Source organism: Hoplias malabaricus, chromosome 3 (assembly GCF_029633855.1).
Source record: "Hoplias malabaricus isolate fHopMal1 chromosome 3, fHopMal1.hap1, whole genome shotgun sequence".
In the NCBI taxonomy this organism is placed as follows: Eukaryota; Metazoa; Chordata; class Actinopteri; order Characiformes; family Erythrinidae; genus Hoplias; species Hoplias malabaricus.
The window spans coordinates 9,333,945-9,478,123 of NC_089802.1; the positions used below are offsets into that span (position 1 = coordinate 9,333,945).

The following is a 144,179-nucleotide window of genomic DNA, read 5'->3' on the forward strand; positions in this document are numbered from 1 at the left end:
ATGTAGTCTTCCTAATATAAAGCTATAATATTAGAAAGGCATGTCATAAAATAGCCATTTCAAGTATTCACATTTGTTCAAATGCCAAATAATAACCGATAATTTAGATGGGTGGGCAGCACGGTGGTGCAGCAGGTAGTCTCGCAGTCACACAGCTCCAGGGACCTAGAGGTTGTGGGTTTGAGTCCCGCTCGGGTGACTGTCTGTGAGGAGTTGGTGTGTTCTCCCCGTGTCCGTGTGGGTTTCCTCCCACCGTCCAAAAAAAACACATATTGGTAGGTGAATTGGTTACTCAGAAGTGTCCATAGGTGTGAATATGTGTGTGTTGCCCTGTGAAGGACTGGGTGTGTTCCTGCCTTGCGCCCAATGATTCCAGGTAGGCTCTGGACCCACCACAACCCTGAACTGGATAAGCAGTTACAGATAATGAATGAATGAATGAATTTAGATGGGTTTAAGACTGGTCAAAATCATTGATATTTCTAAAATAGGCCTAAAAGTGTAATAAATTACAAGCCGTATTCTTACATTTAAAGAGCAATTTAATGTCGCTTACAGCAGTGTGAATACATTGTATCCCAGTGTCCAGCAACTGCCTTACGAGGACTCGCCACATTGAGGTATTATCAGCAAACCTGTAGTATTCATGAGTGCAACTGAAATAATATCAAGACAGAACCCTTAGCATGTTACCAAGGGCAATGAAAACAAGAAAACATACTGAGATTGTCTATTTGGATGAAATTTGTGAGTATGCCAAAGACAGCGGAATGCAAAATGTTCTCAGTGACAGGTACGGGCACTTGCTAAGATGGTGTTCCTTGATTTGACACTGGTTAGAACAACACATGTGGTTCTAAGCATCAAAATCACACACAGAGATGATTCACCCTCTGCCTGCTGATCTGACTCTCAAATACAATCAAAGACTAGCATTTATGATCAAAATCCTGTCTTTTACAATCCATGAATTTATATGTTTGGAACAACAAAAAGCAGTTGAAAAAATGGTGGTTCTTTGGGTCTGCAACGGTTTCATTTAGAATTATGTGTTGAAACATTTACATATTAAAATGACTTAAAATAATTGTATTTAGCTTCTTATATTGTTAAAATATACAGCTTGTTTTAACAGAAGGACCATTTTCAATAAAGTTTTATTGAGATCCATAGACCACACACTCCTTCTGTTTGAAGAATTATTTCATCATGTAAGTGGTTCTTTATAAATATAGTGGCATTATTACCTCTAAAATATAATAATAACATGCCTAGGATTTAAGGGTTATTTAAGGTGGAAATATTTAATGTGGTTCTATTAACAGAGTAAAAAATAATCTCTGGAGGAAAAAGCATTCACATTCAAACCTTGCACTGGAGGTGCAGGACTGAGGATGGCCCTATATAACATGTCAAATGTTGGCATCTCAGTAATGTAGGAGCCAGTGGGTCATAAGGGAGCTCTGCTAGAGAGAGCAGAGTGTGAACACAGAGAAGTGTGGTCAAGCACTGACCTCCGTTTACCACAGGTTCTCAGCACCTTGTTCAGTCACTAGGGCTGAGAATATTGGTCTTATATACATACCATTTTACTCCTTACCAGCCCTGAACTGAAAGATACATGTATTGATTAAACACCTCAGTACATTACCAATAATGTCTGTAATAGCAACTAAACCTGGGGTACTGGGTTTCTCCTCATTTCTCAGGCAGCGCAGGGCATGGCTAGAGACTACAGTCTGTGCCCCAATGACCTATTGACCCTATAATCAGAAATAGTCCAATGTCGGCAGCATGTGGGGAGGGGGGTTGGGGCGGTAGCGTAATTTATACTCTACATACATCTTCACCCCACAAAGACAGCACTATAGAATGGAATCATACATGATACAGTATTCAATGTGAAACTGAACTGTAGTGCTTTTTAACCATTGTCCTTGTTTAACAATAGTCCTGTTTGGTCACTCAGCACATGACCTATAGGCCTACTAATAGACCACAATGGAATATTTTTTGAAAGCTGATTTTTATTCACGTCTCATCCATCTACTCATCCTCAGTCCAAAGCAATTTCACTGCCCCAAGTGTCTTCTAGATAAATCCTACACTTCAATTCACTTCCAGTGAATTCTTCTCAGGTTTAGTCCACAGTCAGCAACAACTTCCATTCATTTATTTACCATTTGCTCATCATTTCCAGCTTTTGTTTAAGCCCCCCCTCTGTTCTAAGACAACATTCCTATTGAGCTCGTGCACAAAAATCCAACAGCTACAAGCTCGTTCAGAGATCTGTAAGCATTGTTTATGAGGCCTTTGGAGAGATGTGTATGTGATTACAAATTCTAGCATATTAGAAACACAACAGAGAATGTATTTCCCTGGGAGGATTTACAGAGCATTTGTTTTTTTTACAAACATTGGCCCCATGGTGAAGACTGCCTTCCTTTGTGCCACATCCTGCCAACACATCTCCCTCCAAATCTCTCTTCTTATGTAGATAAACCCGACTGAGTTATAGATACACAGTCTTAAAAACCAACAAAGAAATCTGGTGACAAGAGTACAGCTGCCTCCTCACCAGATATGTACAAACCCATAAGGAAGAAAAGATATATATATATATATATATATATATACATATTTTTCCTCATATCTATGATATGTGCAATATCTGTCAGCAATATGTTTGGACATATTAAACATATCCCCAGAACTCCCCAGAAAGTAAATGTTTTTCCTTATTTTTCGAAATATATGAACAATATGTAACTAATCCTTTCACAAAAATGTCAAATACCTCATATGGACGAAAAATACGTTCCTATGTTTTTTCAGTGCTACATGGGTTTTTTTTAAGCATATGTCAGCTTTTTTGTTAAAGGTCTCATGAGAAAAAAAAGTTAATTCATTAATTTCAAGTGTCTGTAACCACTTATCCAATTCAGGGTCACGGTGGATCCAGAGCCTACCTGGAATCATTGGGCGCAAGGCAGGAATACACCCTGGAGGGGGCACCAGTCTTTCACAGGGCAACACACACACACTCACACCTACGGTCAATTTTTTGTGAGTTTGGTAAATCAACCTACCAACATGTGTTTTTGGCCTGTGGGAGGAAATCAGTTTGAGGAGATTAAAAACTAGTTAGATCTTGTACACAGGACAATACTCTGACCAGTCCCACGATGGACCAGCAGTGGCCTACAGTCAGCCGGGGACGGACCTGTTTTAAACCAGTGAACTGATATATGCTTACTGTCTGGGTCACTTTGTCAGCCTGCAGCCTACCACAGTGAGTCTGTGTGTTTTTGGTTTGTCAGGTTGGTGCTGCACAAGAACCAGCCTAAAGTCATAATGTCATTGAAGGCATACAGAAAATGATTTTACTAGCATAGTTAGCTAATGTGATTACTGGTGATGTTCTGTGGATTTGTGCTAGTCTTTATCATATTTGCACCTATAAGCGCCATAACACATCTGTAGAGAGGATATTTAGAAAGGAGTATGTTAGTAATAGCAGTTTTTTTTATTTACTATGTTAAGAAAAGCAGATTAGTAGAATCTTTATTACTTTTTAAATAACTTAAATGATCAAGAAATCCCACCATAAATAATACTATACATTGTATAAATGTATAGACAATTAACACATGATCAGAACAGAATAAACAGTTTTTACATTAGTGTTATGGTTTAAAAAGAACAAACTTAAAGCCTTAAAACAGTTGTTTATTAAAAAATGATCTTTTTCAGCATTAGTTTGTTACATAGCACCCTGAATACACCCCATAGCTACCTAATACATGTTAAAATAGATGAGTAAATCTAATGAGAGCTGTATACAACCCCCACCTCCCCAACTCCAGCCATGTATACGCATTCTAGACGGACATGTGTATGTATCTATTGCTCCATTCTTGCACTGTCTAGTGTGTAGGCTCCCTAATATACCTACAGCTGTGATGTAGTCCTAAAATGAAGTGGAGTCGAGTTGATTCCATTGATTCCAGCAGCAAGTCCAGCAAAGCCTGAATAATGGGTCACTAAAGGAAAGTCACTGAACATAGTAACATCACACAATATTATGTTGAAAACGCATGAAATACAACAGGTTTATGGCATTTAAAATATTATTAGTTCTTCCAAGTTCAAGAGAGAATGCTAACACTCAGCTGAACGTAGAAATCACTCAGTGTTTGATGCCATTTTGTGAACGACATGATGCTTTTAATATCTGACATGAAAAGGAGAAAAAAAAGGTCTCAAATATCACCCATGGGCTCATTATAATTAAATGTTCACATAATGTAAAGAGCACAGTAAATACATAGTATTAATAATAATGAAGGTTTTTATACTGAAAATATGAGAAAAAACTGTGATCCTAACATTCAAAATCTACAGAGCACTGTTCCTTTGGAGAAAAACAATGCTGCATGCTTATATCAAGAATTTCCCCCCACATCTCCTCTCTTAGCAAGAAGTTATGGATTATGTAAGTATGCTGTACACAGCTCTTGCCAGGGCTACATAGTTAGCCATATCTCTGGGTGAGTCACATATCCTCAGTGTGATATGAGCTTATTCATATTGCACACACTCCCCCAATCGCACATTCTGTCACTCCTATTTATACTCCATCCTCATCCCAGACTGTCCAGCTCTCACAGCTTTACCCCATTAATCAGATCTTAAGCAGATCTTCTGTTACCAGTGGCATGAACAGAGCCGGCGTGTGCTATTCTGCAGTGCTCTGATGGAATACTGATGAGGACTTTGTTGATGTATTTGTGCTCATTAGAGCTGCATGTGGAAATCTTGCTTGTTTTTGCTCGGTTGAATCTCTCTGTAGTCCTGTGAGCATCCTACACTCTGTTAACACCCACCTACAGGACAAGGCAAGATCACCATGACAGTCTTGTCCAGTCATGTGGAAGTAGGCACTCACACACATCTGATGTAGCATGGATTTTATTTGAAGTGTAACACCAGAACTGGGCATGCAAGTATTTGATACAAGAGAGGATGTGTTTAGAAAACTCGTGTGCAAAATCACTACTCAAAATAGTTCTGAAGGCAATGCCGCCTTCACGGGAGAACGAAGGTAATTGATTTCCAGCCAAAAGGCAGGGATGTAGGTGATTGGTTAGCATACACAGGGGGAGAGTTTCAAATACCATGCCATAAACTGTTAAAGCTCTGCCTAGCCCACTGTGTTTGCCTGCTCTGACTATCAGAAATGTCTTTTGTAGAAATGGGTGTGCAGTATAATTTTCTTGTCTTTTACTGTAGACTTAGTTCTGTTTCATAATTTGTTGGAAGTGCTGCTGCAATGATTTTGTTTTGCTTGAATGGAGGACTAAGTAACTCTAAGGGAGCTGCAGAATTTAATAATGCTCTGCTGCTTCTGAGGCTAGTTTTGGAAAGTACATTCTCATTTGAGTTATGATTGCTGCCTCTGATGAAGCAGAGCTTTAAATCATAAATCAAGCATGCAAAATGTACTTCTGTAAAATCTGTCTAAACACCCCTGTCCAGAATGACTGGTTTCAGTGTCTGTTCCTTTAAATTAGAATTAGCCACGCAACTCATGAAGAACTCACAGGGCGCCAAGAAACTGTGGCAATGAGGCACACATAAACTTGCTTTAAATTTTTCTCCATTTAATTTTAGACGATTTTGCTTCTTTTCCCCTTTCTCCACTTTGTGGTTCTATTTTCATTTGTCTCAGCTCTGGTATTCTGTTCTGTTTTACACAGTTTAACAGTACCTTTGCTTTGCTCATGGGTCCGGTGCTGTATTTGATGCTCAGGGGGGGAGGTGGTCATTCTAATGTGTCTGAACTGTACATAAAGATATACTTGCTATTAATTACACTTTCCCATACACGTCATGGCTGCCTCGCATATGCTGTGTATGTTTGGTGTGTCAGTTGTGCACAAGGTTACATTTAGGGGAAGTGCAGAGAAGGCTGTGTCAGACACAGGTCTGCAATTACCCGCATCTTTCTCTGGTCCCTCTAGTGGAAGCATCCAGTTACACGTGCAATGCATAAACAAGTACGTTCACAATGCAGACGGTTGTTTATGCGGACACAGAGCCAAACAACAAGTATATCACTAGCCTTAGGCAGCCCAAAAATCTGACTGGGTTATCTTGTTTCACTGTGTATGTGTTGGTAGATGCTCCAGATCCCCAAATGAATCTGCATATGCACCGATATGATTATCTTAACATGGTGTGTTAGTTTGAAATTAAACAGCATCAATATCTGTATATAAACTGTTTTTAACGGTCCATGCCACGCAGCACGATTCATTACATCTGTTAATTTTCCCCTGGATTTCATATAAATCCAAAAAAAACAAAAAAAAAAACAAGCACATCTCCATAGACACATACATGTTTGTTCTAATTTTTCAAATATTATGTTCTTGACCCAATTATAGACTCTTCCTTTTCTCTAAACCAATCAGACCCAACCATGTGGTAGGAAGCCCCGTCACCTTGGCAACTGTGAGGTCACACTCTCCTCCAGTATCTACAGAGTCAGTTTGAAATTGTCTTTGATTTGGACAAGGCTTTGGTTGAAGTGAAATATATTATCTCTCCCTTGATGAAACAGCTGCTATGTATGTGTGTGTGTATGCGAGTGTGTGTGTGTGTGTGTGTGTGTGCCTGCGTGTGGGTGTGTCTGAATCATTCACACATGCATAAATGCATAGAAACTCCAGTGCATCCTGAGCTCATTTTGCTGTAGTTGCGTCACCTTTAAAAGGGGTATCCCCCCTGTACTGTGCTCTACACATCTCAGTGCATGCTGCTGTGTTTGCAGGCATGCGCTGAATAATGCACTGAATCTCATTTCACACTCATTTTCCAGTCAGCTTCCTGCTACATGAAACTAAAGCTGTTGCACCCAACCAGAAGCTACAGCACAACAGCTGTTAGAAACCTACATCTGTTCCTGACTCTTGCTGATAAGATCAGAAATGCTTGTTTTTAAACCAATCGCAGTTCCAGTGTTAGTCTGTTTCTATTGATCTAAGTAAGAAAGACAAAGATGTTTTATTATCCACAATGGGGAGACGAAATGCAGTTTTATCAGGTCCTCCATTAGCTATTATTATTCTCCATGTGGTTCCATTCTTCATCCATGTTTAACGTAACATCGCTTTCACACAAAAGAAAGCACTCACTCTTGATAAAATGTTAATGATGCCACCAATAAATGAATTGAAAATGAAAATGGCCCTTACATCTTTTATGAGAACTGTTGGCTGACGGTAGCACACAGAGGCCAGGAGATCTGTGAGCACCACAGCAGTCAGGGGGATGAGGTCTGAACTGAAGAGGAGGATGAAGGAAAGTGGGGGAAGAAAGAGAGAGAAATGGGGAGAAACAACAGTGATGGCAAGAAGGGGAAATAGTCTTAAAAGCAGAAGCAAAGGAAGGCAAGCTGTCATTTCATCTCATGCTTCTCCACTCCCCTCTTGCCCCCTCCTGTATCGCTTGGTGAAATGTTAATATGACAGGGAGCACAAGACAGAATTAAAGATCAAAAATAGGTCAGAAGGAAGAATGAAAAGAAAAGAGTGAGGGAGGAACAGCTTCCTCCAAGATATAACATCAGAGAGAGAGAGAGAGAGAGAGAGATTGGAGGCTGGAGGCTGAACATAGACCAATTACAGCATAATAAATATAAACAATTATGGAGTGTGTTCTTGCTCCAATGTGTTTAAATCTCTGAATTCTTTGCTGTAATACATCAGTCCTGGTGTGTGCTCATCCAGTATAGGTCCACTGCATACCTCAGTACAGTTCAGACTGCTAAAAGGAACAGTCTTCCTCCCTGCCTGTGTACAGTATATTCTCCCCTCTCGCATTCCCTTCCTTCCTCTCTCTCTCTCTCTCTCTCTCTCTCTCTCTCTCTCTCTCTCTCTCTCTCTCACACACACACTCTCTCTCTCTCTCTCTCACACACACACACACACACACTCTCTCTCTCTCTCTCTCTCTCTCTTTGGATGATGCTGAAGCTCATATGGGAATTAGAGGGGGAAGGGATGCAAAGCAGGGGCAACAGCATCTAAGGGACTTTCTTGTACAGAGAGAGAAAGATGTGAGTGAGAGCAATAAAAGATTGAGAGCATAGAGAAAGAGTGAACAGAACAGACACTGAGAGAAGATAAAAAGAGCAAGAGAGCAAAAAAGAACATGACATTAAAAAAAGGCAGTGGGAGGGGAAAAAGAGCAAGAAAGAGAAAAGGAGTGAGAATGCAAAACAGAGGAAAAAGAGAAGAGGAAGCAGGAGGCATGAGAGAGAGGGAGCAAAAATAGCTAAATAGAAAGGAGAGATACCTAGTAAGAAAGCAACAGAAAGGCGAAGCAAGGGAAAAAAGAAAAGAGACAGAAGGATAGAGGTTAATGCAGGGCCAAAATACATTTTCTAATAGAAGATCCTGTGTATAAACACACACACACACACACACACACACACACACACACACACACAAACACGTAGCATCCTTTGAGATTGCTGGTTCTCCTTTTGTTCAGCAGGGACCCCTACTGTCTATAATTTATATCCAGCACGTGCTTTGCAAACACTACTATCAAAAATGTACAAATGTGATGAATTTTTATTATAGCTGGTGCAGGAGCAGCGTCATTGTGTTAAACTGCAGCATTGCGTGAAGCCCCAGTGGAGGATTTTAAATTCCACTGAGCACAGGCCACTGGCAGATAAAGCTACATCAGACGCGAGTGAGATCCTGCTTTGGGGGATAGTGAAAAAACTGCATCTACAATTACAGCAAGCAACTGAAGGATATGTGCGTGAGGGCTGAGGGAAAAATTCATAGTGCAGATATCTGATGAGCATGTTATCAAAGGCTCTTAGCTGGCCCCTGAACTTAAAGGATATCTATATTTTCTGTGATCAGAATATGATCTATGATCTGTATTATAGTAACTCACTAAGTTACTCACAAATCCATGCCCGGCCCACAGATATATCCTTTTACATGAAGGGACACATCCCATTGAGTCGCTGCATAGTGCTGAGATTCTAGATTAAAATGCCAAAGCTTCACTGTGTTGTAGTTAATCAACCATAGACTGTTATTGCCAATGGTGAGATTCCAGCTAATCTAATGATAGCATGATTACACAACAGAGATATGCATCTGATATGCATTCAGGATCATTTGAAATTAAGAAAACACTCCAAATACAGCTTTATTAACGGACAGTTTAGTTTTGTGAATTAATTCATTCATTATCTGTAACCCTTATCCAGTTCAGGGCAACACACACACACACACACACTTTTGAGTCACCAATCCACCTACCAACGTGTGTTTTTGGACTGTGGGAGGAAACCGGAGCACCCGGAGGAAACCCACGCAGACACAGGGAGAACACACCACACTCCTCACAGACAGTCACCCGGAGTGGGAATTGAACCCTCAATCTCCAGGTCCCTGGAGCTGGAGCTGTGTGACTGTGACACTACCTGCTGTGCCACCGTGCCGCCCCAACGGACATTTTAGTTTGGTGAATTGCTCATTGATTTAAACGATTGCCAGTTTTTAAAGCATGGCCACCATTAACTACAATTGGAAAATAACCCAATATGTCCTATGAATAGGTCAATTACACAAGGCCTTGTGTTATCATATACATAATACATTATATTGCCAAACATCCTCATCTGCCTTCGCACACATATGAACTTGAAATTCCATTGTTAATCCACAGGGTTTAATACGATATCTGCCTACCCTTTGCAGCTATAACAGCTTTAACTGGGATGGCTTTCCATAAGGTTTAGGAGTGGGTTTATGGGAATTCTTGGCCATTCTACCAGAAGCGCATTAGTAAGGTCAGACACTGATGTTGGATGAGGCCTGGCTCACAGTCACTGCCCTAATTCATCCCAAAGGTGCTCTATCGGTTTGAGGTCAGGACTCTGTGCAGGACAGTCAAGTTCTTCCACACCAAACTTGTTGGGTGCAACAGGACTTTATGCACTGGTCATGTTCGACAGGAAGGGGCCATCCCAACTGTTCTCACAAAGCTGGGTTTATGAAATTGTCCAAAATCTCTTGGTATGCTGAAGCATTAAGTGTTCCTTTCACAGCTCCACACAATAGTTCCCCCTCCACCAAATTTACACTCTGCACAGTTCAGTCAAACTAGTGCCATTCTCCTAGCAACTGCTAACCCCAGACTCATCCATTGAACTGCCAGGCAGAGAAGCATGATTTGTCACTCCAGAGAACACATCTCCACTACGCTAGAGTCCAGTGGCGGCGTGTTTTACACCACTGCACCCAATAATTTGCATTGCACTTGGTGATGTCAGGCTTTGATAGAGCTGCTCTGCTATGGAAACCCATTTCATGAAGCTCTCTATGAACTAAATTGAAGGCCACATGAAGTTTAGCAATTGACTCTGCAGATTGTTGGTGACCTCTACACCTCAGCGTCCGCTGAAACCACTTTGTGATTTTAGGTGGCCTACCACTTTGTTGCTGGGTTTCTGTCATTCTCAACTGCTTCCACTTTATTAAATACCACTGAGAGTTGAGTGTGGAAAATTTAGTCGCAAGGTAACACTTTCAAGACTGGACTTGTTGCACAGGTAGCATTCTATTACAGTACCACTCTGGAATTCAGTGAGCTCCTGAGAATGACGCACTCTTTTACAATTGTTTGTAGAAACAGTCTGAATGCCTAGGTGCTTGGTTTTATACACCTCTGGGGAACACCTTAATTCAGTGATTTGGATGGGTTAGTGAATACTTTTGGCAATATAGCGCATTATATTTACTTGAAATAGTGCAAGGATAATATCTCAAATGTTGAAACTGATGTTTTATATTAATTTAAATATATTTGTCCATTTTAATAATAAGGAACTTGGAGATTTTTTTCAATGATGCATAGTATCATTAAAAAACTCTGAGAAAATCCTATGTGCAAAGGACCAGGCCTAAAACTATCATTGACTGTCTGTACTCTTCAGAATATAAGTAGCCACTGAATTGAAAACAGACATGATTCTGAATTGGAAATCAGTGCATGGGCTCAAAAACATTTCCCAAACCCATTCCCTGTGATCAGAATGTCACTGCATCCACAAATGCAATTTACAACTCACAAATGCAAAGAAGAGACCATGTTTAAACAGTATCCAGATTCGGCACTGCCTTTTCTGGGCTCAAGCTCATTAAACATGCAGTGAGGCAAACTGGGAAGTGCCCTGTGGTCTGACAAATCCAGCATATGGCAATGGTGACATGCAAATCGGTGAAGGCACAGTTAATGCTGAATGATATCTAAATGATTTGGAGTAACAAGCTGCCATCTATACATAGTCTTTTTCTGAGCAGGCCTCATTCCATATTCTGCATGCATTACAAGAATGTGGTTCTAAACTAGTCCAGACCTGTCATACATTGAAAAACAACTAGTGTATTATGAAAGGAAAAGCATTCTAATGCTGTATACTATTGAGCAACTTAAATCCTATGACAAGAATGGGGAAACATTTCACTTTCAAAGCTACAGATATTGGTCTCCTCAGTTCCCAAATATTTATGGAGTGGTTTTTTTTCTTTAAAAAAAAGAGGTGATGCAACACTGTTAAACATTTCACCATCCCAACTTTCTTAAATTAGTTTTTGACATGAAATTCCAAATGTGCAAAACAAAAACAAATCAAAACAATACAAAACAATACATTTAAAATGTTATTTTGTACTATATTTTTATATTTAAATTTTATCTCAATTTCTGATTTTAAGAATCGATTTAAGGAGATTGGTATTGATTCTTGCACCTGTCTTAACACTAATATGAAGGGTTTTTTCATCATTTTATATTGTCTATATGTATGTATGTATGTGTATGTATGTGTATGTATGTATATGTATATATACACATGTATGTATTCAAGTAGGTCCTACTGCTTGCTAGGCTGCCACTGTAAATAAGACCTTGTTCTCAATGACTTGCCTGGTTAAATTAAAGGTTAAATAAAAATATATAATAAATTATAACATTTTGGCAATGGGGTGTGGAGGTTAAGGGCATAGTACTGATGACTCTTTGATCTCAAGCACACTTCCTTTTGGCTGATGCATCCCCCATACGCCAATGTGATGTCAGTCCAATGACATTATCTGTATTTTATGGTGGTGTGATGTCACATGCATTACATTAACCCCCAAGAAGCCCCCTGATATCCTCCTGCCTTATACCATACACAAAACAAACCTTCACGAGGAAAGGCACTGTGCCAAAATGTACACTTTCCCCCGACCCCATAATCATGGCCCCTTTATTATATGAAAGCAATTTGCACTTCATGCAATTTTCATTTGGTTCCTGTATGTTCAGGATGGCCCTTGCCTGTAATACTGCATTAATGGATTATGCTTTCATCCAGTTTGCTTCTCTGCAGCCCTTGACCCTCATTACCACACCCAGGACTGGAAGATGAGATGTTGTGCTCTCCAAGGAGGTCAGTCCACTCCTCTTCCTCTCATCTCTAAGCTGCTTGTTCATCCAGTGGAGCTTTACCTGCATCCCTTTTTCTTTCTCACTTTCTTTTATTCTTTGTCATTTAGCCATGTGCATGCACACACACACACACACACACACACACACACACACTAATCTGGTTTTAATGTTCCCAATCACTCCATTGGTAGGGTCGGGCCAGTCCAGAGAGATGGAAGAAGTTGGATATGTAGAATGTACAGTACGTATGAGGTAACTGTCATGCTACTGCATAGCACAGTACGTAAGCTGTTAACATTCAGTCTCCCCCATTCAACACTCAAAGGCAAAATGCATCCAAGGCCATTCTCTCTCTCTCTCTCTCTCTCTCTCTCTCTCTCTCTCTCACACACACACACACACACACACACACACACACATTCTATCTCACTTTAGCTCTAATTATACTGAGAACTAGGCTGCTGTTCTAGTTCAGTGTACCCAAGTGGGTGGCCTGATTCGCCATCAATGGAAGGACAGAGGCAGGACATACCTATATTTATGTGTAAATGCAAAAATATGTATGCAGATATGTTGAGAAGTATAGAAGACAAAACTTCACAATAAGGGCTACTACTCTGGAACATTTGCTTTGTTCAAACTTCAAAGAAATCATGGAAAAACTGATAATATACAGTGCATTGTCCTGTGTGGTTACTGTTATTGAGTGCCTTGCTTTTTGTGTATTACTGTCAGGCATATGAGCAAATAACATACAAGCTTTATCCTGTGTAAATCCACAAGAGAAATCTATTAAAATGACATCACTGGCTTGAATATTGCTTTAGATGTAAACAGGACTGGTTATGAGTTTCTGTATTAGTTGCAGTAGTTTTTTGCCTGATTTGGTCGATTGTTTGCTCTCTCTCTCACTCACACACTCACACACAGACACACATTTACTAGGTTGTTTTCAAAGCCACAAAACTAATTCAGTCTTGAGTGGTTGCTCAGCAACACAATCATGAGGGCTCAGTTTTCCAAAAGATCATCATATCGGTCTTAACTGATACATCCATCCATCCATTATCTGTAACCGCTTATCCAATTAAGGGTCGCGGGGGGTCCAGAGCCTACCTGGAATCATCGGGCGCAAGGCGGGAATACACCCTGGAGGGGACGCCAGTCCTTCACAGGGCAACACAGACACACACACATTCACTCACACACACGGACACTTTCGAATCACCAATCCACCTGCAACGTGTGTTTTTGGACTGTGGGAGGAAACCGGAGCACCCGGAGGAAACCCACGCGGACACGGGGAGAACACACCAACTCCTCACAGACAGTCACCCGGAGTGGGAATCGAACCCACAACCTCCAGGCCCCTGGAGCTGTGTGACTGCGACACTACCTGCTGCGCCACCGTGCCGCCCTCTTAACTGATACAGAAAGCTTCCAAAGCCATACTCTTAATATCATCTTCCATCTCAGTAATACAACACTACAGAGAATCCTGGCCTTGTTCAGAGAGGTGTCAGTGAACTCATACTGTATTAACACACTCATTACAGCCTTTTCAAACTCTCTTCATATTTAATGACAGCATATAAAAATGTAAAATGTAGTAGGTATTGAGTAAAAATGTATTAAAGAGGAATTAAATGAGGAATGGAGAGAAAGAGAGAGGGAGACAGACAGACAGACCTTTGCAAACATGTTGACTTGCATAACTATGAGCAGCTTTCAGTGAAGCTGAGGCTGAGGTTGCTAAGCAACCGCATCCATACAGCAGCTGCATTGCGACATAGTGTTGGGAATACTCCGTTGACCGATTCCCCCACCCCTCCTGACATTTAATTAGAAAGGTGCACCTCTGTGCTGGACAAAGCTGAACTGATTTGGGGGTCACCTTTAAAATAGTTTGTATGCTTTAAGATTCTGCAAAGTTTTGAAGGAAGGTAAACCCTTTGCATAAACAAACACATGCACACATAGACATATGCAAATACGTGCAGGGTCTACAGCTGATGTGCCAGGCTGTCTGGATTGTGATGTGCTGACTCACTCCTTGTTTGGAAAAGTCACGTGGGTGGAGAAGTGCAGAAGATGAGAGGATCTTTTAGGGGCTGCATAAAATCTGCACACTGCGGGCCAGGCATTTCTCCGGTTATGGCACAGTTACAAAAAGCAAAAGAATGATTGTAATGCGTAAACACAACTTGGCAAAATTGTACGTACTGTACTCTTGGCATCAAATCAATGACTGCAGTTCCCATCACCAAAGGTATCCAACACTATCTGCAGTCACACTATTCTGCACTGAATTTGTCTACATCTTTCTTATGAGGCTGCACTGGCACCTGCTGGGCGTAAAGAGAAATCTCAGTCCTGTGCACAGGGGCAAGTATATCTAAATGATACATACACAGCACATATTGAAAGGACCAGGTTTTGTCAACAGTTAGTAAATTTACTGCAAGCATTATATATTTTAATTAAGCATGTATCCACAATAGTATTTTGATTATTAATAAATTAATTTAAAAATGTAGTGTCGCATTCACACAGCTCCAGGGACCTGGAGGTTGTGGGTTCGATTCCTGCTCTGGGTGACTGTCTGTGAGGAGTTGGTGTGTTCTCCCCGTGTCCGTGTGGGTTTCCTCCAGGTGCTCCAGTTTCCTCCCACAGTCCAAAAACACACGTTGGTAGGTGAATTGGAGACTCAAAAGTGTCCATAGGTGTGAGTGTGTGAGTGAATGTGTGTGTTACCCTGTGAAGGACTGGCGCCCCCTCCAGGGTGTATTCCTGTCTTGCACCCAAAGATTCCAGGAAGGCTCTGGGCCCACCGCGACCCTGAACTGGATAAGCGCTTACAGATAATGAATGAATGAATAAATTAATTAATAAAGTGTATAATAATAATGTGAGGCCAGATATGGATTGGTGAAACCCTAGTACCTGATGCAGTCCTCAGGTGGACTGTCGTTCCTGGTCAAAAGTACGCTGTGTGCGTTCGGCTGCTGGTTCTCACCAATGTGTGTGTGGATTGAGTGTTGATTGTAAAGAGTCCTTGGGTTTCTAGAAAAGCGCTATATAAGTAACGTTAAATAAACAAATGGGTATGCAGTTAAGTTGTGTGAAGTGACTGTTTGTCAGTACCCTCCACTTAAACTACACGTTTAAGATCTAAGGAGTATATCACTAATGTCGTTTACACCCAACTGTTTGTTGCAATCATTTCGGTTGTTATTCATATGCCATGCCAGTTATGTACTTTTGGTGGTTTCTGGTAGGAGTTTATAAGTAATATATGTGCACTTCATGTTTATTTTCAAGCAGCTTTTATAATTAAAAAAAGAATACATATATATTTTATTAATTCATTTGTAAGGGGTAACTTGACTCTTGAAAGAGTTGCAGCTTATATCCCCTTCTGTTACCATTATTTTGAATATAAATGTTGTCATTTCTCACTATTGAATGGCAATGTATTTCATATAGTTTTTAGTTTAACTGTTTATGGATCTATGTCATTTATAGTTATATTGATACTGTTCTAACACAGTGTAAATAAGTAAATAAAAATATCAATCCCTGTCATGGGCACAAATTAATTGTGGTTAATGATGTGTCTGTATCTTCTGTAAATTAACACACGTGCATTTACTGTTTATTTTTCTTCAAACACACGTTGTGACTGGCTGTGGAGCTGGAAGGGGAAAGTTAGTTGGAAGGTCACCGCCCCTGTGGGACAGAAAACTAGTTCACTTAAAAATACCTGGAGCTTAGAGGCAGACAGAAAGCTGACCTCACCTCTCTAACATGACTTCAGTTAGTGGCTCGCTGCTTTTTTTAATCTCATTTGTTGGATTGTCATATGCCTGTAAGTAGCCTGATCAGATTATTTACATAATCTTTAATACAATGTGCATATATTTAAAGCTGATTAGATCCTGTATTACTGATAAATGTCAGTGACATTGTAAACAGCAGAGGAACAGCATCTTGGTATTTCTCCGTTTTCGTATTCAAGACCCATTGGTTAAATGCTGTAAGATAATGTAGAATGTAATGATTTTGTCAATAAAAAAACTTGTTCAAGGCTCTATTTTGTGATTCTGCTTGTTAAACTCGAGGTACCTGTGGTTCTCTGAGCTGGGCGACCTGTGATGAATCTTGCAAATGTTATGCCAGTGATGGTGAAGGACAAAGACTAGTTTTGAACTGCACTAAAGGTAAGTTTATATCTTAAATCTTTTATCTCATTTGTCAGTGATCCAATACTTTCTGAAGAAGTCCTGTGCAACTTCTGAGGTTTCAAATATTGATGAACATTCAGAACAGTTTTAAAATGATTGAGCTGGGATAAATTAGACTGAGTTACAATTACGTTTAGAATTCAAAGTGAAGATCAGTTTTTAAGGCATTAAAACAGAACGCTGTACACCATACTTCTGAGTTCATCTGAACCCTGGTTGACCTTTTAATGCTCTCTTTCTCCTCTGTGTCAGTGGTTCCAAAATGCTTTGTGAAGAAGGCAGAGATGCAGCAATTTCAGCATCCTTCATCCTCTCACCCTGAGCCCACAGAAACAGTGCTGACTGATAGGGGTGAGCTTCATGTTCCGGAGTGTGAGTCCAGTGGGCTTATGAATATCACACGGTGTAATAACACAGATGTGTGCTGGTGCGTGGACAGTGCAGGAGTGCGCAGCTCTGACTACAGTGACAGGAACTTTAAGTGTGAGGACCTGGTTAACAAAAAGTATGTTTAATTATATTTATAATAATAGCATTAAAAAAACAATGACCTTTTTTTAGCAAATATTTGAATGTCTGTTGTTCCGCAGCTTGGTACTTGTCCAGTTGAAGCAAACTGAGAACAGCCAGCCCTCAGGGTCTTTTCAGTTGCAAAGGTGATGTTGTAGGTTTCATATGACTGTGTAATAATTTGAAAGTTTTGTGGATTTTCCTCTTGTACCGTTAATAATGAACAAGTACCAATGAGTTCTAGTAATTGGAATATGGTTATTCATTTACAGTGTTCTTGCAACTGCCATTCACGAACAGCACAGAATGGACCAGCAGCTGGTCAGTAAAACTAAGGTCAAGGTAAGAGCTGATTGAAAAATCATAATAAAAATCCATAGTTGGTGTTCATAGCACAATGGATAAATATATCAAGGGTGGCACTGTCGCGCAACAGGTGGCGTCCTGGGTTTGTGGGTTCGAGTCCCGCTCGAGGTGACTGTCTGTGAGGGGTTTGGTGAGTTCTCCCAGTGTTTGTGTGGGTTTCATCTGGGTGTTCAAGCTTCCTCCAACAGTCCAAAAACACACATTAGTAGGTGGATAGGCTACTCAAGGGACTGGCGCCCCGCCAGTGTTTGCTCCCTCCCTGATTCCGGGTAGGCTCCAGACCCACCATGACCCTGAACTGGTTAAGCAGACGTGATTATTAAATTAAAGTAATATGGAAGTCCACAGATGGCCATCTGTAAAGTATAGTTCTTTAGATTGATGAATGAACCATATAAGATTTTAAAATAAGTGACAAATACTGTGTTGCATCCTAAATAATAACTAGAATTCATCACGTTCACGTTTCAGAAGTCAAGTACATTTAACTTCCAAATAATTCTTGAAAAATTGAATAGTAAATTGAAAAATATTTTTGATGGAAAAAGTGCAGTTTAGTTACTCTACGATGACAATGAAACTGAAACACCTGTCATTGTAGTGTGGGAGGTTTCATGGCTAAACTGGAGCAGCCTGGTGGCCAATCTTCATTAATTGCACATTGCACCAGTAAGACCATGTGCATCCAATGGTTCAAACATTGTGTCCTGAAGGCGGTGCCGTGTATCAGGACGACAATGCGCCAATACACACAGCAAGACTGGTGAAAGACTGGTTTGATGAACATGAAAGTGAAGTTGAACATCTCCCATGGCCTGCACAGTCACCAGATCTAAATATTATTGAGCCACTTTGGGGTGTTTTGGAGGAGCGAGTCAGGAAACGTTTTCCTCCACCAGCATCACGTAGAGACCTGGCCACTATCCTGCAAGAAGAATGGCTTAAAATCCCTCTGACCACTGTGCAGGACGTGTATATGTCATTCCCAAGACGAATTGACGCTGTATTGGCCGCAAAAGGAGGCCCTACACCATACTAATAAATTACTGTGGTCCAACGCCTGTATAAGGTATTATTGTATACATATTTATGAAAATAATTTTAAAAAAATTCCTTGTAATTTCAAATATCTAGAAGTGTCCAGAAAGTAAAAATCCTTCCAAGTATTTTGTTCTTTCTCCTGAGATGAGTAGAGAAGCTGGTGTTTGGATTAAAGAACTGGAAAGTTTGCTTTTACTTTTTAGTCTTATTTGAAGATTAAACAGATAAAAAGAAGAAATAAATAAAACAGTCTTTAGCCTTTCCCTTTTTAACTCTTTACATTATAACACCTATATGCCCCATTGTTTTCTTCAGTTTAGAATTGATGCCCTCCTCATCACTCTGGACATCATAAATGATGAGGGTGATCTGTCCGGACTGGCCTACTACATGGAGAAATACGTGAGTGTGTTAAGATATTAAGTGTGACATGTGGTGTATGTATAGGAGTGAAAATTCATATATATTCATACTCCAGTAAAGGTGCCATTACTGCAAATACTTAAAATAATGACTTGGGTAAAAGTGCCATTTCCATTAAACAATTCATGTAGAATACAAAAGCACTGAATCTTATGTACAGTTCATTTTAGAACAACTATGGAAATTCTTACAACATCCAACCTGTCAGTAAAAGAAATTATGTTTGTTGCCTTATGTTCTTCTTATTTTTAATTATTTAATTCTGAATGAATAAGGGGCAGCATGGTGGCGCAGCAGGTAGTGTCACAGTCACACAGCTCCTGGAGGTTGTGGGTTCGAGTCCTGCTCTGGGTGACTGTCTGTGAGGAGTTGGTGTGTTCTCCCCGTGTCCACATGGGTTTCCTCTGGGTGCTCCGGTTTTCTCCCACAGTCCAAAAACACAAGTTGCAGGTGGATTGGCGACTCAAAAGTGTCCATAGGTGTGAGTGGATGTGTGTGTGTGTTTGTGTTGCCCTGTGAAGGACTGGCGCCCCCTCCAGGGTGTATTCCTGCCTTGCGCCCAATGATTCCAGGTAGGCTCTGGACCCACCGCAACCCTGAACTGGATAAGCCGTTACAGATAATGAATGAATGAATAAGCTTAATATAAAAAGAGAGTTGTAAATAATTACAATGTTGTTAATGGAACATATGGAATTTAAACCCATAAAGGAATTAGGAGCTCTAAGAAGAGTAGAGGCTGCTCCTGCAGCAAAGAAGGACAAACTCCATATTATTTTAATGTCAGACGTTATCTTACATGACTATGTCGCTACAAACATTTCACCGATATGTGTGGTCATTTGTGGTTTGTTGTTATTAAGTAACTGAATATTCATTATTCTCTTGTAAGGTTCAGCCGTTGCTTGATGACCAGAAATTTGGGCCAACTGTCGAAGGCCAGCAGCTGGAGCTGGAGAGTGTCCTGGAGCTTTATGAGGAGGAGAAGACCCCCATTGAAGGCAAAAAAAGACACATTGTTGCCATCCTGGTAGTTACTTCTATGGTCATCCTGGCAGCTCTTGCTGTATTTTTTATTACGGTCAGTCAATATTTGTGATTGTTTTCTATTGAAATATGTCTTTATCTTCTGTGTATTACTATTGTCAAATGTAAACAAACTGAAAAATATATATTTCTGTACCTTACATCAGTTGTTGATGTAAACTATTTCCTCATGGAGCTGATAATTATTTAGTTACAGGGATGTACAGAGTGTATAGACGCTGACTTTTTTTCTCTTCCTTTAGTTTTTGATTAGAACACAGAAGCGAGGCAAATATGAAAAGGCTCAGGTGAGTAGTTCATTACAATATGAGACCTGAATAAGATCTGTGCTAAATATTATTTAAAATATTTAAAAGTGTTCATAGTGTGGAATAAAACTGTGTTTATGGAGATGAAACGGACTCAGGTTGATGCTTTTTTTTATCCCCAGACAAGTGAAACTGAAGACATTTAAACTCAAAACCTCTGCTTCATGAAATATAAGAAAAGAACAGAAGACTCTATTTGGAAAATGTCTTAAAACTGTTCATGTGTTAAGCTGAGTACTGTTGGTTAATCTGTAGCTCTGTAATAAGGTCGTTATCTTAAAAATCAGCAGCCTGCAACATTAAACTTAACAACACTTTTACATTAAACATTATCCTGCTTCCAAAACTGTGTCTAAATTTCCTTATCCTGAAACACGTCATTTCATTCATATTCTGTAACTCATTGTCTGGTTCAGAGACACAGGGCCGTCTAGAGCCTACCCAGAATCACTGGACACAAGGTAGGAACACACCCTGGACAGGGAGCCAGTCCATCACAGGGCATAGTGATACACTATGAATTATCTTTTTTGTTTGTTTTTTTTTTTTCTTTCAGCTGAAAGTCTTCGGTATAAATTCAGATTACACTAATCCATTTTATATACACACATTTTTGGACATGGTACAGCTTTTGCTTAGCAAAGTGTCTGCAAAGCAAAGACGCTAGTGAAGCATAATATATGTGAACATTGTTAGAGTTTCAGAATACACTGCCTAGGGTGACCAGATGTCCTCTTTTACCCGGACATGTCCTCTTTTATAGGCTAAAAACATGGCGGAATTTCACAAACGTCCGGGATTTTGTTTTTCTAGAGCTTACATAGAATTTCGAGAAGTTTCGTTCACAAACTAGTCCCGCCCTCCCCTACTCCGATTGGTTCGCTTGAGTGAGAAGGGGGCGTGAAGAAGTTCCCTAAAATTTTCTGATTGGACGGTCTGACTGTTGAGCTACCGTTATTGGTCGATAACCTTCTCTGTAAACATTTAATTGGTCAGTCTGCACGTCAGTAGTCGTCCAACACCCCCCCCCCCCCCCCCCCTCTATGGAAAATAATATCTAATAACAGCTCTACTAACAGTTGTTTAGCCTCGCACATTCACAAGCAAGTTATTTCCTTTGGAATGAGGCACAACACAACGGTGTTTATCAGAGCAGAAGTCGTATGCACACATAAAGGGCAACAACAAAAAATGAAGTAAGGTTTTCTAAAATGAGTTATGGCTGTTATAGATGAACAAAACACAAGACAAGAGCAAGAAGAAACATGTAGTTATGGCCCCTTTAAGCTCGTATACGGCTGCTGTGCTGCAGGGGGCGTAGTTCGGTTCACCGAGGCGCTCTGAAAGCAGAGAGGAGAGGAGAAGAGAAGCAGAGTGAAGCCCCGCCTCTCTCTATCCGCTGTTGGCGGGAGTTTGCAGCATGGCGGTGCAGCCGAAGCAGAATCTGTCCATGGACAGTGCTTCAGAGAGCGGCTTTATCAACTTCTTCTTTTCTATGCCCGAGAAGCCGGACACTACAGTGAGAGTGTTTGACCGCAATGACTACTACACCGTGCACGGAAAAGATGCTCTTTTTGCTGCGAAGGAGGTCTTCAAAACCAGCGGGGTCGTCAAGAACCTCGGCTCAGGTAAAGTGTGGCTTAAAGAACGAGGCTGAACTTGGCAGGGTTTGGTGCGGTTACCGGGAGTGGATTTGTTCAAGCTGTCAACGTTATTAGACACTGGACTCAGAGAAATTGTCAGAGGTTGTAGCCAAATCAAAACTTGGTTCTCTACGCACGTGACCACATCGTTGTAAATGTGCACTTATGTATTATAATATGAAAAGCTTGTCATACAACGCATTACCGTGAATGTACATTTTATCAGCTCAAAGCACTCTTTCTACAAAAACACAATACAGGAGGTCCTCGGGTTACGTCAGTCCTGAGTTACGATGTTTCGTGGTTACGACACATCTCCCATTTACTGTATAAAGACTTGTTTCGACGTAAGTGGTTTTGCGTCGTAAACGTCGTAACGCGAACTTCGTGTTTAGTGTGTGCAGCGCGGCGGAAGAATACACGGTTACGCGGCTCGGGACCGAGGAGGATAGGTGTTAGGATACGATAAGTGCTTACAGTATGTTATTTACGTACAGTATGTACGTATGTTCCGAATTACAACGAAAATCGGTTTACGACGCGAGGTAGGAACGGATCAACGTCGTAACTCGAGGACCCCCTGTATACTCAACCTCCTTTTTTTAACTCTCCATGTCCAAATGAATTTTGAAAAGGTAGCATTATCACGCCAGTCCAGTAGAGGGCCGTGTAGTAAAGAGAGACTTCAAAACACAGGTTTAATCCCAAATCACTCCAGACTCCCTATGAAGAGCTCTACGCAAGTCATGAAATTACTGACTCTACATCTAGAATAGTGCATTTTAAATACATCTAATACAACACCCTTTATATTTATTCATATGTGGGAATATGAAATGTTGTGCTATCTGAATGGATATGTTGCAGTTTAATGACTTCTGTAATTCACCATATAGGGAGTGAGGAGCTATTTTAATTTCAATCAGAGACAGACATTCTGTGTGATGTCAGCTTTTCCAAAAGTTGCCTTTTCGCTGTCCTCATGAGACCACAACAACATTTACAAAATCTCCATCTTGGAGAGTGTTTTCAAAAATCTCCAATAGGGCCAACAGGGTCCTGTGATCACTGATGAAGGACTAGAGGATGACTAACCCAAACTGTGCAGCCTCAGATGGGCTGTTGCCTCTGTCTATAAGGTGGACCAACAAGGCACGTGTGTTTAATAGAGTGGACAGTGAGTGCACACAGTGTTTAAAAACTGCAGCACTGAGATTGATCTACCACCCAAATTACTCCTGTTTTGTGGTCCTGACTTTTGAATAACAGGGAGAAATGTGGACTACTGTCTGTAACAGTTGTGCTATGGAATGCACATATGTGGTGAATGAAGCTTATAAAATGGATAATGAGTGTAAATACAAAAAGATAATTTTAGTGTTAAGACGGTTCAACATGTAGATTTATTTGCATAAAGATTTCAGAGAATAAATTTAATTAAATTAAAATGATAAGCATTTAAATGTTATATACCGTATAGATACATACAAGTGATATCTGAAAAAATATATATATATATATTAGTGCGGCACAGTGGTGCAGCAGGTAGTGTCACACAGCTCCAGGGACCTGGAGGTTGTGGGTTCGATTCCCGCTCCGGGTGACTGTCTGTGAGTAGTTGGTGTGTTCTCCCTGTGTCCGCGCGGGTTTCTCTGGTTTCCTCCCACAGTCCAAAAACACACGTTGGTAGGTGGATTGGCGACCGTAGGTATGTGTGTGTGTCTGTGTTGCTCTGTGAAGGACTGGCGCCCCCTCCAGGGTGTATTCCCGCCTTGCGCCCAATGATTCCAGGTAGGCTCTGGACCCACCGCGATAAGGGTTACAGATAATGAATATATCTATATATACAAGAAATATTCTGCCCAGACAGCATGCTCAAACGTGTATTGCAGAAATGATATGCATATTCTTAAATGAAAACAATAATGGCCTTACTGAAACCTGTGGTGAAAATTACATTTATTATAATGCACTAAAGCACAATATGTTATGCTGAAAGCATAAATTTATCACTCTACAACACTTTAATGTGGCTTTTACCATGCTGGCGAGCAGACAGATATTATGTTATTATATGAAGCCCTCAGTTGTTTTTGTTTTTTCTTATAATTTTTTTTTAGCACATGAAGTGTTAAAGTGCAGTAATAATGTGTTTCTTTGGTTTTCCTGTAATGCAGGGAACAAGAGGCTGGAGAGTGTGGTCCTCAGTAAAATGAACTTTGAGTCATTTGTGAGGGACCTGCTGCTGATCAGACAGTACCGTGTGGAAGTGTACAAGAATAAGGCAGGCGGCAAGAGCAGCAAGGATCATGACTGGCAAATAGCCTACAAGGTGCTAAATACAAATAACACTCATGTAACCTACATTTTAGTTTGCCTGTTGTCATTTTTTGTAATAAATAAATAAATTCCTTTTTAACATTTAAAATTTTTTTTTGCCTCAAATATTGTTTTCTGTTTCTCTTTATACACCTTGTTTTAGGCTTCACCGGGGAACTTGACCCAGTTTGAGGAGATCCTGTTTGGTGGAGGAGGGATGGGGGAAGGTGCTGCCGGAGTGGTGGGAATACGTCTGGGCACGGGAAGCGATGGACAGCGTGTTGTTGGGGTTGGATATGTTGACAGTACACTAAGGAAAATGGGGGTCTGTGAGTTTCCAGATAATGACCAGTTCTCCAATCTAGAAGCTCTCCTGGTGCAGATTGGCCCTAAAGAGTGTGTGCTTCCTGGGGGTGATGTGGCTGGAGACATTGGTAAACTTAGACAGGTAACTACTGACATTACTACTCCATGTGGAGAGGGAATGTGCTATAAGAAAATCTCATGGTTTTTCTTGACAGTGTAATGACGATTTAATCCTTATTTTTTATGGTTTGTTGTTCATGCTTTAGGTGATACAGAGAGGGGGCATTCTCCTTTCAGACCGGAAGAAGGCAGAGTTTACAACCAAAGATATAGTTCAGGATCTGAATCACTTGCTGAAGGCTCGCAAGGGAGAGACTGTTTCAAGTGCTGCACTTCCAGAGATGGAGAAACAGGTTAGTGTGTCCCAGATGGGTGTTAAGATGAACAAACCCACCATTTAATAGGTAATATTTTTTCATCTAAAGACACTTTTATGGTGTGGCACAGCCCAGTGTGGCTTTAAACCTGTGATCACACATTTTGTCATCACTTCTAAATGAACTGTATCATACCCAAGTGACCAGGCTAAATTTTGTTACTCTGTTTTTATGGGTACAGAGAATGTGGAGCAAGAAATGATTCAGACAGTATATTAGTCTAAATGTTTTTGAATGTATTGCATGCATGAAAACAGGTACATGAACAGTTTATGGAATAATACCATATTGTACTCATTGTCCAGTGGATAAAAGCGAGACTTCTGAGACTGCATACAATAAACTATGATTATGATTGACTGTAGCAACTTCAAGAGTTGAAAGAAGAAAGGTAACCACTTTTTTTCCCCCCAGATTGCTATGTCCTGTTTGGCTGCTGTCATCACATTTCTAGAGCTTCTCTCTGATGAAGCCAATTTTGGGTCCTTCAAATTTACCACATTTGACCTCAACCAATACATGCGTTTGGACAATGCTGCTGTGCAGGCTCTTAACCTTTTTAAGGTTAGTTATCATGACATTCGTTAATGTGTGATTAATCATTGTTTAAATTATTATTTATTGTTATTACATTTTAGAAGTTGTTGTTGTTGGTTGATACTTTCATTCCTCCCCTCCAGGGCTCCTCTGATGATCCTACAGGTACTCATTCTCTGGCAGGTCTTTTGAACAAGTGTCGAACTCCTCAGGGTCAGCGACTGGTCAGTCAGTGGTTAAAACAGCCTCTGATGGACAAAAACAAGATAGAGGAAAGGTGAGGGCATCAAAAAAAAAAAAAAAAACAGCAATCACCACTTGAACCAGTGAATTGCTGCTGTGTGACTCATTACATTAGTTTTGCATCTCACAGTTTGTTTGAAATGCACATATGGTATGTTGGATATCTAACAAGGTGAACTTTGTGTTTTCTTTAAACAGAATTTTTCATATTCCTGGATTAGTTATTAAATCATTGTGTTGTCTTCCCCAGCAAGAATATACTTTATATGCTATTATATCATGTCCATACCATGTCCACCTTGCAAAGGAGAACAGCATAAAACATAATAGATCAGCAAAATATGCACGTTGCGCAGAGTTACAAATTGTATTTGTTTATGATGATTTTTTGGCTGTGTAAAATAATTTATTAATAGAGAATTAGTTAAGCCATGAATTCAACAGATCTTAAACCATAACTGATATGATCATATGGTCTAAAATGTGTAGCAGGGGGGAAAATGTTTCCAATTAAGAGAAAAATCTTATCTAGATTAAAAAATTAAAAATCACAATATTTAAAATGTATTCCTGCATATTCCATCAGAATCTGCTTATTATAACTATTATTAACCGGTTGTGTGTTTCAGGCTAGATCTTGTTGAGTGTTTTGTAGCGGATTCCGAACTGAGGCAGAGTTGTCAGGAAGACCTGCTACGGCGCTTCCCTGACCTCAACCGTCTGGCTAAGAAGCTCCAGCGGCAGAATGCCAATCTGCAGGACTGTTACCGGGTTTTCCAGGCTGTGGGCCAGCTGCCCGGTCTTGTATTGGCCCTGGAGAGACACACTGGTCAGATAACACATCTATCATGCGTATTTCAGAATGTTTGGTGCCCTTCATTTTCCTGATATTCTTTCCTCTTTATTTACATTCGAGTTTCTCCTTAGACTAGGATTTTTATGTATTGCTTTGGAAGGTTGATTAACATATAAATAAATTATAACATAATATTCATGCAATGTAGTAATTCAATGCAATCCTTTATTTAGCAATATTACAACTGGGTAATAAGCCTCTATTTAACATAACGTATTGTCAGAGGAAAATATTTGCACATTATTAATCTACAGTAGTTAGGATGGTTTCAGAATGCCAGTGTGCACACATTTGGAGACATTTCTGCATTTGATTGTGTTGGGTTTAAAGTCAGCATTCTGCACCACTCCTTTGAGATGATAGAAAAATATAAGGGCTGTTTAGTTGACAAACTGTATAAAACTTGAATTAAGTAATTTAGACTATGTGTAATTTATATTAATGCATTTGGGTGTTATTTAAACTTACCAACTTTCTGCCTTCAACAGGAAATCATCAGGTGCTACTGAACGCAATGTTCGTTTCCCCCTTTAATGACCTCATCTCTGATTTCTCCAAGTTTCAGGAGATGATTGAAACTACACTAGACATGAACCAGGTAAGCTAATAGAGAGGTTTGCATCCTTAGTGTCCTTTACATTGCGTTCACGTCAAGGTTATTCTGTGAATGATTGATTGTGGGTTTCCCTCTGCAGATTGAGCACCATGAATTCCTGGTGAAACCTTCTTTTGACCCCACACTGAGTGAACTGAGAGAGAACATGGACCAGCTGGAGAAAAGCATGCAGTCTGCTCTTAACAGTGCAGCTCGTGAACTAGGTGAGAATGACCCCCAGATATATTTACACTTATTTTTTGATAGACTTTACATACAGCTAGATTATTTACTTGCATGATGGACATTTATGCTTCATGTCTTTTTGTTGACTGTACTCCAGGTCTGGATGCAGGCAAGACAGTGAAACTGGAATCCAATGCACAGATGGGTTACTTCTTTCGTGTCACCTGCAAAGAGGAGAAGAACTTGCGCAACAATAAAAAGTTCACAACTCTGGATGTTCAGAAGAATGGGGTGCGCTTCACCAACAGGTCAGAATTTAGTCTTTATGAACTAACACAGGTTGTGGATAGAGCATGAAATGGTTATGATAATGGTCAGTTCGTTGTTTGCATGTGTATTGTCATGTCCAGAATGATGACATGCTAGCACACAGTAGATATTCCATGTCTATTATTGGTATTTACTCACTTTTTTAAACATTATCCAGGTTTATGTTACAGGGCCAGGTCTAAATTGTTTTCTTTTCCTTGCAGTAAACTGAGCTCTTTGAATGAGGAGTACATCAAAAGCAGAGAGGAATATGAAGAGGCCCAGAATGCTATCGTTAAAGAAATAATCAGCATTGCCGCTGGTGCGGAGCATGTTTACCTGTACTTCATACCATGCCACTGTCCTTTCATTATACTTTCATTGGGTGAATTAGGTTCTATAAAGTTTGTCATGTATTGTTTTTTGCTTGACTGTTAAGGCTATGTGGAACCACTGCAGACACTTAATGAGGTGATAGCCCAGCTGGATGCAGTGGTCAGCTTTGCGGTCGTGTCCCATGCAGCCCCTGTGCCCTATGTGAGACCTAAGATCCTGGAGAAAGGCAGTGGCAGATTGTTCCTGAAGGGAGCGCGTCATCCTTGTGTAGAAGCACAGGCTGATGTGGCCTTCATCCCCAATGATGTAACCTTCAATAAAGGAGAGCAGATGTTCCACATTATTACAGGTTCACCATTACTTAAAAATTCAATTTCATGGTTCATTGAGGCTGATCAAGGACATGCTTTAGGATGCATGTCTTTAAATACAGTGGTCAACATATATAAATATCTTTTGATGGGTTTGGATGACTTGCTTTGTACTATACACTGGTGATTTATTTATTTATTATAATTTTTTTTTTTTTCCCTAGGTCCAAACATGGGTGGGAAATCCACATACATCCGTCAAGTGGGTGTGATTGTGCTTATGGCACAAATTGGCTGCTTTGTGCCATGTGATGAGGCAGAGCTGAGTGTAGTGGACTCTGTGCTGGCCCGTGTGGGTGCAGGGGACAGCCAAATCAAGGGAGTGTCTACTTTTATGGCAGAGATGCTAGAAACGGCTGCAATTTTACGGTTAGTACTAAATAGAATTTTTGTGTATTATTAAAAGATAATATATATATATATATATATATATGTGTGTGTGTGTTGCACAGATACTGGCACTGAAACACAGTACCAGAGGTGTGTATGAAATGACCCACTATTACCTACATGTAGTACACAGGACACTTTTTGGGACGCACCAAGCAGATACTGATGCACATGCATGCCAATAGATGCAGCTCGAATCTAAGTCAGAGCTGATTGTAAACAGGGTATTTCACAAAACACGACTGTTTTTGTCGATTTTAAAACATTACACGATCCTAAACTCCCCAACCAAACACACAACTCGCGCTTCCTAGGCGACACATAAATACGGATGTACAACTCGCTGCAGTTAGTGTTTGCCCTGCTGTTTGTATAGATTCACAAAGAAAAATACATGTAAAAATGGGTCATGGATTTGAAAACTCAGTCAGCGCGGTCTCTACACTCTGTAGCGGCAGCTGGAAATTAGGAGAATATCACATAGTTGCAGCTAGGTTCCACCATATATGGTTCAGAAACCAGTGTTGCGTCATTTAAGGAGGAATGGAAAATTAGAATACTGTTGGAATAAAGGCTGTAACAGCGTGTTTTGTGGCTCACTATATTCTCTTACAGGTAATACTCGCTATTGTAATATAGTTTTACCGTTTAATCTGTCCTCCACTGTACAGCTTCACTGCACGTGACTGTTTTTGCTTTCTGTGCGCTGTTCTCATTGGTGGAGAGTTTAAACTACGTGGATACGTCCAGAGTTGGGTCAAAGAAATCAAACATTTCATATGCTGCGACTTGTCTGAAATGCGATTTCGAGGCAAAAACAGTTTGAATCGGGCTACAAATCATGTAGTGTAACCCCAGCTTAAGGCATGCTAAAGAACACTGACTTCATTCAAGCAATCACAAAGAACTACGCTAACACAGGTCAGCAGCAGTCCTTAAAGGGCATTTCACATTCATGACAAATATCCTCATCATAGTGTAAAAAGGTGTTCAGTCAGGCTACACTATGTCTTCCTATTTGTTCTTGTTACTGCATTGTGGAAATAAAATTTTTTCATGGGCCTGAACTTTTAATGTGCAGTTAATAAAAAGTAAATGTTGTTCATTCAATCGTATTATATCTTATTAGTGATACAGAACACTGCTTTAACAAAATAAAATCTGTAAATGTAGCAATATAAATATCTGGATTTATATGTACTTATCTAGTAGTGAAGGTAGAGTTGGTATCAGTAAGGTAAAGGCAAAAAGTGTTGGTGCATCCCTATATAATATTTTCATTGGGAACAAAACTGACTGTCCATTTTATGCAATACTTTTTTTCCCCTCTTCCTCTAAGGTTATCTTTTTGGAGATAATACATTGAATTTATATTAATGCAAAAATTCTTAAAATTAATTATAATCATACACAAGATAAGATGTAAAATATCCTATGCCAATCCATTAGAGCTTCACATAGGGCCCACCACACTCTCTTCTTACCTGCAGCCACCAAAATTCCTGTTGAATCCTGCAGATTTCTGTGGCCATTTATGATCTGATCAGCAACCAGCTATCCTTTACAGTCCTACTTTACCCTTTACCATCAACAACCATAAATCCACACTGGCCTTTCTGGTGACTAAGGCTGTACCCAGCCCCACTGGCACCATTAATACATGCTCAGGGCCACCAGTTCCATGTGAACTTTACATGCTATATCACCAACAATCCCAATAGCACCTCTACAGTGCATTCCCACAAGTAATCTCTGCTCTCCTTATCCCCAACCACTGACTAGAACTTTCAGCTGTTTCTGATAATTCCTTCACAACTGCCCTTAGTTTCCATCCCCTGATGCTATTTGGCTATAAATCCTCTAACACCTATCTCCACTGGTCTTATATGCCTGCCACCCGCGTTCCCTCACCATAGCTGGAAAGTCTGCATACTTCAGCATCTTCCTTTCGAATGCTTCATCTACTGCATCCTCAAATGAAACCGTTAACTCTATGAATTAAACTGTTTTCTTTCAGAGTGGAGTACCATGTCTTGCCTTAGTGTAGTTAACACAACACACTCTGGGATCTGCAGCTTTTTTCCTACGTCCACCAGCAATTTCCAATCTTGTGCTTCACCCCATCTATAAATTTTTGTATCTGCGCACTCAGACATTCCCCCCTCATGCACAAAGCTAACTATATTATTGCTACAGCTAGTCGTCAATGCATTAACCTCTAGCCATTTGCTGTCCAACAAACATGCTAAAACCTTTAACAACTGATTGTCTCCATGTATACCAAAACTGTGACAAACTAACTTTACAAGCTGATAAAATATGCTTCAGCATGCCAACCCTGTACATAATCCACAGCTAGGGTATTCACCTACCCACTGCCCAAGATTTTGCGGTGTTGGAAGGACGTCATAAGTTGCTCCCAGCAAAAACTTAATACGACTTGCCTCCATCGCCCACGACTCTTGCCAAGAAATCTTCCATTTCTCTAGATTCTCCCATCGAAGCCACTGGCCTTGTTTTGCCTGTGACACTGCTGTTGCACACCATAAACCATTGAAACATCATAAACTATCAATGGCCACCTAATAATACGAGGCAGTAAGCCAAACTGAAGACACCCCAGTTTCAACTTCCCTGGCAAACACAATCTATCAATGCTATTAACAACCTTCACCCGTTCAGCTTTTCAACTTGTTCTGTATCGTGTAGCGCTGCACTATACCATCTACCTAAACTCTTCACTGGTCTCTCCAGTATTGTAGGGACATCAAAAATGTCTTGCACACGTTTTTCTATGACAATCGACAAACTTCTAGACTTGCTTGGTTTAATTTTCAGCCTAGCCAACCTTAGATTATCATTTAACTTCTCCAGCAATTGCTGTATGCAAGACAGAGTAGTCTTTAGGGTCATCATGTCATCCATGTAAGCCCTGACTGGGGGGAGCCAAGTACTGTCATACAGCCTTTCCCTGCCTACAACCCACTTACAGACCCTAATTACTACCTCCATTGCTATTGTAAATGTTAATGGTGAAATCGTATATCTAGCCATTATATCCAAGTCTAATTGCTGCCATGATGTAACAAATTCCCCTGTACTAAAGCAATACTTCCCACAAGAGCAAAATTTCTCACATAAGTTTATATGGCACTGAGCCAAATGCATTAGCTAAATCTAGGAAAACAACATGTAAATCCCTACCCTTTCTTGGCTGTCTGAATCTGATGCCAGATCATGCTGCTATGTTCCAAACATCCAGCAAAACCAGAAATCTCTGTCTTTTCTACTGATGTATGATTTTCTATGATACATTTTGTTTTTTATTCCTGTGCATACATATTGGTAATTGTCTGGTCCTAATTTTTAAACTCCCCACATGTCTTTTTGATTGTCAGTTCTGCTACCGAGGACTCTCTGATCATAATTGATGAGTTGGGCCGTGGCACCTCCACATATGATGGCTTTGGTTTGGCCTGGGCAATCTCAGAATACATTGCCACACGTCTCAAATCCTTCTGCCTTTTCGCCACACACTTCCATGAGCTGACTGCTCTGGCACAGAAAGTACCTACGGTGTGCAACCTTCATGTTACTGCACTGACTACTGACAACACCCTCACAATGCTCTACAGGGTGAAAAAAGGTGAGTTAAAATCACTTCACGTTTTTTGAAACAGAAGTGATTTCCTGAAACAATGTATACAAGGTGTAGGCTGTATCTGCATAATATGACGGCAACCAATCAATGTCATTATGTTCACCACACATCAGCTATTTGGTAGAGAGGCAACAGGAAACATAACTGGAAGCACACCCTGTATAAGACACTATTCCATAGCAGGGCATCTTGCACATGTAAAACCCATGTCTATCTGCTTTTAAATCCCAATCTCCAGACTGCTTTCCTCACAGAGCACTGCCGCTCATAGCGTGGCTTTGCTCGCTTGCCCCTCTTAATGACACAGTTTATGCATGCACCAGTTCAGACAAAGCAAGAATTCCACTCGCACATCAACAGTTTTTATCTTATAATTCCAAATGATTTTGGAATGCTCCTTTAAGCAAATACCACTTTATGACGTGTCTCTGTTTGTTTTGTGATTTTGATTCATTTGACAGGTGTGTGTGACCAGAGCTTTGGGATACATGTGGCTGAGCTTGCTAACTTCCCCAAACATGTAATTGCTAATGCACGGGATAAGGCTCTGGAACTTGAGGAGTTCCAAAATATCTCCAAAGTTAATGAAGAGGGGGTCGATGCTGGGCCAGAGGCCAAGAGACGATGTATGGAAAAACAGGTGGGTCATTTAGTGGTGTTTTTTAATATTTTGAAATTAAGTGCCTTGCAATCTTTTGCTCTGCAAGGACTGAAAAAATGTATTTCTTTTGTTAATTTACTTGCAGGAAGGGGAGAAGATCATTCAGTCTTTCCTGGCTAAGGTGAAGTCTCTGCAAGTTGAAGGCATGACTGATGATGCTATTAAAGCAGAGTTGTGTAAATTGAAGGCTGAAGTGGTGGCTCAGAACAACAGCTTTGTAAATGAAATTGTTTCCCGAGCTTCAAATGTGAAAAACATTTCAGTGTAAGAGGAGCAAGAAAATGTTTCTTTCTACATTTAAAAAAAAAAAAAAAAAAAAAAAGCTATGGCATTAGATTATATTTTAGAGTTTTGTCTTTTTCTGACTGTTTATGTAAATAACCAATTGTCTTTTTTCTCCTTGTTTTTCATATTAAACATGTTCTTTATACATATATTTGTTTGGTTTGCTTCCAACAGCCTTTGATTCAGTTGATTCACTGAATTGCAACAAACATTATTTTTGCAATTTATTGGATGAACCCTCTTTGACTGAGAGCTGAAAGTACCTTTTTGAGTTGAGTAGTAGATCATTCTCAGCACCCATGACACTGAACTGGAGGAACGTTGTTTCATCTCACTGTGTAATCTGTATCAAGTCGAAATGAAAATAAAGCCTCTTGAATCTTGAAATAGAGGTGGAGTGTTAAAGGAACACTGCATACAATTTTTTTACCTAAAAATTACAACTTCAACATCAGGGTGATCCTTCACTGACTCGTAATTGGGAGAATATGTTCTGTTTTCACAACTGTGGGCTTAGCACTGCAGAAACTGCTATGCAATTTGTGGAGGAGGGTAGGAAACCACCCCCCTTTCCAGTGATTTCAGTACAGTGCTGTAAATAGGAATTACACTAGGGGGAGACCAAGGAGGAAAAACAACAAAAATGACTTAGTGTTCCTTTAACGTGTGTTGTGCAAGTATGAGAAGATCACACAGTTCTGCTGGAGCTTTAAACACTCCACGTTCACTGGCCAATATGTTGTACACACAAAACATGCCACAACTGTTTCACTGCTGAGAATGATCCAGCACAACAATACCTATCGTGCTATTGTGTTAATGTTAAAGGGGACAGGCAACGTATGCAGAGCAACAAGTGGACTAGAATTTGTACTTGTTGAACTACAAAGTCCAACTACATGGAAAATGGTTGGTGTGGTGCAATGAATAACACCACTACCTGCCACTGAGCTACTACATTATGTGGGAGGCGTGTGTGATTCCTGGGCTGGATGACTAGGCTCAGTGATGCTGCACTACACCAATGAGAGGCTTCTGGCAATTCACTTATAATACATTGTCCAGATAAAGGCCATAAATGAAAATGAATATAGAACTAATGGACAAGGAGGTTAGGAACAAGGTGATGATTTTAATGTTACAGCTGGTCATTTTGCTGGAACTAATCAATTCTGTAATAAAACACATGCTCTTCTAGTTTGTAATCATTCAAAAATGTATGCATATGTATATTACTCAGATATATTCAAAGGCATTTTTGCCAAAACCGATCAAAGCCTGGTTGACTGTTAAAAAATAAATAAATAATTACTTTGCCAAATAATGTATCAGAACTAAACGTTAAAAGCAGCCCGTTCTTAATGAAACACATAAAACAAGTACATGCAATAAATAAACCATTCAATCTAACGCAGTTTATCCACATTCCTACGTTCACGCGGAAGTATAAGGACCAATACGAACAGTCTTTTTATATATTACAGTCTAATAATGGCTGCTTTTAATACACAAACTTGCACGACCCGGAGGTTGGAGAAATAAAAATATAGGCTGTATGTCTTTAATCTGGTTAATTGTTTTATTACATTATGACGCTTTAAGAGTGTTAAGTAGCGAGTGATGAGGGATGTTAAAAAAAGGGCCTGCTTTCTGTGCCATTGGTGAACAGTGGGATCCCTTGTGCCCCCCTCACACACACACACCTTCCCCTCCTCCTCCTCCTCCTCCTCCTCCTCCTCTCTCCTTTTCCTCTCCTTCGTGCCCCGTGTGTGTTAATGGCTCCTCCTGCAACAGAGAGTCGGAGCTTACACTGAGGAGCACAGGGGGGAGCTGTCGGCGAAAATATTAGCCCAAAAAAGACCCAGCTCACGGCGAGTTGGTGTTATTTTAAAGCTATTTAAGTGTTTACGGCAGGCGAGAAGGTTTACTAGAACACCAGAGACCCTATGTTAGCGCACGAAAGGTTAGCGTTGTAGAAATTTGGAGGAAAAACAACAGAGAAACCCATCTCTGCTCGCCAAATGAACTCCGTCAGAGCGAGCAGCAGAAGACCGAGGAGAGTGAGGCCGCGCCCGGTCCAACCCGAGAGAAATAACGGCGAGAGAGGAGGTGAATAAAATATACCGACACAGTGTCTGTATTCCGTCTGTTCGGCTGGTGTGGTTTGAAGGCTAGTTTGCCCCAGAACCGCGAGGACGGAACGGCTCCAGCAGGAAACGCCGAGGCTTGGAAACTAGAGTCCAGGCCGCGCTTTGTTTGGCTTCATTGGCCACAATATACGGAGGCGCCAGTGTCACAGAGACCGCTGTGTTTGTCACACAGTCTGGTAAACAAAACGACCCGGCTCGGCTTTTTTAAAGGGCTGCTTTATCACCGATAAATAATACGAATATAACCGAGTACACTGACGCTGTACATGCGTTGCGCAGCTGGTTAAGTTAGCCAGTGGGCTGCCATTTTGGGAGCTGCCTCCTTATTCCCCAGCTTCTTACTAAGAGTTCTCCGTTCCACCTTAAATGGAGCAGTCGTTACATTCACTTCATTTCGAATGAAGAAAGTAAAGAATGACGGCGCCGACTCCAGCTTCGTCGTGACGTCAGTGTAAACATATATTTTTGATTCATAACATTCTTTGGTTAAACGGGTTTAAACGCTACTGCACCATTTTAAGGTGGAACGGAAAACCACGAAGAAGAAGCTAACGTTAACGTAACCGTCGTCGAAATTGGAGTGTGTTTTCCAACAACACGCAAAGGTTACAACATAGTCTTATCTTATCCGTACGTTCGCGTTACATTTACTAGAGTTAAAACGTGTCCGTAGCTTTAGTTCACTCTTCATTTATCTATAAACAGTTTGTGTTTACACAGGATCTGGATTTGTTAGCACATGCTAACCTTAGCCGAGACACCAGCTAGCTACGCAGTGGAGAAAACATTCATGTTTTGGTTGGAATTTGAGTTATGTTTGGGTAAATGTCGAGTCTTTTTAATGTATTGGAAGTGTGTGTTTGTCAGCTTAAAGCTTCAGGTAACGTTAAATGATCTGAATGCCTTCATAGACTTCAGACAGGCCTTCATTCCCTGCAGACAGAGACCAAGGCTACATAATATTTCTGTAATAAATTATCTTTACAAACCATTCTTTTCAAGTCAGCACAATCTCAATTAATGCATGTCATTCTCTTGCGTCTTTAAGCATTTGTTTACATTTGAATCTTATGTTTGTGCATTTTTGGTTAGGTCTTTGTGCTCTTGAAATCAGACATTTTGGTCTTTTATTGTGTAAAAATGATTTGACTAAATGAACTGTAAATGTGTTCGTCTGTCCTGGTAGTAACGAGCAGCTGTAAAACAGTCTTTGATGGGGTTGTGTGATCTAGTGACTACGAGACCATGATTTTTTTATAGGTATTAATTAAATACAACAAAATATGACACAGGCATAATGCATCTGTTGTGCCACACAACCAAAATCAGAGTGTATTGATTTTATTAATTGTTTTGCACAACATGTCACGCTAAATTAAGTTAAACCAGATTAATGTTTTTTTATTTTATTATTGTTATTATTATTTTAATGAAGCACATGGTTTGTCAGTGTTCAAATACAGAAGATATCCACAATATACACTGAAACGCTTGAAAATATAGCCAGTCTGTTGTTTTTCTGTGTGATTCCAGAAATGTCATACCTTAGTCTCGCCGTGTGGATAAAATGTAACCTGCATTTTAACTTTTGATGGTGTTGAAATATGCCTTTAATCTAATTGTATCATGTATTAAGAAGTACATGGGTATGTTACTGCAGCAGTGTATTTTAGTTTTTGTCGATATGAGAGTGAATCCTTATCATTAGAACTATTTTTTGTCACACTGTTAAAGTGCAGCTTACATTAACTGGGTCTATGAGTAGTTTTGAAAGCTTTGAAAATTCGGATTTATTAAGCATATGTTTGTAAACTGTTTGTCGTATAGTGAAATAAAGCTTGGTTTTAGCTGTTTAGTCTGATATCATAAACATAGTTAAGAAACTGATTTATTCCACTGCTGTCTGCCAACAGATTGCTCGCCCAAGTCCACTTTGTTGAAATTAGATTTAGTAAAATTTGCAGACTAGAGCAAAGTCAACAAGACATTCTCCGGGGGAGGTCAAGCTCTACACTTTTTATGTTTTTTCTTTAGTCTTTATGCAGTCAGTTTGGAACTTCCTTACTTAATGTGTTGAAACAGATGTACAAGATGAGTGAAAACACCCAACTTTGTGGATTTGGGATTTGTGGGGTTGAGAATACTGATTGGAATTTAGTGATTGTGTCTGCTGTCAGTGTTTTCAGCACTGAAGTATCAGTTTCAGTTCACGTGTTCTTTATCCTTTAAGAAAAATATAACCTTATTTTTTATATAGGGCCTGGTTTTGTTAGTAGCAGCTGGCCTTGATTCCAGTCGGCTACGAATTGTAGAAACTAGTTTACATGAGTCATTTCCAGAGGCAGCATGCTGACTAGCTTCAGTTGATGCTGAGCCATTGATAAATATTCATATGTTTATTTTATTTATTTTTTACTTTTGGATGTTGTCTCTAGGTACCAGTTTTGCTGTAGGGAAGACAGACTGTAGGCCACTCGGGTATTGACAGGTAGGTAGGGCATGGGCATCTGGAGGTGTTAACAAGTAGGGCTTCTGCTATTGGAGTGCAAGTATAGTTTTTACACAAATGCAGCTTGCTAGGGTCAGGAGTTCCAGGCAGAAAAACATGGGCAATGCTGTCTCTAAAAGATTACATGATCCATCTTGAAATGTTATTACAGTGCTTTCTGCAGTTTGAATCTCTGATTTTAAACATGTAGTGCTATATGACCCCTAGAATCATGGATGAAATTGTTTTCATTTCTTCATTGCATTTGACAAGGCCACTGGTTTTCATTTTAGGCCTTGGATGGTTTTCCTATGAGTGTGTAGCTATTTTTACATGCCTGTCCTTCTCTGTTACCACTAATCCAGTTGCGACTTTTTGCTCTTTTTTAGAAGGTAGGCTGCATCATTTTCACAGGAGAACAGAATTATAAAAGAGATTCTAATTTCAGTAAGCTCTCCCCTCCTTGTGGCACACTGTCTCTTTTCCACCTCTTCTTCTCTCCCTCTTCCACTTCATCTGGTTTTCTAGAATATGCTTGGAAATTGGGATTATACCAGGAACATACAGCAAAGTTGTAGATATTGAAGTTAATGTCATAAATATTACCCTGATTGACTGATATTTCTTCCCCCCCACACCTTACAGATGAGGACGTCCCTGCAGATATGGTTGCAGAAGAATCTGGTCCAGGAGCTCAAAACAGTCCGTACCAACTCCGTAGAAAGTCTTTGTTGCCTAAGAGAACTGCGTGTCCTACAAAAAGCAGTATGGAGGTAAAAGAATAAATAAATTACCAATAAGATGTTTTTGTAAATAAATTTCGACATCGTTTACAAAGTGTTTCTCCATGTTGAATATGATGTTTAGGGAGCCTCCACATCAGCTACTGAAAATTTTGGCCACAGAGCAAAACGTGCTAGAGTATCCGGAAAGTCCCAAGACCTTCCAGGTGAGTGTGTAATCAGACACATATTGGTACTGCAGAGAATTGATAAACAAATGACTAGGTGTGTTTGTTGGTTACAGGAATCTTTGCCAGTTCCTTTACATATACTTATTGATTCAATTAATAAAATAAAACCTCTGTAATGGTAACAGTTCTAAATGTGTGGCTTAGCAAAAATTCTGTACAAAAATGGCAGTGTCTTCAGCTCCTTGCTCTAACTTTTGTCCATTCATCTCCCAGCTGCCCCTGCAGAACAGTATCTCCAAGAGAAGCTTCCAGATGAAGTGGTCTTGAAAATTTTCTCCTACCTGCTGGAACAGGACCTCTGCCAGGCTGCATGCGTATGCAAGCGATTCAGTGAGCTAGCTAACGACCCCATACTCTGGTGAGTAATACACCTTACACACTTTAGTTAATTTCCAAAGTTCAGTTTTGTTGATCTTAAGATATTTCATTTTGTTTTTAAATTAGGAAATAGTAGTAAGATCACTTATATTCATCTGATATTTTGTGATGTCTCTAAAGGGCCTTAATGCAGTTTTTGGGATGAGTGTCTATTGTTGCTTCCTAATTTAGTAAACTGTTTTCTAGTTCTGTTGGTTTGTCATTTTGAAGTCAGTGTTTTGCAGTTATGTTTATTTGATTGCTATTATTTTTTTTGTGTTCTGTAGGAAGAGATTATACATGGAGGTGTTTGAGTACACACGGCCTATGATGCACCCAGAGCCAGGAAAATTTTACCAAATAAACCCAGAAGACTATGAACAGCCCAACCCATGGAAGGAAAGCTTTCAGCAACTGGTATGAGAATCTCAGTGAGGGATCAGCGGGCCCTCAAAATCGTAGTTTCATTCTTTTATGGTGATAGCACTAGTTCATGTGTTTGTAATTTGTTTGAAGGGGTGGGTGGGGGGGGGGGGGGGGGGGCGCAGTGTTCATACTATCCGCACTTTGAAGAGTCATGAATAAACTGGGGACATGTTGCTTTCATTCTTTTTGAGCCCATGTAGTTGGATTATAACTAAACCCTTTGGCTTTTTGCAGTATAAAGGAGCACATGTAAAGCCTGGTTTTGCAGAACATTTCTACAGTAATCCAGCAAGATATAAAGGCAGAGAGAATATGCTGGTATGATATTTTTGCCTTTTGTCTGTTATTTATTTAAAGAATAATTTTGTAGTTTTAATAAGTGATTTTTTTTCTGGTTTACAGTACTATGACACAATTGAGGATGCTCTGGGAGGTGTTCAAGAGGCCCATTTTGATGGGCTGATATTTGTTCATTCTGGCATCTACACAGATGAGTGGATCTACATTGAATCTCCCATCACAATGATTGGTGCAGGTAAATCTTGTTGACCTGTTTTAAATGGAGAAAATAATTCTCGTAAGTGTTCTAAGTAGCTAATTTTTTGTATATTACTTTTACAGCCCCAGGAAAAGTAGCTGATAAAGTTGTTATTGAGAACACTAGAGATTCAACGTTTGTGTTTATGGAGGGTTCAGAAGACGCTTATGTGGGTTATATGACCATTCGGGTAAGTCCTAAAATAATAATTTAGGCTGAAATCCTCAGACTCTTACTGCTACTTCATTTGTTTTATCGAGTTATTAAGACTATCACCACGGTACCTACAATTATCTTTTTTTTTTTTTCAGTTCAATCCTGATGATAAATCAGCTCAGCATCACAATGCACACCACTGCTTGGAAATCACAGTGAACTGCAGCCCAAACATTGACCACTGCATTATTCGTAGCACATGCACAGGTAATTGTTTTTTGTTTGAAATGTGTCTGTCCCATGTATTTATTTTTTACTTTTTACCCCACAGTTACGTTATGTGCAAAGATTTTCACCAGTGTAATTAAATTCATTCTGATAAGCCTCTGCTGTTTACGTGCACAATCTACTGAACACAATCCCAAGCAGGAGCTCCTGGTTAAGGACAAGGAAAATTAAAAATGTCGTTAGAATAGTTCAGCAGCCAATGAGCTTTAACCCCCTGCAGATAAACTACACAGACTGAACATAGAACCTACTCTGTATTTGTTGTTATTTACAGTGAAGCTTTTAGATAATTTTTTCATTTGCTATATACACTCATTTTTCTGCTCTTTGGGTATGGTAGATTTATGTGCTACATTTTATTTTTATTTTTTTAAATGCAAAGTCTAAATCTTAAGTTACTTCTGTTTACAAAATAAGCGTTTGTTTGTTTTTTTTAACCTGTTCAGAATGTTTGAAAATTACATTTGTTGTGAAATAAAACTATTAAATAAGTAAAACAATTTAATATTATTAAATATTGAATGTAGTGAAAAATAGCATTGTTGCAATAGTGTGTTTTTGAAATGAATCGTATTTTTCAGTGTTTTGTCATATCACCAAGGATATCGTTATCGCCAGAATACCCTGGAATATTGTGATATTATTTTAGGGCCATATCCATCACCCATATTGCCCACCTGATTCATTTGGATCAAACTTGTAATCAGAGTGGCCTCACCTGGAGAATTTTATTTTCCCTCTCTTCTGATTTTTAATTTCTGGCATTTTCCTACAGTGGGCTCAGCAGTGTGTGTAAGTGGCCAAGGTGCATGTCCTACCATCAAGCACTGCAACATTAGTGACTGTGAAAATGTTGGGCTCTACATTACAGATCATGCGCAGGTAAGAAGCAAAATATCATAGATTCTATCATTTTTTCATTATTATCTGTCCTGCTACAAATGGTCCATTTCACAATGCTGAATTTTAGGATCCCTCTGAGATTTGGCCTCCATAAATGGTTGTTTTTAGCTCTTCCTTTCTAGCTGAATATTTTGTGTTAAAGAATGAAATGGGCCTACTCAGAACACCAAGAGTGTATGATATTGCTTATTATTTTATGGTATTGAAAATGAACACTGGGGAATAAATGCTTTGCTCTATTGCATTTGTCTGCACAGATGGTTGCAAACGGATAGAAAATCTGCATAGCAGTGTGGGCTATGGGTTTATTATACATTTTCTACAAATAAATTACACACCACTTAAGCCACATGAAGAGATTAGTCTCAAACTACTTTACAAATGCGTAAATGTTAATCCACAAACTAAACCCAAGTCACAAATGTGTTGCTATTCACAAATGAATACATCCCATTCTGTCTCACGGTCTGCGGTTTGTACAAATACATTTAAATTCATATGTTTTTGGTTTTTATAGATAAATCATACTTTTATGCAAAAGTAAATGTTTAAGTTTACATTGCATATATTTGTAAAGTTGAAGTCTCGAATTTAAAATTTATTTGTAAATTGTAGAATCTGCATTTGTGGATCAAGTCACTCACATGTTTTCTGTGACATGCATTTGTTCATTTCCTTTCGTGGGTTTTTGGATTTTGAGGCTTTTCTTTCACATTTCACCTGATCCAAATACAAATGCTGCCTGATCTACAACTATGGTCAGTACGTGGACAAGCCACCGCTAGGTGAAAATCCCGTTTCTTATTTTTACCCCTACATCTTGTTATCATCTTGATTGTCTTGTTGCCTGTTGGAACATAGCTACAAGATATAGTAGTTCAAAAAAATCTTGTCCTAAAAAACTTCACAACCATTCAAGAGCCTTATACATCATCGGAACACAGAAAAATAGAACAGTTCTTCATTATCACGCTTCTAGTGTGGCTCTGTAGGCAGCTCTGCCTGCCCACAGTGATATCAGTGGAGCACTGTTGGACTTTAGGGCATCTTAAGCCTTCAGAAGTGTTCTGCAATCATATTTTTGCCAATTGTAATTATTCTGTGTAGAGCTGGATGGTATGGCCAAAACTTCTTATATCACAATATATTAACTTTGGTCAATACAATTATTATTCAGATATTGATATGAACAATTAAAAAAAAAACAATGCCACAGAAAAACTGCCAGTAACAGAAAGCAACATGATATAACCATCAAACAAAAATTTTTTTTTTTTTAGCTTTGTCAATATGAATATTTTGGGCGGCACGGTGGCGCAGTAGGTAGTGTCGCAGTCACACAGCTCCAGGGGCCTGGAGGTTGTGGGTTCGATTCCCGCTTCGGGTGACTGTCTGTGAAGAATGTGGTGTGTTCTCCCCGTGTCCGCGTGGGTTTCCTCCGGGTGCTCCGGTTTCCTCCCACAGTCCAAAAACACACGTTGGTAGGTGGATTGGCGACTCAAGTGTCCGTAGGTGTGAGTGAATGTGTGTGTTGCCCTGTGAAGGACTGGCGCCCTCTCCAGGGTGTATTCCCACCTTTCGCCCAATGATTCCAGGTAGGCTCTGGACCCACCGCGACCCTGAACTGGATAAGGGTTACAGATAATGAATGAATGAATGAATATTTTTAAACTAACTTTAAAATTGAGTGCATCACATGCTGTAAATAATATATATTGTTAATGTGTATAAATATTATATAAATATATATAAAACTGTTATTGAAATGTTTTATATTGTGATTATATATATTATCTATATATTATAAAGATTATATATATTAGGGGTGCAAGATATGGACAAGATATGCGATAATGTTCTTGGATATTCTGATATCGATGTGGACCTCGATAAATTAAGATTAAAATAAAAAAAATGTCTCTGAACAGCAGTACGTTGATAACCCGAAAAATCTAAAATTTTGTAATGAAATCAAAATAATGACATTTATTTTACAGGTTTCTTCAATGAAATCTCCTTAAATTAGATAAACTAGTAAATAAATTGTAATAATGCATGCAGTTTGTACAATGCAAGGCTGTATTCCCTGAACAACTACGAATAAAAATACAAATAAACAAATACGTAAGTGAATAATAGATATAGAATTATCTAAATAAAAATATTACATTATTTTATTAATACATAATTACTATAGCTGGAGTTCAACATCACAAAACTAACATAACCAGCTTATAAACAACAAAACATCTAGTGTAATGTTAGGTCTACACTGTGAAACAGTTTACTATACAACTTTAAAAAATTACTTCGTGTGACAACAATGAACGGGGTTTATTCAGCTCAAATACTTAGAACGAACCATTATTTGATCTAATGAATTTGGAGTTGAATAAACCCTTTACCACATGAAATAACTTTTTTTTTTTATTATTTTATTTTATTTTTTTTGAATGGACAACAGTTTTTAGTGTAGAACTCCACAGTTCATTTTTTAAATCCTCCTAATCATGTAAGCACCTCCAAATAAGCAGAGCTTTTTAAGTTAGTTCTTTTGATTTCTATCTAATTTTTCATGTGTAGTTAGTGACAAACTATTATTGAACTTAATGCTTAAAATCATATATTTTTGGTGAAGAAAACCAGCATATTTTCTTTGTTTTGAGCAATTGAGATTTGTTTTACATGTGGAGTTGCATCGTGATGAGAGGTAGATTTAACAGGGCTTTTAGATTTTGCAAAACACTTCCCATACCTTTTGTTTGTGGTTGAACTTTAAGTCGGCAGTTCCCAAACTTTCGCGCACAATGCAGATTACAAAAAAGTGATCTGCACAAAAAAAGAGATGTTGTGTAACGTGTGCTTCGTGCTGTCGAGAATTTGCCCAGAACAGCCACGAAGCAGTCTGCATGCATGAACTCGCACGCGGGGATTTCGCTATGACTGACCGGCCTCATCGCCTTGCTGCCCCCAAAAACTTTGGGAACAACAGCCTTAAAAGATGGTAAAGTTTGTTGTGTTCCCTGTGACGGTAATTACAAGGAACACAGTGGGCATGTTTGCAGAAAACTTTGGACTAAGCATGGCCATCTCCTTTAAAACCAAAGTATTCCCAGACCCTGTGTCTCCCTTTTTGGTACAAAATTTTCCTCACTTGTGTCCTTGCTCTTCAAAAGGTTTTTCAGCACTTGGCCCAGCTGCACTCATCTTCAGAGCTTGCCCCCCCCCCCAAAAAATTTGCCTACATTACGTCAAGTGAGAATGGTGTGCACCCTCTGCTACTGCAAGAGGGTAATGCACACTGGTAATACAGTTTGAGTCGACTGTTATACAAGGCGTTATCATGGCATAGTTGGATGTGTTTATCACAAAAACTCATCGTGATTTATAGCACCGATATTGATATGGAATTATTGTCCAGCCCTATTTCTGTGATATGAAGCTAAATAAAGCTTGTTATTTGGCAGCTTTTTTTGCTTAACCTTCCAGTTCTAAATTAACTAGATAACTACATGCACATCAATATATTCTACTAGCTATGTTCATTCATTCATTGTCTGTAACAGCTTATCCAGTTCAGGGTTGCCATGGGTCCGGAGCCTATATGGAATCACTGGACACAAGGTGGGAACACACCCTGGAGGGGGCGCCAGGAGACACATTCACTCACACAGTCACACCTATGGACACTCTTCAGTCACCAATCCACCTACCAACATGTTTTTTGACCATGGGAGGAAACCTGAGCATCCAGAGAAAACCCCCATGAACACAGGGAGAACACACTTGACTCCTCACAGACAGCCATCTGGATGAAGGACTCGAACTCACATCCCCAGGACCCTGACGCTGTGTGACAGAGACACTGCCTGCTGCGTCACCGTGCCACCCTACTAGCAATGTTAAAACTCTTATTTAGTAAAGGGTCATAAAACATTAAAATTATATCAAACTAAGATAATACAATGATTGATAGTTTTTTGAGGAGTTATGCACTCATTCACCAACAAATGCAAGGATAATATTTTTGACAAACTGCCATCTAGGCCATTCTTACCAAGCTGTTAAGATGTTTTGGGAACGGTACCCCACAACATTTGTTAACATGTATGGATGCCTCTTGGTGAGAGCTTCAGTCTTGCCTTTGCTGTGACGTGACACACTCCCCCAACTGCTGTTGTGATGATCTGGTTAGCCATCACATATGACAGTCGATCACTCCCTAGTAGTCATACGTGTGACTCTAATATCTCAGCGATATGTCTGCGGGATGTCTTGCATATAGCCTAGGTGTTGCCTCTCATGGCCAGGCTCCCGACAGTCACTTTTCTGCAGGATAATGCTCGCCCAAACACAGCAAGAGTTTTGCAGTCTCCACCAGATCACAACATTTCCTTGTCTTTCTGGTCACCAGAGTTATCACCAGTTGAGCTTGATTAGCACTAGCTGGGATGCTTCAGCAACCTATGAGTGTGCATTTTCTACAAGCCCAGCTACAACACCTAGGGACAGATTTTAATTTTGGTGCAGCCATGTTTGGCAAGACATTAATAGCACTGTTTTGATTGTATGCCTCTGAAAAATCGGTTTCAAGGGCCATAAAGCCCACATCGTACTTCTCCATCCCATCAAGTGTTTACGCACCCTACCCCTATGCAAATTGATGGGTAGGGGCATTTTCTTCCGGTTGCAATAATACCTTGTACCTAATTCTCATTTTGTCATATCAGACAAGCCTTGACTTTTGACCCAAGTTGTCTGATTTACTGAAGAATCTTACTTTGTGAAATGTCCCTCTATTCAATGGAGGAAAACATGTAATCAATCTGAAAAGAAAAGCTGAGATTGAAGTGATTCAAGCTGAAACTGAAAGGTCCTTTCGTTTTGGCAGTCATATGAGATAAATAACTAACAACTGTTTGAATCTGAAATTTGTTTATTTTCCAGACAGCCAGGGGGCCCCCCCTCAAGTTATTTGAGAGCTGTTTTAAGACTGTCAGCAATGGAGAAAAGTAAATGTACTTTAACTAACTTGAAGAAATGTGTGTGTTTTACAGGGCATTTATGAGGATAATGAAATCTCAAACAATGCACTAGCAGGGATCTGGGTGAAAAACCATGGAAATCCTATCATCAGGAGGAACCATATTCATCACGGTAGAGATGTGGGTGTGTTTACATTTGACCATGGCATGGTAAGAATACTACAAGTTTCAGCCCTTTTGCTTTTCAGTTGGAGTGATTGGGAATTTACTCATGGTTGTTGTCTCCCCCTACAGGGCTATTTTGAGAGCTGCAACATCCACAGAAATCGAATTGCCGGTTTTGAAGTGAAGGCATATGCTAACCCCACAGTGGTACGCTGTGAAATTCATCACGGCCAAACAGGAGGCATCTATGTTCATGAGAAGGGCCGGGGGCAGTTCATAGAGAATAAAATCTATGCCAATAACTTTGCTGGAGTGTGGATTACCTCCAATAGTGACCCCACGATAAGGTCAGTGAACATTGCTGTTTGGTTGCTTTAATGGATGTTTGAAACTTGGGTGGAATGGGAATTCTGGATACCTTCACAAAATATGGTGATCATTTTGCGGCTCTTTGTTTTAAATTGGTTATGAATCTAGCTTACCTGTTCTCCAGTACTTTTTTTTTTTTTTCCTCCCATTCTTTAAACTAATAAATATATGTGCGTGTGTATATATGTGTGTGTGTGTGTATATAAACTTATTCATTCATATTTCATTTATATTTCTGTCAATAGGGGAAATGCCATCTTCAATGGAAACCAAGGAGGTGTTTACATATTTGGTGATGGCAGAGGTCTCATAGAGGGAAATGATATTTATGGAAATGCCCTGGCCGGCATTCAGATCAGAACTAACAGCTGTCCTATAGTCAGACACAACAAGATCCATGATGGACAGCATGGAGGCATCTATGTGGTGAGTACATATTAGCATTAATGATGGATTAATTAGGAAACCATTAAATGTGTACATTTAGCAGTGATTAAATTGGTATAACAAGTGTGTAGAAATTCCAACAACCCTCGCTGAATGGTTGACTGTTTTTGTAGCATGAGAAGGGCCAAGGTGTTATTGAGGAGAATGAAGTATATAGCAACACTCTGGCTGGTGTATGGGTGACCACGGGGAGCACACCTGTGCTCAGAAGGAACAGGATACACAGTGGCAAACAGGTACCAATTCACGTCTTTGTTTCTGGGTTGTTTTGTACTGATATGATGCTCTTCCACAAGTAATCTATGTTTGTGATTTTCTTAATAGGTTGGAGTATACTTCTATGATAATGGGCATGGAGTTTTGGAAGATAATGACATATACAACCACATGTATTCTGGGGTCCAGATTAGGTAGGGCTTTCAATAAAAGAGTGAAAAGTTTAACACATTGTCTCTGTCCAAATACATGTATCTTCAAAAAATGTACTTTTATAGGGTAAGAAAAAAAACCTTTAGCCAGTAAGTGTAAGTCAGTGTATAAATGTTTTATTCTAAGTATATCTGGAGCATATCTAATGGTCCGTTTTAAATGATGTAGAAATCTAAAAATCAACAAAATTAGAGATGCATGCTTTTCTTTGGACAGTGACTATATCTATCTATATATTTTATAATATGAGACCATATATAATTTGTGCAGGTGAGTTGTATAACCCCGTGTTTTTATTTACAGAACTGGGAGTAATCCTAAAATTAGGCGAAACAAAATATGGGGAGGGCAAAATGGTGGTATTCTTGTTTACAACTCGGGTGAGTGGGTATCACTTTCTTCCTTTATGATACTTTTAATTTTATTCTAAATTGTTCCTGTATATAAAGGTTTTATGCCTGACATTTGCATTGTGGTATTCTGTCCTCAGGGCTGGGCTTCATTGAAGACAATGAGATCTTTGACAATGCAATGGCAGGGGTATGGATTAAGACAGACAGCAACCCTACACTGCGCAGGAATAAAATCCACGATGGCCGTGATGGTGGTATCTGCATATTCAACGGCGGGAGGGGTAAGGAGAATTGGCCTGTTTTATGACTACAAATTTACGGTAATGGGCTGAATGATATTCATTTAAATGTTTGTGATGCAGGTCTCTTGGAGGAAAATGACATCTTCAGAAATGCCCAAGCTGGTGTTCTCATAAGTACAAACAGTCACCCGGTATTGCGGAAGAACCGAATATTTGATGGCTTTGCCGCAGGTCAGTTGGATGGCTGCACGTCATGTCGGTGCTTTTCAGAATGTTGCTGAACTGTACTTGGAATTTTTCTGGTTGTAATAAATGTAACTTTTGTATGCAGTTCTTGCAGTTTTACAATGTTTTTCCCATGTTGTTTTAGGCATTGAGATCACAAATCATGCCACTGCGACTTTAGAAGGCAATCAAATATTTAACAACAGATTCGGGGGGCTGTTCCTAGCTTCTGGTGTCAATGTCACAATGAAAGGTAAGTATTATTACTTTTCAAAATTAATTGCCTCTTGTTCAAAAGAATCCACTGAAAGAAATGTCTCTCTTCAATCCTTCAGATAATAAAATCTTGAACAATCAGGATGCCATAGAGAAAGCTGTGAGTAGAGGTCAGTGCCTGTACAAGATTTCCAGTTACACCAGCTATCCCATGCACGATTTTTACAGGTACAGTAACTAGTCATTGCCTTAAAGCTGGTGAAGTCTGAAATTTTTATTTGCCGTTATTAACGTAATTTTCCCCTTGCACTCTTTCTCTTGATTCAGGTGCCACACCTGTAATACAACAGACAGAAATGCAATCTGTGTGAATTGTATCAAGAAGTGCCACCAAGGGCATGATGTTGAGTTTATACGGCATGATAGGTCAGTGTGTGTTACGTTTTAATTTGTCATTTTTCCTTTTTTCCAGTTTTATATGAATGACAGAGTTGCTTGTATTGTTAGGTTTAGTAATGGATACATTCACTAATTCCATCTGTATTACGCTTCCTCTAGGTTTTTCTGTGACTGTGGTGCAGGTACATTGTCAAACCCTTGCACGTTAGCCGGAGAGCCAACACATGACACAGACACTCTGTATGACTCTGCGCCTCCTATAGAGTCGAACACTTTACAACACAACTGAGGCTCTAACTGCCCTCCATCTCAGCACCCTGGTCTTTAATTTAACCTGCCTACAAAACAAGAGCTTCTGCCATTTTTGGCCTGGAAAGACTCTGTCAAGTGACAGGACAAGAGAATCATACACTTCTATCGTTAAATGGGAAAGAAAACCATTTGAGAAGTGGAACTTCTATGGAAAGCTGCCTCTTTTCTGGAGATGTGTGTGATGCTAAATGAGAAGTGTTCTGATGCAAATGGACACTAGATTCCCTGTATTTCAGTTGTGCACAATGGCTCTTGACCTGCAAAGAGTTAATGGTTGTGGAAAAAAAAAAACATTGGAAGAGTTGAGAGTTGCACAGAGAAGCAATATGTTGACTCAGGATTCTGAAGATTAAAAGATGAGACTACAGTGGCGTCATGTTTTGGAAGCGGAACGATGGAAACTTCCTTGGTCTTTCCAATCCAATAACCCTGTGCAGTCTGATGTGTGCAGGTTCAAATTGAGATGATCTACTGCAGTTTTGTACAGACCTGACAGTGGCCAGAAACACTTTGAGCCATCGTCCCTCCCCCAGAAAGGCTTTTTGGATAGGAGGGACAGCCATGATGACATGGCTTCCTTGGCAACTGTTTCTAGGTAACAGATGTGCTGATATATATATATATATATATATATATATATATATATATATATATATATATATATATATATATATAAAATAAAATAAAAAAAATGTGGTTAGCACTTGCTTTTTTTAATATGTTAATGTTATTCTGATCAACAAATATGATTTTAATGCTTTCTCATGTAGTTTTGTATTTTCAAGCAAAAAATCTTACTGTATTTGAATGTCTTTTATTTTATTATATATTATAATTATTAATATTTTTGTTAGCGCACGTTAGGCTTGTATTCATACTGTGTCTCAGCAAATAAATTCTTTCTGTGAAAGAGGATTAACAAAGAAAAAGATTTGGAAAACAACACTAAAATGTCCTCCAGCTATGGTTTTCGATATGCTACGTGTGAAGCAGTTGTTAATGCATGTGTTAATGTGTTTTTTTTTTTTTTTCATTTTTTTTTTTTTTTTAATATAAAAGTCATTCTCTGACTGTGATTTAGTCCCACAGCTCACAGTGTTGTTTGCTTCACCTTTCACTGCCAATTATAATAATTTTTTTCTTCCAAGTAATTGCCTGTTTAATGTTTGAACAACTGAATTTCTAAACAGAATTAAAAGTTCCAAAGGCAAAGGATTTGTTTGTGAGAAGTGGAATATTATCAGTTTAAAGTCTTCACTGATTTTGGTCATGATTTATCAACATGACATTTGACAATGTCCAAGTCTTCAACTAAGATTTTGGTTTTTTTGGGGTCTGTACGCCCATCATGTGCCTGTTTTTGAGTGTTACATTGAATTGAAAAGCATTGCTGGAGTTTGTTACGTTAAAGGCCCTTGCCTCTTAGCTGAGACACATATCTCTACAGCCTCGTCTTTTTTGCCCCTCAACATCATCCCCATCTATGTGTAATGTGGTGACAGTGGCTTCTCATGCCGCCTGAATTGTATGCATGTACCATAACATCTAGACTTAATATATTGTGAAGTATTCAATAACCATTATGTAGATGCTAGTATGAATTTAAAAAGGGTTTAATTTCCTAGGAAAAAAGAAAAAGGAACTGGTCATTTTTAAGAAAATAAACTTTATTAGATCAAGGGTGGCTGTGCTTTTATTTTTGTGGGACATTTCATTGTAATAATTTTACTTGATTAGTTTGTGTCCCATATCACTGCCTCTTAGGGCCTGTTGTCTGAAATGGTCTCAACTTGTAACACTTTTTGATACTTTATAGTTTTCATGATGTGACTGTTTTCACAGCAGTAAATTAAAATCCAGCTGTTGACTTCTACAGCACATATGAATTTATCCCTGCCTCGTGTGGACTGTTGGGAAGGTGGCTGAAGCTATTGCTTGTTGCTAAGTTTATAAACCTTTTAATATTCCAATACATCTTTATAAAATGCTTTTCTAGTGGCCGTCTTTCAAGGGTTGTCAAACATGGCTTGATTATAGACCCTACACAATACAGCACCATCGTGTTTGCAGGTGTAACCTTCCTGGAATAAGCCAGTACTCCTGAGCCGTCTGTGTATACTGAGTAAATATTGTGAGAGCAAAGTCCTTAAATCATCAGTGGTTTGCACTATTGGAGAATTTTACTGCTGCTTGTCTCAGCCAGTTATCCTGGAACTGATAAGACTTCTCCGTCGTTATTGACTCAATTCATAAAGCCTCCACTTGTCACAATACCCGGGTAAATATAGGTGTTCTCCAAGTAAACAAGCAAAATAAGTGCTCTTCAAATACTCCAGCAGGGCCTGTGCTGTATGACTGAAACCAGGTTAATGGTAATGTCATTAAACTTCTGTAGCACATCTGATGCCAATGTGATGCGTCATTTAAGTTTATTTATATTTATAATGTAGTTGATGTTGCAGTGCTGACCTTGTTTTTTACGGAAACACTGGTTATAGCGAACATTTTGCCTAGCCTGGTTTATACACTTTTGTGTAGTTTTAGCTTTATTTCAAAGTAACTACTGAAATCGGGTCTATGTTTCTCAATCCAATTTTAACAAGGCTTTTAGAAAACACATGAATCAAGGCTAATTTTTCATCACAAAGAACCAGTGTTTGGGACAAAATAAATTCTACTTTATTTAACAAAGGAGTTTTGATGATGCCACAAAAATACAACACATTAACGTTTATGTGCTCATTCAGCCTACAACAGTTTATCTCTCCTCATTCACACTGGCAAGGAGTGTTGACTTAACGCCTGTGGAATAAGTTATAAAGGGGGGGTGGGTGTATTATAAGGGATAAAGAAAGGTTGGAGATAGTCATGTAAAATTAATTGTGACGGTTGGGTTGCACAAGCCCACAAAGATCACTAGTAACTGTTAAGATAAAATACTACAATATGGGCCCTTTAACAACATGCATATTCATTGACAGTTGCTATTGTATGTGGTATTCAATTAGACAAAGGAGCATTACTGGTAGCCCAGACTCATGTGCTTCACTGAATGGAAACATGAATTGTTTACACATGCTCTTGGCCTTGAGCTGCTGATCTGTGTGGACATGAGCTGTACTGGCACAGAGATCTGGGTATTTATCATCTAGTTTGAAGTCAAATAAATAAATAAACATATTTTATTGGGAACAATGAGTATATAGACTTATAAAATCCTGGAAGCTCGAATTTAACCGAAAAACTGCCTTTTTCGATCTTAAATTTTTTCCGGTGACATTGAAATATTACTTTTAGCAGGTTTTGAATTTCCCACATCAGTCCTCCAGTGAATACATATCCTGTGAATATTTTATGTGCATTTTACGTTCTTAGTCAAACCGTCTGACTTAAGTCAGCTCCCATCTGTCCTCTCTGTCCTCTACAGAAGCAGACAAACATCTGCTTACACACCCCCTCCTATAGCCCCCCTATACACCATTCCCCTCACCACAGATCAATCATTTCACCGAGGGAGGCAACATGTATAGAACATAACAACACTGACTAACAGTGCTACTGTCTGCAGACACTGTGTATGAGGCCAGTGTTGCTTGTAATGTTAACACCTCCAGAATCTCCTTCCACCCCTTCCTTTCCTCAGTGTTACTATCTTAACTGATGTCTTAATGGGGAGGTCGTATCTGGTGATGAATTAATAAACAGATCCACAGTCCTTATATCTAATTCCACTCCTGCCTACGTCATCATAAACCTTACTTATGTAAATGTGGCGGCTAAAAGGAAGAACAATGATTACGTCACAAAATGAAATTCCATTGCTGGATCTGCGTTCAGCCCACCCCATCATACCCCGAATGACGTCACGAGACAGCCGACCTTGTTTAAAGCTAAACACTCCCTCAGCAACAGCAAGTATGATAAGTCAATTTTGGTTGGACAATACATTATCTGTGTATTTTGTGACAAGCCAAGCCAAGCCAAAAAAAAAAAAAAGTAATGACACATATAGAACACCTGACGCCACACGACTGGGTTGGCTTGTATGTCCTGTGTGCTAATATGCTCAGGACATATATATATTAAAGATATTAAACTGATAAAACATCCTAAACCGTGGGGTGAAGGGCAGCAAACGCGTGGCGCCAACATGCCTTGGATGGCGAGCACTATGGCTGCGATTCGATCACAAAAGGAATCGGTTCTCCGATTCCTTACAGATAGGAATCAATATTCGACTCCAAAGCTTTGGATTCGATTTCATTCAAAGATTTTCAGTTCTGTCAGTACTTGCGTCATAAATGGCATATTTATATACTAAAGTCTGTATTACATTAATTAATGTCACTCTGAATGAGAACAAGAAATATGTTCAAGTGAACAGTGTGTCAACATCTGCAGCAGATCTTGCTCAAACTGAAAATGTGGTGGACAACACAACATGACAGTACTATTTCAAAACCACACAATATTCATTTAGATTTTGGTTGCAAGCTTCTGCATGTATTACGCATGACAGCTCATGCACCTACTGACGAACAACAAAAAAGGCAACACATCAATGTGCACCAAACTTTTTTTCCGTTTATAGAGTTCAGTGTACACACTGCACTATGCAGACAATTAAAGAAAGGTACTGACACCATCGACGTCATTTGTAACTAGAAACCCTCCTTGCTGGACATAGTGCCATATTTTTATGTCCTTTACTTATATATTGCACTATAAAGGCAGTGCGGAGCCGTCTGAGATTGACCATTGGCTTCTGGAATGGAGTTTATTGTATGGAGTCGACTCTTGTCTCTGAAGAATTTGATTCGGAGTCGACTCCTGAATGTCTGGACTCGAACAGCCCTAGTGCTGAGGTTCGCTAAAAAAATGGAAAAGGGGGAAAGAATAAAAAAAGTGCTACTGCGCTGCGGCAGTTGTCAGGGGAGATCGGAGAGCCGCGCTGTGATTGGCTGAGGTGACCCTGTTGCCTTGGCTACGGCGGGGGGGGTCTGGTAGCGTTGCTGTGCAGCGTGATCTCTGCGCTGCGCTGCGTGTATGGAGGAAGCAGCTGCTGATCTTTTGACACACACACACACACACACACAGAGGCGCACACACAGAGCACAACACGAGAGGAAAATAAAAGAGTGAAAAGGCGACTGACTGTATGAGCGCAACGAGGCTTCGGCGGCGGACGCGACCTTAGAATGCACGAATGTAAGTGAACGTCTGTTTATTATTGCTCCAGGTCTGTTCACATATAAACCGAATATACACCAGCGTGTTTGTTCAGACAGTAACACGCTCACACAAACACGCTCACACAACGCTGATAGAAACCCGACACAGCTCACTAAGGCCTCGGCTCGATATTTATTCCCTCTCAAGCCTGTGTAACATTGCTGAGGTATTTATGACTGAAAATGAAAAAGGAAAAATTCGGACCATGTGATCCACTTATCAACTAAGTTGATATAGAGGAATGCGCACGTTTTTTGTCTTTAAACTCAATCACCTGCAGTCAGCCCGTCCTATCCAGTTTTAAGTATATTTAATGTATTTATAACAGCACAAACAAGGAATGTTTTTTTTTACTGAAGGCTATTTCTACGCGAATCCAACTACGAGGCTGAAGTTGTCTTCGATTTTTTTCTATTCCACCTTAAATGATGGGCGCCAGGCTGTATCTGCAACGCCATTTAAGGTGGAAAGGAAAATTCGAATAAGAAGAAGTGAACTTCAGACTCGCTGAACAAACTGCGCTACCTCGTTTCTCAGAAGACACGCATTAGCTGTTTGGCTACGGGCGTTAGCCGAGCTGGACCCGCTCTCCGCGGGTTTAGACTGTTGTCAATTGTCGGTTGTGTTTGTTTGGTTTATTAATATCTCCGTCCATTTTATAAGTTACACGTTTAGATTATTGACGACTTAATGGTGGCTCCGTGTATCATACGTCAGTCTGGTGTTGGATATATACAGGTTTAGGTGCTTTATTTGGTGGACTCGTGTGTTCAAAGCCAACAGACTACGCTGAATAACACGTTCGTCGAGCAAAGGCGAGAATCTCGCTCAGGGTTTGTTTTGAAAGGTTATTAGTGAAGGTTACAGTGCTGCTGAGAATCTAGGGCAACTATGTAAGAGAGAGAGAGAGAGAGTGGAGGGTGGGGGCTGCTATTGTTACTTTTTGTTTCCTTTTTGGTGTGTTTGTCTAATATCCGTGGCCATTCATTTCCAGCACGGCGTTTCAAAGTGAAGGTGAAACCAAGCCCGTGATAAGTAAATGTATAGGCGGTGTATCCGGCGGACGAGTCCGATTATAAACGAGTGAGTGACACTGACACGTGGTCAGAAGCAGCTCAGAGCTGGGCAGGACGAGCAGGCAACTCCTGTCACATGATCACAGCGCTGAGTTCTGCTTTTCGTGGCCGCACACTATCCACTTAAACAGCCTCTAGCTGTAAACACACACAGACACTCACACACATCTAAATGACTGGTATTCACAAGGCAAGATGTCTGTGTTGGCTAGATAACTTGAGCCAAGAGTGGAGGGTTCTTCTTTGGGAATGTCACTCAGATCCTTTCCTACTTTTAATTGAGACTTCAATTGAGAAACCTTTCCTTAGTAGAATACCCATTGAGAGGAGTCTGGTTGCTGTAGGAGCTCTACAGTGCATGTGTGACATAAATTCATCCCTTTTTAGCTCTATGGCTTGAGTCAGGAGTAGATGATTCTCCAGTGGGAATGACCTCCATAACTTTCCCATTGGGCTGGTTTGATTTTAGGCTGAAATTATCAGGTTAAACAGAGAAATCCTACTTCCTGGGCAGATAACACTCCTGTGTTCAGTGTTTGTTCAGGTTAATGTGGGTGCTTTATCGTCACAGGGCTCTATAACTATCCACATCATTCTTATATCAGTTCAGAATACTTTCATTATACAGCAAAAGAAAAGAAAAAGCCTGAAAATTTGTGTTATTAAATCATTAATATTGTCAGTTTAGGGGTGGGTAAACAAGCAGTGTCACTTTTAAAGGAGGATTAATTTAAGTATTTAAATCTGTGTTTACAGGGTGTTTACTGCTGTCATATATTGTGTTTGTATTTGCTGTACATTAGTCCGAAGCTCTGAGTAAGGCCTGTTGTTTCTCAGTAGCGATAAATAAAGGTTTTAGAGTTTTACCGTTCAAACGCCCTAGTATAGTTTCAGCCTAACTCGCCAGGTGTTATACAGTAGATTATACAAGGTTGTTACACACCTGTGGTATAGAAGGATATACTGTGACTATCACTCTGTGCACTTCACCATTGACAGTACATCAGCTTGACGATTCGGAGCCAAATCAGAGTCTCTATGTTGTTTTGATGTACTTGGTGCATTGTCAGTAGGTGCAGAAAGAGATTTGTCCAGTGTATTTTTCTCAAGACCTGTCCAATGTGCTGGATTAATGAACAGAGCGATAGCTGCCCCTTTTATTGCTGCTCTCAGGAGGGCTCTTGTAGGCCACAGCAAATGATCCCTTGCTTATTGCTGCTCTCCTGACACCAGGCTGGGAAATTAATTAGTCTCATTATGACTCTCACAATGACAGATATGTTCTGCCCTTTTCCTCGAATGGATGTGTTCTTGTTATTTTCTCTCAGAAAATGCAGAGTCTGCAATTTACTTTAAAAGTCTCTGTTGTAGTTACCGGAAAAGTCTAACTGAGCTGTGCATTTTTAATTATTAGACTTCGTTGTGAAAGGGTCCTTAGAAAAAATGCCGTAATGTTTTGTTGTTGTGAAAATCCTGGTTCTGAATTAAAGAGATACTTGCGCTGGTCCAAAAACAAAACAAATATATTCCATTTTATTGCCCTTGCATAGTCGTCTTTATTTAGTTGGGTCATTTTGCACTTCCAAAACATGACACAACTGAATAAACAAGCACGACTGGTGCCCCAGCTTTCACCCACCATCTAACGACTGTGTCCTTTGTCTGTGGACCCCTCCTCCTCCCATCTTCTCGTTATGGCCCAGCTGCACATATTTCTCATCTGTAGTTAGCCTCTTTTTGTTTCTCGTGCCCTCAGCGGCAGACCGAGAGGTACGACTCGCATCCCCTCGAGGCTGGAAATGCTTTGGTTGCCATGGATACATGGTGACACTGGGGCGTGGTAATCAAATATAGGCACTGCTCAGGATTTCAGTTGCAAATGTGAACCCCCAAGTTTGACTAGGTAGCGTCCCAACCCCCCGCCTTTCTTCAGCTCAGCCTGGAGTGCTCCGGCTTCTCTCTTTCTCTGCCATCCCTCTCTCTTTCCTTCTGAAGGATTTAGGTCTTTAGAGCAGCCGGCAGGGCCATCAGGGCCCCTCTGCTCATTGACAGTGATGCTAATGCTGAGCGGTGCCTTGATGCAAAGATCCAGCTCTAGCCCCGTAGCCCCTGTGTCACCCTGGTTACAATGGCCTCTATTGTTTGGGTCACTCCTGCCTGAATAAACTGGGTGTGTTTAATAGAGATGGAAGGGTGTGAGAGTGACACAGGATGGAGAGCAGGCGGCACGCTGGTGGGACAGCGTGTACTATGGCAACTTAAACGTGTTTGTGTGCTAGAGGAAATGTGTCTGATGAAACAGTACTTTCACTGTCTAATTGGTACATGGACTTTAGCTACTGACCTCCATTTGTATGTTTCAGATCCATGTTTATTGCTGTTGGACATCTTAAGATATCTGTGCTCTTTATTGTGAGAATCTGATTCAGTCTAATTGAGCAAATAATCACCTATAATTTACCCAGTACTATGTGTAATCTGATTTGTTCTGATTGTTCTGTAAAAGTTTGTGGGAGAAAATGCTGAAATGAAACCTACAAGCCCTCAATGCATTGCTCAATTCTGTGCCCAGCTGATAATGTTCATGTCAAAGTTTTTTTTTTTTTTAACATTGGTTAATGGAACTTTCTTCAAAAATAATTCCCAGCCATTTTAAAGCAATGTCCTTGGTGTTTTGGATTACAGCTTTTCAGATTCCAGAGCACTTTCTTATGAATGTGTTTAAGTAGCTTGTGTACTGAACTGTTACCACGTGTTGTGGGAAACAGGACCCTAAACACATTCTCAACAACTTAGACTTTTTTATTGTATGAGATGTGTAACACCTAAGCGGAGTTTCAGAGTTTGTCAGAATTCTTTGCAGAATTTTCAAGAGCAAAGCGACAGATCCATTAGCCTCTGTCAGACATCTCATCAGTGTCAGGGACCCTGCCATGCAGAATATCTAAATCCAGGACGGATTTGTAAGAGAAAAAGTTTCGATATCAATAGCAGTTATTAATCTCCAGCTGCTGTGTAATGAGGGTAGGTGACCTTCCTGCTGGGCTGTCAGATCAACTCTCTCTGCGTTCTACCGAAACACCAGGAGCCAGTGACTCAAGCCTGATGCTCTGCAGACCAGTACTGACAGCGATAAGAACGTGCAGCACAGAAAATCCCTTCCCTGCAAGTGTTTCTGGCATAGACTCTGTGGTTGAGGTGGACTGATTAGACATGCTGGGCCACGCAGCACACTTTTCACAGTGTCACTCTGCTGTTTTATTACAGTTGAGCAATCGCTTCCCCAGCCCTCAGTGAGAAAAGTAGTTCAGCCGTGAATTAATCCTCTCTTAAACATTGATGTTAATTAGGCCGACGGAGCTGGATGATGAGAGGGGAAAGGTGAATGTAGGATATTTTTAGAAAAAGGTTTATCTTTATTTCTTCAGGGATGTGATGGACCAGCAGTATATTTCATTGTTAAATTAGTCTTGGTTGTTGAAGTGGAAGAATTTAATTTCGGTTGTCTTTGACTATGATACTTATTTTTAGCCACAAAAAAGGCCAAGCTTTGTGGTTGCGTTTGTCGGAAAGATACATGGCAAAGAAATGACTATTCAAATGTATGTGTGTGTGTGTTGTGTTGTGTTTTAAAACTGCTCCACCCATACACACTACGCATGTTTGTGTTTGAAGTGGCAGCCAACCATTGAGGCCTGTCATTAGCATTGTCTCTCTTTGTGGATGGAGAGCTTGTAGATGTGCTGATGAGCTTACAGGAGCAGGTTGGCTTTGTTTTGCTAATGGGGGTTAATGACAGCCAGTGTGTGTGATGCTGGGATTAGAGCAGATACTGGGAAAGCTGGGAATTTTATACAAGCAGCTTGAAAAGACACATACACTGTAATGTTCTGGTTGTTTTTTTTTTCTGATGCATTATCATGGATGGAACTAAAGTGCTTTAGCTCAAATCGGCAGATTTCTTTAAATGCAGAACCATGAACTCAGAATGTGCTGATTTTCTGTTCGAGGGCCCCACTGGATTGATTGGCTGGAATTGTATTGTTTATAATATGATAAAGGGACAAAATAAAGTGCCCTTTTAACACTACAAGGAGCATAATACAAATCCAAACCTAGCCCCTTTTATAAACAAATCTCCAAATACGTTTTCTCACGCTCTACAGAAGCTGATCATTTTGTCAACAATGAGACTTTCTCACATGAACAGGAAGAGTTTTTTTTTTAACTTGAGTGTTTTAGAAGCAAAGTATTGAAAGAGGAAGAAGCACCCCTCCACTTTCCTTCTCCCCTGCTGCACTCACCAAAGAGCGCAAGTGAGACACTGAGACGGACAGAAAGGAGAGAGGTAGATTGAAGAGAGGAGGAGTGATTCAGAGCAGCACTTTAGGTGATTATTTATTTATTGATGTGCTGTATGGTTTCCATGGCAGTGGCTCATTTGAGTGGTGGTACAAGTAAGAACAGAATGAGGCAGTCACTTTCCCCCAGCAGCCAGACCTCCTTTACTTCAGCTGATTATTTATTCATCAGTGTATTCTGGGTGATTTCCGTGGCTGTCCATCAGAGGAAGCCATTTAGTCTGCATCTGAGCCGCGCTGTGATTGGTCTGCTCGAGCTGTTGTCTCTCACCAGGACTCCAGGGGCTTCCTGTTCCTCCAGGCTGTCTGGGGCTGCCTCTCTGCCTGCGGCCATGACCAAGGAGATGGAGTCTGGTGCTCACACAGCCTCTTTGTCCTTCCCTGTCACTCTGTTTCACAGAGGGCATTACTGAGCCGTGAATACGGACGCTGGGATTTGTGCTCTGCTCTTCTGCTGCTTCGATCAGTAAGGCGTTGCTGAATACACACACAATGTGCGGTTGTGAACAGAAGGAGCGGATCAGAGTCCTTTCAGGCACTCGAGTAGACTCCTAAGAGGCCCTTAACTTTGTCCTGAGAATCCTCTCAAGAGCCTCTCAATTCTCCTAAGTAAGGAGAGGAAATAAAAGAGAGGGCAAAGAGAGAAGAAGATAACGGCTGACAATGTCCAGTGACAAATGGGGTTAAAACATCAAATATCAATAGGTCCTGTAATGCACCCTAAGAGAATTTTGGCCCTAGCTTCACTCAGTTGCTTTCATTGTTCTTGATACACCCTCAGTACTCAGCCTACATATTATAGAGTTAGAAAGATGTGTTATAAATGTTTTCTTAAATGTTTTCTTGGTGTTTTGAATATTAAAATGTCCTGATTCTAGAGCGCTCTAATTTTATCCTACCAGATTGGAATGTGTCGACATTCTCAAATATGATTAATGAAATATCTGCCCTGCAGGTGCTTTAAAAAATGTTTAGAGCGGACTTCACAAAATCATTTGAACTTGAGGAAGTTATCTGCAGCTGTCAAGTGCAAAATTTTAATGAAGAAGTTTCTAGATCATTCTGAAAGTAAATGTACTGTGCTAAATGTAGAGACACCTGTGATTTATCAAGCTAAAAACACACTCACGATTTTTCTCATCACTATTTCATGGCCTGCCATTTTCAGTTGACATTCAGAGACCAAACTATTTCTTAAATATGTTCTTAATGTCGCCCTTACTCTCTGTCTCTTTTTGTCTTTGCTGGTACACAGAAATCTCAGTAACAAATATATTTATCTTAACCTCCTTCTCTTTTCATAGATCCTCCTGGTTTGATGGGTCCAATAATCGGCATGTCTCCAGATAAGAAAGCTGAATCTCCAGGCTCTCAGGGTGTGTGTGGAGCAGGGACTCTCCCAGAAGCAGAGAGCGCTTCCAGCCCTATGGCCACTAGCCTGGACCAGATTGGCCCTGCCGGGGTTGCAGGCGGTTCTAGGGCAGAGACTGAGGATGATGAGTTGACCAATCTGAACTGGCTCCACGAGAACCTGCTGCAGAACTTCACTTTGGGAGGACCTGAGGCCCCGCCCTGCCGAGGGCCCTTGTTTGACATTGAGGGCAGTATTAGCTCACCCCATTGCCACAGTCTGTCCTCATCCTCCGCTTCTTCTGTTTCTTCTGGAAGTCCAGGGAGTGAAAGAGATCCTCTCAAATCGAAGCCCCCATTTTCCTTCTCCCTTCTCATCTACATGGCTATTGAGCAGTCACCTAGCAAATCTCTTCCTGTAAAAGACATCTATGGCTGGATCCTGGAACACTTCCCGTATTTCTCCAGTGCCCCTACTGGCTGGAAGAACTCAGTGCGCCACAACCTGTCCCTCAACAAGTGCTTCCGCAAGGTAGATCGGAGCCTAGGGAAGGTAAGAAAGTGACCAGTTTATCAAAGCCATATAGAGAAGGGGTCACCAACAGTTAAACAGAAGCACATTCGAATGTACTTTATAGTCTTTGAACATTTGACTGTTTATGTGAGGTGTGGTCATTCTTGGAAGAGGAAACTTCATTCACACGGGTGCAGATATGATTATTGTGTCTGATAAAGAACTATTCTGCCAAAAGCTAATAAAGATTCAGTTTCTTCCACTGTAAAAACAACTAACGGTGGGCAAAAATATTTCCTTGCATTGGGACATTCAATTAACCAGGTCATGAGAAATGTAACATGTTGATATTGTGCTTGTTGAGAGCTGGCTGTCAGAAGCAGAGCACATGGCTGGTTGAGCAAGGGTGCAAAAGAGCTGAGCTTTCAGTTAATTTTGGTGTGAACCAGAGAAAGCGATTGCGATGATGTTGCATTAACGTGTGTGTGTCTGTGTCTGTACGAGTGTGTGAATCTGTGGGTTTCATATGGAGCAGCCTGGTGTCTGTTGCCATGGTGATATTTCCTCTTTCCTGTTTATGAGCACGGCTGGTGATTTGAGTCAAGGTCATATCACCCCTGCAGGACCACACCTCAAAGAGGTGATGAGCCTGTTTTATGTACACTTAACAGAATGTGCTCTTACACGTCCAGACACACAAATATATGTCGTAAACGTCCTGTTACTGTCCTGTTCTGTGGATCTGCCTGAGGACATTTTTGTGGCTTTAGCACTTGTTTAAATATTACGTATGACTGAGCACCACAGAAAAAAAAAAGACAAAGCTCAGGCTTGTTGTTGTGGAGCAGGTGTGTGGTTATGTGAGTAAACCACTCAGCGGAATTTAGTCATGGTGCTTCCTGAAAGCTCTGTGCCTATCACAGCTTGCTGATGTCAAACTAGTTCCTTGGAATTTTAACCACTCCCCCTCTTTGATTCAGACCAATGGTAAAGGCTCTCTGTGGTGCGTTCATCCCGAGTTCCGGCCCACTCTGATGCAAGCACTGAAGAAACAGCATTTCCCAAATGCACACGCCTTCTACACCCCACCTGCCTCCCCTCCCAGGTACATTCATTTAAATTAATCAGAATTTGAAAAAATTAATTTGCCACGTCGTTACACAATCAGGAAATGAAACTTGCTGCGTGTATGACATGCACATGGTAAAAACCCACAAATACAAGCTATTTAAAGCCAACTGAGTTAAAGACGAATAAGGCACTCACAATCACTTTTTAATCACTATCACTACAATCACTCATTTTAGGGTACAGTTGTTCCCTGATGAGAAGTTTGCAAATGGTAAAACAAACATGTTGTCTCATAAAACAACTCCCCTACACTACAAAGGACAGCTTTGTTCAAATTATGTAAATAAACCAAATATCAACAAAAATGGAAACACATATTTCTCTGGACAGTGAACATTTATTACAATACTGGTGTCCTCAGCAATAAATTACATTGTTATTAAGTATTATTTTCTCAGTCACTTAGCAGTCTGTTATTTTCCATTAGAGTGTAAATAGTTCATCCGTTCCCATTACTGTATTCAGGGTATTTTTAAAAGCTCTTCTTGAAGCCTACCACAATAACAGAATCAATATTCATATAAAATCAGAGATTTTTTTACAAATGCCTAAAGCTTCTATGTCAAAACTATACAGTGTGTGTTTTGTGTGTTAGTGATACCTGTCTGCTTTTCCTCATAGTGCCTCATCTCCTCCTCGTCACCTGTTCACACTGGAGCAGGGCTACTCTTTGAAAGGTAAGAGGACTTAACTGATGTACCTCAGTGCATTAGTTCTGTTCTGGAGGACTTTAAGCGGGTCATATCCTTCACACACCATTAGTAGATGTATCATTACACATTTAAGCATATCACTCATCTCGGCTGCTTTTGTTCAGTTCATCCTCTGCCGGTCCACACTGCGCGCAAATGCCATCTCTCTCCTGTATTTTGTAACCTTGACAACCAAGGCACTGGTGCTTTGTAATGAGGGATCGCACTGGCTGCAAGTGACTCATTCACTCACACACGCGCACACACACACACACACAAGCAGTCTAGTGCGCTGACAGTTGAAACCTTTGTCCATCCAATGTTTCTTTCTCTTTTCAGAATCTGATTTTGATGCTGCCACTGCCATGATGCTCTTAAAGTCTGCCTCAGAGCAGAACATTGATCCATGTAAGAGAACACCATTATACAGATATCATCCATCACTCTGGCTCCAGTTCTTTTCTCCCCTCATATATCAGTTTTATTTTCTGTATGTGAAAGTGAATACATGTTTATAGTGTAGGCATGTACACAGAGACGCCAGTTTATTTCATACACCTACATCTACCACTGTACCTACAATCCTGAACCATGCAGATGCCCAGTATAGATTTATAGTTAACTGTTTTATATCTACCCCTTGAACCTGCTAAAAATTAGGCAAACAAGTTTTTTTGTGGATTCTGTTGGTAACCCTTACTTTAGCCTGTCTGTCAGTGGAAAGGGACCACCGACGCCACTGATGATCAGCTATATTTGGACAGTGAACCATTCACGGCACAGCACTGACGTAAGAACAATGTGGTAGTGCCATGGTTGTGTGTCTTGTCTTATTACAAGTGTATAAGCCCCATTAGTGTTCTTGTTAGTGTAACTGTGGCTGTGAGAAGACTACCTAGATGACAAATGTACAATATAGAGTTGTCCTATGATCAGAAACTGACCACTGATGAACATTAGAGGATGATTAGCACACATTCTGTGTGGAAAAATAATATAGTCTATAGTTCAAGTTCAAGTTCAAGAAGTTTATTGTCATTTCAGCAGTATATAGTGTTTACAGTACACAGTGAAACGAAATAGCGTTCCTCCAGGACCAAGGTGCTACATAAGACAATACACAACATTAAAGTGCGACTAGTGTAAAGCTAGTGCAACATGAAACAGTGCACACGCATTAAAGTGCAAAGGACATAGAACACAAAACAATACACAACATTAAAGTGCAACTAGTACAATCTAGTGCAACATAAACCAGTGCATACACATTAAAGTGCAGAAGATATGGCTAAGAAAAATACAAAACAATGTCCCTACAGTACAATACAATACAATGTAATACAAGACAAGGCAAAAACCATAAGTACGGAGGGGATGAGGGAGAGAGACACTGCAATTTAAAGTGTATTTGTGCTGTAAACGGTAACTGGATGTAAACATGATGTAAACCGGATATGTGAAAACATTTACAGTCCAACAGACCAGTGTTTGTGTGAAGTGTGTGTGTGTGTGTGTGTGTGTGTGTGCTTCTTTCAGTCCAGTCTTAGTCTCTAGGTGTTCAGGAGTCTGATAGCATGTGGGAAGAAGCTGTTACGGAGTCTGGATGTGAGGGCTCGAATGCTTCGATACCTTTTTCCAGACGGCAGTAGGTTGAAGAGTGTGTGTGAAGGGTGTGTGTGATCTCCCACAATGCTGAGTGCTTTGCGAGTGCAGCGAGTGGTGTAGATGTCTGTAATGGAGGGAAGAGACACACCGATAATCTTCTCAGCTGTCCTCACGATCCGCTGGAGGGACTTGCGATCTGCCACAGTGCAGTTCCCAAACCAGACAGAGATGCAGCTGGTCATGATGCTCTCGATGACTCCTCTGTAGAAAGTGGTGAGAATTGGAGGGGGGAGATGAACCTTCTTCAGCCTTCGCAGGAAGTAGAGGCGTTGCTGGGCTTTCTTTTTGATGTTACTGGTGTTAGTGGACCAAGTGAGATCATCCGCTAGGTGAACACCAAGGAATTTGGTATTCCTGACAATCTCCACAGCAGAGTTGTCGATGTTCAGCGGCGAGTGCTCACCCCTTGTTTTTCTGAAGTCTACAACCATCTCTTTGGTTTAATCATATATAGCTATAATCATATATAGCTATAATCATATACCTATAAGGTGAATTCAGATGTTATGTCTAAGTAACCAGTACACAACATTATACCAGTGAATCACTCACTAACATCCAACTGTCTAAACAATATATTATCAGCAGTGCTCCTGAAGTCCTATTCATTGATGGGGTGTAGAATGAGAGATTTTTAGTTTGTGAGTGTTAATTATTAAGCTGATTGTAGCGTAGTAAAATAGTGGTAACAACAGCCACAAGCGGTAATTGCCGGACCGCTTACCAGGCAGGCCTAGAAGAGGCATTTGCGCTTATTGACTAACTGACTCCTAATGTTGATTTGCGTATGCGCCAGTAGGAACTGTTAATTCAGCCGTATTTCACAGAGAGAACTTAAGGTGGTACCACTACACCGTCTGTTGTTAGTTCAGCCATATTTCACATTCCAGTTCGTGAATAAATTTGGAACCATTGGTGGTGACCAGAGGTCCACTTTTCCCTGGACAAGTACTCTTTTTGGGACCTATAAAAAGCATGTTCAAGGGGTCAGAGTGTTGACAGCTGAATTGGGACACACTCGCGCCGCTTCAGCGCTGTAGGTCCACAATCCACCGTGATGCAGCTCAGTGTTTTACTGGAGCCTCGAACAGAATTGTGTTAAACGTTGAGCTAATATTTATATAGTCTCTTCTTTGTTTCTCTAGTTTGGAGACTGTGTCAGAGCCTTTTGTTTTCTACTATTTATTTAACAAACAGAAAGTCATCTTGTCTGTCCCTATAACGACACGAATAAACAGACACATCTCACCGTTACTGACTTTCTGACGAGTAAATTACATCTGCACAGCTTTTTGTTTAACTTTACACGAAAATGGACAAAATCCCCAGATTATTAAAGCCAGAAAACCAGAGTGAGGTGTTACTCAACATAAACAAAGCTGTGAATTAGTTACAGGACCGTTTTATCAGTCGGACCTTTATAGTAATAAATATCTTGTTCCCAGCGATGCCCTGTTCCTTTATCAAGTGGAGATTACTTGGTTGATACAATCTTAAGGTGCTTGGTTTTAGAAATGTTCAAAAACTTAAATGTTACCTTGTTGCTTTCTGGTAAACAGTTGCTTTAATGTGATCTCAGGACAGTGCTTCAGCAACAGACAGGATAAACAGTTTTTATAGTTTGTTATTATTGTAAACAACGACATTGATATGAAGCACCAAAGCTTCTCCAGCCCAATGACCAAGGTATGTATTTTGGGCTTTCCTGTTTTTGAAATGCCAGAAAATCCTCTGTGACAATGACTATATGGCTAATGGTGGTCCGGCTAATGACTATATGGCTAATGGTGGTCCGGCTAATGGCTAAATGGCTAATGGTAGTCCGGTGGTCTCTTTGCTCTTGTTGTAGACTTAAGAACGGTTATAAACGGTAAAAGGTTAGATTTAACTGAATGGCAAGGTTTTTCAGCAAATGGCAGCTGTCCTTAATTTTGGTTTGCCTTTGTCTAATGTAACACCAATCACTTCTTTTAATATTTTTGTCTCAGGCGATCAAGAGGGGCCCATTGACCTGTCGCGTAGGGACCTGGTGGTCGTGAGTCGGGATCCAAAACAAGACCACACCTACAGCAGCCCCTCTGTTTCCTGTACACAACAGCAGATGCCTCGTTATCAAGCTGTGGTCTCTAGTCTTGTTGCGCATGTGGAGCAGGAACGAAGGGGCACTGGCCACAGCAACCACGGAATCATCCGAAGCCACCAATCTTTAAAACGGGTCAGACGAGAGTCCAGGACCGAGGTGGACGAAGAGTTAAAAGAAGCGGCCGGATCGCTCCTGCACTTGGCTGGTATTTGCACCAGTCTGGGTGCCTCGAGACGCAAGAGCAGAAAGCTAAACAGTAAATGAAGCCCAGATTCCCTATCCTGTTAACCCCTTTATTCCCAGCCCCTTAATATGTGACTGGTTCCTGTGGCCCGTCTGGCCTCTCTCCTCTGGTTCCCTTCTCACTGACATTAGTATGTTTGAGATTTTTTTTTCAAATCTGAAACAAATGCTCCCTATCATCTCATCAAACAGGCAATACTAATACATACGCAGGAGAGAAAAGCCATACTTGACACTTTCTTTTGTTGTGTAGAAAAGAGTAGAAGGAAAGAAGAGGTGCACACTCACGTAAACCACCACCTGCATATGTTATGTTCAGGAGTAAAAGGGTGTGAGGAGGAAAAGGAGAACTTTGGAAAACAGAACAAAAACTAAACAAAAAACAAACAAGATTAACCCAGAGGAGATTTGCATGCTTCCACATCTAAAAACAACACAAACTTATTTATACTGAGAATGAATGCATGGATATCACAAACTCCCAAGTGGCTTGGGCTTCATCATAGAGGGAAAAAAAGCTGAATAAGAGGAAAAAAAAAAAAGAAAGATGAAAGTGCCATTGGTTTTGGATCTTAAAACGTTGGTTGAGAAATCTGATACAAAGATAAATGCAATAATTAGTTGACCTAAATACTTGTAGTTATTTTATTTTTGTACTGCTGTTTTTGTATTTTGTCTGGTGAAAATGGCATGTCCCCTGGAGCCTTGTTCTATCACCGCTATGATGTCAAAACCATGTGACTTTCCTGTTCATTCTGATTGGATCAGTGCCCCAAACCACCTCCCTGAGCAGTACAGTTATTGTGTCATGCAGTTGTGGAGATTAACGGCTTGAAAGCAAAGCTGTTACTCTTTGCATGCACATTCACTTTAGTATTTATTCACCATTTATCTGTATAGTCAGTGTAGACATGTGCCATCATGCTCACTAGTTTAATTCCCTGTGAACTTGAGCGCTGAAGCAAGTTATAGGAAACAACACAACCTCTTTATTTCTTTTGCAACTCATTGTGTCGCTTAGTCTTGCTGCCATTTAAGAAATGATCATCAACATTTGTTTGTGGTGCCAGCTCTTGAGAGCAGAGACTTGCTGAATCGAAGATTCCCCTCAGTGGACAGTCGCAGGAGCTGTGAGAACCACTGCTCCCGGGTTTGAAGCAACCGAGCACTCCACTGCGCACACAACCTCCAGAGAGTTCTGCATGCTTGAGAGGAAACCAGTGACAATGCAGACTCTGGAAGAAAAGCTACTGTGGGTCAGACTGAGGCAGCCAAGAGAGGAAAAAACACTCATATTTCTGCAGCCCTTTTTTATTTTTTTGGGAGGAAGTCATGGGAGCAGACCTACAGGAAGCCAAGCTGATGAGAGAGGAAGTTTATGTGTGTGGCCAAGGTGCAGAGTGATGTTAGAAATGGCTGCAGAATTCTGATCAGAATATAATGAATCTGACCTGAGCAAGGTGCTGTCCCTATTCAGGATTTTTGTGTTTTTATGTTTATTTGGAATTGACAGTTGTAAATGACCCTACCATTATTTTTTTTGGTGTTCTATGTGTTTTTAAGGCTGTGTTCAGGTTTTACCTACCTGAATATGTGAAATGCCATTGCCATTTATTCCTAATTCTGCCCAGAAACCACTGCACCTGGCATTCCAGTAACTGGTCCGTAACTACTGAGCCTATTGAACAACAGCAGTTACTAACACAGCAGCTAGTATTCTGTTACTTACAGGGGCATTCTGACAATTTCAGTTTTCTTTCCTCCCTCACTATTTATAAACAAAGCCTTTCAGAGTGTTTTATGAAGCATTTTGATTTCTTTACAGTGTGGGTGACACGAACAAGGGGTTGGGTGGTCTGCAGTGCAGGTATGGCCATTTTATTGGGCATCTAAAATTACCAATGCACCTACATGTGGCATGTTTTTATATGTGACTATAATAGTAAGACTGTTCAATCTGAAAATAAATGGTTCTTAAGGCGGGCTTTTGCATTCCACCTTGCATTAAAATCTCCTTCAGTGTATTTTTAAAAACACATTTAGGCTAAAAGCATTCTTTGTAAAACTACTGTAAAACAGTGTCTCAGGCAGCATAATTATAATCATTTAATTTCATGCCATGACATTCTAAGAGGAAAACGTCAGACACTGGGTTCTTATATCGACGACTGTATGGTTTTTCACTCTGAACGGCCTTGTTTATAACTTTAGCAATTCAATTATGTGGACTTTTTAAACAGTAGAATTCCCTTTAAACTGCCTGCTATAATGATGCTGTTGCCCTGCCACTTTCACCAAGGCTCCCTGTTTCCTTGATCTGTGCATAGTGATAACACAGAATGCCAGTATTATTAGAGATGGTTTAGATGAAGACAGCTGTAGTATTACATTTGAAGGTTATAAATACAGGCACTCGTTTCTCCCAGACCTGGAATATTTAATTAAAGGCTCAGCTTCTGACAACCTCATGATACAGGAGAGTGATAGTTATTTCCCTATTATTATTATTATTATTATTATGTCCCACAGATTGAAAGCTGCAATCCAGTTTGCTCGCATTTGTCTGCCATGTCTGTCTAACAGACTCAACCTTTTGGTTTTGTAAGCTAACCTCTGTTAATAAAATGTTTATAAAGTTTATTTTTGCCAAAGATATGCAATTGTTGCATTATATATGGTATTACAAAATAATAATAATAAAAAAATTGTTTCTTTTATGGCTGTCTCTGTTGCTCATGATTCTAAAGCTGTCACAGCTGTCAGGCGGAGAAGTGGGTCTTTGGAAGATTTAATCTCTTAAAACAACAAAAAGCTTGTATTTTTGTTTTATTGAGCAATAACGCCCCCTGCTGGTGTAAGTAAGCAAAAATGTCTATTTTTTTCTTGTCTTTTTCTCTCCGCTCAAGTCAAGGAAATGATTCCTTAGGCTTGTGATGTAAGAAACCCTGGTTATCTATTTTTGCTCGTATTTGGAGCACTGCAGTGTCAAAGTGGAAATCCTTAGCCATGACAATGACTGCTTGTTTTGTTAAAGACTTTTACCTTTAAAGATTTTTTTACTGGACTGAGAACGACCCGTTCCTCTACATTTTTATGTTATCAACAATTAATTAATTTATTTTAATTTAACGTTACACTTATATAGCGCCTTTCTAGAGCCCAAGGATGCTTTACAATCAACACTCAACATTCAATCCACACACACACACACTGACGTGAAGCGGCAGCCAAACGCACACAGCGTACTCTCGACCAGGAACGACCGTCCACCTGGAGGACTGCATCGGGCACTAGGGTTTCACCCTGGATACAGCACCAGTCCATATCTGGGCCCACACACACAGACATTCATTCACATACACACTCATTCACTCACACACCAGGACAGTTTAGAGAGAAGCCAATTCACCTAACCTCCATGGTATTGGACTGTGAGCGGAATTAAATTGGTTGATTTTAGTTGACTATAAATTGATATTTTGTTTTTTCATAACATGCATAACATAACGGGGGGGGGGCATACAACGCTGCCGACTGCCGTTGTATGTTTAGCTGAACCTGTGTGTGCTTTTAGGTTCTTTACACCTTTATTTGCTGCACAAAATATGGGATTTTTTTTTTTATTGATCCGAGAACTTACATTAACGTTTCGGCATAGCTGCTCGAGATGAGGGTAGGTACATGAGCTTTGCCTGACGTAACCCAGGACAACTGACGTGCAGACTGACCAATTAAATGTTTACAGAGAAGGTTATCGACCAATAACGGTAGCTCTACAGTCAGACCGTCCAATCAGAAGATTTTAGGCTACTTCACCACGCCCCCTTCTCACTCAAGCGAACCAATCGGCGTATAGGAGGGCGGGACTAGTTTGTGAAACGCTTCTCGAAGTTCTATGTAAGCTCTAGAAAAACAAAATCCCGGACGTTTGTGAAATTCCGGCCGGACATTTTTTAAGTCTAAAAAAGAGGACATGTCCGGGTAAAAGAGGACCTCTGGTCACCCTACACAAGCAGGAATGAAAAATAAACAAATTGTTTTAATTTATATTTTTTCATATTCATCTTTTGTATTTTGTTGTATTTAGTTTAATTATGTTGTAGAAAACGGGTTGTTGATTTTTATATCATTCAAAACAGGGAAAGGCTCTCTGTTTTTTTTTGTAGCTACAGGATAAGAAGTGGAAAACCAATTAACCAAATGTACATGGACCAAATAGGTAGGGAGTTGCGTTGGTAGATGTTATTATTTGGCAGAATATCTCTTGTTTTTTTCCTACTTTCACCCCTGTGTAGTTTTCTCTGTCCACTAGGCCCTTGACCTGCAGCCTTGAACTCCAGGCCTTGGTGCTTGTGCCATATCTTCATACCAGAATCCCCTTCCTGTGTGTGTGTGTGTGTGTTCAGGCTACAGAGTCCAGCTGCAGCTGCCACACATCCCTTACTCCCACCCAAGCTTTGAAACACTGAACATTTCTCAAAAAAAAAAAAAAAAAGAGAATTGAACAACCACCCCTCTGTCTTGTTGCCTAAAACCAGCGCAGGTGCACAGATAAGCTGCTCTGGAGCCCTTGTGGATCGACCCCTAGCCTGGTCATTAAGCTAAATACAGTGCTCCAAGCTGGTTTAAACAAGGACATAGTAAATGTAAATTAAACAGAAATATTAGGTGACATTGCAGGAGGTTAATGCTAAATACTAAGCAGCTTTTTCTCACATTAACTCTTTCTGTTGTGTCTGTAAATGCACGGTACTCTCTATTTTCTGTTTGTCTCTCTATCCGCACACAGTCACGTGTTCTGGTACAGCATCTGGACTCAGCTGTCCTGTGAGGTTACTGTGACACTGAACATACAGGAAGAACAAAACCATGAAAATGTGTGATAAGATCTAAGAGAACAAGGTACACTCTCTTGTACATTTGTAAACATTAACATCACGCAGAGAGCCTGGGTTGTTCGACAAGCAGGATTTATGAGTTGTCCGGATGAGCCCAGAATGGAGGATTGTTTTGTAGGAATGTCCCTCGGCCGTTTTTCCTGTTGGACGCATTTGATTTTACGCTGAAGTTTTGTGGCTAAACCGATAAGTCATTCGTCTTGTTTGATGCTTTGATGCGGTCGGCGTAATCCAACAAATATTCAGAAAAAGAACCACGTTTTATACCTAGAACCAAAGTCAGACTGTAAACACTGGTCTGTTCCTGTTACTGCATTTCTAAATTTCTACCAAAAAAAGTTCACAGGTAATTTTCAGCAGAGAAACACCTTATTAACATGTCACTGTTGTAAGCAAAGGGCGACACGGTGGTGCAGCAGGTAGTGTCGCTGTCACACAGTTCCAGGGGCCTGGAGGTTGAGGGTTCGATTCCTGCTCCGGGTGACTGTCTGTGAGGAGTTTGGTGTGTTCTCCCTGTGTCTGTGTGGGTTTCCTCCGGGTGACTGTCTGTGAGGAGTGTGGTGTGTTCTCTCTGTGTCTGCGTGGGTTTCCTCCGGGTGCTCTGGTTTCCTCCCAGAGTCCAAAAACACACGTTGGTAGATGGATTGGTGACTCAAAAAGTGTGTGTGCGTGTCTGTGTTGCCCTGTGAAGGACTGGCGCCTTGCGGGAATACACCCTGGAATAGGATCTGAATAGGCTCTGGACCCACCGCGACCCTGCACCGGATAAGTGGTTACAGATAATAAATGAATGTGACATGCTCACACAATATATATATGGAAAAAAATGTGCACCAGAACCATGTCAAAAGTATTTTTTCTTATTTTCTTGTAACATAAAATATCTTTGTATCTTTTTAATACTAAACAAGAACACATGCTTAAAGTTGTTCTGATCGCTCAGATTTCATCAGGTTACAGTGAAAACATTTGATTAGAGTATTACAGTTTGAGAGATTGTACCTAAGTGCCACTACATAAAAACTGTTACTACACATCTCTGGTTGAATATACACTTAATCCTAACTCTAAACATTATGTATGTATCACAGTGTCACATCTTATTTGGGATTTAATTATGCCCTTATTCTTTTAGACTTATTCACAGATCACTAAATGCCTTTCCAGTATTTTAATCCTGAGGCGTAATACTCATATAGTATCATCACATTCAGAATAATGTTCTCTAATATCTTTAACAGTGACAGATATCCTACATTTTTCTAGTGATTCAACCCTCCCACCGCTCCCCTTCCCTGAAGTCCACTAAGTTTTGTGGTTTTATTGACCAAATACAGACATTCATTTTTATACTTTTTTCAAATTTCTATCCCATAAAAATCTGCTTTTGTTTTTATAAATGATCTCTCGCCTGATTTATCCATTGAAACAAGGGAGATTCAGGCCTTGATTAAGCTGATCCTTATAATGAAACATCTACCTCACAAAAAGCATTCTTCATTCATCTTTCAGGACGAGTGTAGTGAAAAATCTCATTATTATAGTTTTATTTCTTTATCTCCAGTGTAAATATCAGATTGATGGTGGTACCAATAGACTATTCTATGTCTGTCTGATACAGTATCAAATGCTGTGTTAGAGAATAGAGACGAATATGGACATAAATATTTCTCCTACATTTTAGCAATAAATTGTGCTTTGAGGTAAGTGTGTGATGTGGTGGAATGACTACATCTACTTGTCTTTAGTTAGTCAAAAAATGCTGCAGCTCGTGTACATATGAGGACCAATAAAAGGGAGCGTATTTGTCCTGTAATGGCACCCCTGCTATTGTTGTGGGTAAATTGTAGAGTACATTTTAAAACCTTTGCTTTGACTTTTCAGATATTGCGATGCTCCAAAAGGCATTTCTGATATATTTGTGCCTTATTTAAATGCTAGGACCCTGAGGTCTTAAGCTAGTTATGGGGTCTTGGTAGAAGTAGTAGCAATAAAAAAAAAACTGAAGGGAGAATGTACTTTGCAGTCCATGTTCCTACACTGTGGAACAGCCTGTCCCTGGATGTTAGACTCATTGAACCGAAGGACTTTTTAGAAATCTGAGGCTGGCGTTCCATTGAAATGCAATAAGGCACCATTTACGGTAGTTTATAACATTTCTGAAAAGTATATTACACATCAGAAGCTTATTGCAATATTTCTAGTTAATTTTGATGTTTTTTTTCAATGGGGCATTATTTCCTTTTACATAAAGGAATAATAGTTCATATAAATATTAACCATCTGAATGACTCACTTAAGGATTCTCTTAGCCATTTTAGTTTCTTGGGCATAATATAAACAGAATATAAAAAGAATGAATAAAACAAAAATGTAGCTTCACCAGGGGTATCCAAACTTTTGCATACCACTTAACCGTAATGTACTCAATACCATTTTCCCTGTTTGTGAGTTTTGAAGTCCAAGCAGCACAGAAAGGAAAATCTGTAAGGAACATGGAGCAGCTTGTGGTTTATAGTTCAGGAAGGCCTCACAGCCAAGGAGAGTCTGCGGTGTCAGTGCGGGTGACTGAGGTGCACCAGGGAGTACAGCGTCCCGTCACTGGTCTTTGGTGAGGCTGTCAATGCCCCGTTTTGCCCCGAGGACGTTTCTGTGCGGTAGATATGCGCACGGGTCTTGAAGCAACCGAAGCGGCTGGCCAACATGAAAAAGTCCCTCTTGAAAGTCTTGGTGAAGAAAGCATAGAGGAATGGGTTGGCGCAGGAGTTGATGGGATAGAAAAGCACCAGCAACACCTTGGCATGCGTCACGGTGATGAGCGGCAGCTTGAGTGCTGCAGAGATGGCAAAAAATGAGATGGGCGCCATGCACAGGAAGTCAGTAAAAATGAGCACTGCCATGCGCTTGGCCACTCGCATGTCTGCATGTGCATGCACAAAGGCGGGGTTGCGAACAGTCACATAGATGCGCAGGTAGCATGCACACACGCACAGAAAGGCAGCCACGTTGAGTAGCAGGAGTAGGATTACGTAGCCTTGTGACAGCGGTGTCTCCACGTCCATTGGCAGGCAGATGCTGGTCTTCATGTAGCTGCTCACACCAAGCATGGGCAGCAGAGCAGTCAGCAGGGCGAAGAGCCAGCCACATGCCATGAATGCACACGCATGACGCAGGCGCAGCTGCTGCTCCAGCTGCATGGCATGTGTAATGGTGTGCCAGCGCTCTAGTGTGATGGCCGTCAATGTGTACACAGACAATTCGCTGGCGAAAACCGTAAAGAAGCCGGCAGCTCTGCAGCCAGGGCTCATCTGCCAGTCGATGCCGTGGTTGTAGTAGTGGGAGCGGGTTCGGATGTCCACTGCTGCAATCATGAGCAGGTAAAGGCCCATGCAGAGGTCAGCGAAGGCCAGGTGACACATGAGGAACCTAGGCACAGTCAGCTTGTAACGGCTGCTTAGGAGCACCAGGAGGACAATGGAGTTGCCAACAATGGCCAACACGCTGATGAACCAGTTGAGAACCCGTAGGACGGTGAAGCCCATGATGTCCTCGCATGGATTAAAAGCGTCGGGCTCTGGAGAACAGGTCACTTCAATCACATCCTTGCAGTGCTCCTCAAAAAAATACGGTTCCAGACTGCTGAGTTTAGTTTCATTGCACAAATGGTTCTTTTCTGACCTGCAAAGGCACACAGAATGTGCAAAAGTTAATTTGGTTTATATAATGCTCGTTTCAGTGTAGATGCATGAACACACCTTGAATCCTAGGCCTAAAGCTCAGGCATTAATTGAATATTTGTTGGCTACTACACACTTAAAAACTAAGGATCGGTTCTAAAAAAGGTGTTTTTTGAAAATACACCACGAAACAGAACTGCTTCTTCAAAGAACCCAATCTCAAGGTATTGTTCTTAACAGAACTACATTTTTTTATATTAATGTGGCATGTTATTTTTAATTATTATTTTGCAATGGATGTCATAAAAACACCCTATCGCCAACCTCTAACGTTGAAGTTATGTTTAGCATGGTTTTGTGATGAAGGGTTTTACTCACTTGTTCTTTCTGAAATTTTTGAAGGCACAGCAGTGGCTGGGGTAGGTAAGATTGGCCTGGGTGAGTTCAGCAAACAGCTCCAGAGGAGGTAACCACCTCAGAGAGTAGACAGAGGTGGCCGACAGCAGCTTCAGACTCCTCAGCATGCTCTCTGGTAAGGAACTGATGCTAGTACGAGATATGTCCCTGCACAGATAACCAAGCCAGTTTCATGTCAGGTATCAATAGCATTGACTGTTGTGTCAGTTATCAAACGTCATTTTTGACTTTTGTGTTCTGTATTCAGTTTGTATTTACAACCAATGACTTCTAGATGTAACTGTAGATAAAACCAGACTTAGTGTCTGTGTAACCTGCAACTGTAAGTTTAATTTAGTAGTAGATAAACAGTGATAAAATCTGTTTGAGAACAAATTAGCGAAGCAGTTTTCATGCGTAACATCGGCAAGCAGTAAGCAACTTGATTCATATACCTATGTATGAAAAATAACTAGTTCTGGTTATCTTCTGCACAGTCTACATGGCTAATTTTAAGCCTCTGAGAATAACACGCGTGCGGGTGTAACAGCTACTTGTGAGTTGTGTGATGCAGCTGGCAGTCCGGATTGTTGATTGTGAGAGCTGGCTGTGCTTACAGTACGACGGGGCCTTCAGCTCCAAGAAAAGCGTGGCTGTGGATTTGTCTAAGTTCTTGATTTCCCATGAGAAACCTGAGCAAGGGAAAGAGTAGAACATGTAAGTGATGTATTTATAAGAAATATATAAAACAAAGATATGGAGAAACCTGACAACAAAAAGAACTCACAGTTTTTCCATTTTTGTTCCATTGAAGGCATTTGAGTCCACGTTAATGATTCCATTTTTTGTCAGCCTACTTTTATTAAAATAATAAAAAATAATAATACAATTACAGTGTATTATAATTATGGTGTTATTTACAGCAACATTAACATGCATGCACGGTAAGAAAAAATATAAATCTATAAAATTATAGATTTTAACATTGTCCACTAAAGACACAAAAAGTGTATATATCGCTCTAAAGGTACAATAGTGTTCCTAAAACCTACACTGTAAAAAATTCCTTTTAAATTTTACAGTAAAATACTGGCAGCAGAGTTCCCAGGCATCTACAGTATTTTTACAGGAACACTACTGTATTCCAAATTTACAGCATATTACTGTAATTAAATAATACAATAATTTACTGTAAATACTGCGATTTTCAATAAAATACTGTAGCTGACTTGCTGTAAATTTACAGCAATTTTTTACAGTGTAGTTGTGTACAGTGAAGATACACTGTGTTCGGTTTTCCAGAAGGAAAAGTAAGTATATATATACATATATATGTTTTAATAAAATAACCCTTTAAACTACAAATCCAAAACAAGTGGATTGTATAAAATGAGAGAAACCTGGTAAGTGTAATTTTCGGTAATTTTTATAAATAAAATTTTAATCAAAACATAAATTCGCAAAGAATATGAAACAGAAAAGTGTCTGTCTTTTTATTTTTCTCAAACAGGAATTACATATTTTTTGTGCCATCAGAGAATCTTTCCCATCGTTATTGCAAGATGGAGCAGTATGTTATTTTTCGAAACAGCAAATGCTTGTCTCTTAGAGAGTAGGACAAAGAGCAGACAAACCTAGTCGAATATTTCAGTTGAAAACAAGCAAGCTTGTGTGTTTCACTAGGTCACACTTCACTGTTTTTGTCCTGTGGTACTTCATGAAACGTAGTTAAGTTAAGAAACCTAGGTTAGCTTGTCTGTACTGCTAAACATTTGACAAAAATAAAATGACAGACCATCCATTTTTCATGTTTTAATATCTGTTTTTAAAATGAAAAAAGAGTGACCAAAAAGTACACGGACCCAACCTAAACATCTAATAATGGAATGGAATATGTTACATTGTGTTACCTTAAGACAGGAGGAATACAAATGTCACAAAACAAACAAGACCAGATGAATTACAGTATTACAGTGTTAATGTTAGTGGAAAGAAGAGTCTTCTGTAGTTTTGAGTGAGTATACAAACATATCTGTGGTATATGCCTAATATTGTGTAGATCCCCCTCATGCCTTTAGAACCACAATGAACTCTGCAAGACCTCTGAAGATGTCCTGTGGTATCCGTTCATAGATGGGGCTTGTTTTTCCAGCACGTCCCACAGATGCTCAGTCGGGCTGAGATCTGGGGAATTTGGAGGCCAAGTCAGTACCTTGAACTCTTTGTCATGGTTCCCAAACTGTTCATGAAAATCTTTTTGCAATGTGACTTTGTGCATTATTCTGCAAAAAGAGGCCAATGCCATTAGAAATTACTGTACAAGATGTACATGCACTTAGTCATCCTTGTGGGTACTCTGATCAGTGGCCACACAGCCCACACAACCCCATATGCAGCAAGCTTTGATGCATTGTGTGTTTTAATATCTCCATAATATTTGCAACAACGCTTCTGGGATTAGACTTAACTCTTCCTGCGCCTTCAGTACCGATGACCCAACAAAGGACCTACTTTGTTGAGATGCTCTGACCTAGTCATTTAGCCATCAAAATTTGCCCCTGGTTAAAGTCGCTCATCACCCGATTTTTAATGCTTCCAACACAGTTCAAGAAGTAAATCTTCTCTTGCTGCCCAAATATTCCCCAACCCTCTGACAGCTGCCACTGCAAAGAGATCCTCAACACTATTCACAGCACCTTTCAGTGTTTTTAATGTAGTGCACAATTGGCATTTCTAGGTGACACAACAAGAGGTACATTAATATAATGTAGATAACATGTAGTTCAGAAAATACAACAGTTATGTAACTGTCATCACTCAGAATATACTTACAGTTCCGTTATTATGCCACTGGTAAGTCCAAGAAAAGCATTGCTGGGTATCAGGTCTATGTACATGTTATCTTGTAAGTCACTAGGAAAAGAAAAAAACAGCACATTATTTTTGGCAGTGATACTGCTGTTTCTCATCCAAACATTTGTTGCATAATACATAAATGCCTGCTGATGACCATTCATAAATTATATGGATATGAATATGTATACATACAACAGAAATTCAGGAGCAGCCGACTGGACATTGGAGAAGTCAGGAAGGACTATAAGACCAGTGTTTGAAATTGTCCTGAAAGCACATGGAAGCACATTTAATGAATGTGGCTTGTTTAATGGGCCATTTGTGTTTTGTGGACTTTGTTTCCTGTGAGAAATGTTTGATACAGTAATGACCCATGCTTAGGTCATTGTGCCTTTTCACTGAGATTTTACAGGGCTTTTAATTTAACTCAGTTCTGACAGTAACTCGTGGGAATATACTCCTTTCTCCCCGCTGAGAAACTCTGAACCTGAAACAGACACAGGAAAGCAGTACTCACAGATATCTCAGCTTGGGAAGTCTCCAGAAGGCATCTTTGTGAATAGTGTCAAGGTTTTTTGATTTAGTAAGAGTTCTGTTGGTAGAAAATAGTTTTTTATAATTGTATTGCAAAAAATATCACAGCCTGAGAAATAAATTTGTTTGTTTTCGTGATATACATATTTGAATAACATGGGAATATGCATAAACAGATATTTTCAAGATATTGAATATATTTTAACGCTGTCAAAAGTGTAAAAAAAAGGAATGCATTTTATAGTTTCACCAAGTCTGACAGAGCTAAAACCTACATCTCCTCTAGTTGGGTTAAGTTTGCAAATGCGTAGGCTTCAATTCGCTGGAGGACACCATTCTCAGACACCATTCTGTGAAAACAGTGGTAATGATCATTTAACACCGACATCATCAATGCTACACAAACAACAACAGTAATGAAGGACCTAAAAGTCTATTCTAAAAGCCTATTGTACAAATTTATTGTTTACATAACTGCCTGGGTAAATGGCTATGCACTTTATGATGTTTCCTGAGGAAACAACACTGCACTGTCAATCTGAAGTTCATTTACTTTATTCCTTAAAGACCCTTTGCTAAATCTCTGAACACAATAGTGGATATAAAAATTTCGCTTCACCGTACAGCTATTTTTCTGTGATTCATATCTGCTGTGTTTCGTGCCCCTTCAATACATCATGTTCTTTATCAAAGACTAAACATGTTCTATTCAGACTAAATATCCAATATTTAGATGAGTTTTCACATGAAAACAAAGCCAGAAAAGTTGATCTATGAACCCTAAACGTTATGTCTTTGATTAGTTTTCTCAAGTAATATATCTGCATTGTAGGAGATTATTATAAAAAATTATTACATTATTTCCTGTGAAAACATATAAACCTGCACCCACACTTCAGTAAAGTAATTGCTTGTGGTTTTTACTTACATTCGCTTGAGCTCATGAAGTGATGAAAGGGCTCCTTGTGGAAGGACGGTGATCTGAGTCAGTCTGATCTCCCTGTTCACAGTCAGAAGTAAATAAATTGTTTGAAAAAACAGTACTAAGCCATAGGCTGTTTATTTCCCTTTGATTATATATTATTTTGTACATTAAATATATGATATGTAATGTATTTTTTCTAACAGTTAGAATTCCATTTCTGTAAATTCTTGTTACATTTTTACAGCTGTGCTCTAGAAACGCACTGACGACACGTTTCTGACTCATTGTTGGAACAGAGCAATTTTTAACAGGAATGTTGTGGATATTTGTTATTTACAGTAATGTGTCAGTAATATCTATCTATCTATCTATCTATCTATCTATCTATCTATCTATCTATCTATCTATCTATCTAAATTCTTTTTTATATTTATATAATCTATATTAGCCCCCTCCAGGGTGTATTCCCACCTTGCGCCCAATGATTCCAGGTAGGCTCTGGACCCACCGCGACCCTGAACTGGATAAGGGTTACAGATAATGAATGAATAATCTATATTAGTTTTATCCATATATTTAGGCAATTGAATTTCAGTGTAAATGTAGATCATAGGATTATTTAAGGGAACCAAATGTGGTTATTCAATGGCATCACTCCAGAATAGGAATATACACGGCTTGGCTGTGGTTAAAATATTCAGACTGAAGAGAAGCAGTATGGTCTTCTTGAAAAATTCCTATCCCTCTTCTGTCAAGCACAGAACTGTTTGTTCCTGTGTCCTTAAGTAGCAAATGCGTGCTGCTGTGCTACACTGCCAGAAGAACCCCGCACTCCCCAAAAAGCACAGAAATAAAATGTAGCTAAATAAACAAATAAATAAATAAAGCCCTATTGTGGGATGGTATGCAGAAATGCAGAAAATAGCTCCAGAACACAGAACGGCTGTGCTGTTGTCTGGCCAGTTTGTGGGTGAAGCTAAACATGGCCTGTGAGGGGCATAGCACACAGCTGAGGCAGAGAGGATGATGCCTTTGAGAATGACCTCAGCTCAGCTCCACAAATCTGACTGCAAACTGCTCTCACATCAGAAATAGTACTCAAAACAAACCTGTGAGGATTAATGAACCTAGGAAATGCTCATGTGCTCAATCTCTCTCTCATACACCTCTTTCTTTCTCCCACTCTCTTCCCCAGCAGAGTCAAATAGGCTTGATGAGGCTAGCAGATAACCATTTCTTGTGATGCATGAAAAACAAGCTGTAATTTCTTGTGATGCGTGAAAAACAGGCTATTAAAATCCCCCTTGCAGCAGAGTTCAAGGCTGAGTGTGTATCTGTGTGTGTTTGAGAAATCTGATAGCCTTGGCAATGGAAAATATATGTTTCAAACTTCAAAACAACAACATATTTTTGTTGTCAGTCAAATTTCTAAGCTGTCAGTGACCTCAACAGTAACAAGAAGCTTGAAAACAATAACTGAAATCCTATGTACACAACAGAATGAATTTGCTTGTGTCTGTCAGATTTTCCTTAAGTTACATCATAATTTCTTGGAATGCTCTTTTAACTAATAGGGCGTAATAAACATTAATTGTATAAACAGTCTTTGCTACCAGACATCACACCTATGCTAATAATAATATTAGACTTGCTCAAAAAATCAAATCTAAGGGATGAAGAGAGGTTAAAAGTTTTGTAAAATGACCTCAAATTATCAAATGAGGTCAGAGTGAGGTCAGAATATTTCTTAGAATTTAATTATACGAGAACAAATGTGAACATTATAAACCAGTTATAACTTCATCACTTCTTTACATTATACGGCAAGTGTGTATTTGTACTTACACATAGAAGGTGTTTTTCGGGATGTCGCTTGGCAACCGCTGAACCTTGTTGCCCAGACAGAAGAAGGAGCGAGTCGTCCTGTTAGCTGAGCAGATGTGAGATCCCAAATATGAACTGTGTGTGTGTGCCATGAGAAAACTGAGGCTAAAGCCCAGCATCACCATCCAGACCATCATCTTCATTCTTCTGAGTTTAGTATGGGCTTGGGTTCACTTTTGGATATTGACCTGTACACCCTCAGTGTGGGAACCAAGGAGAGGTTTTTTCAGTGCAGTGTTCTGCAGCAGGCCTTCATCACCAGAATATGGACTTGTACGACAGCTGACAGGAGAATCTCGTAGTCTGGTTGGGTTTGCAGGATGCCTGTTTGCCGAATGGTAATGAGTTTCTTGTTGAGCAGTGTGGTTGGTCAAGAGTGCTCCAGCCAAAGCCATTGAAGTCCTTGAGAAAAAGGAGCTCTGATAACAAGCTTATGTTATTCTGAATTCTGTTGCCACTCCTCTCATTCTCCTCCTTCTTTTCCTCTTGCCCAGGATCGTCCTTTGCTCCACCCAGTATTCTTTACATTACTTACCAAGCTTCTCACATCAAGAGTTGCATACATCAAAAGCACTTATGTTGGTGTTCATGAGATCGGATCGTGGTTTTATTATATATTTGGGGTGTTTCTGGAAGGGATGAGTAAGTTTCTCTCTATGTTTCATGATGGAGAATCTCGTGGAGATCATTTCTATCTATTTCATTCTTGATAAAATTGGGATTGACTTGAGTTGAAGACTTGATACCAGTTTACATCACTTTCAGCAGTGAGAGTGTGAGGAAAAGAACTGACCTAAGCTGTTTAGTCTTAGAAACTTTGTTTGTGTCTGTCATGAAGACATGTGATAGTAGTGAACGGTGTGTTCCCTTGCCCTCTTCATTAGTTGGCTGTCTGGAGAGAAACAGTACACTCTAGGCATACACACAGGATATTGTCACCATTCTGCAACTCATTAATGGATGCCTTGTGTTTGTGTTATGTATATTTTTATTAGTCTGTTATGTCATATTTAAATGCCAGCACTATAAATGAGCAGAATCCTAGCTCAGATGTTCCAGTTGCAGTGGTCCGTGGCAGGTCAAGACTTGGAAGGACTGTAAAGCACAACACTATACAACAGTGGTGTATTCTCACATACCATCTTGTAATGTTCTTGCAGGATTGACTTTTGAGTGTGTGTCCAGTCCTCCCTGCACCTGCACTTCTCTGCCTGACCTCACTGTGCTGAGAGAGCTATTCCAATAATGGCAGCAATGTCCAAACGTGTCTTCTGCTGCAATTTATACTCCAACTGGAGCCAAACCGCATCCTTGACTGCTGAGGAGCTTCTCACAGTACTTCAAGTAGAAGGTATTTTTTTGTAGTTCATTTTCAGGCCTGAAGCATAACTCCAGCAGCTCTTGTGTCAAACAGTGCGTTAAGCAAACGCGTGAGGCCGCATATGGCGGATATTGAGCCTTACACCTGTTAAATGTTTTAGTAGTTAAACCGTAATTCTGGCATTTATGTAATACAATGATTTGTACAGCACAGCTGGAGTTCCAGATGTGCGGAGCAACACAAACGGCAATCACGTTCATCTTGGAAATAATTAGATATAATAACAAGCCATAGCAGATTTTCTGGTAATTTGTCACTTTATTTCTAAAGACTGTGTAAATGTGTGTCTGGAAGGCCCAGTGAGGAAGAACAATACCCAGTAGGTGTTTTTGTTTTCTCTTTATTTATCTTTCTCCTTTTTCTTGTTGCCCAAAATTAAGCACACTATGTTATTCTTTTGTTGTCTAAAAATAGCTGTGTGTGGCAGGCATTTAGAGAGCAGGTTGTGTTTTATCTGGCCTAAGTGAAAACACTGTGCTCAGCAGAGGAAGGGAGGGAGCCGGGGTGCTGTAAACTCTTAGCAGGAGGAGGGATGGGAGGAGAGAGAGGCAGGTAATGAATGGAGGTTACTGAGAGTGTCATAGCTGCTGTCCCTAACATTTACAAACCAGAATAAACAGAACTGCTATTGCTGTGCCAGGACTAGATGTAATACAGACTGAACTGTATGAGTGTCAGAGTCTGCATGATCATCTTTTCCATCTTATTGCATTTGTAACTCTAGCTCAGGGCTGGCTGGGCGTTGGCTGGATTGAAGATCCGATAAGAAACAGCTAGCTGAGCAGGGGAGACACATGCTGGTTAATGTGCTTCATTTAATGCATGCAGCTTGTGTGTACAAATATTTGGCCGAGAGATTACGTTTGCATATAAACATACGTTTTTGTACGGTTTCAAAATAAATTTACACAGAACAGTAGAACCATTTTTGTCACCTTTTGTAAGGAGGGGTTACAATTTTGGGTTCTAATGAATCAATAATATGGAAGTCTGAAAGAAGGAAAGAAGGAAGAGCTCTTCTTTTAGAACTATGACATCAAATAACCATCTGAGAAAACCATCTGAGAGGGACACAAGACATGCTGTCGCTGTCCTATAAAAAACATACATTCAACTGCTTATGCAGTTCAGATTTGCGGTGGGTACAGAGCCTATCTTGAATCATTGGGCACAAGGCAGGAATACACCCTGGAGGGGGCGCTAGTCCTTCACGGGGCAACACACACACACACCTACGGACACTTTTGAGTCGCCAATCCACCTACCAACGTGTGTTTTTGGACCGTTGGAGGAAACCAGAGCACCCGGAGGAAACCCACGCAGACACAGGGAGAACACACCAACTCCTCACAGACAGTCACCCGGAGGAAACCCACGCAGACACAGGGAGAACACACCAACTCCTCACAGAAAGTCACCCGGAGGAAACCCACGCAGACACAGGGAGAACACACCAACTCCTCACAGACAGTCACCCGGAACGGGAATCGAACCCACAACCTCCAGGTCCCCAGAGCTGTGTGACTGCGACACTACCTGCTGCACCACCGTGCCTCCCTGTTAAAGGGAGGAAAACATTCTTAACTTTCAATGGAATTCAATGTAAAAAGATTACATCCTGTCATGGTTTCCTCCCTGTCTGAGTGCCTGCACATCATGGAACGTATCTGTTTATTCTGTTTACATTAAAAGCAGTAGTTTATGTACGTGATGATGGTGCTCAGCGCTGTAGTGCTCCTTCATGTTTTAATGTTTTCACTAATGTAATGAACCTTAATAAACTCAAGAGTCAACTGAAATCAACAACCTCAAGAGTATCACGTGTAATTACTAATGAGGTAAACCACTACACTATTGCAGAGTGGGGCGGAGTCAGAAGACTGTTTGTTTTTGTATGTTAGAACTGTGTTAGGAGTGGAGAGGCTGAATCTGGTTGATTGTAGGAAGAGAGTTGAATCTGTATTCTTTGGTTAAAATTTAATAATTATTGTCATATATTTTTGAAACACTACATGCCATAATTCCTGAACTGCAGGTTTAATATCTTAAAACTGAATCCTATAGGTAATTGTTAAATGAAAAATATTTTGTCTGCCTCTGGTTTGATTCCTGTTTTGAAACATTCTGGTTATATTTGGAGCATAATCCTTTTTGCTACATTATAGTTTTACATTTATTTTTTTGACTTTCTGAGAATGCTAGTTTTCTTAATATATTTTTTTTTGTAATTTGTTACATAACATTATTATATTTTTGAATCATTTACACCACCATGCAAAAGTCTTAGGCACCTAAGATTATTACTTTTATTTTAAAGGTCTTACCTTCTCAGTAAGTGTGTTGCTATATATATAAACTGTATATAATTACAATAAATACAAACAGTATACTAAACAGTAGTAGATGTTTTGTGAGCCAGTGTGTAGAACAATGTTTGTTTCTAGACATTTTCCTTGATCGTTTGGATTTGTTAAATCAAGAGCACACTTGATTTAATGTAATGAAGTCTTGGATGATAACCTCAAATAATACTGGACTGCCACGAGAAGAGACTTATTCATTCATTCATTCATTATCTGTAAGCCCTTATCCAGTTCAGGGTTGCGGTGAGTCCAGAGCCTACCTGGAATCATTGGGCGCAAGGTGGGAATACACCCTGGAGTATTCAGAATATCAATATTTTCATGCCATTTTAATCACTTTAAACTGGGCATTTATGTTGAAAGATATTTTCCTGACAGCTATGTTTATGGCTATTTTTATCAGAGTAAACGTATTTGTCATGTTGGGTAGTGTTCTACCAAATGAGGCTTAGTCTAGAATATACAGGTAGTGCAAAGTTTGAGTTTTACAGGTGCTGCTGCCAGGTCATTGGAAATTACGCACCTGATACCACTTTTCCAGCTGGTTACACACTTCTGAAATATACAGGGTATTCGTGTGTTCCTAAATCTCACTGTGCTCCACCAGAGGTCAGACACACGCTACTACAACAGACTTAGGGCTTTACCACTAGGGGGCAGCACATGAATTTGCAGATGGCTGAGGAACATTGAAACACAAATTTGTCTGTGTGCATTGACCTGTTTGTTCAACTGTAGGCTGGCACGGATGCATTCAGGATAGAATATCTTGTTATGTATGGCTTGCATCCATACTATTTCACAGCAGATTATCAATTCTCTCTCTTATGCCTAGCATTTATAACATATGAGCATTCTGTGTACACACAGGACAGAATATGTGCCTTTGTTTTCAATGTAAGGCAATGTCCTGGTAGTCTCCTTCATGAACAGAGACAAGTGGTGCAGAGCTTTGAGGCACTGAGTATTGGTCAGTAGAAAGATACATATTTCATGCCCTAAAGCCTTTGGACTCTCTGCTGTCTGCCTACACACAGTGTACAATATCTTACGATCCCAAGAATCTGCTCCCTTGTCGATGAGATCAGTTGTGTGCTTGCTTCCCTGCCTAGCTACAGTAGATGTACCATTTGATACTGAGGATACACACATGCTGGGATGTGTGATTAACACACGCACACACATGCACACACGCCTTTAGTTTGTCAGGGCTTTAAGCTTTATATTGAACAAATTAGCATTAACTCAGTTTTTGGCGTGCTTCTATATCACAGTTGGTGTTTTATTGTTTTAGTAATTATGTGCACTCATGGGAGGTTTGGAATACGTGGTACATAATAATTTATGAATCTATATAATGAAAAACTGCCAAAAGACTGAAATATGCAAAGTTATTCTCAGTCAAAATGTATGATGAAGATCTTGACCAGCCACAGCTTTTTTGTTTTGATGTTCACGTATTTGTGTAATGGGCAGCACGGTGCAGGTAGTGTCACAGTCACACAGCTTCAGGGTCCCTGAAAAATCTATTGCCACGGGCCAGCAATGGTTAAATGCCTTTAATGTAAGTCAGGTACAGGCCTAAATTTTGTGTGGTAGTAACCAATAGCATTGTGTGATTTTGCTCTATAATATATTGCTGGTGACCCCTGACTGCAAAGGTGGTGGTGTGGTATGTGACACATTAGCTGGTGTAATGGATTTATCATTAAAGTGCTGCAGACATTACAGCAAACAAGCAAGACTCTATAAGGATTGTAAGACTCCATTTTGCTGAAGCACCTGCCTGCAATGTACTGGATTCCCATTATGATCTGAAGAAAAAGTTGATTCCCCCCAATTGTCATTGTGTAATTCGCACCCTGCATAAAATAATATAATTTTATTATGATATATTGTAATAGTTATGAAATACAAAGTATTTGTATAATATGCACAATGCTAAATATGTTCCCATGCAGTAATAGAGCATTTATACCTTTAACAAAATAATGCTGTGCATTACTCTTTAAACTGTATATTTATTATTTAAATAATAAATATACAAACAAATTCATATTATTATGTTAGGTTACAGTTATTGTTCTGTTAGAGAACAAAATCAGTTATTCACAATATATACATCTCTTATATATAGATTAATGTGCCTATTTTTGTCATTTGAATGTGTGCTGTATGAGAAACATGACTATGTATCTTTGACTGGAAGAAGCTTAGTGAGAGGGTGGGAGAAAAGGATTACACAGCTATTAAATATGTAACACTGACAAAATATCTAAATCTTCTGCTATTAAACAGAATAAGAGAGAACACTTATTACACCTACGTAGTTTATACTTGAACCTTGCTCAGGAAAAGCTAAATAAGCGTTATATTTTATTGATACCAATATTATTTCCGGCTTCTTGGTAGTAGCTGTGCTTATATATCATTATCACTTTATATTTATACAAATACATTCATTATCTGTAAGTGCTTATCCAGTTCAGGGTCAACGTGGGTCCAGAGCCTACCTGGAATCATTGGGCGCAAGGCAGGAATACACCCTGGAGGGGGCGCTAGTCCTTCACAGGGCAACACACACACACACACACACACACCTATGGACACTTTTGAGTCGCCAATCCACCTACCAATGTGTGTTTTTGGACTGTGGGAGGAAACCCACGCGGACACAGGGAGAACCACCAACTCCTCACAGACAGTCACCCGGAGCGGGAATCAAACTCACAACCTCCAGGCCCCTGGAGCTGTGTGACTGCGACACAACCTACTGCACCACCGTGCCACACTACACAAATACAATTAAAATAAATAATTGGTATAGTTATTTTTTATTTTTATAATTGGTTGTGTCATCATAAAAAGCAGAGATAATAACAATACCTTTTAAATGTTGATTCATTCACATAAACTTTGGATTTTGCCATTTTGTCGAACTGTATAGGTTGTGGAAAAGAAATGAAAAAGGAAAGTAATTGTTCATGATGCTCTTGGAGAAGTAATTAGTAATTTATAAAAGATTATTGTTTGAGAATCTACCACAACACTGCAGTCCTACATAAAGTGGAATGTCTAGTCCTTTTCTTTATTAATATATCAGTGAGTAATCTTCCTAGAAAGAGCTGTCCATTCAGGGCAGAGAAGAGAAGAGTGTGTTGAGAGAAAGCGCATGTCTGTCTGTGGAGACATGGTGAGATTCACTCTGACAGCTACCTGATTCTCTTCACACGTTGTCTTTCACGGGGGCTAAAAAAAACACAGAGGGCTCAGGTGTCTGAAACAGTGAGATGATAAAGGTTTTTATATCTCGTCTTCTTTTTGCATTTCTGAGCACTGTGAGTCTCATCCAAAACCAGTGCAGTTATTTTCTGCTCTGATTTATTGATTTTTTTCCCTTTTATTTATATCTTTGAGAAATATATTTGGGCTGGAGGTAACACCTTTTTTTCCTAGTAATTTTCCTTAATAGACTACCATTCATTCACTACGATCAGTCACTAGCTTACTCTCCATGACCCGCGCTCTTAAAATTACATTTCCTGAAGGCTTCTTGGTTTGAGTTGTACTGTTAAAGCATGCTTTAAGTGATGCCATAGAAAAGCAATTTTTGTTCCCTGAAGGTTCTGTACAAATGTAATGAAGGATTTAAGAACATTTATGTTATGTGTATATTTTTTTAAACGTTGAAAACGTTCTTCGGAAGTATGTACAGTACGTATAGCTTTACAAATATATTTTTATAAAAAACTATCCATTGAGGGCAGCACGGTGGCAGGGTCCTGGGGCTGTGGGTTCAAACCCTGCTATTGGTCACTGTCTATGAGGATTCTGGTGTCTGTATGGGTTTCCCCTGGGATTTTTCAACAGTTGAAACTACCCCCAAAATCACGAATTTTTAGGTGCGTTGGCTATTCAAAATTGTCCATAGGTGTGAGTGTGTGAATGTGTGAGCATGTGCTGCCCTTTGATGGACTGGTGCCCTGTACAGTGTGTGATTCAGACCAACCACGACTCTGAACAGGATAAAGAGGCTACAGAAAATGAATGAACTATCCATTGAAAAGTTCCTTAAGGAACCAGAAGTAGTTCTTTCATGGAATAAATAACTTTGTGATTGTGTAGGACACAGTATGTTGGGGCTGTTATTGTGCTGACCATTTTGGAGCAGCACAGATTTGCAGAAGTGCTGCAGAGTTCCACAATGAGCGTTTCGATAGCTTTAGAAATCAGCAGCTGGCATGCAGAAAAACATCACCCTGTTCTGGGCTTGCTGTAGTCAAACAAACAGCACTTCTGTTTGCCCAGTCTATTATTCTGCTGTGAAAGGAGCATGCTGTAAATTCCGACTAGCGACACACTCCTTCACGCTCCATCACTCTCCCTTTTCTCCCTCTCCTCCACCGCCACTCCAATCAAACACATCAACCTCATTACCTCACCACATCCAGAAATGAATGAAGCGTTGAGATGAGGAGAGAGGAAAGGAGAGGAGTGAAAAGAAGAGATATAAACACATCTTTTTTCAATAAAGAGACACAAGTTAAATCTTGTTGCTCACAATCACTAATTTATATTGCAACAGCACCTTTACAGTTACTTTATACCATCTTGTCTAAGCACATATCTGAATATATTCAGCACGTTACTTTGGGGATGTGGAGCTCCCATCAACTCACAATATGTGTGAATTAAAACAAACCAGTTGTGTTCTGCCAGTGTCTGCACTCATGGGATAAAAATGTGAATTTGTGCTGCATCGTACATAAATAGTAGATGTTGCTTCCTCTGAGTCTCTCCAATCACAGCGCTGAACCCAGGCTATTTAGACAGAGTAAAAAGTGCTGTGTTTGAACCTTGTGATATTTTGAACAAAGAATGTTACAGAAGTTTAATTTAAACCACAGGAAACTGGTGGAAAAAGGCAATATGTCCACTTTAAATTATGCATTTGGAACAAAACATTCATTCATTCATTCATTATCAGTAACAGCTTATCCAGTTCAGGGTCACGGTGGGTCCAGAGCCTACCTGGAATCATTGGACGCAAGGCAGGAATACACCCTGGTGGGGGCGCCAGTCCTTCACAGGGCACACACTCACACATACGGACACTTTTGAGTCACCAATCAACGTGTGTTTTTGGACTGTGGAAGGAAACCGGAGCACCCGGAGGAAACCCATGCGGACACAGGGAGAACACACCAACTACTCGCAGACAGTCACCCGGAGGAAACCCATGCAGACACAGGGAGAACACACCACACTCCTCACAGACAAGTTTTGTAAGTATAGGAATGAGGGATGGATATTTATACAGGTTGACGGATTATTGGTCATTATTGGACTTTGAAAGAGGCTGCAGTTAGTCTTGGATAACTCTGGGTATGGGCTACTATGAAGTAAAAGCTGTGTTTGGGTTCCGGTAGACATGCTACTGGAGTGGTCTGAAGAATTCTGAAGTCATGGCTGAGTGTCTCCTGTCCTTCACTTCATTACATGAGTCCTTCACAGTCATTACCTCTGTCTGACAGAGGCCTTCAGATCACTCCCATTCTGCTTCAGATAAACCTATTTGATCAGTGAACGGGTCAGTGCTGTTAAATGGAAAGCGACTGCCAGCTGTGTTGAATATGAATGCTAAAATGGCATCAGTGGTATTTCACACTCCTGTGTTTAGTTTTCGCTTGAACGTGACTTCAGTGAATGACACATAAAATATAGTACAGAAGAATACACAGTGATGTTGGCAAACAGGGTTAAGGTTTCCAGGAGAGAAACTCATTCTTGCTGTCTTTGTCTGTGTTTTTTTTTTTTGGGTGGAGGGTGATGAGGTCACCAGGTCCTTGCAGTTGCTAGGAAACAGAGTGATTAGAAAACATTAGGCTGTCTTTCACCCCATTACAAATCTATCCTTGATTTTTTTTGTTGAGCTGACATATGTACATATTCTCTAGTTAATGTTTACACATTTGCATGCGTATAACATGTGGTGTGTTTCATCGGTTGTATGTTGAATCAGTAAGTGAAGACATGATTTAAGTCCTGTTTTCCAAAATCAGTGAGCCTCATCAGCCTTGGAGACTAATCAATCGGAAGAGCTGTCTTTAAGCAAGGCTAGGTGAAAGGGCAATGCTGAGAGCGCTCCCTCTGAGGCTGAAAGGGTTAAAAATCTACCCCAGATTCAATCATGATCTGAAGGGTTTAATGTATACATAAATCATATGAATCTGAGATGAGGGTGAGATGGGGTCAAGGCAATTCCGCACATGAAGTGTTTAATATTTTATGACAGAATATTTTTGCTGATAGAATTCATAGTTGTTTTTCTGTCCCCACTTCAGTACCATTAAAGGCAAAACATTTTTGCATCTGTAGTTTTCCACTTCATGCTCTCCAGTATGTTTCACATACATCATTAATTGAATGCAGATTAAATTGAGGTTAAGGATCTGATTAGTTGTTATTTTTGTCCTGCAGTGTTTTCATTTTTCACACTTGTTCCTGTTCCAGCTCAATCCTCTCCCACAGGACACAACTGATTTTTTCCCCCTTATTGTGATGCATCAGCATATTTTGCTGTTATTTTGTGCAATCTTACAAGGCCTGTAAATTTGACTACACTAGATGTTCATAAACTCCCCTGACGGCTATTTATGCCTGAGGTGTTTGGGGTGCAACGGTGACTTAGGGAAGGTTTCTTGCTGAATTTACTGTCTGTCATGTCAGACTCTTATTTTGAATTACCCCCTCAGAGTTCCATTTCAGGTCCATTTCCCGTCTCTCTTTTTTTAGGGTGTGTAAATATGTTTTCTCTGCTAGTTGCTGTATCTGCTGAAGTTAATCTCTGAAATATCGTTTTCTTTATTTATGAGATTTAAAAAAGTACTTAATTGAAAGTCTTTCAGAGAAAGCTTTTGAGAAATCTGAGAATAAAGTTTAAACCCAGTCGTGGTTTCTAAGATAATGTTGTTTTGAATCAGAAGGGATGCAAAACAAGAAGCCTCTGAATGTAAGCTGCTCTTTGTTTTTCTCAGGTTAACCGTGTTGTTTGTGCAACTGCTCGTTTGTTTCATGGCCCTGAGGAAGAAAATGAAGCCCTGAGATTGCCCTGGTAGGTAGGCACTAAAATATGTGTTTATATTCTGAATGACCTTGTTACCACCAGCTGGGCCAAATGACCCAGAGATAGCCAGACACAGCCAAACAAGGTGTGATGTGGCTGTAAATGAGAATTACACAATGTTGAACGTCTGATTAAATGGTTACAAAATAGCCATATCTACAACATCAAGGCTATGTTCCCAAAAGTCCTGTTGAATAAAACATTGAGTGCATTCCACTGTGGTATAACTCACTGAATAGCATAAGATGAAACACACTAACAGTCAAAGTTATCTTAACACTGAAAAATCCTGTTGGGAATCTCACTCCAGAGAAGTTCAATCGATCCAGCTGGAAAAGAGAATGTACCAAAATTCACTGAAAGCCATATTTATCCCTCCACACTGAAGAAATCTCTCTAAATTCAGAGGCATAGAACAAATGAAGGAGAGATTGTGTCTGTGGGTCTTACCCTCAGCTTTAAGGGTGTTTAGGGAGTGTGTTTGATAAGGACTTATGCTTCTCTGACAGATGTCCATGCTTGGAGCAGCAGGTGAATCTCCAGCTCTTCACACGTCACAGGTGCTAATTCATTCTCTCACACCAATCTCTTCTCTCACCCACCTCTTTGCCTCTCATGCCCAGGATCATGTTCCTTAGTCTTTTTTTAGACGAAAGACTTGTTTTTGAGGTAGATTAACTTATTTTAAGATAATGGGGATGATTTTAAAGTCAAAAATAGCTTTGAGGTATTATATTTGTCATGTGTGTATAGATATGAAAATTTTTTTGTTTGTTTTGTCTTAGTTTTATTTCTGTTGTTCTTTTTTTGTCATAATTTTTTTTCCTTCTTTTCTTCAGACAGTTACCCGGAGGAAACCCACGCAGACACAGGGAGAACACACCACACTCCTCACAGACAGTCACCCGGAGGAAACCCACGCAGACACAGGGAGAACACACCACACTCCTCACAAACAGTCACCCGGAGGAAACCCACGCAGACACAGGAAGAACACACCACACTCCTCACAGACAGTCACCCGGAGGAAACCCACGCAGACACAGGGAGAACACACCAAACTCCTCACAGACAGTCACCCGGAGGAAACCCATGCAGACACAGAGAACACACCACACTCCTCACAGACAGTCACCCGGAGGAAACCCACGCAGACACAGGGAGAACACACCAAACTCCTCACAGACAGTCAGCGGAGCAGGACTTGAACCCACAACCTCTAGGTCCCTGGAGCAGTGTGACTGCGACACTAACTGCTGCACCACCATGCCGCCCATAGCACAAATAAGCAGTGTAATAATCACCTGATACTGAAGCAGTGACAGTAATAATAATTTTACAGGAGACAGAAAAACGTACTTACCTTTAATGCATATTAGTAAATCATCCAACAAAATTTTGACATTTTATTTGTCGATTTATTATTAAATGTTCACATACAGATGGGTATGTATCATTTTAAAAATGAAAAAAAAAAACCCCAGAGATTATTGTTATTATTTTTATGTTTAAACTAATCCATGTGGTTTACTGAAATTGAGAAAGATTCTTTTACCTGCCAAACAAAATGTGAACAGATTGTGTGGCTTGATAGGCTTTATGACTTAGTGTTGATGTGGCACAGAAATGTATGTTCTATTACACTCTAATGATAGTCATGGGGCGGCACAGTGGTGCAGCAGGTGGTGTCGCAGTCACACAGCTCCAGGGGCCTGGAGGTTGTGGGTTCGATACCCGCTCCGGGTGACTGTCTGTGAGGAGTTGGTGTGTTCTCCCTGTGTCCGTGTGGGTTTCCTCCGGGTGCTCCGGTTTCCTCCCACAGTCCAAAAACACACGTTGGTAGGTGGATTGGTGACTCAAAAGTGTGTGTGTGTCTGTGTTGCCCTGTGAAGGACTGGCGCCTCCTCCAGGGTTCCCACCTTGCGCCCAATGATTCCAGGTAGGCTCTGGACCCACCGCGACCCGGTGCCTGCATGTGCCACAATAGCCTCACAATGTGTTATGAGTGTGGTGTATGAAATATTATATTTGAACCTGAAAGGGTGGCCAGAAGGTACTGGACCTGTGCAGGCCGTGGGATAGAGATGTGGCACTCAGTTTTTTCCAATATCAATGGAAGATTTGTCTCTTATATAGCTCATAAAATCCAGTGGTCCAGGCAAATTAGGAGTATAGGTTTAAAAGCACATTTGTTCAGCGTAGCATTGTGCCCAGTGTACTGTGTCTCATTCCGTCTTTGTGCTGTACAATATAAACCACTTAATTTCTAATATTTATTGTCCTTGAAGTGCTATCAGTTAGCTACAAGCAGCTGCTTAGCTTTTTCAGTTTGCTGAATTTAAAGCAGAATACAATAGCGGTCCTTGCCCCATAAATACATTTACATGAAATAACAGAAACAGCTGCGGTTACTTTTTAGTTTTTTATGGTCGTTGTTGCTTAATGCCTGTTTTGATTGTCTTTATAAATAGCTCTGAATATAAGCACCTGCCATACATATGAATAAAGCTGTAGATGAAAAATGCAAGACTCCTTCAAATGTATTTATCCATATTTAAACTTAACTAGGTTAACAGAGTCATACATTATATGCACATCTGCTCTTTCAATTATGATACAGGAGAGAAATATAAATGCAACAGCTGACACATTAAATGAAGTTGTGTTTGCTGGCCTCAGGGCTGAGATGGTAGGCTTATAACTGAAGTGTTTGTTGAGCTCTTTCAGTGTTCCATGTGTTTCTATGTACAGTTCAGACCCAAAGCGATTTTATCCCAACAAATAACTGCAGAACAACCCAGTGGAAACAGAGCCTCTTTACAAAAGTGTAAGGGACTTTTGAAGCACCTCTTTCAACCACCAGAAATGATTAATCTTACCTGGCTAAATAACTCCTTATTCTTTAACTGGTTAACTGGACTCAGTAAATAAAAAGTGGAAAATAAACATTTAAAAGTGACCAATATCTTTGCTTTATTCTGAACACTGACCATTTCGAAGTGCTATTCTGACAGCAATGATTTACATTCAGTGAGTGTCACTGTCTCAGGGTGCTGACACCTTGTGTAATTGAAGGGAGACAAGTAAAAAACACACTCTTCAGGTCATAAATACATAAAGGCCCACTCAATAATTTCTACATGATTCACATACACATACACAAAAATCCTGTCACTTGCTGTCTTCAACCTCTTGTGTCCATGGTGAGTTAGAGTGGTTGTCACTCCTGGTCGGTGTGAAGTGGGTGGAGCTGCTGTGATTGATGGGAGGAGGGTAATGCATGATTGGCTCTGTGACTAATGATCACGGTGAGTGAGAGTGACACAGTGGGAGAAACATGGAGTCAGGAAGTGATTATGGCAGGCAAAAACAAATGACAGCCGCTTTGACATCTTTCCCAGTGCGCGGCGACATGAGACAGACTGATGGGGGAAGCCACTGTGGTAGAGCTTCAGTGCCTAGCTGCTGAGATGAGCAATGTGTTGCTTTCTCAGACCTGTTCAGCTTCGTAAAATAGTTTTAAAATTCTCACTCCGTGTAATCTCTTAAAAACAATGGCTTCACAAATTATTGGCACAAATAATTTTTTTTAATTTTATTTTAAAGGGACATATACAAAATCGCTTTGCCATAAAGAGATCTTACCAGCTCTGTTCTTGCCAGTTTCAGTCCTTTTCAAAATGAACCGTTTAAGAGCTCCTTCACTTTTATGCAAATAAGCTGTTGCTTGCCACGCCCCATCCATCCCATGTTTTTGCATGTGAGGGGTGGTGCCAGTGTGGTTCTATGCAAATTTCCTTCGTGTGATGTCACAATAAGGAAGACATCCCTTATTGGCTCGTAGAAGCATGTGATTCCTAACACCAAAAACTTTCAACTGACTCTCAGAAAACAGATGGACGTTTTTTATTCACACTTGGAATGTTTGTGGAAGCAGTAGAGAGCCAAGCTGAAATACAAAAGCATGCAAAAAGTGAGTTGTGCACAACATGTCTCCTTTAATGTAAGTTCCTTTATGTGCATTGATAGGTTTGAACAGAAAAAGTGGAATCAGATGCTTGATGATTGGTGGAAGCTGTAGGAGGTGAAACATTGAATTATTTATTATTATTATTGCATATTATTACATTAGTCCCTGTGATATATGATGATATATTCATGAGTCAATATACATTTTAAAGGAACACAAATGACATTAAATAGCAATGGAAAATTATGGAAAAAATAATTTTAATGCGACTAGGGAACAAATGTTAAAATTGGCTGATAGCTGATTAAAAAGCAGATTGGGCTGAAACACTCATTAAAAGTTGTGTGTGAATGGGTGGGGTTAAACAGCTGTAGACAGAATAGGTGATTCTTCAGGTACACTGGTGATTCTTGCATTTTATTGACATCTTATGCACTTCTAGACCTGTCCATCTGATGTGATTATTGCCGAACACTTTCATGGACAGAGGCATACGCTGATCAAAAGGTTACAGCAGATGTGAAGGCCAATTTATTCTGTGACGCTAGCTGTATGGCACCCTTGCCTTCTCATCTGTCAAGTTGTTTTCAAAATGTCAGTCTAGTTCTTCATTCAATCACCGCCAACAGGAGAGGTGTCCCACATGCCAGACTGGCAGCTATGCTTTGTGAATAAGAACAGCTCCATGGCTGTTCGACTTACTAACCTCACACTGCCTGATGGGAGGGTGTTTATTCAAATCTAGCACACAGCTACGCATTTCATTGTGTGCAGAACTGAGTGGAGGATGATAGCTGCTTCAGATATTTGACAGATTTGGCACTACTCCTGGAACCACTCCCAGAGATCTGTAGCGTAACACACATTCAGAATACAATCAAACAGAGAGGCATTCTCCTCAGCCAGCATTCTTACATGTCCTGCGCCTTAATTTCCTTATCTCATGTATTTCCATTTCATAACAGATTAGCATTTTCCATTTGATAACAGACTTCCACTTCTTGATGCTTTCTATTCATGACCATCATTTGTGTTGGAATCTGCAGCCATTAGCAGACATGGCAGCTTCTTCAGAACCTGCCATTCATTTTCCACTCAGAGAAATGTCACAGGGGCGCTGTGTCCACTGAGATCTGCGCACAGGTGGACAGATGGCCTCAGTGGGTTTACCAGCACCGGAAATAGAAGTACTCAGATGTCGAGTATTAGTGCGTCTGAGTTGAGATTTGTGAACAATCCATTTGGTTTGTGGATAGAAATAACCCTTATGGATGACAGCTTCTGCCAAATGGCATACACATGTATAAGTATAAATCAGTATCCTATTTCCAGGATTGTGCAGATGTCAGAGACCATGCATTTTTACTTTATGTATAGTGAAAATGGCCTTTTAGTAAAGGTTGTTTTTCAGAATGTTTTCAAAGCAGATTAGATAAATAATCTACTTAAAATAATTTTTTGGAAAAGAAATGGCAACAAAAACGAAATATATATACAGCAAAAAGGTGAGTCCTACCAACTTTGCAAGACTTAATGATCATTAAAGACAGTACATATCTTTGAACTACAGAATCTAGCTCAAAATTTTCTTTATATTTGGAAAAATGTAAACATATTTCTGTCCATCCTACGTCTGTGTCAGAACTCGACGATATAGGTCTAGAAGGACTTATAAATGTCAAGAAGCGATTACTGACAATAGGCAATAGAAAAACTGCTGGTGGTCTTAGAAAAAGCCAAGTTCTAAGTGAACTCTAAATACATTGAAATTTGAATAAATGTATCGCATTGTAAAGCACACTGGCTGTGGTTGAACATCACATCACTTTCAATAACTTAGGCTGAGAATCCACTGTCACACTTTGCCATTTTCCTTGAGCTGCAAGCATCCCGTGGCTCAGGCTTCTACCCTCCATTTACCTATAGAGACTTTAGGAGACATGGGGAGATATAAAGGGAATATTAGATATGAAAGAGCAGCTAATGACAGAGATGAAAAGCATGCGATGAAGGAAGAGACAAGCAATAAGGAAAAGATGGACTTCTGTGCTGATATGCTAGTGCAACCAGTTCTTTCATGCACCTATATCTCAGGCCTGCTAATAACAAACTTTTTTTTGCCCTGCAGATAAAAGAGAAGAGAGCAATGTCTATTTCTACCACACAGACACCTCTGAGATTTCAGTATTCATAATTAGAGGCACGGAATGGCACAGTGGAGCTGCTGCATCATTAACGGGATATAACACAGAAACCAATGAAGATTTATTGCTGAATTATGTATATCTGCAAGTGCAGCATTTGCCGTGATTGTTTTTCTGTAAATGCTTTTACTGAAAGGCTAAGTATTTTGTATAGAAGTAATTATAACACCACTCAGGACGAGAAACATTCTCAATACGCAGTAACCACAGCCTCATCTGCTCACAGCTGGAAGTCTGTTTACATTTTCCACAGCAAAATGATATGAAACACTGGCGTTTTAAAAGAGCATCATTCCCTTAAACAGTTCCCTTTTGAAATGGTATTATGTTCACTCTCAGTTCAAAATAGAGCATTTGGATTGAGAGCAATGTCATTGGAGTAAAACAGAGGGGCAGTATGGATCACCTGCTGATGTTCAATGAAAGCCTTTTCTTTTGTATCTAAGCATAAAGATCCAATCTCAGTCTACGTTAGAGAATGGGAACCACACACAAAGTGCTATGGGTATCCTACAGGGTTTTACTCATTGCTCTGATATTGCTAACACGTCATGACCATTGAGATGAAATTGGTAAATATGTCTTGAAATGGAATAGTCTACACTTTATGTATTCATGGTAGAATAGAAGAAAAGAATCTTAGAACAACAACATCAAAACATTTAACACATCTGTTGTTCCAGATGAGAACAATATTAGTATTAATTCATCCTAAAATGAGCAGTTTGTCAGGGCTATAGCTAAAATGTTTGCTACAAGGCACTGTTTAGTATTTTGGCTGTTTGAGTGTTATGTTGCAGGGTGTGGGGAATGAACATGCTTAACATGTCAAAGCGATCTTATATTGTTGCTGTCAAAAAAAAAACATGTATTTCTGTTTTTATCGAGTTCAATTTACTTCATCATTCTGAAGCAGCATCTGTCCTTATCCAAGAAAAATGTGGGTGATAAATAATTGAAATCCATGAACTGTAACTACATTTTAAATGAAAGGTTCTCAGCATTAAATAATATTTCTCTGGACTTGCTTCATAATATTCCAGGATTTTATGAAAAACATTAGGAGAGTGTTGTTTTCTTGTAAAGAACTGATGTAAATAATTTTTTTTTGGCTTTGCAACATTTCAGCTTTCCAAACTCACAATGCTCTTCCCATCTCAAGGACACTCCTACTCTACATGACCTTCTAGAAAACACAGTAGCTCACTGGAAAACACTGTAATGCAAGCAGATTGAGTTGCTAATGTTTATCCATTCTGAAATATAAAGACATTCTAATCACAGCTTATTTTTGGCCATTAAAAAAAACAGCTTACACATAATTTAAAATTGTAATATTTTAAACTTTGTGTATAAACAAACTTCATTTTTGGAAAATGCAGCATTAGTTAACCAAGAATTTAAAGAACAAATGATCTAGAATATGCTAAAATAAGAGATTTTCTAGATGGGTACATGCAGCATAATAGATAAAATATATTTACCATATATAATCCCAAGATAATCCCAAAATAGTATTTCTGGTGAATAAATCATATATGTTTGTTTATTCTCTTAGCTTTAAAACTATCTGTTTGTTGAATTGCATTGATAATTCTTATTGAATAATTATGCATGTTTTAGGTATGTATTTTGTCTGTATGTATGTATGGTATATGATTATTACAGTATATATTTACCAAAGGAAATGTTGGGAATCATTATTGTAACAAATCTCCCACAAATACAACCTCAATTCCAATGAAGTTGGGACATTGTGTAAAACATATATAGAAACAATACAATGATTTGCAAATTCTTTTCAACCTATATTCAATTGAATACACCACAAAGACAAGATATTTAATGTTCAAACTGAAACTTCATTGTTTTTTTTTTGTTGCAAATATTCACTCATTTTGAATTTGAGGCCTGCAACAAAAAAGTTGAGACGGGTATTTTTACCACTGTGTTACATCACCTTTCCTTTTAACAGTAAAACAGTAAAGTAAGTGTTTGGGAACTGAGGGCACTAATTGTTGAAGCTTTGTAGGTGGAATTCTTTCCCATTTTTGCTTGATGTGCAACCTGCAGGCAGGCCAGTCTAGTACCTGCACTCTTATACTACAAAGCCACGCTGTTGTAACACATGTAGAATGTGGCTTGACATTGTCTTGCTGAAGTAAGAAGGGATGTCCCTGAAAAAGACGTTGCTTTGCTTGGATGGCAGCAAATGTTGCTCCAAAACCTGTATGTACCTTTCAGCATTAATGGTGCCTTCACAGATGTGCAAGTTACCTATGCCATGGGCGCTAACACACCCCCATACCATTAGAGATGCTGGCTTTTGAACTTTGCGCTGATAATCGGGACAGACCTTTTCCTCTTTGGCCCTGAGGACACAACGTCTGTGATTTCCAAAAACAATATGAAATGTGGACTCATCAGACCACAAGATACTTTTTCACTTTGCGTCAGTCCATCTCAGATGAACTCGGGCCCAGAGAAGCTGGCTGCGTTTCTGGATGTTGTTGATATATGGCTTTCGCTTTGCCTGGTAGAGATTGAACTTGCACTTATAGATGGAGCAACAAACTGTTTGGGAACACTGTGAAATGTTTTGTTCACTGACAATGGTTTTCTGAAGTGTTCCTGAGCCCATGTGGTAATATTCGTTACAGAATGATGTTGGTTTTTAAATGCAGTGCTACCTGAGGGATCAAAGGTCAAGGGCATTCAATGTTGGTTTTTAGCCTTGCCACTTACATGCAAAGATTTCTCCAGATTCTCTGAATCCTTTGATGATTTTTTTGGACTGTAGATGATGAAATCCCTAAATTCCTTGCAATTGTACGTTGAGAAACGTTGTACTTAAACTGGTGGACGATTTGCTCACGCAGTTGTTCACAAAGTGGTGAACTTCGCCCCATCTTTGCTTGTGAATGACTGAGCCCTTCGGGGATGCTCCCTTTAAACCCAATCATGACACTCACCTGTTTCCAATTTGCCTGTTCACCTGTGGAATGTTTCAAACAGGGGTTTTTTGAGCATTCCTCAACTTTCCCAATCTTTTGTTGCCGCTGCCATAACTCTTCTGAAACGTGTTGCAGGCCCCAAATTTAAAATGAGTGAATATTTGCAAAAAAACCCAATAACTTTTATCCGTTTGAACATTAAATATCTTGTCTTTGAAGCGTATTCAATTGAATATAGGTTGAAAAGGATTTGAAAATCATCATATTCTGTTGTTATTTATGTTTTACACAATGCCCCAGCTTCGTTGGTATTGAGGTTGTACAACTTAAATATGTAATAAACAGAATTGTATTTTCTGCACTAAAAGGTAAATAAAATGCCATTGCAAACAAACTTCACTCAGATTATCAGCCTGATATATTTTAGGAAGATGACTCACACTTAAAATATTCTGATTATTAAAACACTGCATAAAAAAAGCCCTTTAGGCCGATACATCATTATTTTTATGTAGACTTGTGAGGGTCAGTGTTATCTGGCTAATTTTTCACTATGGGAATTATAAAGTAGGTCTGTGAACAGCTGGTCCTCATTGGTAATTTTAGCAATGTTGCTAAAGTAAGGAAGCTGACAGCTTGCACGGCCACTAGCCACTTTTCAGTCCTAGACTTGAAGCTTCAGATGCAGTAAAAAAAAATATCCACTTAAAGATAAACTGCCGTGCACATTATTACCTTTTTTTTTCTTTTCTGTTCAAGGATATAAAAGCAAAGAGATTGAGACATTACAAGGTAACACACTTTACCTTGTTTACAGACTGTAGAAAGGGCAGAAAAAGACCTTGGGTTGTGTGCTGAAGATGAGAGACAAGCCCAAACACAAAATGTATTAGCATGGCCTTCCACAGCTGAGATGCTGAAGTTTGAGGAACCTTCAGACCAGGCTGAGGGGATTTCTCTTGGCTGGAGGAGAAGGAGATGTCTGTCATTTTAACTGCACAGTCAAAACTTAACAGACATATGCAGTCAAATGAACACTTCCACTAAAGTGAACACATGTTTGTACAGCTCACACATTGTTATTTTATATTATTCAATACGTTGAATAGAAACTCTTTGCAGTTATATGTTCAGATTTGTTCTCTGTGGAGTATATGATGGTTCTTACCTTGAAGATCAAATGATATAATCAGGGGTATTCAAAGTTTGGAAAGGTTGTAGTTCTTCATGAGTGCTGAAACTTCTAATGCCCTCTATTCAAGACCCATAGTCATGGTTCCTGTCAAAGGAGCTGCTGAGATAAGGACGTCAACTCTACTCGAGTGTGCCTGTTTGCAGCCATGTCTGAAATATGACTCTGCAGCCTGTAATAACACAATACAGAGAGCATTCAATTACAACACTGCCTTTGCCAAGGTCCTTCTCCAGGGGGCAGGGGGGCATTATATACAGCCGGCTGCCTATATCTGTTCCCCCCTGGGCTGAATTATGGCCCCCCACCCAGAACACACTGCACCACAGATGAGATTCACACTCACCACCGCCCACCCCAACCACGTACACCAAACCCTCCCCCCAACATCAGCACCAACTGCAGTGCCCCTGCCCAAACGAAGAGATAGCAGCCATCTCACATTTAATTAAAAATACACAATTATTTCATAATGATTTATAGAGCTGTCGTCTAGCGGGGAAGGAGATAGAGGGAAGGAAGAAAACTACTCATTTTTTTCCTGTTGTTTTGACAGGTATGGCAAAGCAAAGTCAATTGTTTTGTTTTTTTTCGTTCCCCTCCCTCTCCTTGTAATCTGCAAAGGCTCTTGAAGACTTCAACAAAGTGGTGCACCACATAACTACACGACCTGTTATTTGCAGTCATTGAGGTATAGAGAGAAAAAAAAAAGCATTCTGTGCTCAGAGCTGGGGAGGAAAGATAAGACAAGCTTGTCAGAGTGCCCCTGAGCAGATGGCGAGTCAAAGAACATAATTATACAGAAACAGGAGTTAGTGCAGTTAATTAGAGTCAGCTCTCATATCTAAAACTGTGTGAAAATGTTAATGTGGATGCTGGGGTATATTCACTACTTCTGCCTGCCTGACTGCTCATTTCATTCTCACTCTAATGTTAGCCACTGACAGATGTGATGTGTTCGCTTAGGGACTTAAAGGAATGGAGCTAAAAGTGGGTATTCAGGACTTATACTGCCCAAGGCCTGTATAAGTGATCACAGTGATAACAGCAAACTCTATTCCTTGTCTCTTCCTTGGTGCGAAAAGTGGTGATTCGAAAACTGAAACACTTGTAAATATTGGAATATATCAGTACAATTAAGCTTTATGGTGTTTCAGCAGTTGTATTTATTCCATGCAATTTACAACTTTTTCATCATATTACAGGTGTCAGTGAGTACAGCAGTGTTCCAGCTCAGAAAAAAACAATGTTATATCAGCAGCAAGTGAAGAGAAAGAAGATGTTTTAAAGCAGGTAACAACAAATGTGAAATGGCTGCGATAGTAAATATTACAAAAGACTTAATCCTAAAATGCTTTTAAATAATAAGAATTCTTTTAAATAATAAACATTTTTGGAAGTGAGCTTTTTGCACATACAAACCAATATATATAAATGCTATTTAATGTACTACCTTTATTAAAGTGACAGTCCATTAGTTTTGGGGATTTAGAGACCTCTCTGGTGAGATTTATTATTGCACCAAGCACGTAGAGTATTATTTTTAAAAACATAATTGGCTCAGCCAATAGGAAATAACTCAGAGGATGAAAGAGAATAAAATACGGTTGTCTTTCTTATCAGTATAATAATTGTATTATAAATGTGTATTATAAACACATGTATATACACAGTAAATGTTTTTAATTAAAGGTAAATAGGTTTTTAACTTTTAATGTATGTTAATGTAAATAAATAGCGAGTTTGCCATTTTAATATCTCTGTGTTTGCTCATGCATTAAGCACTGTTAGTATCGCTGGGTTGCTCTGGCAACCAGTAAAAGTGTCTGATCCTATTTCAGATGCTGTGCATGTGAGGCATGTATGCAAAATGTGTGACATGGCAGGAAGATTTGAGAGGGTGCTAGTTTCTTTTTATCCCTCTTAATAGTATTTTATATAAGGCTATTATCTAGCCTGTTAAATATAGATGTCTGTGTTCAGTGAAGGTCTCTGCCTGGTTTCCCTTTAAATAAATCCTGAGAAGTTTGTTCAGTTTTGCTCTTAATGCTGAGGCTTTTTATGTGTGATCACATTTCATTGTCTTTAAATGTTTTTTCCTTACTTTGGCAAACATGTAATGGCTTTCACCAGAGTAAATAATCAAATTCCAGCCCCAATTATGTGCATGTTGTCAGGATTATATTAACAGCCATGTTACATATTCAAACTAATGACTCAGACTGAATTACACAATGAGATGGTTTAGTCAAATATATAGTGCACTAGACCTGCTGATGTTAGTAGGCTTCTGGGTGTAATCTTTTGTTATCACTGTCCATGCAGAAGTGAAGACACTGTAATACTCTGGACAAGCACCATTAGAATTCTAGTCAGTCTGGTGGTCAACTTCATGTCTCCAGTAAATGTAGCTGTTGAATTATTGAAAAAAAAAAAAAAAAACAGAACAATTACCAGTCTTCTACAGGTGAAGCCCACTCAGGGAACTTGAAATCTACATTAAAATAAAGAGCACATTAATCTTTAATATTCCCATGTATAATAAGAAAGTGTGTGTAGTGAGTAATTCCTTTTATCACAGGACAGTAGCCTTCAGGAGCAAAGTGGAAATGAGAAGTTCTCCATCCTCTTCACTGAAGGATTATATTACAAAGGATATGTTCAGGACTTTTTTCCATTTTTACGACACCCTCCTGACTAGACTATTTTTATCTTTTCTTTTCTTTTTACCTTAACGGTTTTTAGGATTATGTGGGTTTAAATGGCATTTTACAGGATGAAAGTTTTATTTCGTTTCATGTCGTTTAAACACTTAAAGTGGAAATTACACTCAAGGCTTCAAGGAGAATCTAATTTTAGCTGAAAGTTTGGAGGTTAACCCCTGTATGTTTGTGTCTCCCTGACCAGTACCAGTATACATGTTATGTACAAATTATATATTTTATATATATATGATTTCTTATTCACCCATTACATTCATCCAATCCCTCTCTTTACTGATTTTCTCCCCAGATTAGTCTTAACAAGTTGCAAACATCAACCAAGCCCCACAAATCACACACAATCTCTTGAATGTGTCTTGTGAACTGTGCAACTCTTTAAAACCATATAACTTAAGCCATGCAATGAACTAACGGGAATCATTGGTCCCATTGGTCTCAGTGTCCCATGGGTGGACACACTGAATACTTCCAAAAAGTATCATTTATTAACACTATAAAAATGTACACTCCACACAATGTCTTATAAATAGCTGCTAGTGGTAAGGACATTATTAGCTAACTTGGCCATTGAACATTAGCCAAAATTATTTTATTGATGTTTTATCATTTCATCAGATTTGCCAAGGGGTTGGGTTGCTTTAGCCTCCTCATTACATAGCCTAAGAGTTCTGAAAGCAGTCCAGCTTACCGCAGGTTCTACTACATGTTCCTGTTCACAGTGAGTGGCACTGCCAGAACCATCGTCACCACCACCACCACTCTCCTGCTCTAGCAAACGTCTGTAATTCTGGCACGTTTACTTGAAGAGCAAGTTTCTTTTTTTCTTGCAGTTTCCTCCTTTGCGTATTCTCTCCATTTCAGAAGATCCTAACAGATGCCATTCTACTTCAAAAGGCACTGAGCTTCTGAACATGAACAAACCTGAGACAGCAGCAGTTCCTTGGAATTGTAGACATTGTCTTTAAGGTGTCTGATGCTTGACAACAAAGTTGGGCACACTAACCTGCAGAAGTTCTGTATCATCATTAAGGTAAGGTAATTGGTTTAAGTTCAGAACTACAAGTTCAGTCAACTTCAGTCATGGGCAATAACCTTCACCAAAATACAATGCACACTTACAGCAGGGGCACATATAGAGTGAGCATAGCCACCCTTGTTGGTGAAAATTAAAGAACCATATTACCTATAGAGCTCAATACCTAAAAGGCACATTCAAACAATGGGTGTGTAAAATAATGGGATAGTATACTTACCAAAGGCATTGAGTTTATTCAGTCTTCTCGTATGTGTCTGATTTATTGTGGATTACTTTTTTGTTAAAGGGCTGCAGGTGAATTCATTGGATGATCTGTCATTTTCTAAATCCATCTGCACATCTTTTTTCAGTGTTGATTTTAACACTAGTGCATTTAATTACTGTCTGAACTACAGCTCCAATTATGCACTGTGCTACAATTCTGCTTCTCCTAATTCCACCAATTAAACAAAAGCCCTGCAGTATAGATGACTGTTGATTGTGGTTTATTGGAAATTTGAAACATACGAAGCAGACTCTCCTAAAAAGTCGTCTTCAGACCCTCATTACCCACTCACCTGTACCTCCATCCGTCCCTCAGCAAAGTGTGCCGAAATGAGGCCTGACGAACAGTCTATGGCTGGTGTGAATAATTCATGAACCATAAATCACCTAGCATGCCTCCCTAAAGGGGTAGTTATTTTACGCCAGTTGTTCCCAGGCCTCCTCCTGTGCAGAAAATGAAAGAGCAGCCTTAACCTGAAGGTCCAGCTTTGTGTCGTGTGTCTACCCCAGCTGCCTCTCAGAGGGAGCGCTGCATGTCTTGTCCAGCCGCGCAGGGGTCTGTGCAATGTTCATTATCGTTCTGGATCAATGGCCTCCTCCAGGATGAAGAAGCAGTGTGAACAGTGGTTGTGAGCCTGAAAAGACTTTCGATACAAAATGAGGATCTGAAGTTCTTTTGTGCTTTGATTAACATGCTCATGTATATTCCGTCTGGAATATTTTTTGAATGTTTTGTTGTCTTTGACCCAGTGCCCATAACTCTGTTATAAATATAAGATTCACAAAGACTTCCACTGCATTCATTCATTATCTGTAACCGCTTATCCAGTTCAGGGTCACGGTGGGTTCAGAGCTGGAATCATTGGGCGCAAGGCAGGAATACACCCTGGAGAGGGCGCCAGTCTTTCACAGGGCAACACACACACTCACACATTCACACCTACAGACACTTTTGAGTCGCCAATCCACCTACCAACATGTATTTTTGGAGGAAACCCACGTGGACACAGGGAGAACACACCAACTCCTCACAGACAGTCACCAGGAGCGTGATTTGAACCCACAACCTCCAGGTCCCTGGAGCTGTGAGTCTGTGACACTACCTGCTGCACCACCGTGCCACCCACAAGCTTTTTAAATTCATCCCAAATAAATAACACATTTTTAAAACAATAACTGAACATTCTAGCTTTGTGAAACACACCTCCAGCAAGTTAAATTACTGGAATTAATGGCATTCTTTTTCCTGATGAGGATGAAGTGAGAGTGAAGGGGTATAACTAGTGGTGGAGAGATGATTGGGGCGTGGTCTGGCTTATGGCCAGCATGACTTATGGCCATGTTATTGAAATGATATGCCTTTTCTAAAGACTGCACAGTTCTTTCTCTGTGGCAAAAGGCATGATCATCCTGAAAGATGACCAAGAAAATGTCCAAACCCCTTCTCTTTTATTTGTACTACTTTTAGACACATCTCACTGGAAACAACCAAGATGTTTTACCACACTTTGTAGGATTTACTTCTTGAAGGGGTTTTATGATATTGTTCATTATTAGCCAACAGCTTATAAAGATGAACTCCTATGCCTATGAACTCCAAACTAAATGGCATTTTTAGACTGGATGCTGATATTTGATTTAGAAATGCAAATTACACAGTGATTTCATTTCCCCCCCAACTATTTGATCTGAAAAAAACTATGCCAGTAATTAGAATAATTTATCATTAATTAGAATAATTTTTCATGAAGCTGTAATGTTCAGTTATCAAACAGAAAAGGTTTGCTTTGTGTTGTGAGTCAACTACTTGTCTACGAAAAGCGAGTATATATCTAAGTACGTTAGTAAGTTAAGGCTGCACCTACAAATCACTACAAGTGCAAATTATACGTAATATGGTACTAAAGCACTATCAAAAAATCTAGTTGTTTTTTCCCCCAATTGTTTTCCAAAAGTTTCTCCGTTACCAATTCCAATAAGATGCAATTCCACCAACCTTGGAGATGAAGGCAAGCACATGCTTCGTCCGAGATATGTAAAACCATCCACCACATTTTTCCATTTAACATCACTGGACACATTGACCAGAGCTGGAACATCAGCAGATGCCTGCACTGTGCTTATGTGATCGGGGAGAAGGAGAAACATCCTACCTTCTCTGAGAGTGAGGCCACCGCGATGGCTTCTGAAGGCTAAGGCATCACTGGGGATCAAATGGATGACCAACATTTATTAGAAATAAAGTTCAACATTTATGGGTTTTAGCAGTTTGTCAGTGGATATTAAATGGCAAACTGAGAAATATGGCTTTCCAGGAAGAATAAAGACCAAATACGTTCAAGTATTAATTAATATTTGATTTATTCATTTAATTTTTCAAAACTATTTTTTCATAATAAATCTTCACTTTGAGGTCATCAAAGAATTTTCACAATAAAAACAAAAGAATCATAGAAAAATTGTACACAAATAAAAAACACAAAAAAACAAAAAATTAAACATTTTATTCTGACGTATTTTTGTATGTCTTGTACATTCAGTGTAGTACAAGATAGCAAAAAAAGGAGTGCGTTCACAAACAATACGTTTTCAATTTTAGGTGTCTTGAGATTGCCGTCTTTTAGCTGTGAGGTTCCAATATACATATTTCTGGATCCAGTCTACTGTCATTTTTTCTTTTTTTTCCCTCTTTTGTGGGTTTGATGGTGTCATCTATTAGAGCCATGTCATAATGACCATGCATAACTACTCTGGTCACTGAGAAGAGCAAAAAGGATATTGCTTCAACTATTCATCAACAACTCATATAATTCCACTTTCCATGTGTTAGTTTGCTTTTCCAAACCCAAACTTGTGCTCGGTTCTTTCAATGTTGACACATAAGGAAGAATTGCAAAAAACAAAAAACAAAATAAAGGGTACAATGGCAGAAATAAAAAATGCTGACATTGAAGATGCACGTAAAGGAGGAAAATTAAAAATACAGAAACCCAAATGTTTATAGCTAATGGCAGAAACGGTTCTATCGCTATAGCAACACATTAACATTTATTTTTTTCTGTTTTTCATTGTTTTCCCATTTGTTTTTACTAGAAAATGTTTGAAGAGCAGGTATACTGTAGTTGGCATCATCTATAACAGGCTATAAAACACCACTTCAGCCACAGTCCAGAGAGCACACATAGATAGTCTTTGCACCGTATATAAACATATGTAATAAGATACTTCACGTGCATGGAGTTTTTCTCAAACTATCCCAAACGGCCCCGGTATGCTTTACCTTCCTTAATCATCAGCATCATCACTGTTGGCGTCGTCATCGTGACAAACATACGAACTAAAGAAAACAACCGCAGATTTTACACTTGGATTGATAATAAGGCCTCCATAGTCCTCTTTGACACCAAGGCATTGGTCCTCCATTTTGACTTAAGTTTAGATCCTTATGGTCTTCACCTTGTATCGGTTTCCAACTGGCCAACACTGCCATTAGAAAAGGGGCGAGGGTTTGGGGGCGGGGGTGGATGAATACTTTGGCTGATTTAACAATCATACAGTAGGTAGCTTCTCATAGTGATAAGTCTCTTCCTCCTTTTTATCTCTTTTAGTGAATGTCTTTTTAGCGTTCCAGATGTTCATGGGTTTTTCTGGATGAAGAGGACATGTCCAGCAACACATACACAGGCAACATAATATGAAACACAATTAAACCTCAGTTCTGAGCAGTGGCCTTGTCTCTGAGTGCTTCACTCTAACATATGGGGATGTACTTGCTCGTCCCTTTTTTTTTTCCAAAGGACTCCCTCCATTCTGTGAGTTTAACACACTCTTTGCCCCAAGATTCCTTTGTACACACTTTCGGCATTGTTATAGTTCTTGTGTGCTTGAGTATAAAGTATGTTTTCTTATTGTTAGTAACAGTATATCTAGTCTCAGTTAAAACTAAGACTGTGATGTTGCTTTTTTTCTCTTAAGTATTATACATAGGTTGGCCTCTCCTCCCCTGTGCCCGTAAGTTTGTGAACGCAGGGAGGGAGAATGTCTGCAGGATCAGACGTAGTACTCTTTGTCCTTGTTCTTTTTATTCTTGCTGGAGATCTTGGCCACCCCGATGGGCTTCTCCTTGACCGCGGCGCCGTTGGGCTGCGTGGCCGAGTTGCTGATGTAGTTGCGGCTCTCGTCCACGTGATAGGACCCTTCGTCGCGGTTGCGGTACTTGTACATGGCGTAAAGGAGGATGAGGATGCAGAGGGCCGCAGCTGCTACGATGCCCACCACCATCCCAGTGGTGCTGCTGGACTCTCGGATCACACCTGGACTCGGGTAGCCCTTCGCCTCAGGCAGTGGAGGGTGTGCTGTATAAAGAGAGAGAGAGAGAGAGAGAGAGAGAGAGAGAGAGAGAGAGAGAGAGAGAGAGAGAGAGAGAGAAGGCGGAGGCACTGTTCATTAAAGCCATCAGTCTATCTGTATTCCAGCAAAAAAACTCCTAGTAACCCTTGAAACATTCCCAGACTGCTAATGAGTAATCAGGTCAAATATTTACTGTACAAGCTCTTGTGATTGTAAACAAGGGCTCGTTACAACATTTACATAATTATTTTAATTAATATACAGTGATTTGAATTCTAGCTCCCTCTGTCTGTTGCTGAAAACATACAGAAAAGTGCTGGACCGGCAAAAAAAAAAAAGAAAAAATGAGGGTAACGAGGCCGGACATAAAGGAAATCAATATCCCCTCAGGAAATAGATCAGACCACTCGACTCACTTTGACTTCAGATTGATAACTCTGTGTGTGACTGCTTTGTAGCTCGTATCTCTGCTTAGGAAATCCATGATAACAAAAGCAACCCATCACATCTGTAACACTAAACACATCTACAAGGTTCTGGCCCCTGGGCATCTTTCTGCCTCCATTTTCCTTCCTTAATACAATCTACTCATCATATTGAATCTAGCGGGCCATAAAGTGCAGGGTTTTATTGGCTGATACACTAACACGGAGTGATCAAATTGGATATGTCACACATTTTTATCTGCCGTGACCAGTGAGTGAACTTCATTTTCCAGCTGTTTATTTCCGAGCTGAGAGATAGTTATCTGTTTGCTGATTTATGCAGCTTTAAACTTCTCTGAGGGAGAGAGGGAGAGTCAATGGGCTTCTGCATGGCTGCGGGCAGGACATAAAAACCCTGGCTGAAATGACACCTGAAACAAGCAATTTAAAGCCCTTTCACTGATGCAGAGTCAACTGTAGCCTGCAGGTGTGGAAAATGAGATGATGATGAATGCAGCTGAAGAACAGAGCAGGCTTTTAGCCCACACATTGGTTAATAGAGTGATCACATCTCCATGCAGAAAAAAACCGCACTCAATAAGACCATTGCTGTCAATGTTATTATCCAGTTTGTGTCTTCATGCTGCTGTAATAGTCTCTTTTCGGTTTTTGTTCCTGTTTTTCAGTTCCCTCGTCTGCTCTATTGTTTTAAAATAGGCAATTTTCCAAAAATCTGTGATTAAAGCCTTAAAATGCCTCTTGCCTTAGGAGGAGATTTTCATTATTTCAGTGGCATGCCTACAAAGCCTGCGTAAATGGGTCCATGTCATGGGTCACTTGCAGCCGCCACTGAGCTGGCTAAGGAAAGCAGGTCTCAGTTAACCTTTGTTTTTTAATTCCTTGTCGAAAGCGGTTTGTGCAGTTGAGTGTGTGAGCATGTGGCCATGCCACTGGGAGATATAGGAAAAGGTGCTCACAGCACGCAGCCGTGCTCACTGGCCTTTTCCACATCTGTGTTCTCCACATCAAACCCCATCAGCCTCTGCACTCTCCACACACTCACCATACACTCGTACACAGTTACAGGAAAAAAGTTTTCTTATTTCAGGTCACTTTGCTTTGATGATTTTTCTAAACGGAAGTAATGAACACGTCCCTCAGAAAGAAAAGAATTAATGATGGTGTTTTATTGCAAATGTTATTGTAAAATGTAAAGAAGAAAATGGCAAATTTGCAAATGTATAAAATATAGATCACCCACATATTGTGAAGCAAATAATACGTAAACATAGAGTTGATATTGATGTTTATTATTATTATTCGTTTTTATTAACTATTCCATTAATTCCGACATTGTCTAGGACAATGTTTATATTAAAAAAACGTGTTGATTTATTTTAACTTAGGAATTCAACAAACTGTGTGACTTCACCAGTGGGGCCCAAACTTTGCCCACGACTGAATATATTTCTACAGAGTGGTGGTAAATGCAAAACTTCCATAATGGCCTCAATGCAAAATCTGTGGACATCGGCTCATCCAACATTTCTTCTAAAATCAAGGCTATTCATAAGTAGTTTGTGCCTTTGAGCTTTGATTAGATGAGGGAACATTCATTCATTCATTCATTATCTGTAAGCGCTTATCCAATTCAGGGTCGCGGTGGGTCCAGAGCCTACCTGGAATCATTGGGCGCAGGCAGGAATACACCCTGGAGGGGGCGCCAATCCTTCACAGGGCAACACAGACACACACACATTCACTCACACCTATGGACACTTTGGAGTCACCAATCCACCTACCAACGTGTGTTTTTGGACTGTGGGAGAAACCCACGCAGACACAGGGAGAACACACCAACTCCTCACAGACAGTCACCCGGAGCGGGAATCGAACCCACAACCTCCAGGCCCCTGGAGCTGTGTGGCTGCGCCACCATGCCGCCATGAGGGAACATATCCATGACAATTTGATGGCATTCAGCCATGACAGCATTACAAGCTCAAAGTCCAGCCGTGTGTTTTGTTCTAGATCGCAAGCACCTCTCAAACTCATCCCAAAGTCATTAGGAGATAAACTGTAGTTCCACTTCTAAAGCTGTATTAACACTTGCCTGAGAGCACATTGAGTGCTGGCTCATGTGCAGCTGCTTCAAAGTACCCTGACTCTTTTCATGATTTTATGGAGATTATAAATGCTGTGTGTGGACCACACCCTCCACTGTTTTCTGGAATTACTTATTATAAGGGGGTGCATGTAGAGCATCTACCTCATTTAACACCCTTGAGAGAGTTTGGAATGACATGTAAGACACATGTTCCTCCTCCTCCATCAAAACACAGAATGAATATTTCTGGTGGCGCCACACCTGAGGACACTTCATGTATTTTCTTTTAAACCTTTGTCACTCGTATGCACTTGTCCAATAACCCCAATGTCAATGTGTTGGTCCTCATTATTTCATCTCCTCAATATTGTATAAAGAACTCTAATTACATATTTATGGTAATATCTGCCTGAGATGTGGTTCACTGCTCATCATTATGGGATCTTTTACATCTCTAGTCATCATTCTGCCCACATCAGAAACATTCTCCTGGTTTTAAAGCTTAATGCTGATTAACTCATGAAAATATGAAGCTGAGGGTTAATAGCATCATGAGGATATCATTTCATACATTATCATTTATCATTAAATATTCCTAAAAAAAAGTACAATTAGAACAAATCACATGGAATTTGAACTTAGGAAAAAAGGAAAATAATTCATAAACAATGGATGGCAAATCAGAATGAATCAAAATCACTCCTATGAATAACTGCCGTAATTGTTCAAAGCATAAAATGTGTTCGAGGGTCATATAATATACAACTCACCCTGCATTAATGAGCGGTTGTTGCACTTTGCTGTGTAAGTGTTGAGGGATATAATAATCACTGTATGGTGTGTGTAGCTGTGTTTTGTCTCAGCTGAAACTGAGCAGGTCAAGCGTGTTAAATAAGCACTTTTTAAATGGCAGCTTTTGTGAAAGAGCTTCTTTCTTTCTGAAAGCGTTCTTTATTTTTCTGCCGGCTCCTGCTTGGGTCTTAGTTTGAGTATTTACCAGTCAGAGCACTCCACTAATTCATGAGTCAAACGCACTTAGTCAAATGTCAGAACGTTTGATTACGCTGCCACAAGGAGTTTACAATAATACGATGAAGCACCACAGACGACTAACTGGAGAACATTCTGACTGTTTAATGAACGGTTTAAAAACAATAATTAAAAAAAAAGAAAAAAGAAAAAAGAAAAATATGAACTGGAATAAAATAAAGGCCCATGGACAGCAGTAATAAAAAAGAAAGATGACTAACCTAACCCACCTGAGGTTGGGTCACATGGTTCAATGTCCTCATCATCACTAGGGCATTCAGCCGAGGCTACCAACAGATCATCCTGGAGGAGAGAGAGAGAGAGAGAGAGAGAGAGAGAGAGAGAGAGAGAGAGAGAGAGAGAGAGAGAGAGAGAGAGAGAGAGAGAGAAATAATAAAAAAAACATTACTGGAAATGTCTAAATCCACTATAAAACTTTAGTAACACCGCTGTATCATTAGAGGTCTCCTGCTGCATGAGAGAGAGAGAAGAGAGAGAGAGAGAGAGAGAGAGAGAGAGAGAGAGAGAGAAAGAAAGAGAAAGAGAAAGAGAGAGAGAGAGAGAGAGAGAGAGAGAGAGAGAGAGAGACCTACAGACACAAAGAGAGACATACATTTGGTCACATTTGCTGTTTGAAATAAATCCAGATGAAGAATAGGGAAGAGAGAGAGAGAGAGAGAGAGAGAGAGAGAGAGAGAGTGAGTGAGAGACATACTGTGTATTCCCACAGGCCTTTGAGCTGACAGACTACAGTTGACAAACATCAGCTTTATAGACAACAATGCAAGTATTCAACAGTGACCATGACCACATAAGTCCAGTCCATCCTCTTTTTTCTGGCAAAGACCCCAGCTCCTCTGACTAATGCTAGTCTCATTAGATGGATATTGATCTTGCAGTGAAATCTGAAAAGGACAGGACATTAAAGCTGCACCAAAACTGAACAGGCGTGCAAACACACACACACACACACACGAACACACAAACACACATACGGCTGTACGCTCTACTGCAACGCTGAAACACACCCGAGAACATCAAATCCCTTCGTCTGTCCCTGAACAATCCTCATCAAAAGAAGCTTTTTAAATCTGGAACTATGCTACGCACAACAAAGCCTCAGAGACCTTCTCTTTATCTTAGAAATAAGAGCACTGCTAACAAACACCGCTGACAAACGGTGACAAATCCACATAGAAACGCTGAGAATATCTTGCCTCTGTTCCAGTAATAGTTCCAAAAGGGAAGAAAGCCATGCTGCAATTCTTCTCTGCCTGAACCTAAAGGACGGAATCCAACCGTGGCTTAACTGAACACACACACAAAAAAAAACTAAAAAAAAAAACAGAAAATCAACTTTGCTGATCTCTCCTCATTGGAGCACTCGGTCCGCGGTGTGTGAAGACTGCCAGCGCTACGTTCTTCTCAGCTCTCCGAGAATCTGACGATGTGAAGTGGTGGCATCCATTCGGCGCCAGCGTTCACACTTCTCAGCCTCTGATTAGCCGAGTGTGTATTTGAACGCCAGTTGGCGGGTGCGTGCGTGTGTGTGTGTGTGTGTCGTCAGAAAGGCAGGGCTTGGTGTGTGTGTGTGTGTGAGTTTGTCAGCAGGCGAAAAAGAGGCATCGATTTGCCTCTATGTGCTCACATACACACACACTGCCCACAGGCATCAGGGCAGTGCCCACGCTGAATCAGGACATTTCACCACCACCATCACTGACTGAGATCCTCCACACACAAACAACAGGCAGAGAATAAGAGAGAGGGAGAGACAGAGAGAGAGAGAGAGAGAGAGAGAGAGAGAGAGAGAGAGAGAGAGAGAGTGAAGAAAGGTGGGAGTGGGAGGGCTCCCTGCACAGTCATGTCAGTTTGGCTGTCATTTTTCTTGCAGCCATATCTTTTGGACTCCCAACTCTCAAACGCCCTGCAAGTAGGTCAGCATGGGTGAATAATTTAGGTCCCTAGTGCTGGAGTAAGCGCCAGGCCAGGGGAGACATAGAGAGGGAGGGTATGTGTGTTTTTTTTAGATAGAGAAAGAGTGAGAGAGGGTGTTGGCGGTGGGGTGGGGGGGGGTGAGACAGACGGGGAAATATTGGACGATAGAGCAAAAGCTGCATGACAACTGGGCAAGTTTACCTGTTTGGCTTGAGAGGAAAGAGAGAGAGAGAGAGAGAGAGAGAGAGAGAGAAAGAGAGAGAGAGCAGAAGAAAAAGCCAGCCATGCTAGCTGCACAAAACTGCTAGCTCTATCTGTCCCTCTCTATGTATTTATTACCTTTCTATTTGTCCAACTCCCTTTCTTCTTTCTCAAGGAAACAATATAAAACTATATAAACGCATGTGTGTATTTGTGTTCCTGAAGTGTCAGGAACTTGAATCAAAGTCCTGAGATTGGTGTTACACAAGCGCTGAGCATGAGGCTCTTCTGTACATCCATAAAAGTCAGATATGACTAAGATGGCGCTCTCTCAGCCTCCATCTGCCACAGTTCTCCAATCCCTTCTGCCCACTCAACAGCTGTGCTGAGACGGACATGGGGACAGGAGGCAGAAAATAGGTTAACGAGGGAGGCAGAGAGAAGAGTTTACTCTAAATGAGTAAGTGAATAACTACAGTGAAGATCAGGAGCAGTGGGTATACTGACAGAGGGTCATCTGTGGGGGATTCACTGCCTCTCGCTCTCACTCTGTTTCACTTGTTCTTAATTACTGTTATGCCAGCAGGCATGATGAGGGGCCTGACATGCTGCCAAACGGGTGGGAAAACGGCAAAGAGGAGAGAGAGAGAGAGAGAGAGAGAGAGAGAGAGAGAGAGAGAGAGAGAGAGAGAGAGAGAGAGAGAGAGCCTGAGTATGGAAAGCAGTAAAAGCTCCCCTCACCTATGAACACACTGGAGGAACCAGTTGTGTGCTAATGAGAGAGGAGCGATATAAGGTGATGATAGGAGTTTTGTTACCCCAACACACACAAACAAGGAGTACACTTACAAAACACCTCCTCTGCTCAGCCCCCTCTAATTAGCCCCCAGCTGCCTCAGAGACCCAGTGTTAAAAGAGTACGAGTGCACATCCATTGTGAAGCCTCTGCTCAGAGAGCTGAAGGCAAATAAACTGACACTACTTCAGACAGTTTTCCTCTACACCCTCAATAAGCATTTTCACTGGTCCCATACGTATTTGTTCAACAACCTGCAAATCACGTGAGCCAGCCAACGGCGACAGTGGCAAGGGAAAACTCCCTCGAGGCTGGAGGAGGAAACCTTGAGGGGAACTGGGGGGAAGGGGAGAGACTCAGAAGGGGGACCCATCCTCCTCTGTTCAAATTACTGATAGAAGTTCAGGGATATAGTCGGTGCTAAGCCTGCCCAGAATCATTGGGCACAAGACAGGAACACTGGACAGGGAACAATTTCATCACAGGACACCACACACACACACAGTCTCTCAAACACTCCAACAAGGACACCTTTCCACTGCCAATCTACCTACCAATGTGTGGGAGAACACTCCACATTCTTCAGAGACTGTGACCCAAGGTGAGGTTTGAGCCCACAATCTCAGAACCCTAGAGCTGTGTGACAGTGACACTATGTGTTGCACCAGCATGCGCCCCAAATATCACCATGAAATAATGCAAATGAATGAGTTTCCATCAGAAAGAAGCCTTTTCTTCATTGCTGTTAAGTTTCATTTTCAAGCTAATTATTTCTTTGATGTTTTATAAATATCACTGGGACACCACAAGTTTAGTCCCAAGAGATGTCACAGTTATCCAGGGCTGGGACTCCCAGAGGACACACATGCCTCAGCTTCTCTTGTGGGTATATTTAAATCTGTCACACACTAACACACCACCACAGCACTGAGATTGATTCATGGAAGTATGCAGAGCAACAGAATACAGTCTGCAATGGTAGAAGAACAAAGTGCTCCTGTGTGGTCAGTGGAACCCAGGGAGTGGACCATGAGAGTAGAAACAAGGTGGTGGTCTTAATGTTATGGCTGACTGCTGTATGTGTATGTAATGCCTACATAAACCTCACATCTCTTTTTCTCAATAGCTCAAGATGTTGCACTATTACACAATCACAAAATACATATAAATAAGAGCCCGACATGCACAGTTTCCCACAAAAACAACGGCCGGTAAATGACAACAACAAGGCGAGTTGGCAACTCCACATTTCAGCATTTCAAACTTCAGCCAGATATTCTTTGTCATCTTGGTACTGAAAGCAGACCTGGTCCATATTTATAGAAGCTAATAATGCAATTTCTACCACAGTCACAATATTGATGAGAAATATGAGCTATTAGCTCTTTTATTTATTTAATTAGCTATTTTCTAAAAATTGTTCAGCCCCATTGTGAAGGTACATTTTTATCTCTATTATTATTTTTTTTAAATCACGTAATCAAGCTTAATAGATTAATCCTGACAGAGTCTCGACATAATCTCTTTACCTGCCTCTCTTTATCTCTAACACCTACAACCAAGCCAGCCAGTCAAACAGAGCACTAATGCAACCCATCTCCATCCATTTGCAGCTAATAGACATCAGACCCTCGTCTCTCTTTTCATCCTCCCTGTTTCTACTCTATAATAATCCCTACTCCAAAAGCCAATCTATATTTTACAGCTTGCTTGTGTGAGTAGCTCATATTCAGAGCTCATCCTTGACTGCCTCCCTCCCTCTCGCTATCTCTTTTTCTCCTCAGGAGCCGAACGTTCTAACGTTCCACCTCCGAAACGCGCTACCTTCACACATACAACCGTCTGTTTCTGTTGCCATGGAGACGCAGATATTCAGGCCATTACAAATGGTGGAAAATATGAAAAAAAAAACATGGTCTGTGGAGTACGGCTTGGGCTCAGTTGGGACCTGCAAAAGCAAAGCATTGATTCCTCTCTCTCTCTCTCTCTCTCTCTCTCTCTCTCTGTACTGAGGAGTTAACAGAGAGAGAGAGAGAGAGAGAGAGAGAGGGTGAGTAGAGAAGCAAAAGGGAGAAGAGTAAGAACATCAAAGTCCTTTGCTTGGCTCCATACTAATGACACGTGAATATTCATGCGGTGGCCCGGTGCTAAATGCAGCTGGGCGCTGTTCTCAGTGCCGAGAGCAAGCAGTGTGTGTTTAAAAATACTGAAAAGCTTGCACACACTGAATAAGAAATGCGCTCTGAGGCACTGCAGTGTTTCTTCCTCTTCCTCCTCACAGAGCCCCTTTTCTCCTACAGAAAAGACAATAGAGGAGAAGAGCACATCTACAAGATCAGCAAAGACAAAGCACGTGTAAAGAAAGCCCCTCAGGGGACATGGCTACACACTCTCTGCTTTGAATTATGAAGGAGCCAGAGAGTTCAAGAGCAGCTAAGATATGAGAAGTCAGCTTCAGGAGGGGCGCTGACGTCTTCATAATGAAAAAATAAACAGGGGAGATGAAGAGAGGAAGTTTTGACTTTCTTTGGGGGCCCTTCCCCTACCCCTCCATGTGAGAAGGGACGCGTAACTTCTGTAACAGAAGATCTGGACCTTCGCTAGGTGCCAAGAATCAAGATGGCTGCCCAAAGAGAGGATCAGGGAGTTTACGCATGCTCACAGCTGCTCTGCCACAAGGAGCCAATAATAAGTCAGGTCTATACTTACACACTCTCACACCCACTCGCTGTATGAATAATTGAAATGCTGGCAAATATTGATGAAAACATTCTTTGCAGGTTGTTACAGTGATACTATCAAAATGATGGAAGGCCTATCAACAGATGTTTGAATGAAATGGTCATATCAGGGTTCGGTGTGTGAGCAGAAGCTTTAGGAGCAAACTGCTGGGAATTTCTACTCTGATCCAAGACCAGTGCCAGCTCAATGGCCTCAACAATCACAGCAAGAAGACTGAGTGGAATACCAACATACACAAAGTGCTAAAAAGGGATTTGGATACTCAGGAACAGCTTGAATGTTCACTTGAAGGACGTCCAATAAAGTAACTCTTTACGTTAAACTCTGCTGAATCCTGCATTGCACTGACAATGCCGATGGTATATGTGTAAATGCATTATATTCAGTTACATTACACTGTCCTATTAGCATTATTATGATGGCAATCATCATAACCTGTTATAATGTTTGGTGTCATGAGGGCTAATTAGATTAAATGTGAAAGAAATTAATATAGTGTTATGCTGCTATAACATCCATCATGATGACATCTGTCATGACAGTTACTATGTTTACATAACACTTCTATTACTGAACAATCTCCCTATACAACATCTATCACGGCATGGTTATGCCAGAGTCCTGTAGCAGGGTTCAGATAGTGTTCATCTTCCATGCTCTCACTCAGAAGAAGCCTCTGAGTAGCTGGAGAAACTACAGAGCCTCCACCCTGCACCAAAAGCTCACGATGCCACTCTCCAACTTCAGCTCTGCTTCTTTGACAAGACAAGGAGAAGAAGCAAGCTGCAGCTGGAAGAGAAGTTGAGCACGGGATTGGCGGACACGTCCACACTCAATCCCGACGAGACTAACTCCTGTTGCCATGAGGACAGTGCCAAGCTCACCCTTCACTTTATACGAGAGTGGAGAAAGGAGGATGTGCACAATACTAATAGGCACTTTTGCATGTGCAAGGTTCTGCACAGCTGGAGAAGAATGAAGAAGCTCTGAAGCAGGGAGGGAATGGACGGCATGCTGTGGAAGAAGCTGGACACGAGGCAAAGCGGCGGGCAGAGAGGAACATAGACTTCAAAAGCAAGGAGCACACACTGTTTGGAACAAAAGAAATGTGACATCGGCGACTGTTCACTTTCAAAGCACTGCAACTTTTCCCTCACGCTCTCGCTTTCTCTCTCTCTCTCTCTCTCTCTCTCTCTCTCTCTCTCTCACTCTACTCTCTTTCTCTCTCTCTCTCTCATGGAGTGCAGACAAAAGGTGCATGCCTCTTTTTTTCCACTGCATGAATATGAGAATAAGAAAGCCTCTGCATGCGAAGATGGCTAGATGGTGAAGGACCGTGAGAAAGAGAAACTACCTGGGACGAGGAACAATGCCATCTTGCATCCATGGCAGCCTGGCTACTCTGCCTGCCTCCTTTACACAGCTGATGCCTTTGTCTTTCTCTCCTTTTTTTCTCTCTTTAGGTGAGTTTGTCCTGGCTTTTTTTTTGTGCTCTGTTTTCTCTCTCTTTCTCTCTCTTTCTGCCTCTTCCTCCTGCCTCTGCTCCTAAAGCAACACCAGTAAATTCAGTCCGCTCTGTGAGATCAATAGTGATGACTGGAGAAGTCCTACTCTGGTAGGGAGATGAGGAAGATAAATTGTCTGCGCATCAGGAGAGCCTATCAGTGCCTTCTAGAGAGAGAGAGAGAAAGAGCGAGCGAGAGAGAGAGAGAGCGAGAGAGAGATAGAGAGCAAGAGCGAGTATGAGCGAGAAGGGGAAGTGGAGCAGGAGCGCGAGAGAGAAAACGAGAAAGAGAGTGATACACAGGGCGAGAGAGTGAGAGGGAGAGATGGAAAAAAGATGGTAAGACTGTGAGCAGACTGTCTGGATCACCTGACTAAGTTTGGCCAATCACGAGCCCCGCTGAGCCTGAGGTTGCTAAGGGTTTGCTCCGTTGGAGACGGTATTTTATTATATATATCTTTTTTCTTTGGAGAAGGAAGTGTGCATGCGAGGGGCGGCACACTTTCCGCCCTGCCATCACACACCACAGGGACACAGCCCACAGCCTCACATCAAACACACACACTCTCCCAGTATACAGCAAAGGAGTTAGCCTGGAAGGAATATTACACAACACTTTGAAGTACGGCAGAGCAACAGGGTCGAGCGAGCATGACTTACTGCAGTTAAAGCTCTCTCTCTCTCTCTGTATTGCTTCATATGGATATTCATCTTAAGCCCAGTTCTCCCTGTGGGACTCCACATCCCTCTGCAACATTAACTATCATAAAAGAGAATGTGCAGCCTTTACCTGGGATTTCACACCGTATCAGGGGAGTGTTCACACACACACACACACACACACACACACACACACACACACACACACACACACCTCTCTTTGCCTTTTGTCTCTGTGTTTTTTTGCACCTCAGCCAGCCTCGTGGGGCTCAATTTGTCTGCTGCAACTGCAGAATCCACACAGTGACAGACCATGGCCATAAATTATGAATGTGATAGAATTCATAAAAAGGAATAAAATCCAAGCCCTGGTAGCATCTAGGCTCCTAGCACAGAAAGGACAGGGATTTGCTGCAGGAGACATGACAAATGGGCCAATAAAAAAAGAGCAGAATTTAATTACATGATGTAACAGTGATGAAGCATTTCACTATGCAGCATGAAACGATTCTGCACGAAGAAGAACAAGCTTGGATGACACTGCCCAGGAGGACCCGGCTGCCCATCACAGAGGCTCATCACAGCACTGTCCAAACCCCACCCTGGAGCACCAACCAGCTCATCACTAACATTAAGAACAGCTATCTAGAACACTGGGAGAACTAAATCCAAGCTCAGAATAAACTAGAACATTTCAGTGCAGTTAAAAGAGAATATCGCCTGACAGTCAGAGACCCACAGCAGAGATGGATCCTGAAGATCAGTGACCACAGCCTGGTTGAAGAGAAGGGCAGGTATAAAAGGTCCTGTCTGCCCAGAGAGGAGAGAGAGTGTGTGGTCACTGTGAGAGCAGAGAGGCGGAGACAGAGAGGCACTTCCTCCTTTACCGTCAAAAATTCAAAACAACAACAGATAGATGATTCTAGACTTTAAAACACTTACAGACCTGGAGAAATTAGAGATAATACGGGGAGCAAGGCACACATCCCCCCTCGCTGTACAGTGTGTATCAGCTTCCATACCCTTCCCTTTCCCCTAAAGATATAAATATCTATACTACATATTACTCCATATATAAAGCATACACTGTAAAAAAATTCTTGTAAATTTTATAGTAAAATACTGGCAGCAGAGTTCCCAGGCATTTACCGTATTTTTACAGGAACACTACTGTATTTCAAATTTACAGCGTATTACTGTAATTGAGTAATACAAACATTTACTGTAAATACAGTGATTTACAATAAAATACTGTGGCTGACTTGCTGTAAATTTACAGCAATTTTTTTACAGTGTATGTAAATGTTGTTAAAACTCCTTAATTCACTACTGTAGCGCCTTATTTTTAAAATGGCTGCTTTTATTTTTTCATTTCTTGGTGTTATTGTTTCTTGGTGTAATGCTCTGGTAATTTTGTTCTCATACCCGTCATACCAATAAAGCTACATAGAATCTTGAATCTTGAGAGTGAGAGAGAGAGAGAGAGAGAGAGAGAGCTCTGCTTCACTAACCCATTTCATTAACCCACTTCCTGCCAGCTCCAACACTGCTATCGATTGTTTGATTTAAGCAATCGTTGAAAATGAAGCCTGTGACAACAGAGCATTCAGGGAATAAAAGGAAGATCCATTAAATGGACAGAAACCAAACATGTGCTGGAGCCAGGGCTATTTAGCTCGGCTGGTTAAAGCAGTTATGCATGAAGTTGCGTTATTCTTGGCTCTTCTCATGATGCAATGGCAGGAAACTGTCTGGACTCATTGTAGGAGTGTAGGTGAAAATCTTGTGACGCTAAACTGCCATTATATCTGGGTTCCAACAAGAAACTGGCACACACCAACAGAAAAGTTCACAAAAGCTTAAGCTTGGAGGACTTGGCTAATGTCCTGGAATTTACTGGTATTTTATTGTCTCCCAGAGGTCCACTTCTGACATTTGTATGGTTCTGACATTTCTTTGCCAAAATCAGTCATTAACACTTTCCCCCATCTGTTTATACCTTAGAATAAGGTGTAATGCCCTTGGCTGCTCTGTGTTTTTCAAAAAAAACTATCCATGCTCTAAAAATAAAGAGTTCTTTGCACAATGCCAGAGAAAAACTCTTTTGGAGGAACTTTTCCATGAGTGGTCCCATAGGGAATTCTTTTTTATAAGTGACCCACCATAAAGTGTAAAAGTTCTAGGAAGAAGCCATGAATTAGATTTGAACAAATACATGTTACATCTTTAAGCCTTTAACCACTTATCCAGTTCAGGGTCGCGGTGGGTCCAGAGCCTACCTGGAATCATTGGGCGCAAGGCAGGAATACACCCTGGAGGGGGCGCCAGTCCTTCACAGGGCAACACACACATTCACTCACACATATGGTCACTTTGAGTCACCAATCCACCTACCAACGTGTGTTTTTGGAATGTGTTTTTGGACTGTGAGAGGAAACCGGAGCACCCGGAGGAAACCCACGCAGACACAGGGAGAACACACCAACTCCTCACAGACAGTCACCCGGAGCGGGAATCAAACCCACAACCTCCAGGTCCCTGGAGCTGTGTGACTGCGACACTACCTGCTGCTCCACAGTGCCGCACCTTTAAAACCATTTTCACATAATTTGTTTTTCCAGACAGGGATTTTTTAACATCCCTGTGCACTCACAAGCACTATTTTTATGAGGGAATAATCAAACACTCTTTCAGTGAGGACTGATGGGGCTAACTTTGCTCGAAGGATGAATAGGTGGATATATGGAAATGTGTTTGGCAGCAACAAATAGACAGTATGGTTTGTTTGGACATTTAGGAACTTCTAGAACAAAGTTAAATTCCATTTTTTAAAAAAGAAATAAAGGCATTTAAGGTCATCTCACTCTCTTCACCAGTATCTTCATCAGAATAAATATTACTATCCCCTTCATCCTACTTTAACTGCAAGGAGCATAAACCTACACGTCTCCGTCACATCCTCCCAGTCACCCACAACAGTCACAACAAGCTATAAATAAATGAAAGCATGCTGAATATATTCACGAGGGAAGGATAAAAACAGCACTGTTAGAATGCAGTGAAACAAACCCCACGTGTGCGCAGCCCCAAGTGAATAGAGATGTGAGTCTCTCAGGAGGCATGCGCCTACGCAGTCGTTTCACTGGCAGAGCAGCCGTCACTCAAACACTTTGTGTCTATCCTTCAGATCGCAAACATGTCCCGGTGTGTTTAATGACACGTATGGCACACGCAGAGAGCGCTAATTCATTATTTAAAGCTTAGCACGTAGCTCAGAACCCAGCACGCCACCCCATTAGATCAGAATAAACACACGTCCTCACTCGGCTAATTCCTGCCTCTCTGAAATCCACCGCCACTGCCTCAGAAACAGCAGCCGCACAGGCTGAGAGGGAATGTGGGAGCTGTAGCCATGAAAAAGATCATCCCTTTAAATCACATGGGGCAAGGGAGCAAGAGGGGGAGAGATAAAAAGAGATAGAGAGAAAAAGAGAGAGAGAGATAATGCAGTATAAAGGGAATGAGAAGCGTGAAGACAAAGGCGAAGAGAAAGAAAAGACAACCATGATAAAGCGCAGCTGCCACTTCCAAATCTCAGTTGCCCTCAGCTCCACTCACAAAGGGAATCGACTTCTGATAGAAATATTCAGCACATCATCTGCCACTCAAAAGCTAACTCAGACTCTGTTGGTTTTTATTTTTTCCCCTCCATTTCTACAAGTGTTTTCTTCCTTTGAGAAACACTTCAGAGCTGTTTGTTTGTAGCTTCTCCAGCACTAAGCAAAACACACCATGACGCTTTACATCCTGTGGAATTTTTCTCCACCGTGGGTTAAAAAAAGCTCCACACTCTGTGACTGCTTTTCATTAAAGCTAATTCAAGCTACACAAAATGGAAGATGGTTTGTGTTCAAAAACTAGTCTAAAGTAAGTATAGAGAAGAGCTACACATAAAATTATTACAACAAAGTGTAATGCGTTAACTCAGAACAGGTTCGGTGTGTGAACGGGTTTTATTCTTAAATCCGTCACGTCATGCTTCCATTGGTGTTCATTCTTGTTTCTCCATTTTTTCTGGATTATTTGTTAGTTCTGGATCATTTGGGAATGATTGCAAAGGACTATAATATTATATCTTTGTTGTGTGCACTATTTTGGTACTACATTTAATCAGTGATGGACAAACAGTTTATCTACGTTCAATGTGGTAGAGTGAAAGTTGATAAACCCTCGGTTAAATATAAAAAATGTAGTCATATAAGTGCTCGATTCATATTTTAAACCACTTAAGATCATTTTAAAATTAGACGTTTAGTGAATTGGTTGTGGGCGGCACGGTGGTGCAGCAGGTAGTGTCGCAGTCACACAGCTCCAGGGACTTGGAGGTTGTGGGTTTGAGTCCCGCTCCGGGTGACTGTCCTGTGAGGAGTTTGGTGTGTTCTACCTGTGTCCGTGTGGGCTTCATCCGGGTGCAAACACACGTTGGTAGGTGGATTGGTGACTCAAAATTGTCCGTAGGTTTGAGTGTGTGAGTGAATGTGTGTTGCCCTGTGAAGGACTGCCGCCCCCTCTTGGGTGTATTCCCGCCTTGCGCCCAGTGATTCTGGGTAGGCTCTGGACCCATCACGACCTTGGACTGGATAAGCGCTTACAGATAATGAATGGATGAATTGTGTGCTGTGATTGGTTGGATTTATTTCTGATTTGATGGAATATCTAGTGTTTATTTTACACTTCTGTGTAGAAAGCAGGGAAGCAAATGGCATGTTTACATACCTTGTTATCTTGTCTTATAAATATGTCATTAATATTTTATCATATCATATTTAGTAGAGGGTGGCAAGGTAGTACCAGAGGTAGTATCACTGCCACACAGCCCTAGGGTCCTTGACTCACACTCCGTGAGGAGATTGTCCATAGATATTTGTGTGTGAGTGGCAGTGATCCACGGTGTTCCTGCTTTGCACCCAATGATTCTGAGTCGGCTTGAGACCCACCACAACCTTCAACAAGATGAAGTGGGTACAGATGAATGAATGAACAACTGAGTAAAGAAATAAAAGCAGCCATTTCTCTGTCTTTCTCATGTTTAGTTCTTAAACAAAATTTAAACTATATTTTCTGGCGTGATAGAGCACCACAGGACACATCTGGGATAATATGGAATGGTTTTTGTATCCAAAACAAATCTAAAATCAGTGTGTGATCTCAACAAGGCTTGAATGTCAATAAATCATATCAGAAATGTTTCAATAGTTAGTGTTAAGCATTTCCAGAAGAATAGATGCTTTTACTGCAGCCAAGGGGGACAATCTACCTGCACATATCCTTGATTTCAGAAGAAATAATGGGTGAAGAGGTGTCTGCAAACAGACATCAAATTTAGTCAGTTTCTGCTTTGTTAGTAACTTGTATATTTAAGATATTAAAAAAGAATAAAGCATGTAAAACTGTAACATATTTAAGAACACTGATTTTCATTCACTCGTTAAAGACTGAAAATCTCTGGCTCCACAGTTTCTCCGGCTGAATTAAGTGTGTTTAATTTTGCCTGACAGGGCCGTCTCGGCGGACATGTGCCAAAGTGCTAAGAGGGGACAGAGGAGAGAGGAAGTGTCATTAGTAGTGATTACTAAGAGCTCTCTTACCTAATGGAAACTTCACACATCTGTAATCAACGCCTGTCCATGAACCACTTGGCTCACACATCTCTCCCTCTCTACAGCTCTCACCACTGATTAAATGTTAAAGCACTAATACAGCATTAGATATTTCATAAATGAAGTGGTTGCTTTAGGACAGAGTGAAGCAGCTGGCCAGAGAGCGAGGGAGAGAGAGAGAGAGAGAGAGCTGAGCTGAGCCGAGCTGAAAAGCAGAGACACTGCAGCATTAAGAGGAGGGGAGTCGCACATTTCCATGGCAACATTTCCCACCATCACATTGCTTTTTTTTTTTTTCTCTGTACGGCCCACCATTTTGTAGCAGGATCTGCACAGATGAGGCTACGATAAGCAGAGTTTCGGTTCTAGCAAACAATATCAGCTTGGTGGTAACCGCTGGTTTCGCACCAAGTGCCTGGGGTGCCCTTGAGCGAGGAGGTAATTTAATACGTAGCCCCGGAATTAGTTTTAACCATATCAAATTATGATTTCATTGTTGCGGAAGCTGAATCACAGTGAGCGGCGTCACGCTTGAGGACACAAGCCCATCAGCAACGGACTGGCCTCAGCAGGCCTGTCAATCAGCGCGGTCAGCTAGCAGCACTGACATGTAATTACAGCACTGCAATTAGAGTCCACTGTCAGAGAGAGTGATGTGTCGTACACCACCCACTGCAGCACAGACCGAGAGAGAGAGAGAGAGAGAGACAGAGCGAGAACAAAACAGGTGAGACTGAGAGAGGAGGGGAGGCAGATTTACCACTTATTCCTCCAAGAGCGCTAAAGAGAAATGACTTGACCACTACAAAGTGTTCACCCCTGACCGACTACACCCTTCCTGGACCTACTTTCATTTGCCTTAACTTCTCTTTGATCACACATTCAGTGTCTGATCTCCCGCTGCTCGGAGCGTGCTCAGTGCCCTGGTGCAGGTGGCTGAGCAGGAGAATCACTTTAGAGAAAGAAGTGAGGGACTCAGTTGGAGCTCAACCGGCCACTTGTTCTCCAACACATAATCCAGCTACAGCTTTCCTGTGTGCCACTGTATTAGCTTTGTGAAGACCCCTTCTGTCGGAGGGCATGATGAGTGCCCTGCTAAAGTCTGAGGCACTGATTAAGGCCACAACACACTGGGTACTACACACACACACACACACACAGAGAGAGAGAGAAATAGAGAGAGAGAGAGAGAGAGAGAGAGAGAGAGAAATAAAAGCAGTCAGACAGAAACAGAAGGAACATTTGTGAATGCGGAGAATAATGGAAGAAAACACTGTGGCTGTGAATGAGGGAGAAAGCTCTAAAACAGTGTGAAGGTTAAGTGTAGAGCAGCAATGAGAGGGAACATTTCAGAAATGTGGCTAGAGGATATTCAACAACAGCATGAATAAGGAAAACCACTCTAGAGTAGGGGGTACCTAAATAATTTGTTTTGAGGAACCAAAAAACAAAATGGTTTCCGTGTAAATTGGATAATAGCCAAAGGTCTTAGATATTGCCACTGTTCAAAGAAAAACATGTATCTCCGTTTTTGTTGATTTTTAGTGTATTACGTCATTTGAACACAGCACATTTCTTTCATATTGTGCCAAAAAGTCTATGATGAATGGACCAACAAAAATGCTCCAAAATTACTTTTTAACATAATTTAAATATTCATTCATTCACTCATGGTCTGAAACTGCTTATCCAGTTCAGGGTCTCAGTGGGTCCGGAGCCTACCTGGAATCACTGGAGGGGGCGCCAGTCCTTCACAGGGTGACACACATTCACACACTCACACCTATGGACACGTTTGAGTTGCCAATCCACCTACCCACGTGTGTTTTTGGACTATTTTAAATATTTATTTATTTTTGACAATTTGGCTGCAGTTTTGACATTGTTCCCAACATTTACCCACTGCTACCACATACCAACTGAACCCTGGGTTAGTTAGTATTCGAAGGAGCCAGTTAGTCCTAGCCATTAGATAAACCATCGTTGTCCGCCAATCAAAACACTCTCATAGTAATCCATCACCATACGCACACAAACCCAGATACACGAAGCAGGATTATAAAATAAAGTCACGGACACTGACCTGTGACGGTGTGGTCTGCTTGCCCTGGCGGTTGGACGCTGTGGTGGTGGTGATGTCAGTGAGCGAGGGTGACGTTTCGGATCGGTTCCCTGTGGCTGAGGCGCTGGACTGAGGGGTGATAGAGGAGGAGGGCAGATCGCCCACCAGCCGGGCACTGCCCTCCACGCGCACGTTGGGGTCGCCCTCGGCGGCCATGTTCAGCACTTTCAGGCCATTGTAGTAGAGGCCGGAGAGCTGCCCCTGAAACGCCCGGCTGCCGCGCTCCCAGCCGCCGATCTTTATGGTAGTCTGGCTGTTGAAGATGGTGAGTTGACGACCTGCCAATGGACAACGTTACACAAATACGGGTGTTCAACGGCCCTGCTCACACTGCGCACTCTTACACACATACATACATACTCAGACTCCTAAACACACACACACACACGCGCGCGCTCACACGCTCACACACACACACATCCATGCACACAGAGGAATGATGGAAGTTCTGATGGTGAAACACACAACAACGTGTCCTTATTCTCCCTGACGATTGTGGAAGCAATAAATTACTCTAATGCTAACAGCAACACCAGTAATTTATCGACTTTGATTTAATGGGCTGCTGTTGATGATGCAAACAAATGAAGAGGATGAAGAAACTGGCTCCTGACTAATCAATGGAGCTTTGCTAAAAGGACAATCAAATTTCTTTCTTTCTTTCTTGAAAACAAGAAACGCAAAAAGGTTGCCTCTCGGCTTGGGGAAGAGTGGCGAGTTGGAGGCTGGAGAGCTACAGATGAAAACGATTCGCTTTCACAGTTCAGCAGTAAAACTTTGTTGATGAGATTGCCTTTCAGCAAGGGCGGTGGCAACTGAAATTAATTAGACTGAAATAAGGCTTACGTGAGATGATGATTTTACTACTACATGACACATACATCATTCATCATGATAATAACTTCATTAAAGAAGGAAAACAAAAGCAACCAAACAAAATCAAATGAAAGAAAACAAGCAAAGTTCAAAACCAGTCACTCTGAACGTTTCAGATGATTACATTCATTACAGCATGCACTCAGAAGTCTTTTCCCTTCTCATGGGTTTAATCTGTTTGTTAAAGGGACTTCATATCTGATGCCAATAATCATTGAAGCTATTTAAGAGACATTTGCTTTATCTTTTTAACTGTGCACTTTAGCAGTTTCCAAAAGCAATATGTTTAGCATAGAAAGGAAACATATATGAATTAAACATCAACACTATGAATTGAAAATGTGACAAATACTTTAATTGATAATTTAGATTTTTACAGTTGTGAACATTATTTAAGTATTTTAATGATATATGCATACATGAAATATGTAGATATATATATAGATATATATATTTTAATGATGGATCTAACTTTATCAGTATATTACCAGTCCCTTTAACCTGTGATTGCCAGGTAAAACTGATTACATATGCAGTATAACAACACATTACTCTACTGTACAATGCAAATATTACAAACTACATTTGTTTAAAGTTTTAAAATTTGTTAAACAGGGGATTTATGTTTTAGATGGTTTATCGTTTGTGCAGTAATATCACTTGCTTATGATCAAATTATCTTTTATTTAAAGTTTTAATCAATGTTTTTACCTTTGTCGAGTAGCCATTCGTCAACTACTCGACCAAGCCGATATGGGATTCGCTGTCTAGCAATCGCCAGGCGTTCGTTATCAATGTTGCCTTTAAAGTTTAAAGAGACATTTCATTGTTAAAATCTGAAAGGTCAAAGATTAAAACCTACAGTGACAAGTCTGCCTCAGCTAGCTGCTTTTTTTTCTGGTTTGAAAATTAGGTACACCAAGATTACATACATAGCATTGATAATCAATCAATTAACTTTTATTATTTAAGCCAACAATTATCCCTATATTATGATAAATACTGAAGTAGGTTAACTATTCACCTGCTCTCTTAAGGTTATGAGAAACAAAGCAAACTCAAAAGTTTAAATACCATATCACTCATTTACAAAATACATTTACAAAATGATATTTCTTTTAAATCTTTTTAGCAGATTTTTCGTCTAGTTATATACTGCTCATTTTAACCTAAACACTGTCATTGCAGTACATTCAAGCTTTTGGCTTCATTCATTTAAGTTAAGCTAAAATCTCACACTAATTATAAGAAAACAATACATTTAAAGACATCAAAATATCAGCAAAACACTCAGGAATATAGGCAACAGGGAAATAAGCAAAACAATAAAACATGTTAAATCAGTCAGTTTCCAGAAGAACATAACATTTGCCCCATGCGAATTGGAGAAGGCTTTGACAAAAGCTTTTCCCTCAGAGATCGCTCGCAGGAATAAACGTACGTGTCTTGTTCTAATCCCAAATCCTCGGACAATTGAGAGGAAAGGCTTGCCGTGACCTGGGAGTGAGCTGCTCTACATAGAGATATCTGTATGCTGCACCAGGGTTGGGAGATTGACACTTTGGCTCTTTCACACAAAACAATGCATTATCCACCGGCCAGTTTTTGCGCTCTTGAATTCGGCTCCGTCGAAAACATTTACTCCACTTCCATTACAGCCCACACATAATTGCTACTCCTATCTTCAGTCGGAAATGAAAGGTGAACCTGTCTAGCTGCGATTTCTAGAAAGTATAATTACGCGGCACAGTTTTTACCCTCTGAGTCATTAACTTGTTATTTGTCAATCAACCAAACGTCTCCAACAGTGTTTCTCCTACTTCACACAATTAATGTATGATTACAATAGGTAGGAAATCAATTCTGAATTTGACTACGCAACATAAGCAGAGAGGGGAGACGCCGAAGCGTCTAGAGGTCAAGAATACGCCAGCCGTTCAGTTCCCACACACATATATTTGGTTTTCAATACTCCCTCACAGCAACGGAGTACCGAAATGCAGCGTGATTCATACGACTCATGGCTGTGCAATTGAAGTTAAACCTTATATTCTCCAATAAAAGCATGTCAGTGTTCCTTTCTGGACACAGCGCTCGGAATTCTATATCTGTCGCTCAAATGTGAAGCATGACTTGCTGCTTAGACGTGGCTGAATAGCACGTTAGAGACGTGACTTAAGTGTGACGCCCACCCACAGTCAGGAGCCAGGCTTGGCTCGTTCTCTGGGAGCAGGAGAAGAAGAGTGAGAATGAGACGTGAGAAACAGGTTCTGGTAGACAGAGTGTCATGGGACGGCAGAAACATGCTCCAAAGACGCCAGCAAGTCCCTGTCTCTGTACACGAGAATCAGGAATCAGAAACCCGTTATTATAGCTCGATTACTGGATACTGATTATCACTGAAAGTAATCAACCGAATGATCCTCTCCAAATTGCCTAGTTTAAATTAGACATTGAACAACTCTGAACTCTAACGTGTATTCATAAGGTTGAACTGGAGTGTTGCAGATATTTCCAGAGGCCTGTCAAACCTCTGAACAGCTGCTGAGCAGTGAATGTCTCTGTGAGAAGAGCACAGCTAGATCAAATCTACAACTCTTTCCTCTACACAATGGTACTGTCAGTAACAGTCATATGGTAATAACAGTGTGATATTCTGAAAGGACACTCGTGAGGGCAGATGTGGACAGATTAATTTTGTGACCAAGCATGTCACTGTCCACAGGCAATGGATCTCCTAACTTTTACTGACAATACAATTCTGAACTTGTACTGAAAATACAAAACACTGCTCAGCAGTCTTCAGGGCATTTCATGGCATATCAGGTTGATTGGTAGCCATGGCTCACTCCCCCTGGCTATGTCCGTGCTATGAATGGTCACAAAAGCACACACACACACAAGCCCCCACTGGGGCCATGCTGTGTTTTGATGAGGGAGTTAGCCCTGGGGCTTGTTCATAATGAATGCTGAGGTAGCTCTCTAGCTTTTTTTCTTTATGATCTTTCATGTTCCACTTTAGTCAGCTAATAAAACAGACACACGCGCTTAAACTTAAATAAGGGCGAGATATCAGGTGAGATATTTAATGGCCACATGTTAATTAGCTTGCATTTAATGTGACTTGTATGATGGGGTAGTTTCCGTGGGCATAACACACTGGCCTCTTCCCCTGAAGCTATTGGAAAAGTTTATGTTTGGCTATTACTTTCCCAAAAGGACAGAATCAGCAAAAGGTGGGACATGATTGATAGCGCAATCTAGATGTTATATGGGTCGTCATTTATTTTGGTGAATGAATATAGAAGGTGTGGCAAGGCTATTGAACTGAACGGTAAGCAGGCGGTCAGCAAATGTCTCCGTCTGCCGAGGCCCCTTACAGAACAATACAAAGCTATCAATAGACACAAGGGGCGAGAGGGCCAATCAATTATTCCCTCCGGCTTCAAATAAACGATAAATGTGCGGAATAAATGAGAGCACACACACGCTGCGTCAGATAAAAACTAATAGTGAACCCAGGAACAACTAATAGCTGATTGAAGGGGGGAAAAGCTGCCATTATCTTTCTTGCTCTTAATTCAAATTTGGTTTGGGTTCATCCTCTTTCTCTAAAGCGGAGTCAATCAAGTTCTGATGAATTGGAATAGTCACATGGCTTCTTTTTTACCCCCTCTTCTGCTTGAAGAAAGTTTTGCTCATGCTGTCTCTGACGCTGCGTTAATTAGCATTCAGACACTGATTCATGAGGCTAATTTTCCTTTTCCAGATCCGCCGACACAAATGGAGCTGTGCCATGAAGGAAGGACCGTCGCGTTAGAACAGATTCATTTAACCGAGAGGAGAGAGACGTCACATCCGAACAGATCCACAACAGCCGCTCTGATCGCATTCTGCTCTGAATGACAACTGCTCGGGGCATTTCTTTAGTTTATTTATAATGAATAATAAAATATCTAGGGGAAATAAAAATAAAATCCTCTTTTTCTCTCTTTATTTCTGTTCTCCTCCTCCACCTCCTTCTCCCATCCTCTTTGTGCATTGTACCGTCTGCATTTTTGTGGCAGTGACAGAAAAGTTCAGGACTTAACAATAGCAAACCTGCTCTAGTACACGCCGGATGATGTAAACATGAGAAAACTCCTTTGGTTAGCGCGCCTGAGCTGCTGCAAACACAAAATGTCCGACCGAGGATTAGAGTAATCCTGTTAGGTTCCTTTCATATGGACAACACTGAATCTCAGGATGGCTTTCAGTGGAACCCCTGACTAATGCACAAAATGCAGATATAATGAGTGTGTGATTTATCTCTGGGGCCGCATTCAAAGAAGTTACCGTAGGATATGAAACGCTGACGGTTTTGATTTCGAGATAAGCTCCGTGGATTAAAATTTGGGATAAAGCTGTCTTTAATTAGTTTTGCAGGTCACGTTTTCTGTGCTTCTTAAAAGTGAAAAGTGTCTTAACAGAGCAATTTAATATGAAGCTAAAGTAACGTAACACTACACTACAGCAATGATATTAGTTATTATTAATAGTAGTTTACCATGTGACTGCACCAGAGTAAAATAACACAAAAGTGCACCAGAGCAACACCACACAAAGGGACACTCTTAGTAAACAGACGTTTCTCCGCTCTGGTCCAGAGTGTGAGTGCAAACACAGAACATTTACCATATTGTGTCAAACCTCCCCTCTTTCTGGTGCCTCAGGAAAGACAGGAATAATTGAGGATGAGCCTCAAACAATAATCTTTATAATGGAAGTAGGAAAGTGTTTGCCGTAAACTGCGAGTGAAAACAAATAGCTCCCTCTTTCATTGTGATTGACAAACGAGAGCAATAGGATTATTCCTCATCTCTGATCTCTAGTCAAGCTTTTGTCAGGGCTTTTTCAGGCAGCTGCGAGGCTGTTGAATTGGATAACCCGTTCTTTGACATTTCCAGCCTTATAAACCCTCCCGAGCCATCATCACTCCTGACATTTGAAAAGGATAGCAGGGTTACCTTTTTAGAACAGAGCCAAAGCACAATCACAGACAAAAGGCATTTTGGCTGTAACCCCGTGATTGAAACTCTGCTCCAGAGCTCTGTCGGCCTTTATTATTACTGCTATTGTGCATGTCTACGTGAGGTACGTATACAGGAGGAGGGGTCCTTACCTGTGGGGTATCGCTCTATGACTGGCAGATCGTCCACCTGCAAAGTGGCATTACCGCCACTCCGTGTAAAGCGAACTATGTGGTACTTTCCATCATTTACAAACTTTGAGGTCTCTTCAATATTTATATCATCGGTGCCCACATTGAACACCACTTTGATATTGCCTTTTTCCTGCAGAAAGAGGAGAGAAACAGAAAGAGACAGAGAGAGAGAGAGAGAGAGAGAGAGAGAGAGAGAAGAGAGAGGGAGAGAGAGAGAGAGAGAGAAGAGAGAGGGAGAGTGTGTGAGAGGGTTGTACAAAAACGGCCAAAACATTTAAACCCACTGATGTACATTAGGAACCTTTTATATGAGAGAAGTGTTCTTTTCCCACAAACAGCTCCACTTCATCACAGCAGGAACAGCTCAGAGTGTGAATTTATTCTCTGCTGCTCAAACAAGGCTATATTTCATAGGCCTGCTTATGTTTGTGACCACGCAATGCATCAAACAGGCTGACTTCCACTTAGCATTCATATTTTATAAGTTAATATCTATCGTTTATATTTTAATGAGGCTATTACATGAAAGTAATACACAGCAACTGGGAAATTAAGATGCATTTCCATCAATACTTTTGGAAATATATCCATTTGGTGTATGATACATTATTTAGGTGCGCCATTACATATGCCATTATAACAAATGATGCAGGTTAGACAAGGATTGTTAATAAACATTACGCATTATTTAAGAAAACACTGTAGATGAAGCAGTAAAAGAAAATCTACAATGTTTAATAAGCTGTATGACAGGAGTTAATGAGCTAAAATGTCAGAGGACGCAGGTGAAGAAACTGTTTCTTTATTTTCTGCTTGGCTGAGCTTGATCCTGTCGATCAACAGCATTCAGGAGAGTGTTTAACACATTAACACATTCTCACAAGCCATATATAAAACATCATTAATAAGGTAAACTACTCTATATACATTTAATAAAAAAAAATCGAGTCTTAATCGAGTGTTCAATGCACCTGAGGCTTTGTGATCACACGGAAAAACACAATGGCATGTTCATTCACGTGCATTTAATCTGCATCCTCGTTTTCAGGTTGCCATTTTCTTTGTGTTTATTCTCGTCTGTGCATTTTCTGCTGAAGTGAAATGGCAGCGCTGACGGATATTGCAGTGCCATACACACTCACGCCACTAGATGGCCTCCAACATTAATTATTGTTTTGTTAAACAGTGATACAACGCAGCAGGTGGAATTCATCTCAATCACATGTTTCAACAATGTGTGTGTGTGGGGGGCGTGTGTGTGTGTGTGTGTGGGGGGGGGGGGGGGGGGGGGGGGGCGTGTGTGTGTGTGTGTGGGGGGGGGGGCGGGGCGTGTGTGTGTGTGTGTGGGGGGGGCGTGTGTGTTTGTGTGTGTGGAGGGGTAGAGAGACACAAAATATATATATATATAAAACGCATGCTTCTAATTACTTCGCTTCAAGCACTACATAATCCCCCACAACTATCACACCTTAGGAGAGATACGAACATGCACAAACATGTTCACACACACACACACACACACACACACAGTGAGAGAGAGAGAGAGAGAGAGCTAGCCTCTTCAAATAATTGCTTTATTTGCATGCGCATTGGCCGCTGTTTGTTTTCATAAATAAAGTGGCAGAAAGCATTTTTATCTGACCCCACTCAGAGCCCACATAGATAGCACACACACACATACACACACACACTTCCAAGTGAGTGCATAAAATATACCAGTCAGGCTCCATGCCATCAGCGAAACAGCTATTGTTTTAACTACGGATAATTATCCTCACCTACACTAAAACACCACTGCTAATTGTGCGTACAAGTCCCAAGCTCATCTCACAAATTCATGACAGATGTAAGTCATTCCACACACTGTTAAAGTTTACTGACAGGCAGCATTCACCTCTAATGGACATACACCTTTAATGACAGCTGATAAAAATCTACAGAAACCTTTATAAAAGTTTATTCCTGCAAAAATCAGTTCTAAAATCTGCTTTTTTTTTTAAAATTGATTTTGCTATAATTTAACCCAGATAATGCTTAGACAGCTGCAGCGTATATATGTCAGTATTCATACCTCTATATAAGCCTAAAGAAACTCATAAAACCTGTGGTGTAGTGGCCGTAAAACCCTAGACATTCAGCATATCGTCACTGAAAATACACTTCAATCTCCAAAATAGCAACTTTATAGAAAAAAAGCATTTCTATTGGTTCTATGATCATTAACTGTTCACACAATATGAAGGACAGCTTCATACATATGGCACCACACTTAAATATTCCAACTTAGCTTTGTGCACAGATAAAAGACCTTAGGATATTTGGACGCCTGAAGGACTTTTAGGAAACATTATCTGGAAATGAAGTGTGAAAGTAAAGAAGCATAATATAAAGGTTCTAAAAGAGGCCCTTAAAATACATTTGTAGTTCTATACACTCACACATCTCATTTTCAAAAGGGGTTCCAGAGTAAAGCAGAATGATTCTTCTATGGCATCGCTCAAAGGAGAATGTGTAGCACCAGGGAAGAACAGGGAAAGTAAATATGATTTAGTAAAACAAACAAGCATACAGGCAATCCGAATGTAGCCATGCATTAAATGTGCCTGCTTACGTGTGATACTTTGTAACTGACGATGAGTGCAAAAACCATCTGTGGCATGTGTAAATAATCAAATGAGATGTGAGTGAAGGTGATGAGAGGAAATCCCTGTGCGAATACTACTCATTCACACCTTTTCTACAGGAAGAGCCAAGCCTGACACCGTACTTCATTACCCTCCCCCAGGAGAATCGGCCGGTCTGCCTGTCCTTGGCCGGGTCCTCGTCCGCTCTCAGCCAGGGGAGAGGTGTGCTCAAGCTGAGCCAAAGCGAGATGTTCCTGTAGCTTCTCAGACTCCATAATGAAGACAGACAATACCTGTTAGCCATACTCTCTGCCTATGACCAGGAACAAAGAGACCATGTCTGTGCTTCACCCTCTAACAACCTTTCTCCCTTGGCCAATTTCTGGTTCCCTGCCCATCGTTTTCCCTTTTTTTGGGGGACTGTGAAGTGAAGTGAGGTTGGAGAGAAGCTGCACTGTGATGAGTTGTGACATGCCACGCCCGTCTATAAATGAGAGACTGACCTCTCTTTCACCCTCTATTCCAGACTGCCCTGCCGGGGAGATGACCTCAGCCCGATGCTGGCAATAGGGCCCAATGCCACACCACATGGCCTCAAATCGAGGTAGAGTGTACAGAAAAAATTAGGGGGGGGGGAGGGGGGGGAACAAAGTGCAATTCCAGAGAAGAAACACTTTTGGGCACTATTATTTATAATATACCAATTATCTCTATTAGAAACCCTGTAAAGTGATACAAATAACACTTTTGGTTCCATAAAGAAGCTTTCAGTGAAGGTACTTAAAATGCATCTCATGCAAAATTCCAAACTTAGTCCTTACCCAGTAAACAAGGAACGTCCCTGGATGTTCAAAATAGGTCTAAAAGTAGTCTGTCCATCAAGGACATATTTTAAACATCAATGGACGTCCAAAATCCATCTTAATAAGTTAGTTAAGTGGTGACCAATCGATAACGTCAGTGGACGTCCAAAATGCGTTTTATACAAGTAATTTATTTCGGGAACAATTAATAACGTCAATGGACGTCCAAAATACGTCTAATAGTCGTCTTTTCAATGTCTGTGTTTGGACGACTTTTCAACTTTCATTTTCAACCTTAAGAGAACGTTGAATAGACGGCAGTCATTACGTTATTTCAACGTTGAATCAAAGGCTAAATGTTTACTGGGTAGATCCTGTTACCTGTTCTGGATTGTGTAATTACTGGTAGTTAAAGGCAACTGCTGTGCTCTCTGGTTTGTTTCCATTCAGAAGCTCTGGATCATTTAAGGTGAAACAGTTTGATTTAGGATAAAATCCACTGCTGTTTGTACATGGCTGAAATTTAACTTTTTTATTTATTGTTTGAATGACCACAAAAACTAATTTGTAAATGGAGTTGTTTTGTATCACTTTCGGTCTGTGTTTACTTTAATGCAGTTAGCAGTCCCCTCATTTTAGAGCACCTTAAGCCTAGCATACCAGGCTGAGATGTGTAGTTTACTGACACAAGGGCTTCATAAACACATCAGACCTGTTTCAAAGGGCCAGCAAATGTTGAGGAAACATCAGCAATGTATAAAAAGTGTATCCTGATTAAAATTGTAAACATCACCTTTAATTGACTATTTATGTTACAGATTATTATACATGTGACTGGATTCAAATTCCAGATGTGAAGACCTATATCCTTTGTTATTATTATTTCAAAGGACCTTTCTGGCCTGTTTTTAACATGTGTAGAAGAGAGAAAGACTCTAAATGAGTGTGACACTGAGGAATTGAATTAACCATGCAATGTCCAGCAAGCGTTAGTCAACCACACAATCCAGCCCTGGTTCACTGCCTCTCACGCCACCTTGGCTTTACAAGAGAATGATCAAATAAAGTCCCTGGACCATAACAGCAGAGAAGCAGAGAGTACGCGGGGCCAATGATTTTTACCACATTTGACTTCAAAGTGGGTTTAATCACAGCAAACTAGTAGGAGGCCATAGTTTAAGAGGAACATGAACCATCCCGGTAATGAATGTCTGTCCTACATTTTGTCCCATGTGTGATAATGTCCCAGATTAACTGACATGCCACAAAAAAGCAGCATTATTGCCTCGAGGGCAAAAAACGCAAGTAACGACAGAGACATTAAATGAGCCATGACACCAAGCCCAGATTACCATGAAACAAGCAAACAAAAAAATGTTTTGGGAGATGTTCTTCACTATATGGAGTCCTGTAAAAGGCCCTTCAAGTAAATAACAAAATTAGAATCTTAACATGGATCCGTCTCAGTGGCTCCTGGTCTTCACTCCCTCAGCCACGCGCACACTCCACATCAGCCCTCCACTGCAGTGCTAAATATAAAGAACTAACACAATGGATTCTCACTGGATGTCATGGAGGTTGTTATAGCACTGCAGCCTCCAGAGTTTTCTCTTTTCTTGTAGGCAATTAGGCGACAACCACAGTGCCGCCCTGATTGACAGAGAGGGTTTCAACCGAACGGCAGCAGCCACAATCTTCTCTTGCCAAGAACAAAATGAGCCAATTGTTCTCAACATGAAAATACAGAGATTAAAAAAATTGAAAGGGCTGGGTGAAAAACGAGGACGATAACATGGCCGCCTGTGAAAAAAACTGCAGCAACCATTGTATCATTATTCGAGGGGCTGAATGGCACATTTATGATTATAATTGGGATGAGTGTATCATTGCTGCGGAGCTAGTAGTTCTGCATTATTGCCGTGACGACACCACTATTACACTAACACTTATTGTGATTGTTATTAAGGGATAACATTTGACTTAACAAGCATGTTCTCTGCATCTGGAGTGCAGTGATTGCTGATTGATGAGAGTGATGCCTAGGGAAGATGTGCACATGCACATACACACACATAGCTGCCATAACCTGAAGGGCTGTTATGGTGTTGGTTCTAGAGCCACTAATGATGTGTCTCATTTAGGGAAGGTGCAGGCTGTAGCTACTGGAATGTGACAGTGTGTGTGTGTGTGTGTGTGTGTGCTGCAGCAGACCTGCTGAAACATGGTGGCATTCAGCCCAAATGAGCCAGCGTGCAACTGTGAAACCTCAGCCATTTTACATAAAGAGCCTCTCTACAACACTCAGGCTAATGCCTAGGGGATGCGCTTAATTGGCCCAAACACAAAGACAAGCAATACACGCTTTCATAAATAAATAGTGGTT

At 40.4% G+C, this 144,179-nt stretch overlaps 6 protein-coding genes across 22 annotated transcripts in view; 4 read left to right on the forward strand and 2 right to left on the reverse strand.

Annotated features, from left to right (window-relative positions):
• Positions 1 to 16,326: 16,326 nt before the first annotated feature.
• Positions 16,327 to 20,715, forward strand: LOC136690936 (epithelial cell adhesion molecule-like; the record flags this gene model as incomplete). The annotated part of the gene is made up of 9 exons (XM_066663067.1): positions 16,327 to 16,399; positions 16,653 to 16,751; positions 17,028 to 17,280; positions 17,366 to 17,431; positions 17,558 to 17,627; positions 19,008 to 19,100; positions 20,008 to 20,196; positions 20,405 to 20,449; positions 20,593 to 20,715. Coding segments are annotated over 9 exons (912 nt in total), but the record flags the coding sequence as incomplete, so codon positions are not given.
• A 1,123-nt stretch (positions 20,716 to 21,838) lies between these two features.
• Positions 21,839 to 33,714, forward strand: msh2 (mutS homolog 2 (E. coli)). The gene is made up of 16 exons (XM_066663494.1): positions 21,839 to 22,098; positions 24,291 to 24,445; positions 24,596 to 24,880; positions 25,005 to 25,151; positions 25,590 to 25,739; positions 25,856 to 25,989; positions 26,585 to 26,784; positions 27,300 to 27,409; positions 27,507 to 27,630; positions 27,750 to 27,900; positions 28,126 to 28,223; positions 28,341 to 28,586; positions 28,773 to 28,977; positions 32,397 to 32,644; positions 33,121 to 33,299; positions 33,406 to 33,714. Exons 1-16 carry the CDS (start codon positions 21,891 to 21,893, stop codon positions 33,586 to 33,588), a joined length of 2,823 nt encoding a protein of 940 aa, XP_066519591.1. The 5' UTR covers positions 21,839 to 21,890; the 3' UTR covers positions 33,589 to 33,714.
• A 1,636-nt stretch (positions 33,715 to 35,350) lies between these two features.
• fbxo11b (F-box protein 11b) lies at positions 35,351 to 50,631 on the forward strand. Of its 6 annotated transcripts, XM_066663732.1 has the most exons (25): positions 36,304 to 36,360; positions 36,476 to 36,576; positions 36,667 to 36,722; positions 38,191 to 38,243; positions 38,889 to 39,016; positions 39,111 to 39,192; positions 39,430 to 39,574; positions 39,861 to 39,990; positions 40,234 to 40,317; positions 40,402 to 40,534; positions 40,621 to 40,727; positions 40,849 to 40,960; positions 41,757 to 41,863; positions 46,942 to 47,079; positions 47,164 to 47,381; positions 47,649 to 47,829; positions 47,964 to 48,086; positions 48,175 to 48,260; positions 48,583 to 48,659; positions 48,770 to 48,913; positions 48,995 to 49,105; positions 49,245 to 49,352; positions 49,435 to 49,543; positions 49,643 to 49,741; positions 49,874 to 50,631. In XM_066663732.1, the coding sequence occupies exons 5-25, from the start codon at positions 38,909 to 38,911 to the stop codon at positions 50,001 to 50,003; spliced, it is 2,532 nt and encodes an 843-aa protein (XP_066519829.1). In that variant the 5' UTR covers positions 36,304 to 36,360; positions 36,476 to 36,576; positions 36,667 to 36,722; positions 38,191 to 38,243; positions 38,889 to 38,908; the 3' UTR covers positions 50,004 to 50,631. The 6 variants fall into 6 exon arrangements, with proteins under 6 accessions (XP_066519825.1, XP_066519826.1, XP_066519828.1 ...); XM_066663733.1 differs by lacking the exon at positions 36,667 to 36,722 and having other exon boundaries at positions 36,305 to 36,360; XM_066663729.1 differs by lacking the exons at positions 36,304 to 36,360; positions 36,476 to 36,576; positions 36,667 to 36,722 and adding an exon at positions 35,628 to 35,714.
• Positions 50,632 to 55,006: 4,375 nt separating this feature from the next.
• On the forward strand, positions 55,007 to 71,041 carry foxn2b (forkhead box N2b). The gene is made up of 6 exons (XM_066665174.1): positions 55,007 to 55,234; positions 62,000 to 62,598; positions 63,540 to 63,664; positions 64,312 to 64,367; positions 64,722 to 64,790; positions 68,036 to 71,041. Exons 1-6 carry the CDS (start codon positions 55,225 to 55,227, stop codon positions 68,392 to 68,394), a joined length of 1,218 nt encoding a protein of 405 aa, XP_066521271.1. The 5' UTR covers positions 55,007 to 55,224; the 3' UTR covers positions 68,395 to 71,041.
• Positions 71,042 to 74,162: 3,121 nt separating this feature from the next.
• fshr (follicle stimulating hormone receptor) lies at positions 74,163 to 83,931 on the reverse strand. The gene is made up of 10 exons (XM_066662735.1): positions 83,505 to 83,931; positions 81,663 to 81,734; positions 81,010 to 81,084; positions 80,718 to 80,792; positions 80,393 to 80,467; positions 80,177 to 80,257; positions 78,132 to 78,200; positions 77,962 to 78,036; positions 77,327 to 77,512; positions 74,163 to 76,949 (listed from the first exon to the last, which is right to left on the reverse strand). The coding sequence occupies exons 1-10, from the start codon at positions 83,684 to 83,686 to the stop codon at positions 75,827 to 75,829; spliced, it is 2,013 nt and encodes a 670-aa protein (XP_066518832.1). The 5' UTR covers positions 83,687 to 83,931; the 3' UTR covers positions 74,163 to 75,826.
• Positions 83,932 to 111,163: 27,232 nt separating this feature from the next.
• nrxn1a (neurexin 1a) overlaps positions 111,164 to 144,179 on the reverse strand; it is a 189,157-nt gene continuing 156,141 nt past the window's right edge. For 6 of the 12 annotated variants that reach the window (XM_066664955.1, XM_066664954.1, XM_066664952.1 and 3 more), the window contains 5 exons: positions 138,328 to 138,499; positions 133,878 to 133,967; positions 132,252 to 132,568; positions 116,889 to 116,970; positions 111,164 to 113,111 (listed from right to left, as the gene is read on the reverse strand). In XM_066664955.1, the coding sequence (XP_066521052.1) occupies positions 112,807 to 113,111; positions 116,889 to 116,970; positions 132,252 to 132,568; positions 133,878 to 133,967; positions 138,328 to 138,499 (966 nt within the window). In that variant the 3' untranslated portion in view covers positions 111,164 to 112,806. The remainder of the gene's footprint in view (positions 113,112 to 116,888; positions 116,971 to 132,251; positions 132,569 to 133,877; positions 133,968 to 138,327; positions 138,500 to 144,179) is intronic. The other 6 variants (XM_066664959.1, XM_066664958.1, XM_066664957.1 and 3 more) reach the window with 3 other exon arrangements.

Coding starts and splice junctions, on each gene's coding strand:
- msh2 (XM_066663494.1), top strand. CDS start 21,891: ATGGCGGTGCAGCCGAAGCAGAATCTGTCCATGGACAGTGCTTCAGAG. Junction 25,990..26,584: donor AAAAACAAGATAGAGGAAAG/GTGAGGGCATCA, acceptor TGTGTGTTTCAG/GCTAGATCTTGTTGAGTGTT. Junction 32,645..33,120: donor GCTCTACAGGGTGAAAAAAG/GTGAGTTAAAAT, acceptor TTCATTTGACAG/GTGTGTGTGACCAGAGCTTT.
- fbxo11b (XM_066663728.1), top strand. CDS start 35,627: ATGAACTCCGTCAGAGCGAGCAGCAGAAGACCGAGGAGAGTGAGGCCG. Junction 39,575..39,860: donor GCTAACGACCCCATACTCTG/GTGAGTAATACA, acceptor TGTGTTCTGTAG/GAAGAGATTATACATGGAGG. Junction 41,864..46,941: donor ACATTACAGATCATGCGCAG/GTAAGAAGCAAA, acceptor TGTGTTTTACAG/GGCATTTATGAGGATAATGA.
- foxn2b (XM_066665174.1), top strand. Junction 63,665..64,311: donor CCACCTGCCTCCCCTCCCAG/GTACATTCATTT, acceptor TTTTCCTCATAG/TGCCTCATCTCCTCCTCGTC. Junction 64,791..68,035: donor AGAGCAGAACATTGATCCAT/GTAAGAGAACAC, acceptor TTTTTGTCTCAG/GCGATCAAGAGGGGCCCATT.
- fshr (XM_066662735.1), bottom strand. CDS start 83,686: ATGAAGATGATGGTCTGGATGGTGATGCTGGGCTTTAGCCTCAGTTTT. Junction 78,201..80,176: donor AGTGGCATAATAACGGAACT/GTAAGTATATTC, acceptor TTTTAATAAAAG/TAGGCTGACAAAAAATGGAA. Junction 78,037..78,131: donor GGAACAAAAATGGAAAAACT/GTGAGTTCTTTT, acceptor TCCCTTGCTCAG/GTTTCTCATGGGAAATCAAG.